This window comes from Monodelphis domestica, chromosome 1 (assembly GCF_027887165.1).
Source record: "Monodelphis domestica isolate mMonDom1 chromosome 1, mMonDom1.pri, whole genome shotgun sequence".
Lineage (NCBI taxonomy): Eukaryota > Metazoa > Chordata > Mammalia > Didelphimorphia > Didelphidae > Monodelphis > Monodelphis domestica.
Window position 1 is genome coordinate 444,132,040 of NC_077227.1, and position 144,179 is coordinate 444,276,218.

The 144,179-nt window shown below is 37.9% G+C and overlaps 1 protein-coding gene and 1 pseudogene across 4 annotated transcripts; both read right to left on the bottom strand.

Annotated features, from left to right (window-relative positions):
* Positions 1-14,977: 14,977 nt before the first annotated feature.
* N4BP1 (NEDD4 binding protein 1) lies at positions 14,978-85,696 on the bottom strand. 4 transcript variants are annotated; one of them, XM_056812265.1, is made up of 8 exons: positions 85,226-85,696; positions 38,192-39,924; positions 25,751-25,881; positions 22,680-22,776; positions 19,594-19,701; positions 18,124-18,231; positions 17,758-17,808; positions 16,268-16,447 (listed from the first exon to the last, which is right to left on the bottom strand). In XM_056812265.1, exons 1-7 carry the CDS (start codon positions 85,679-85,681, stop codon positions 17,796-17,798), a joined length of 2,646 nt encoding a protein of 881 aa, XP_056668243.1. In that variant the 5' UTR covers positions 85,682-85,696; the 3' UTR covers positions 16,268-16,447; positions 17,758-17,795. The 4 variants fall into 4 exon arrangements, with proteins under 4 accessions (XP_007507876.2, XP_056668244.1, XP_056668243.1 ...); XM_056812264.1 differs by having other exon boundaries at positions 17,758-17,850; XM_007507814.3 differs by lacking the exon at positions 17,758-17,808 and having other exon boundaries at positions 14,978-16,447.
* Positions 85,697-141,809: 56,113 nt separating this feature from the next.
* On the bottom strand, positions 141,810-143,193 carry LOC100616890 (ras-related protein R-Ras2-like; annotated as a pseudogene).
* Positions 143,194-144,179: the final 986 nt, after the last annotated feature.

A 144,179-nucleotide genomic window follows, 5' to 3' on the forward strand; every position in this document is an offset into this window, starting at 1 on the left:
TAATTATTAACTTTCAACTTATTACAGAAATTTAAAGATCTTATTTGATGGATTCATGATCTCATCGAAGTGTTTTCTTCACCAGTACAAATTGAAAAATTTCCACACTTTCTTTTTTAAATTATGATTATACTTTTATTTCATTAAATATTTCCCAATTACATTAAAAAAATTTTAACATTCATCTTTTAAAATTTTGAGCTCCAAATTCTCCCACCCCTCCCCAAAGTATTAAGAAGGCAAGCAATCACATACCAATTATACATATGAAGTCATGCAAAACGTATTTCCATATTAGCCATGTTGCAAAGAGAGACATATACAAAAACATAAAAATGCAAGAAAAAGAAAGTGAAAAGAGTATGTTTTAATCTGCACTCAAGAGTTCATCAGGTTCTCACTCTGGAGGTGAATAACATTTTTCATTGTGGATCCTTTAGAATTGTCTTGGATCATGGTATTGATCAAAGTAACTAAGTCTAAGTCTTTCACCGCTGATAATCACTACAATATTGTTGTTACCACATACAATGTTGTCCTAGTTCTGCTCAGTTCACTTTGCATCGGTTCATAGAAATCTCCCCAGGTTATTCTGAAACCAGGGCCCTCGTCATTTCTTAAAGCACGATAATATTGTCACAATCTACTACAACTTCTTCAGCCATTCCCCAATTAATGGGCCTCCTCCTCAATTTATAATTCTCTAATGCCACAAAAAAGCCGCTATAAACATCTTTGTACAAATAGGCCCTTTTCCCTCTTTTTTGATCTCTTTCCAACATAGACCTAGAAATGGAATCACTGTGTTAAAAGGTATGCACAGTTGGTTCTTTGCGCATAGGTCCAAATTATTCTCCAGAATCTTTGGAACAATGCACAATTCTGCCAATAGTAAATTAGTGTGCCTATTTTTCCATGTCATCTCCAGCATTGATCACATCTCTTTTCCGTCATGCTAACTAATCTGATAGGTGTGAAGTAGTACCTTGGAGTTGTTTTAATTTGTATTTCTCTAATTGATAGTGATTTAGGGTATTTTTTCACATGATTATTAGTAGTTTTGATTTCTTTTTTTCTGAAAACTGCCTGTTCATATCCTTTAACCATCCATCAACTGAGGAATGGTTCTTAATTTTATAAATTAATTTGGCCAAGTTCCCTATATACTTGAGAAGCAAGGCCTTTATGAGAGAAACTTGCTGTAAATGCCACACTCCCTCCATGCCCTTTTTCTTGCTTTCCTTCTAATTTTGACTGCACTGGTTTTGTTGATGCAAAAATCTTTTAACTTCACACAATCAAAATTATCCATTTCCCATCATCCTTTCTATCTCATTTGGTCATAAACTTCTTTTGGTCACCCACAGATCTTACAGGTATATTTTTTTGTGCTCCCCTAATTTATTTATAATATCACTCTTCATGTCTAAAACATGTACCTATTTCAAACTTATTTTGGTATATGATGTGAGATGCCAGTCAATGCCTAGTTTCTGATCAATTATTTTCCAGATTTCCCAATAATCTTTGTAAAATTATAAGTTCTTGCCCCCAAAGTTTGAAGATCTTTAATTTTATCAAAACACTAGATCATTATGGTCATTTATTCCTGTGTATTGGGTACCTTATCTATTCCACTGATCCTCTATTCTATTTCTTAACCAGATGATTATCACTTTGTAATATAGTTTGAAATCTGATACTGATAGGCTACCTTCCTTCACATTATTTCGTTGATTCTCTATTGATAATCTTGACCTTTTTTCTTCCAGATGAATTATTTTTTTCTAGCTCTAGAAAATAATTCTTTGGTGTTTTGATTGGCATGGAACTAAGTAAATTAATTTAAGTAGAATTGCCATTTTTATAATGTTGGCTTGGCCTACCTATGAGCAATTAATATTTCTCCAATTGCTTAGATATGTCTTATTTATGTGAAGTGTTTTATACTTGTGTTCATATGAACCCTGGGTTTGTTTAGGCAGATAGACTTCCAAAGTTACTTTAACCAGAATTTCCCTATCTCTTCCTGCTGGGTTTAACTGGTACTAGAAAGAAATGCTTTTAATTTATGTGAGTTTACTTATATCCTGAAATATTGCTAAAGTTTTTAATTGTTTCACCTTTTTAGTTGGTTCTCTAGGTATACCATCAGATCATCTACAGAATGATTATTTTCTTGTTTCTCATTTATATTTCTTCAATTTCTTTTTCTTGTCTTTTTGCAATAGCTAGCATTTCTAATACAATATTGAACAGTGGTAATAATGGCCATCCTTGCTTCACCCCTGACATTGTTAGGAAGGCACGTAGTTTATCCCCATCATACATGTTTCCTTTTGGGTTTAGATATGTGGTACTTAGTATTTTAAGAAAGCTCCATTTATTTCTATATTTTCTACTGCTGTTTTTAATAGGAATGGGTTTTGTATTTACCAAAAGCTTTTTCTGCATCTATTGATATAATCATATGATTTTGTTGTTTTTGTTATTGATATGGTCAATAGTGTTGAAACAGCCCTGGATTCCTTGTGTAAATTCTATCTGGTCACTGTGTATGATCTTTGTTATATATTGCTAAAATCTCCTTGCTAGTATTTTAGTTAAAAATTTTGCATCAATATTCATTAGAGAAATTGGACTATAGTTAGGAAATGAAATTACTCCATTATCTGTGATACCTTTTAGCAAGATGTAATTTTCCAACTTCTCTTTATTTGGATCTTTTTGTTTTGTCTAAGAAAATGATTGCTACCCCTTGCCTTTTTTTACTTCAGTTGAAGCACAATGGTTTCTGCTCTAGCCCCTTATTTTAACTCTCTCTTGTGTATCTTTCTGTTTCAAATGTGTTTCTTGAAAACAATATATTATTAGATTCTGTTTTCTAGACCAATGAGTTCTCTACTTCCACTTTATCGGTGAATTTATCTCATTCACATTCAGTTATAATTACTAATTGTGCATTTCCCTCCATCCTTTTTTCTTCTCTTTATCTTTCTCCCTCCTCTAAAGTCTATTTTTTTTCAGATCTCTACCTTCTTTTATCTACTCTCCTTTTTATTGCCCTGTTCCCCTTTCTCTTTATCCCTTTCTTCTCCTACTTGTTGGGTCAGATAGTTTTCTATACTCAGTTGAAACTTTATAAATTTTCTTTGCTCTTTGAACCATGAGAGTGAGGTTCAAGAGTTGCCATTCTTCCTATCATTTCCCCCCCACTCTAAAAGTGGGTGCCTCTTTTCTATAACTTCCCTCATTCTTCCTCTGCTTTTACCCTTTACCCAGGGTCTTCTTTCTTGCCCATCCATTCCCCCCTTTTACATTTAATTTAAAAAAAATTTATTTTGTCCATCCATTAAAAAAAGTCATTCCAACATCGACTCACTACCATAACATCCATGTGGAGTCCTTTAATTTCCCCAATAATGGTAAAGTTCTTAGGACTTATATATGTTATCTTCTCTTATAGGAATAGAAACTTTAATGTCATTGAGTTCTTTATGATTTTTCCTTAGTCTACCTTTTTATGCTTCTCTTTTGTCTTGTATTTAAGTCAAAATTTTTTATTCAGCTCTAGTACTTTCATGATGAATACTTGAAACGCCTCTATTTCATTAAATATTCATCCCCTCCCCCATAAAGGATTATACTCATAGGTTATTCTTGGTTGTATTCTTAGTTCTTTTGCCTTCCTGAATATATTTCAAACCCTCCAATTCTCTAATATGGTAGCTGCTCGATTTTTGTATGATCCCCCTTCCTCCATGGTATTTTAATCACTTCTTTCTGGTTCCTTGAAGCATTTTCTCTTCGACCTGAGAGCTCTAGAATTTGATTAAAATATTTCTGAATTTTCATTTAAGTCTTTCTGGAAGTGTTTGGTAGATTCTTTCAATTTCCATTTTACTTTGGTTCTAGAATAATGGTGGCTTTCTTGTAAAATTTCTTGAAATGATGTTTAGCTTCTTTCTTGATCATGGTTTTAAGGTAGTCCAGCAATTTAAACATGATCTCTCCTTAATCTATTTTCTAGGTTGGTTTTCTTCTCAATAAGATTTCATTTTCTTCTATATACCCATTCTTTTCATTGTTTTGTCTTGCTATCTCATGGTCATTAGCTTCTACTTGCCCAATTCTAATTAAATTTTTTTTCTTCAGTACCTTTTTGTAGCTCTTTTTCCATTTGACCATTCTGCTATCTAAGCATTTATTTTCATCATTTCTGTTTCACCACTTGGCCAATTTTTTAAAGATGTTATTTTCTTCAACATCTATAGATGTTGTGCTCTTTTACCAATTAAAATTTTTATACCTTTCTTGTACCATTCTCATTTCTTTCCCCATTGTTTCCTCTATCACTTATTTAATTTTGAAAATCATTTACCTTTTCCAGGATTTCTCATTAGATTTGTATCCAATTTATATATATATATATATATATATATATATATATACACACACATATATATACGTATATATATATATACGTATATATATATATATATATACGTATATATATATATATATACACACATATATATTTATTTATTTTGGGGTGCTTTGCTTGTAGTAGCTGTTTTGACATTAGTATAGCTTGTTTCTTGCTTTAACCATAGTAGATTTTTTAGGGTGAGGTTCTTCTTTTCAGTCAATTGTTCTTTTTTTTCCCCAGTGTTTTCTTTACTTTGAAGTTTAAGTTAAAGGTGGGTTCAGGTCTTGGCATGGGGGCTGGGAGGGGGGAAACCACTATCCTAAGCTTTAAGCTTTTCAGAACCATTGTTTTCAGAACTAGTTCTTGGGGTTTGTTAGTTTTAAATGCTTCCAAAGTGGTGCAGTTTGGGAAGAGGTATGGTAGGTAATTTGGCTCCTAATCCGTTGTTGGCATAAATGACACTACTCTTCAGGGCCCAACATGGTAGAGGAACAATTATGGATCCTTTGTAAACTCTGATTAGTTACCTAACTCTAACTGTATCTGACTTGAAAGTTCCCAAAGCTGTTCCTGCTATCCTCACCACCAAGGCTCACCACTGGCGTTGACGTGGAGTCCAGGCCAGCCTCCATTTCTGTATCACAGATCTCTCCTAAATTGTCTTTGAGCTAGAAGTATGTCTCTTCCCAACGTCTGGTTGTTTTTTTTGGTCCACAATTTTATTTGAGGCATTATTTTAAAGTCGTCTGGAGGATGATGTTGAGAGAACTCGAATATATTTCCTGTACTTTACTATCTTGATCCACCTCTGGAGGTCTCCCATATATGCTTTCCCAACCATGTATTTTCTTTCCATCCAAAATCAACACAATTCATTGTTATGAAACTAGTTAAATACTACAAGAAACAATTATTCTTTCTCCCTTTCTTCAATGGATAGTCTGTTCAGCATCGACAGCATTCTTGTCTACATTGTGGTTGGCTGGTACTCTGTTGCTCTTTGGAGCAAGTAGCCAGTGCTGACAATTTCTTCCTGATTTTCAGTCCCTTCATCTTTAGAAAGTAACGATTTTATCCGAGTCCACAAGAGTTTCCATTGCCATAGTCCATTAACGCCTTATACCAATGAAAGCACTCGAGGCTTGAGTCTGCTAGGAACTGAAGTGCTTCTATGCTCTAGGCTTTTTTAGAACCACATTGTTTTGGTGGTGGAAAGGATGTCCGTGACCATTTGGTCCAATTCATAATGGAAAAGAACTACAAAAACACATCCAACAAGCAGTCTTTCACTGCCCGGAGATCCTTTTGTACCTTGCCTTTCAGGGTCCCCAGCAGAGACAGACTCCTGAGCTGAAAATTCACTGGCCTGACCATGCTGAACACGCTGCTCTCTATACGGAACGAATGCAACAGAACCAATGGACAAAGAAACGCAGAGAACGCGATGGTCTCCTAATGGGTCTTCCTACTGTGAGTCTATTCGATTGACGCACTTCTAGAAAGGGAGCATGATTAGTGGATAGGGAGCTGCCTTCAGTCTGGGCGACTGACTGGACTTCTCAATACCAGGCAACTCTCTTAAGAATATAAATTGAAGAAAAGTTGCTAAATTTGTGTTGATAAAGAGAATTTCCACTGTGGAAAGTTCTCTCTACCAGTAAAATTACAGAGTCTCATCTAAAATATATTTATATTCATATTTTATTTACTATGTACTAAGCACCATGGACACCATCCCTGCCCTCAGGGAGCTTACATTCTAATAGGGATAGGGAAATAACATGCATGCAGATAAAATGGAATATATGCGAAGTCATGGGGAGAAAGACACCAGTACCTGGAAGGACTGGGAAAGGCCTCCTACAGAAGATGGTACTTGAAGTCACTGAAAATATTCTGAGAGGCGAGAAGAGTATTCCAAGCGTGGGAGAGGCAGCCTGTATAAGGGTAAGAAGCAAGATGGACTGTATTTATGGATCATAGCAAGCAGGCTCGCCTGGATCACTGCAAGAGCCTGCTGACCCTCCCCAACTACAACCCATCCTGCACCTGCTGCAAGATTAGTGTTCCTGATGCAGGGGTTCCTCCGAACGAGAGCACGGTACATGGCACAGAGATGCTTAAGAAATGTTTAGTTATGTATAACCCAAATGGAATTGCTTGCCAGCTCCAGGACAGGGAAGGGGGGGAAGGGAGACGATCTGAATCCTGTAACTTTGGAAAACTTACGCAGAAATGTGTATAATAAAAAGTTTAGTCACGGATTGACGCCTGCGTCGCCCTCCCCGCTGCCTAGAGGATCAAGTCCACATTTCTTAGCCTGGCACTCAAGGCTGCTTAAAGCAACCTCATATCATTCGTTGTCACACACGTGTGCTTTCTTTTCTGTGACTGTCAGTGATTGTCTCCCCTCGTCCTTCCTCTCTCTCAAAACGCTGCCCTATAACAAACCACACTTATCCCGATGCTCTGAGCGTGACCACACTTACAGGTGTGGAGCCTGAGGCTCGGGCCTCGCTCCGGGGTCCAGGGGAGCCAGCACTCAAGCCGGGAGGCTGTCGTGTTTACATGGCGCGGTTCATCCCCATTCTTCCGGTGAGAGGAGGGGCCACCGTGTCCCACAGCTGGAACCCGTAGCCTGGTGCTTTTCCCACTCTCCCAGGCTGTTTCGAGGCCTTGCGTTACAGGGTTCGTTCTCTGCAAAATGAGGGCATTGCACGAGGTGCTGTCCGAGTTCCCCCCGCGGCTGCCACTCCACGTTCAGTGTCAGGCACGTATTGTCGGTGCTTGGCTGCCTCTGATTCCCGAACTACATACCGGCCCGTGTTGTCCATCCTTTTTATCCCCACAGTGCGTGGCAAGTGCCGCTCCGTGCACGGATGATTACGATCTCTGGAGCAAGACCAGCAAAGGAAAAAGGCAGGAAGCCCCCGCACGGAGGCCAGGCGGCTGCTTCTTTAGATGGGAGAGAAGGGAAGGGAGCTTCCGGGCCACCACGTCCTCCCTTCCCTCGGCCCAGCCTGGAGACCGGAGGAAGAGACCGACGGGCCGAGGGGGAACCAAACTCTCCCAGGATGCATAAGAAACTGCCGGAGGCCCTCTTCCTCCCTGCCTGCCTTTTTTGGTTACTGAAACCTTAAACTGATCCCAAAGCCAGACAGGCAAGGAGACAAGCCTGCATTCTTCTCTGGGGAGGCCTCCCTGAGTCACCCAGGAGCCAGCCACGAGGTGGGGGGAGCCCAGCCTCAGCTCGAATCACGGGGAAGTGGCCAGCATCCCCGGTTCTGGCTGACCCGCCTCCTCCCCATCCAAGCGGCCGGCCTTCCCTGGGCTCCTCAGAGATGTCATTTTCACAGAATCTGAGGAGGGTCCCCCCTCCGGGGTGCCTCTGGGAGCAGCAGAAAGAGCCCCGAAGGAGGGTCCGAGAGTCCTCACGTTGGGCCCTTCCCCACTCCGGGCCTCGCTGCCCGTCACGTTCACACCATTGGGGAGTCTTACTGGCTCTCCCGAGAAAGCAAAGGACCCGACTTCTACTGTTAGGCCCATTAAATGATCAGAGTTCTAGGCAGTGAAAAGCAAATTCCCAGGCCCGAGGCAAAGCGAAGCAGAAGAGAATCCACAGCGAAATTCTCTGATCCTCCAGAAAGAGCTGCTTGCTGCTTGGTACGTCACTGCTCCTTTTTCCTGCCTCTGAAAAGCGCGAATGTCATCTTCATTTCTGATGCCAAATCCTCTCCCCGCTCCGCCCCTCCCCGGCCCTGGCGAAGGCGACACTTTTGCACACATGACGCCCTAAGAAGTGATCTCGCTAACTTCAACACCCCCATGAAATCCAGCCCAAGACCCCGGCCGTCCCTAACAAGACCGTGGCGCGTGTGTGGCTGGTCAAGGCGCGGGCCCAAACCCCTCCCCAAAGAACCTCCAACCCGAGGATTTTACAGGACCACAAGCCGGCAGCCCCCCTCGAGCACCCCCGCCAAGCATCCCACCCTCGTAAACGGAGCCGTCGGTCACCCAAACTTTTATTTTTCTAAAACTACTAACTGAAACAAAACCATTATCAAAACATTTTCCAAGTAAACTATAAGCAACATGGATTTGGAGTCCCAAGACTCGAGTTCAAGTCTGTTTCCTGTCATCTATAAAATGGGCATAACACACGCAGAGGGTAACTTTAAGGATCCCGGGAGAGGGACTGCGGGGGAAAGAAGGGCAGCTCCGGAAGCCCAAACCCTGGGGCCAGGCTCTGGCTCTGGCTCTCCCTCTGACAAGGTCTACAGGAGCTCTGGCGTCCCCTCCCAGCTGCCCAGCCTCCAAGGCCCCGAAGTGAAGGCTAGTTGAGTGACTCTGGGACAAATCAGGTGCTTGGGATGTGTGGTAGTGGAGAGAGGGAACGGGTCATCCCCAGACACCCAATTCTCAAAACCTGCAGGGATTGCAAATGACTCTTATCCCTCCCTGAGAGGTGCATTTTCTAGAGGTTTGAATGGATGGGGAGGCCTAGAGAAGAAGAATAGCTAACTTTTAGAGTGCTTTAAAGTCTGCAAAGTGCTTTATCCTATTTTGGCCTCACCACAATCCTGGGAGGTAGGGGCTATTGGTATACCCATTTTACAGATGAGGAAACTGAGGCAAAGGTTCAATCCCTTGCCCAGGGCTGTGGTTACACAGTAATTATCTGAGGTTGTATTTGAACTGAGAGCTGCCCAAGTCCAGGGCTAGTGCTCAACCCACTGTCACCCAGCAGCCTAACTGGTTAGCTTAGGAAAACGTGGTGAAAGCGTTTCAAAAACCATTAATGGAACTCCCATTAACCACTTGTGGTTTAACTACAGGACCTACACAGCACAGCACAGGAGAAAGAATGCAGGATTTAGCGTGACTACGGACCATCTTTCTGCCTCTGGCCTGTTTTTTTCCTCTTTAAAATGAGGGAGTCCGATCTGGGGTTTTTAACCTTTTCTGAGTCATGGACCCCTTGGCAAGTCTAGGTGAAGCCTAGGGATCCTTCCTCAGAATTTGAAGTCGTTTCTCAGTCAGGCCCACCTTTTTGTGACCACATATGGGGTTTTCTTGACTAACAGACTGGAGGGATGTCATTTTCTTCTCCGTCTCATTTTCCAGATGAAGAAACTGAGGCAAATGGGGTCAGTGACTTGCCTAGGGTCACACAGCTAATAAATGTCTGAGGCTGGATCTGAACTCAGAAAGATAAGTCTTCCTGACTAGCTGCCCCTGGTCACAATAATGTTTTTCAATGCATAAAAACATATAAATTACAAGCTTCTTGAAGGCAGGGACCGTCTGTCTCTTTTTGAATCCCCAGCACTTACCACAGTGCCTGGCACAGAGGAAGTAGTGTTTTTTGAGCTGAACAACTGAATTAAAGATACAGCTTCACCAAGTACACGGACCCCCTGAACCTCTCCACCCCTCCTCCCAGATAAAGAACCTCCGAATTAGACAGATGGTCTCTAGGGTCCCCTGTACCTCTAAATGCCGAGTTTATGAATTCTGAATCACTCATCCGCTCCTCCCACCTTACAGAACTTGAGCTAGAAGCGCCGACGCCTTTAAATAGGAAACGGAGGACACGGGAGGCTGTGGTGTTTCCCAGGTCCAATTCAGGGGTCTAGGAATTGGGAGTCTAGGCTGGTGGACTCTCCTCTTCCCCAACCTCCCTGGTTTTCGAAGGCTCAGCCTGCTCTTCCCTCCACTCCAGCAAGGGGCAGGAGGCACAAGTTTCCCATGGCCTCTGACAGTATCTTTTACAAGGAGATTCCTGAATACACACAGCCACATGATGAGATTCCACATGCTGGTAATCATTTCTAAGAACAGACCTCCTAGGGAAGGAATTTTGTTGGCTAACTAGGACAGGACCTTCCCGAAGGTCACCACTGGCATGCCATACCAGAAAGAACAACACTGCCTTTTGAATCAGAAGCCTTGGATTTGAATCCTAATCCTTTTTAAAAAATTTAAACCCTTACCTTCTATCTTAAAATCAATTAGTTCTAAGGCAGAGTGGTAAGGGCTGGGTGATGGGGATTAAGTGACTTGCCCAGGGTCACACAGCTAGGAAGGGTCTGAGGACCTCCCATCTCCATCCACCGAGCTGCCCAGCGGCCCCCAAATTCTAGTCTTATTAATTTGTGTGACCTTGAATGAGTTACAAAAGTTTTCTGTAAAATGTGGGTATTGAACCCAATGATTTCTAAGCTCCCTTCTAGCTCTAAGTTTTTCAGAAAATTCTTAACTCCGGCCTTAGTCTCAGTTCTAAGACAGAAGAGCAGCAAGGGCTGGGCAGTCGGGATGAAGTGACTTGGCCAGTCACCCAGCTAGGGAGTCAGGCCAGATTTGAACCAGCTCTAATTTCAAGTTTGGGATCTCAGAATTGGCACCATCACGAAGCATGCTGGATTGATGGATGATCTCTGATACAATTGAGACGGGCACTCAGGAACACATGGAAAGATCCAAGTGTTAATCGCCACCAGCTTGGCTTATTCCATCCAGGTGTGAGGTGTGTTGGAAGGCTCATTATTATGCCCCAAGGGCTTAAGCATGGGATTATGGATTTGGAACTGGATAAGATCATTTAGTCCAACCCTGTCAATTAAAGATGGAGAAACTCAGGGCAGGTATCAATGCTAAACACAGCACAGCAGAGTTTTGAATTCAGGTCCTCTGACTACAATTCCAGCATTCATTCCAGGGCACCAAGTTGTCTCTTCAAACCCTACTTTGCCTGCTGGTCTCATCAAATAAGAGAGAACAAGCTTTTGGCGTCTTAACTAAGACCTCCAAGTTCCCTTCTATGATAGCTGTTGGTACCTAGTCTCATCCATCCCAAACTAGCAAGGCGGATACTTTCCCTGCCCTGACCCATACCTGTGATGCCCCACTGCAATCTTGTATGGCAAACGATTTTTGTCAAAGCTAAGGCCAGTCAACAAAAATGAGTTTATGGATCCCCTGACTTGATAAGCCTTCAGTGACTGGTCAGAGACAGCACCTTCTGCCTGGAAGCAGAGAAGGTGGTTCCTGCTCTTTCTCCTTGCCAGGCTGCTTGTGATAAAATGAACAGCCGCCCTAAAACCCATGTCCTGTATTTTCCCAAATCCCACTGAAAGCTTTCCTCACCCTAAACCTTAGGTTGATACTATGTTGGTTGGTAGGCTCGGTGTCTGAAAGTAAACAACTGGTGCAGAGACTTCTAACCCAGCAGATTCGGTGGAGACAGGAAATGAACTCTAGGCTCGATGACTATACAAATATCCTTAACCGTGGTAATCCTGGACTGAAAGAGGGCAGTCAGTAGGGATAGAATGTGGTTAGAACCTGACTCCAAAATTAGCTAAGGATCTTTCTGATAGCTTTCCTCAAGGGTCACCATTTAGGAAAAGGAAGGTTTGTTACCTTTGTTCCCTTTTAAAAACCATAGCAAATACTTTTAATGAGTAACTACTGATAGGTAGAAGAGTAAGTAGTGAGTCACACAGTCAAGGTGGGTATTGAGATGAAGGAGGAACGACAGATGTAACCTGGGAACTCTTGGGTTTTCAAACTATTTTTTTTTTGATGATTACATAGAAATGTTCTCTTCCAAAGTCCTTGCTGTTTGATGCTACCTTAACATCGTCTAAACAAGAAAATCAAACATTCAGCTTCCCAGTGCTGGCTGAATATCTAGCAAGAGACTAAATTTCTGGCCAAATATTGGCCTTTGATTATACATGGTGCCATAAAGAATGCTGCTCCCTGAAAGTACCAACCACAGAGGGCACTGCCCTTTGTTCTAACCAGTTGGGGTCACTGGACTGTCTTCCCTAATGCATGCATGTAATTGTATGTTTCTAGGATGGTTGAATGACTACACTGAACCATCTCTAAATTAGTGCAGTGAACATTCAATTTGGAGTCAGAAAACCTAGATTCTATTCCCAGCTCGGTTACTTATTAGCTTTATTATGGCCTAGTTATTTCTCTGCTTTGGACCTCAAATCTTCCCATCTATAAAAGGAGAGGAAGAAGAGGGTGCTGAGTTGGAACTAAATGATTTCTGGAATCTCTTTTAGTCCCTAATTGGATTAACCTGAGCTTTCTTGCTTTTCAACCCCCCTTATGATCAAAAGGTCACAACATAGCTGGCTGGGGTAAGGAATGTAATCTACACCTGTGAAGTCCTACAGGAAATACTAACTTGTGACCTTGACCTTGTTTGCCCTTTCTTCTAGCCACTGACCTAGTTGACCCACAGACATATTTCCAATTGCCTAAGTGGTTGGGATATCTTTTTCTCTGAGAGAAAATCCAAGTAGCACAAGTATCAAATTGGTCCATTCTTCTAAAGAGGAGAGCTTACCCTTCTGCTCTGGGCTTCTTGAATTAAAAGTCATCATAGGGGACATCTAGGTGATACAGTGGATAGATCACCAGGCTTAGAGTTGGGAGGACCTGGGTTCAAATCCTGAACTCAAAGACACTTCCTACTTGTGTGACCCTGGATAAGTCATTTAACCCTGTTTGATCTGCCTGTCTCAGAATTGTTTCTCAGACCAAAAATATGGGTTTAAAAAAAAGTTATGTGGGAACCCTCAAATGCTCTTTAAAATTCCACAGAGAAGTTGCATTTTCATTTCTGTTCAAAGGAGATCTTCTGTGGGGAAAAAAACAAGAAGACTACTGGACTGGAAATTCAGAGACCCCAAGTTCTAGTCGAGAGTGCTTATTAGCTAGGAAATCTCAGACAAACTTGACCTTGGGTTTCTTCATTTTTCAAGTGACAATAATAGTTTCTGCCCTACCTGCCTGATGGGGGGAGGATCTATAATAAACAAGTGAGGTAATCGCCATGTAAAATCCACTCTGAAACAGTATTAGACACACCAGGCAAACCCCAAATGGCATTTTTTCTGCAACACACTGGGATCAGCTTAGATATATATACCCTGAGAAACACTGGTACTTCCAGAAAAAGTCTAACAGTTTTTTAATCAAAATTGAATACATGCTTTAACAACAGATAAACGATTTGGCTCAATAAGTATTTATTGAGCATATACTAGCATACTGAGAAGAGGTACACGTAGGAGGAGGCTGGGAAAAGGCAGTTTCTTCATCTTCTATCTGGCTAATTGGAGCCTTAATTTAGATTTTAAGTTAGAAAGGACTGTGAACCTTTCTTGACAATCTCTTACTACTTAACCATATACATTCTGGTTCTAAAAGAGTAAAACAGTACTTTGTACTTATCGGTTTCTACGTGAAATTTCTTTTTGAAGACACTGTGATATATTCTTAAGTCCTCTACTAAGGAAACTGGAAAATGATAGGTTCATTTCTCTTACAGCACAGAGAGCAGAAACAGAACTTGTCAAAAGTTGAATAGCAAGTCATGAACTGAGCCAAAACAACACTTTACCCCATTATCTAGCTCTTTGGCTATGCTGGTCCCCCCACCCCAACCCCCACCACTGGGTTTCATAGTATACTGAAGCACTGAGCATAGTTCTTGACACATAGGAATTACATAAATACGTATGCCCTCCCCTCACCCCACAACCCCCCCCACATTAGTAAAAACGCAGTTGTCTCCCTGCCAAGATCACTGTTAACCCTTTTAGTAATCTGGATTTTTCTTGAGCACTTATACAGTCATTGAAAAGATGGGGGAAATGCTGAATCACGAAGAACCTGTGTTTCTGCCCATGTTGCACAACTGTTGCTATCAAGCCCCAGTTCTGGGATGACTGATGCCTTTTAATAACCATTCACCTATTTACAAGTTTGGCTGGAGGGGCTGCTGAGGTCATATAAGAGCAGCAAGTACATCTGATCTTTGCCTAAATATTTAGTTTTCTTAAAGACTCAGGCAGGGACTAGACTAGACTAGCCTTGGTTTCAATCTAGTCTCCTCTTTCCCAGATGACAATAGCCAAACATGCTGAAAATCAAGAGCTAATTCTATGTGATGATTCCTGTTGGAATCCTCAAATATAAGACATGATAGAAGGAAATGTCCTCTGTCAGGGCAGATTTATAATCACCTGTAAAACCACAGATGCTAAGATCAGAGAGACCCAGTAAGAAGCACAGCTAGTGGAAACTGCCCCACAGAGATCTACCCAGATTGACCGCATAAAATCAGATTAATTTTCCAACCTCAAGTGCCTAATTGTCCCATAGGGAAATGGCCCCTAATATAAGGCTTTCTACTTGCTTCTGGGTCTGGGGGCATTACAAACAAGCTATAAAAGATAAACCCTGAGTTTCTCAGGCAAATAATCTTGTGTACAACACAAAGCCCATCAAATGCCCAGAACTACCTTAGCGAAGGCTTTCATTTGTAAAGAGTTTGGGGAAATAGTGAAAATAACAGAAAGTAATAAGAAATAGGGAGAGGAGGGGGAGAGAGGGAGAGAGAGAGAGAGAGAGAGAGAGAGAGAGAGAGAGAGAGAAAGGTGCAAACATGGCTGCAGGAGAATAGACTACTGTAAATAGATAAACAGAACAAACAAATAAATAAATACAGGAGTACAGAAATTCCCATGTGAAGCTATTAATGCTATTTTATTGGCTTGGGTCACTTGTGATAATAATAAAAAAACCATTTTCTGGCAAAGTCTGCATATAAGACATAATCAAAAGCCCCACGTGTGGACAATGAACACCTGTTTACCACAATAAATGGGGCTTTTTGAATCAGTTTCTCCTTCATATGTCACTGCTGTCTTTAAATGCTAAGACCTTACTTCAGTCAAATGGGTTCATTGGGGAGGTAGCATTGTATAGTGGAAAGAGCACTGGCCTGGAATCAGGAGTTCTAGCTCTGCCACTAACCAGCTGTGAGACCTTAGACAAGTCCTTTACCCTCACTGGGGCTCACTGTGCTCCTCTGTAAAATGAGGAGGCTGGACTAAGGGAACACTAAGGTCCTTTCCAGCTCTAGCATTGTTAAGAAGCCCACATTCCCTTGGTCATCAAAAACCAAAAGGCAAAAGGTGCCATCTAGTGGCATTACTTGTCCAATACTACAAAAGCCCCCAAGTCCCAAAACAGACGAACAAAAAATCCCCAAAGGGTAAAAGCATTTCTTGCTTAACTACCCCCACTCTTATTTCAAGGGGCATACTTCATGTCAGTGGACATAACATGTTCACCTCAAGAAAATATACTTTAAGAGATCATGCTTTCCTTAAGAAAGCTACTCTTTATTTTACAAAGGCTAATTATATCACATTTTGCCAACATTTTCATCTTTAAGGAAAATAGTTTAAAAAAACACATAAAAACGTTAATACACTAGAATAAGCTGCTATGAAACAGTTCTGAACAGGCAGAAAATGTAGACTTTCCTTTTACAGAAAATGTTAATATTAAGTCTGTAATAGCAGCATCATTTATATATATATATATATATGTATATATATATGTGTGTGTGTATATATATATAAATATATATACATACTTATACATATATATATAGCCAGTTTTGAAAACATCTTTTATACACAAAACATTTGATTCTGTTTTGTTCAAATAGGATTTATATTGGCAAATTGATTTCTTCACATTTTTTCAATTCCCAACATGTGCAGATGCTACGTGAAGTTTTAATCGATCAGCTGTGGTTAACAAACTTCCCCACTGTACCCTTAATCCAATATCATGGCTGACAGTGCATTCAGGTCTCTCATATACGGATGTGCTGTCAGGATCTGATCAATTTTCATTCTTTGTTCTGACTCTGGGAATATCTTCAGGAGGGCTTCCCTCAGCTGTTTGGTTTCTGCTGGGGATCTCTGTGGTGGAATTGTCAAGCTTGGTTGAATATTGGCTAGATTTTGTAGGATCGGGAGGTTGGGCTGCTGGGCAATCCAGTTGCTTGGAAGAACTCCCTGAATCGGGGGTGTGGGTTGTCGGCTGGTGCTGGATGCCTTGGTGTTGGGGACCCTGAAGGCAGTTTCATGTAGTCCTCCACTTGGCAGAGTTCCCGGCGGAGGTGGAAAATCCCTACAAATGGAAGAGTGCCCAAGTAAGCAAGCTTATTTAACAAAAGGGAAATTCCCTAAAATATCACTACTATGCTTATGGCTCAAAGTTCTATTTCTTGGACTCCTGGGGCAAGAGGATAACATAGGGCTGGAGTCAGAAAGGGGAGCATATTGTACACAGTGCATACGGGATAGAAGCTAATATGGTATGAAATGGTAGGACTATGACAGGGGAATGGCTGTGGTCCTAGGGGCAGAACTTCCTATCCCAGCTGAAGGCTCTGAGCTGTAAAACATCAGTGGCAGAACTAAGGAATGAAAAAAGAAAGGGGATTATCATGTGACAGGACCTGTCTCTACATTCCATTTTGATGGGCTTGGGTCCAAGTTATTCCAGCAAAGGCTCTTATTCCAGCTTCAAGAGTCCCCTTCTAAAATGTAAAGACCCTTGAAAGAGTTAAACCTTAAACTGTAAATCAGTAAGACTACAAAATTATCAGTTAACACTTTAGTAGGAATAATCTTGCAGCCAAGTGAAGACAAGAACAGGACCCAGGAGAGATCTCTTAATGCTGATACAGAAAGAGAAACTTGTTGCTTGCCTTTGGTGTGTGAATGCCATAAAGCATTGATCACCTAGCAAGCCTCACTCATACAGGCCCTGCATACTGTTAAAATGGGCCTTATGTTTTCAAGCACAAAAAAAGTTGTGGCCTGTAGATGCTGACTTTCAATATCATATTCAGGGTAAGAGACAAAAAAGATTTATTTGTACATCATTCACATGATCTGAAATCAGCACTTGCTTTGATCTCATTTTCAGGAGATGACTAAACCCAAAGGGTGTCAGTTTAAATTTGAAAGACTAGCTTGAAAAGTCTTACTAGCTATAAAGGCGGAATAAGAAATCTGAATTTAGGGCAGCTGTGCTCCTAATTTAGACACTAGTATTTCTTGAGAAGTAACATTCTGAGCAAGCTGATTCCAATGAGGTGAGAGTGGCCTTAAATCATCTAATCATAAAGCTTATCAATGTGATGTGTTATTACCTTCAAATGACCTTTCTACCTCTGAAAATACATTTTTTTAAAATGCCACTCCTCCCCCCTCAAAATATTTATATAACCTCCAGATAAATTTGAAAGAACAGTAGACATGATTTCTTAATGAATTACTGAACCACTATAGATGTGTAACATTAAAAACTTGCTTACACATGCACATGCATATGTGAAAGCCCCCACCCCCATCCCAAACTTAAGCAAAACAACTGACTATGAAAATGAAAAAAAAGTGACATTCACATGGAACAAGCCCATGTTTGCTTACCTTCATTAATATGAGACCATCCAGCTTGGAAGCTATCTTTATTTTGTCTTTCTGGCACAGAAAATAATGTTTTGTTGCTTTGGTTTTATCAATCTATGATGTATATGGTGCCAACATATCATAAGACAAACATGAGTTAAGCAAAAGTGAACATAACTCTAAGCTTGGTCTTTCTGTGTATCCTTGAGATAAGCTTTGACATTTTAACCAGAATTTATTTTAAAGTATTCACAAAAAACACACTATACTATAAATTGTTTTGTTTTTGTTTTTTAAATTCAGGGCACTAATCTCTCCCCCACAACAATTTATAAATCCCAAGATTATACCCCCCAAAAAAAGGCAATAACCAGAAAAAGGCAATACCCAAGGCAGACTTCTTTACGAAGAAACTCCTCTAATCTAGGTCCACTTCTTCCCAGAGGATCATCAGGAACCATAAATATGTCCCCAACAAATGTATACTGAAGCAACCTATAATATGAAGAAAGTAAGAACAGCTCTTAGTTTCTGAACTTTGGAGCAAACATGCCATTTTTTAACATTATGTGAAGTATCCATTTAAATCCCAAACAGAAGTGACTTGACAAACTCGGACTTGCTTACCTAAAGAAAAAACTCTCTCAAATTAGCTTCATTCTCTTCTTCTGAATAAACCTCAGAAGAGCTAGAATTCCATCAGCTGGACTTTCCATTACTTATCAGGATTTCACCTGAAAGCCTTTCAGATATTTATCTGGATTTTGAGAAATGCTTGGCATTTAATTTTCAACTGAAAAGAGAGGCTTAAAACCCTATCAGTCAGGGTTCCTGTCAGGGAAGCCTGGGGAAAGTTGTGGAGTTTCTCAGACAATCCATTCTGAAAACAGAGCTGTTTAAAAGAAAGTGACAAGTTCCTCTGAAAGTTATGATGTTATTTTAGCGGGATAGCTAACAGATTTGTACAGATCCTAAGTGGTCTGAGGCTCTGTTTGCATTATCCCAAATCTGTTTTTTGTTTCTGTGTCAATATGTTGGTCTAACAACATGTCCTCCAAAAGCATGTGTATCCAAGTGCTTGTATATTCTGGGACTAATGAACACATGCTGGTAAAGGGGAACCTACCCAGAGCACAGGGCAAAGATCAAACAAACACATGTCAAGAAAGCATTATTAGTGACTTGTGAATTATGTGCAGAAGGGCACAAAGCAATCAAAGTGGTACTGCTGACTGACTCTGGTTACTGAGAGAAAAAGTTTTTTTTTTCCATTTTCTAGTAAAAAACCAAAATACTTAACAAGGTAAGTGGGAGAACAAAAAAAGAACAAAATGCACCAGAACAGTCATATGTGATCATTAAGACTAGAGTGCAAATTCTAATAGCATCCTTGGTTTTTCTCTTTCATGAAACTAGTGGCAGAATTAGCACATTATTATCTATTGTCTAATTCTTTTATTTGAATCTTAGGGTATCAGAAGGGGTCTGCCATTGTCTAGTTAGATCCTCCTGTTTTACAGAGAAGAGTGAGCCCCATAGAAAGAGAGGTAAACAGCAGGAACTAGCTTTGAGAAAGTGGAAGAACCAGAAGTTAAGACTTGTCTCAGGTGGACACCTTTCCCAAGATATCTCACTGCCTCTACTACCTCTGAACAACTTAGATTTCTATAAGGCCAGTTGATGTGTATATGTGTTTTCCCCTGTTTCAGGTGGGTATGGCTTTTTTTCTGAACTAGAGAGTCACACCTGTGGGTAAAGACCATGCTTTATACTTACTTTTGTACCAGCTTAGTACCTAATAAGAAGCACATAGTAGATACTCAAATATTTTTTTGATGGAAAAGAAGTAAATATTACCTTTTTTTAATAATTTCTCTCCAAGATACTGATTCAGTCACAAATTCTCTGAAGTTATCATTGGTTACAATTATGCCACCAGTTTTGTCAGCTAGGTGCAACAGAAACCTATGATAACATGAGAGGTGTTAAAATGTACAGCTTTGCCCTACTTAAAAAAACAAAAACTCATGAAACGTACATTTGTAGTAATTATTCATTTTTCAACAAGGATTCACCAAGCAAAGGAAAACATCCAAATACATTTAAGAATCAGAAAACAGATTATTAAATACCTGAGCAATCAGAAATGCACTTATAAATGCAGAGGGAGACTATAAAGCAACAAGAATGACCTGGAGATGCCATCCCCAAAGATCACTCTCCTCCTTTTGGAGCCATAGGTCACAGGAAATTGATGGAAAAATCATCTGTACACTTCTTCAGGAACACAATTATTATTTAAAACAAGGTACATCTGTATCATCATCAGATGAAATAGGAAAAACTACATTAGAAAGGAAAGATGTATTTGCAGAAGTGGGAGGTCAGGTGAATTTAATATACTGTGTGACTTATTGCTTGGTAGCATTAGGTGGCAAATCCCAAGTGGCTTAGTTTTACATTAGTTATTTGTTGCTATCATAATGGCAGCCATTTATGTCTGAGAATTTTTTTTTAAGTCTGAAAAGTCCGAATAGTTTAAGCCTTCATCCATTAATTCACATTTCTGCTCTCAGTTCTCTATACCTAGGACACTAGGCCTAATCTCTCTATTTAGCTATACATTCAAGATAAAAGACGATTTGGAAGGGTAAGAATTAAACATTAATGCTATCAAATATCTCATTCCTGGGAATTTAGAAAGACTTAAACTCTGTAAGTAAGAGTTAAGCTAAGGGTAATGGGAAAAGAAATAAGGTTTTAATTCCTTCTATGATCAATTATGGGTTGTAAAGTGATTTTCAGATAGCAATAAGGTTAATTCTTTTTATATACACAGAATGCCTGTACTGCTTTAAGACTTCTGTATAAAGGGGGCAGCTGGGTAGCTCAGTGGATTGAGAGCTAGGCCTAGAGATGGGAGGTCCTAGGTTCAAATCTGGTCTCAGACACTTCCCAGTTGTGTGACCCTGGGCAAGTCACTTGACCCCCATTGCCTAACCCTCACCACTCTTTTGCCTTGGAGCTAATACACAGTATTGACTCCAAGAGGAAGGTAAGGGCTTAAAAAAAAAAGACGTCTGTATAAGAAAATGATTAAATAAATTAAGGAATTATGAGAATTCCGGGTACAAATAATAAGGATAAAGAAAATTAATTATTTAACTCTAGTGTCATAATTAATGGTCATATTTTGGAAGTTATTTTTTACTGATTTGAATTGTGACTAGTGAGGATATTTGCCAGGGCTGTTAATAACAGGAATAAGGCTCTGGGCCTATGTTCTACACATCAACAAGTATACTTGTTAATAGAAGAGCACTATTCTTTGAACATATAAACTCAAGCCAGTATAGGAAGGGGCATATGTATTTTAGAAATGACTCAAAATTTGGCTGTAGAGAAGGATGCCACAATGACAGAAGATCTAATGGTTCTTTTTCAATGGTGGCATCCCATGTGCAGCCTACAAGGCATTCTGCCTTTCTTCTTGAATCCTGGATTCCTACATCTTAGGACTAGTATGAATGAGCACTTCTTCCCTGAATCATCTCTTCTACCTACTCTGTTCCCAATCTCTTGGCCAGATCCAATCATTGCATTCCATACAACTTCCTCAAAAGGCCACTTCCTCTGTTAAGACTTCCATGATTTTAAAAGGTTGGTTTTTTTCTCTCTCTTTTGAACTTCTGAATATTATAAGAATAAAAAAATAGCAGCTTGTTTCTGGTTTTAAGGTTTACTTACTACTTTCCTCAATAACTTGATTAAGGTATGTAGTACAAATATGTTATTCTTGAGGTAGAGAAACTGAGGTTTCAGAGAGCTTAAATAATGTGACTATAGTTATGCAAAAAAGAGGTTGAGAATCCAACTTGTGTTTGTTTTTTTTTTTCATTTTTCCATACTGCATCTCTTATAGTAATAGTACTTACCATATTCTATCCTGCTAATATTATGATGTGTTTTGTGTCCCACTAATAGACTATAAGCTCCCTGAGAACCAAGAATGTATCTTATACAAAATTCAGACTTTGAGGGGTCCTTAGAGCATGGGTCCAACACCCTTGTTTTACAAATAAGTAAAATAAGGCAGAGAGCAAGTACATGACTACTCTAGTGCCTCACAGTGAATTAAGTGATTGAGGTGGGACATGAAGCCAGGTCCTACTGACTTCTTGTCTAGTGCATCTATAACACAGAGAGTGTTTTGGAACAAGGTATTCAGTGAATGTTTGTCCAATGAATGAATGTGAGTGCTAGGGAGAATGTCTGTCTCCCATGTCATGTGCAAACCTATATGGTTCCAGGTTCTTGTTCTAAGTACCTCTTGACTGACTATGCTATCATCAACTGTGTTTTATAGACTAGGCTTAGGCTACATTAGAAGGATTAGTGATTTATTGCAGTGGGAACATTTGAGCAAATCTAGTTTTTATGGTGGATGGGCCCAGAGCTTGGAATAACAACATTGTAAGGTACTATTTTCTAATTACCCCAGCAATATAAGGACAAAGTGACTGATCAAAACACCATGCTAGAGAGCAGCATTATGTGTATTATCAAACAAGTTGTTAAAATAAAATAAACTGTTTTGTAATAGCTTTTATAAATATTAGTCTCACTTAATATCAATCTGTGCTTCTACAGCTTTGAACTCGCATCCCTGTTGTACAAGTTTTTTTAATACCTTAATGAGATGGAAAAGAGATAAGCTTTCTCTTTGATTTAGTCTTTTATTCCAAAGACATGCAAACATGCAACTTCATGATTATAAATGATATTTTAGTGTCATGTTGGCTTTGGTCTAGTCCTTTGAAGGGTGAGCTCAGAAAAAAAAATGGTCCCCCCCCCCCCCCAATGAAACTGTGTTAGCTGCTGCTTCTCAGGTGAGTTCTTCAGCACTCCATCCCAACAACATAAAGGAAAACCACTTTTCATACCTGTCATCATGAGAAGCAATTCTTGCTCCAAAGACCATTCGGGCTGGGGTTAAAGATAATATTCCAAGGTCCTGGAGCTGGGTCAAGAAATGCTGCTCTGTTCATGGAATAAATTAAAGAGTCAGTCAGCAAAAAGGTCATCTTAGACACATATACAAGCAAGAAACTGAACAGGTTTGTTTACTAGCACAGAAAAAGCAGGGAGCCAGGGCTTTCCTAATAATATACTTAATGACAGGAAAAAAAATCCCAAGATATAACTTGTAACTCTGTACTATATTAATTTAAAGCAATGCAAAGTCACCAATTAAGTGATATAAAACTTCATTTAAAAAAAGTATAAGAGGACAGTGAGGTGGCTCAGTGGACTGAAAAATGCAAAGCTCAAATCTGGCCTCAGGAACTTCTTAGTTATTTGACCCCTGGGCAAGTCACTTAACCCCTATTGCCTAACCCTTACCTTTCTTCTGCCTTAGAACCAATAGTAGTATTGATTCTAAGACAAGGTAAAAAACTAAAAGGGATAAAATGGTTATCAGAGTAGGAAATAAGCCTAAGAAATGGGAGGTAGAGTGATAAGACAGGGTTTCTAATCAGAGCTCTGTTCCTAATGAAATCTTAGGAAAGTTACTCCTTTTTGAGCCAGAGTTTCCTGATCTGTAAATGAAGTCTTCAACTAGATTTGTCTTTAAAGTGTCATTTAGTTTTAACTTTCTATGACTCTGTGGTTAAAAATCTAGAAAATTTGCTGTTTCTCAGGTGAATTCTTCAGCACTCCATCCCAATAACATAAAGGAAAACATTCAATTGCTAAACATTTATTTAGTTCCTACTATATTCCAGGTACTGTGCTAAGCTCTAGGGATACAAAAAGAGGCAAAAGAAATGTCCCTGCCCTCAAGGATCTTATAATTCAATGGGGGAAGCAACATATAAACAAATATATACAAAGCAAGTTATATATAAGATAGATGGGAAATAACTGAAAGAGAAAAGCACTAGAATTAAGAGGGACTGGGGAAGGCTTCCTGTAGAAGGTGGGATTTTAGTTGAGACTTAAAGAAGCCAATAGTCAGAATAGAGAAAAGAGTATTTCAAGAATTAGAGATAGCTGGAGAAAATGTCTAGAATTGAAAGATGATGGGACTTATTCATGGTACTGCCACGATCCAGTGTCACTGATTCAGAGTAAAAGTAAGAAAGAAAGATGTAAGAAGACTGGAAAAGTTAGAAAGGAAGTTAGGGATGAAGGGCTTTAAATGCCAACAAGAACATTTTGTATTTATTTCAGGAAGCAATAGGTAGCTACTGGAGTTCTCTGAGTAGCAGGATGATATGGTACGGCTGATTTTTAGAAAATCACTTTGGTGGCTAATTGGAGGATAGATTGGAGTAGAGAAAGACTTGAGGCAGGCAGAGCCATCGGCAGACTGCTGCAATATTCTAGGCATTAGATGATAAAGGTCTGATACCTGTGATGATGGTGTCAGAGGAGAAAAGGGAGTTTATTTAAGAGATGCTGCAAAGGTTAAATTGATGGGTCTCAACAACAGATTGGATGCTGAGAGTTGAGAGTGAGGAGTTAAGGATGAGACGTAGACTGAAGGTATGGGAGGACAGTGTTGTCCCCTATAGTAATAGGGAAAGTATGTGGTGGTGGTAGGAAATTAGGGATTCAAGAGAAAAGGGCAGTGTACAGTTGAACTGGTTTACTAAGAGGTCCAAATTGGGGGGAGAGGGGGGAGAGGGGAAGGGGAAACACAGGGAACCCAGTTTGGGAAAAAACTGAGGGGTCAAAAGATTGGAGGGCATGGTGTGGAGAAGATTATAGTTTTGTAAGGGAAAGTAGTGGGATGAAAAGCCAATAAATTGTGGTTGGATAAGAGGATTCCAGAATTCTTGAACATGAAGGTGGTACATTTATGGGTAATGGCAAGATCAATAACATAGCCAACTTTGTATGTGGCTGAGGTGGGGTGGAGGAATGGGTTATGGGAAATATGTTTTAGGAACTGAGTGGGTTTCAGGGAGAGTCAATATGTATGTTTAAAGTTCCCAAGTATGAGAACAGGAGTTCAAGAGTTTTTCTCTGGCAGGAAGTAAGATTTAGAGGTTTCCCCACTCCTGCACAAAAGGCTATATACTAAGTGGAAGATGGAGTATCTTATAATTCTGAAAGCATAATGTATAAAGATTGCTATGTTTCCTGAGGGAACTACATACAACAAAGCACAAAGACTATTGTTCCCTAAGTGTTTTAGGAAAATGAATTCTCAAAAATGAAGATATCTGAAGGATTTCTTACCTCTAAATGTGTAGGATTTTAGGAAATTAATTTCATTTCTCTCTTTTCCATCTCACCTGGGAATTACATCAAATGTTGACTCATCCTCTCTGGAAACCAAGTTGTACTAATGACCAAGTTTCACTTCCTACTAAATTTAAATGTATGTTCAATTCCTGATTTCCTTTATTATATTTGCATATGGTCAAGGGTCAGTTTGAGTTATATATCAGGTTTTATTTATAGAGTCTTTCCCCCTATCATAGATAGTTTCCTTAAGAGATAAGCTTAAGCTTACTCAGGCATTTAATGACTTAAAATAAATTCAAACTTTTTATTTGGGTGGCTTTTAGCTGTAACGTGTTAACAAGAAGCAAACAAAATATTTTATAGTTAGCCCATAAAGCAGATGATTACTTTAAATGTTAAATACTCAGAGATCCTATCTCATTCAAAGATAGTGTAAGACCACTATTAAAAACTTTTTCCAGCCATGAAGAAAATAAACAGCTTTTTTTAATAAAACATAATCTCTTCAACTAAATTCTTTTAAAAAATCTCAGATTTATAGGATTTAAATTTTCCAGTGACATAATTTCAGAAATTGAAGGTACACAGGAACTTGGAAAAAGTAGAAAGTTCAATATGAATGTTAAGGGACAGAGGGAAAGATGGAGGGGAGAAGGAAGGAATTATCTTTTGGCATGTGACTCTTACCAAAAAGTAAATGCTAAACTTGGGAATTGTTTTCAGTTGGAAGTCTAGAAAAATCCATTGGTTGCCTCACCTGTGATGTTAGGATCACGTCTTGTTCTCCATTGAGGAACGAATACTGTAATGTTTCTGTTGCCAAGTTTCCAAAAATATTCAACGGCTATTGCAATCCCCCGACAGGAAAAGAACTTGTTGAGACCATGACTACAAAGAGATTAGGTGAAATTTGTCTCAGTAAAGCACGTTAGAAATTGCTAATGTGTTTTGAAATAAAACACTTGACTTTGCAAAAGTGAATAGGGCAGATCTGAATACAACAAAAATTATGATACAAAGTTCATTATAAGATTATGCCTAAGTCTTGGTCATTCATCAGTTATATTAGTGTTTTGCTGAAATAATTAGAAAGAAAATTGCTACTACAGTAAAAAATTCAAAGGAATGAATGTATTTTTCAAGTTCTCATTACTATAGACCTTACCACCTTATGGAGTGATACAAGGTTGGATGTAATACAAAATCATTCATGGAACTCCAATAGCTTGGGTTCCCTTCTACTTCTTTAGCTCATGTCATATGTGAAGATATTAAAGGAATACTTCTCCCTTTACTTATACAAATCATTTCCTTCTAGTACCTAAGTTTAACTTTTACATAGTCAATCTGGATCTAGAACATGAATTCAAACTTTCTTGTGTCCTGCCCCAACATACGACCTAACAACCAAACTACTAGTATAAGAACCGATCTATGATAAAAGTCACAGACCCTTCCATGATGATGGTTGCTTTTATAATGCATATTTTGACAAAATCCCAAATGGATCCTCCTTTCCTTAGGAAAGCTGTTTTTTTTTTAATTTTATAAAAGCTAGCTGAATTTAAAAAAGATAGCAGGTAAGGAAAATGGAAAGACAAGAAGAGGAAAATGATTGAGAATGAATTAGAAAAATGCACACTCCTGTCATAACTCTTGGGCTACCTGTGGACTCCATGGCTGACCCACTGGTTAGGAACTACTACTTAGTTTAAATTTTTCTCCATAAGAAAAATGTATTGACTACTCAGGAATGACTTCATGCTTGCTTGCAGGAGCAAAAAAAAAAATTGTATATTATAATTTATGTTTACAGTTTGTTGTTTAATGTATCTCATTTCTGTCCATTTATTACTATCTAAGGCATGGTCTTAATAATTTACTTTTTAACACTTATACTTGTTAAATATTTTTGTTATATACTTGCTAAAATTAAAACAAAACACAAACCCAACTATTCCTTGATATACTCAAGGAATAACATTTTTCTCCTTAGATAATCTTGCTCCTAATAATTTCAGTTATCACTCCTAAATCTATTTCCAATATTGGCTTCTCTCTTATGGTAATATTTCTAGGTATTTCTACCATTTCTAGGTGTTCAACTAGGACTTCAACCTCAATGCTATATATAAAATTGAAGTCATCATCCTTATCCTAAAACAGTTCTCATGAAGTTCTCTATTTCTCTATTAATGGTAGCGCTCTCCTCTTAGTCATCCAAGCTCAAAATTTCAGTCTTTTTTGACTCATCCCTCTCCTTTATCCTCTAGTCAGATCCTCACATGGTGACTGCTGTATTTCACGATGCATGTTTTGTTAAAACAAAAACAAAAATCATTTAAAAAATAGCAGGTAAGAGGGAAATAGAGAAAAGGGTTAAGAGTGATTTAGAACCACACATACCCATGGCCTATCTCTGCGGCTACCCTAAAAGTCCACTGGTTAGGAACCACTGGCTACTAATTCCTACTAATCCCATTCCAATAATCCCTTTTGTGTCTTCTTTCGCTCCCACTTCCAATATTCTAGTTAAATTCCTCATTATTTCTCACTTGTGTAAAAGCTTCCTAACCTAGTCTCCCTGCCTCCGGTTTGTCCACTTGTCAATTCATCCTGCACAAATTACCTGATTTATCTTCCTAGAGGCTCATCATATTGCTCTCCTTACCAATAACTTTCAATGAATAATCTAAACTCTTATGTTTATTGTCTTATGTTGGCATTACAAGGCAACATCTGACCCTCTATCTTTCTAACCTTTTCTCATATTATTCCTCTATATTCTAATCACAGATTCCTCTTCTTGGTTAAACCCTGCTCCTACCCTCAACCCCATTTCATATTTCTCTGGTTCTGTGCCTTTCTGATACAGTTCCTGGAATCTGGAATGTCTTTATCAGTCCATTTCTGGGTGACAAGATAGATTAATTCAACCAACATTTTAAAAACTCCTACTATGTGCAAAGCTATGTGAATGAGAGGTAGCATAGGATGGTGGACAGTTAGCCTTGAAGCCAGGGAAAATCTAGGTTTAAGTGCCACCTCTCACACAACCTGGCTCTGTGATCCTAGGCAAGTCACTTAATCTTTTATGGACACAGGCAATTCTCTGAGGCTAAAGAAAGTACAGGTCTGTGTTTGTGGAGGAGGTAGGGGAGAATCCTTACCCAGTAGTTCCCTGTACTAATGAAATCACGGGTTCCATCCTTGGTTCTAATCTGACAACTCTTTCCCTTAAGTCCTCTAAGTCCCATCATGGGAGTCAGAAGTAAGAATGAAAGTTAAAATCCTGGCTCTGCCACTTTCTAAGTTACTTTGGGAAAATCAATTACTCTCTTTGGAACTCAGTTTTCTCATGTGTCAAATGACAAACCTGAAATAGATTGAATTATAAGGTTCCTTCTAACTTTAAATCTAAGAGTCTAAGTCTCCCTCAATCACACTGATTTCTTCTCTACTCTGACCTTTCATGTATATCATTCATACCTGTTACAGTACTTAGCTTTCTATTTTGTACTATGACTGTAGACATGATTTATTTCTTTTACTGGATTTCAAACTCCTTGAAAGCAAGAACTGTGTTATATGTTTCTATTCCCATAGCACTGAACAAGAGCTGAGGACTGAGAAAATATTGCTTGCTTTGCCAGAATGGTTTAGAAAAGAACATCAAGATTTCTGCTGGCTAAGTCAATTAGTATCATCATTATTACAATTAATTATTTACAAGAAACAAGGAGGCACTAATTAGTACAACACATATTTATATATCCTGGTTTTCTATTTAGTGGCAATTTATATAATGATTATCAAATATGAATGGAAAAACCTAACTAACTTTGTCATACCACTAATAAAGTAAATCCTGAATACAGCAGCCTGTTATAAGTTTCTTTAAAAAGTAGGAGGGGAAAAGTTATGTTCTGTCCCCCTAAAGAGACATCTCAAGGATCATGAGAAAACTGAAAGGCTTAAATTGCTTCTTGGCTTGTTTGACACAGAGAAAAAAAATCTAATTCCCTTTGCCTTTAAAGCTTCTTAGATGCTTATGTTTGGTCCTGGCAGTGGAAAATAAGGAAGAAGGGGAGTGTCAAATGCAATTCCATTTTTCTGGGTCAGTGTCCAGTATTCAGGAAAGGTACAGTTGGGAATATTATCAGGTAAAATAGCATCATCCTGGATCTACTATAGAGGGATAGAGGAAGAGGTCAGTTTGAAGCATGAGGAACTACTACTAACAACTACTGAAATGCTACTAGCAGTGTCATCAAGGAATAGTGAAATCCTGAGAAACCACCACAGAAGCCACTATCTTTACGATAAATCCTAGTGTTTAAAATGATTCTGAGAAAACAAAACCCTTATTATAAAAGATATGGAGCTGGAAGGGGCCTTCAGACATCATAACTGTTCCAACATGAACCTGCCCCCACCCTCATCCCCTCTGGCCAATTTTGACACATGAGGAAAACTGAAGTAATAAGAGGTTGATGTGAAATCTGATTGAGGCCTTCTGGCTACAAATCTAGTGCTCTTTCTACTATCATACTGCCAAACACAAAACTGCAGAATACAAATAAAACCAAATCTTGGAATGATAGAGAAAAATTGGATTTGATGTTAGCATACCTAAACTAAAATCCAGCTTCTTCTACTTATTACCTTAGGTTCAGTTTAAACTTTCTGGGCCTCAGTTTGCTCATTTTAAAAACTACAAAGTTATTATAGATTCTTCATTTTTTTCTGTGTCACGGACTCCTTTGGCAGTAGAGTGAACCATATGAACCTTTTTTTTCAGAATGTGCTCAAAACACTTTATCTTTTGCACTTACCATATTTTATTTGGGGTTAAGAGTATATGCAAACCTCAGGTACTTCTTAGCTATGACCCTATCCAAGTCATTTAACCTCAGCTGCCTAGCCCTCCCTGCCTTGGAATTGATAGCAAGTACTGATTCTAAGAAAGAAGGTAAGGGTAAAAGTGTGTGTATATACATACATATACACACACACACACATGTGTATGTATGTATGTATATATATAAATATAAAAATATAAAATCACTTCACTTTAATAGATTTTAATCTACTTGAGGGCAGAGCACAACTTATTTAGATTTGTGTCTTCCTCAGCACCAAATGTAGGGTCTTATACATAGTAGGAGCTTCACTTCTGATTAATGAATGAATCCAGGAAAAGTGTTTTAAAACCTTACTTATTTGTAGTGGGACATGGACCCAAATCATCCAGGTTGCTTACAAATGAATCTGCTCTTGTAATAAAAGATAGGCCCTTAAATTATTTTGAACTTTTCTTTAATATTTCTAAGAATCAAAGCCTTCATCAGTATCTGTTCATTCTTTGCCTTTGGAGATAAATATATACCTTTCTAAACTTAACTAGTCTAGTGAGAATTTGGATCCAATTTGGAGTTGGGTTTGAATTCTGCTTCTGCTACTTACTGACTAGAATTTAAGGCAACATATTCCTCTTTGGATTCCAGTTTCTTCATCTAAAAAATATGGGGAATGGCCAAATGAAGTTTATATATAAGCCTCAGACAACAAACAGGGTCCACGCCTGAAATCTATCTATAGTATGTCTTTATGTTCTCTTAGCACAGTCTTCAAAAACCTTGGACTACTTCCTCTCAATGCTGGTGGATGGTAAGTTTTATTAAGCTTTGCTAAACACACATTACAAAGTTTTATCTCTTTTGTAGCCCATACAGGAACAGAAATGATAAGCTACAAAATGCAGGAGAGTAGTTGTTAAAGAGGTAGGTAGGATAATAGAAAATGAAAAACAGTGGCCAAGAGTAAGTCATCAAAAAGAGGTTAAATGTTTAAAAGGCCACAGACATTGGAGAAATACTTTCAAATCATTAAAAAAAATTTTTTTTAACTATTTCTGGCACTTGAAGAAATCAACTTCAACTAACTAGAAGATCCATTATGTAGAATGTATTCATTCAGCAAGGATACCAGATCAGTATTCTGCTACAGTACTATAGCATTCTAATGATAGCATTCATTGTATATTTGTCAATTCCTTAGATGTCTAGCATAAAAAAAAAATGTTATACACAAATAGTTCCTATTTATATTCATGGCAAGAAGAGTGAAAAATGTATAAAGTTCAGTTAATAGTTCTGGAATGGAATTTAAAATGTGGAATTTTTCATAAATATTTAGAATACATAAGCTAAAGAAGATGACCTTGACTGGTCAACACAAGATCTGCTTGAGTTTAAAGGAGGACACTTTTTAGTATTAAGTAAAATTATAGGGATGCTTACATTTCAATTTATCATGACTATAGTTCAATTAAATAAGGAAGGCTTTCAGAGCACAACTTAAGGACAAAAATAATGTAATTCATCAAGTCTTGAACATGTGTACCTTAAATATGTTTCCTATCCTCCTTAACTCGAGATCTTTATGATTTCTTGCCTGCAGTACTGCAAGTCTCATAAGGGGATTGAAATGAATGGTCTATTATTTTATAAGCTTTATAATCCTTCATTCAGCTCTTTTCTCCAATCAACCTGCTATACAAGATCAATCTTTGTAATGAATAGCTCTGGTCAAGTCACACCACTGTTAATAAATTTTCAATAATTCCTCATTGTTTAAATAAGGTCCCAAAAATCCTTAGTTTGATATTCAAAAGTACTCAGAAGTTAGGGCAGGACTAAGAAGCCATCTTGTCTAAATGCTGTACAAAAAGAACCATCTCTCTGACACTCAATGAAATGGTCAGTTGGCCCTTGTCCAAAGACCTCTAGGGAAGGAGAACCCACTGTCTCCCAAGATGGCTCACTTTTCTTTTGGCTGTCTCTCCTGACAATCTATTTTTCCTTATACCACACATAAATCTGGCTCTGAAACTTCTATTTCACTACTCTCATTCTACTTTCTGGATTATGTAGAACAAATACAACCCTTCTTTCACAGGATAGTTTTTCAAATACTTGATCTTCTTTTCTCCAGGTGAAACACCTTCATATTTTCTACAAAAATTCATGTAACATGAATTCAAGATCCTTCTGCACCCCAGTTGCCCTCCTCCACTTTCTCTTGCTTATCAATATTCTTCCTAATTAATATATAGTGCCTTGACCTAAACCCAGTAAGTACTCCAGATGTGAACAAACCAGGACAAAGAACAGCAGGAGTGGGTCTCCCTAAACCTGGACACGGTGTCTCTGTGCAGACTTATATTGTGTTAGCTTTTGGTGCTGACACCGACTCCTAATAAGTTTCATTTTTTTAAAACCCCTTATCCTTTTTTTAGGTTGGCTGACCATACTCCACCTCCCCTATACTGCATAAGGTTGATTTTTCTTTCAAATCAAGTATAAGATTTTACAGTTTTCCCTATGGAATTTGATCTCATTATGTGGAACCCAACATTCTAATCTTGTCAAGATCTTTTTGAATGTTTTGTTTGCAACACCCATTGTGAAAACAATCTCTCCTAGCATGCTCCATCTAAAATAAAAATAATGATGCTAGGTTGACATTAATATAGTTTTTTATGGCTTGTAAACTGATTTTAATACATTATCTAGTTTGATTATCTCAAAAACCCTGAGAAGGCACTATAGCTATTATTTCCATTTTACAGATGAGGAAACATGCTTATATAAAGGTGAAGTGATTTACTCATGGTCACATAACTTATACATGTTAAAAGGAAGGATTCAAATCCAGGTCTTCCAAGTCCATAGCTTGTTTTTCCTCACTGTTCCACAAAGCTTATTTCCCGGTATGAACCCTATTCTTTAATCAAATCATATTATGCCTGTTATATAAACAAATCCTGTGTTTTCTCACCATGGTACCCCTGTTCAAGTTAACTCTTCCCCTTCTTACCGAAATGTACCCCTCTCACACCCATTTATCAAAAATTCCTCCTATTCAAGGTCCATCCAAAGAATGCCTTTTATGAAAAATTTCTCATGTCTTATCTTCCTACCAAACTGTAAACTCCTTAAAGGTGAAGTCCATCATTTATACAATTTTATAGCTACTGTCATTATTTGGCAGAGTACACAGCAGTCTCAGCAATATGTGAGTCAATAAATTCAAATAATCATATCTAGTAAAATTATTTGGATTATTTGTATTAATTATAAATAAAAATTATAAATTAGATGGAAAAGGCTTATAGTAAACACGTTTTCTCGATTACTATGGTTGTTAAAAATCTAGAGTTAAGAAATTAATTTTAATTACTAATTTATAGGCTTAGAGAATATCTAGATTTTTGTTATTTTGTTGGGAATATCTACGTAGAAAGCACGGTTTCAAGAAGATCTTTCCCTTTAACTTCATCTTATCAAAAAGGCCACTTAAAAAAGGTCAAAGGGAGAACAGTGGAATTTCTACTATTTCCATTCTGTCCAATTTGCATGTCTTTTTACTTGAATATGGCTTTGAGAACTCATCAGAAAGAAATGAAGGCCAATTAATGTAACTCCGATCATATCCTGCATTTTACATTACCATTTTGTCAAATCATAATAATAAGGAATTAGTCCTGTGCTTCATAGAGATAAATGACTGCAACTACATTTTTGAGCTGGGTAAAGCTATGTAGCTGTGGATCACTGTCTAGGCTTCCTCAATCAAAGTTGCCAAAAAAAGTGAAATGAGAAGTAATGGTAATATTTCAAAATGAAGACAAACATGGTTTTGCTTTTTGTCTTTTGCCTCAGAATTAAAATACTAACATCCAGATGTCCACAAGTATCCAATGAAAAACACATAGTTCTTAAGTAAACACTTGTAGATTTCACATCAAAGCTTGTTTCTTTTAAAGTAGGTTCTCCTAAAATACTGACATGCTAATTTGAGATGTTTTCTCTTGCTGAACAGAGCTTTTAAAGCTTCTAAGAGACACATGTTCAAGACTCTAGGAAAGGGTGTTTAAGATTATACAACTGCCTACATTTTCACTAACACTTGAGGAAATTGAGTATAAATGTTTGTTTAGATGGAATTTCTGAAGGCATGCTTTCTGAGGCAGTTTTTATCCTGTCTTACCCTGAGGATTTCCTGGAAAAGACAGGGTTACTGATTCTAAGAGCAAGAGGGAGAAAAACCAGCACTCTACCTGGCTGTTGCCAGCTAAGTGGTCGGAAACAGGTGTCGTCTAGGCCACGCCAAGAGTGCTATCAGTTAGAGAATTAAAAGAAAAAGATAACATGAGGAGACAGGAACTTGACCTAAAAGGAAAAGTAAAAAGGAAAAAAAGTAGTTCAACTTCCAAGACCTTATCCATGCTTTTCATTGTTTCATTGACCAAAAAGGACACTTCATTTGGAATAGCAAAATAAAACATGATGTGAGGTTTTAATGGCATCCCAATCTTCAGGTCAGTCAAGAAAAAAGGTTTAGAGTCCTATCAATTCAATCAGTTGAAGTGATCAGCTAGATTTGTAGTTATTTAATGAGTGTCATGGGTGGGTGGATTCTGAATTGAACCATTCAGAGTTCTAATTTTACTACCAAGTCAAACTTAATGGAGTTCATGGGCTTATAGTATTTGAATCAGCTCTGAGTCAGACCATATGAACATCAAATCATTTACTTTGCTTGCCTCAAGATTTCTCATCAATTTACTACAAGATTATACAGGGTGTTGTCTTAAAAACAGCAACAGGATGAAATGGCCCCATTCTTTGGTGGCATGGAGAGAGGTTGCCAACAATCATTCTGCCAATGAGGAATGAGGTTGCTATTTTTCCTTTTTGATATTGCCCATGCCCAATACAACAAAACTAGTCCATTTCAGGGGGCATGACAGTGATAAGGAAAGAAAGAAAATGAGAAAGAGAGAGAGAGAGAGAGAAAGAGAGAAAGAGAGAGAGAGAGAGAGAGAGAGAGAGAGAGAGAGAGAGAGAGAGAGAGAAGAGAGAGAAAGAAAGAGAAAGAGAAAGAGAGAGAGAGAGAAAGAGAGAGAGAGAGAGAGAGAGAGAGAGAGAGAGAGAGAGAGAGAGAGAGAAGGGGGATGGTGATCGAAGAAAGTGAGAGAAACCTATACCCAACGACAAAACACTAAACCTTGAAGAGCTTCTTGAATTTCAAGTTCACCAATGTATATATCTGTAATCCACATGTACAATGAGGTATCATATTCAAGAGAAGATGCTAAGGGATTTAGCAAAGATTTTTTTAAAAGCAAAAGGAAAAATGGAAAACTAGAATTGGAGAACTTTAGAAATCAGAATTGAAACTGTCATAAGGAGTATTTATTAGATTATAATAACTCAAGGTGAATAAAGCTCTTTCCAATAATGACAAAGTATTAGACAAGTGAAAACCTGTATCTTAATTAACTCAAAGGTTTAAAATCTATTGCAAATGTTTCTTTAGAACAATGTGACCGTGTGCTATGAAAAAAACTCAGGTGAGTCAATGTTTCCTGAAATATCACAACTTGAAACAAAAGATTCAGCCATTATTAAAACAACTAAATTCTTATGAAAAGTAAAAGTTAAGGGAAACTCAGGTCTTATTTAAGAGATGTGATATACTTTAGATTAACACCAGCATCCTTCCAGTGATTGATGTGACAAAACCTTAAAAAATGATTATGTAAAGTATCACTAAAAACACACAGGAAACTTTAATTTAACAAGGAAGGAAGCAAGTATAAGGATTAAGCAATCATAAAACTGGTTTACAAAATAGAATGACAAACCTGAAAATAACACAGCCAGTTTTAAATATCAGCTATGATGCCTTTGCTCAAGTTTTTCCTCACCCTAAAGTTAAGCATCCAAAAAAAAAAAGTCAAAGGCACAAAATGATTAATATAATTCAGATTATCCATCCTAATAAAAAACATGAATGATAACCCATAATATCAATTAACCTAATTAGCTCAAATTAGGCTATATTAAACCAAATAGCTGCTAAGTGGCTTTTGGTTCTTTCTCTTTTTAAAATCTCCTTCCATCTTAGAATCAATACTATGTATTGGTTCCAAGGCAAAACAGTGGTAAGGGCTAGGCAATGGAATTATGTGACTTGCCCAGGGTCACATAGCTAGAAAGTAGTTGAGGTCAGATTGGAACCCAGGATCTCCTACCTCCAAGGCCTGACTCTATGTACTGAGTCACCTAGCTGTTCCCTGGTTCTCTCTTAAAACAGCTTACTTTCCTGATAGTGATTATGAAGAGATCCTGTTTCCAAGTTATTACTGTATTTCTAAACTATGACAGTCTACTACCATCCAAATAAGAAGGGAGCAGTTATGGAAGTTTTCGATAAAAGAATAGCAAAGGAGATGCACCTAAATTTTACATTCAGATGAGATGTTTGGGAAGACCTTTTCCTAAGTAAAGTTCTTGCGGCTTGCCCCACTCCCTCTTTTTAAAAATCCTTACTTTTAGGGGGCAGCTGGGGAGCTCAGTGGATTGAGAGCCAGGCCTAGAGACGGGAGGTCCTGGGTTCAAATCTGGCCTCAGACACTTCCTAGCTGTGTGACCCTGGGCAAGTCACTTGACCCCCATTGCCTAGCCCTTACCACTCTTCTGCCTTGGAGCCAATACTATGTATTGACTCCAAGACGGAAGGTAAGAGTTTTATTAAAAAAAAAAATCCTTACTTTTGTGTCATAGTAACAACTACAAGACAAAAGAGCTAGGCCAAATGGGGTTAAGGGACTTGCCCAAGGTCACAAAGTTAGGAAGTATCTGTAATCAGATTGGAACCCAAGTCCTCCAGACGCTAAGCCTGACACTGTATCCATCATGCTACATACCTGCCCCACTGACTACTTCTTGTACAACTTCCAAAATGGTCAAAATGAATGGTCAAAATGAAATGAGAATGGTCAAATGGTTAAAATGAAAAGAGAATCTTCTTAAAATGTTAAAGTAGTGTGATATAGTTGTAGAAATGAAAGGGGCTGGGAATTAAGAGAACTGGGTTCTCTGACCACTCACTGTCATGACTGAGCTCAATGTACTGAGGGCAAGTACTTTAAGTGCCTGTGCATTTAGTTTCCTCCTCTGTGAAATGAGAATGTTAGACTAGCTTGCTGAATGAGAGAATGGAGTTAGAAGAAACTTAAAATATTATCTAGTCCAACTCCCTCACATTTGTTAAGAGTTAATAAAAACTAGGGCCCTGAAAGAGGTGAAAACAACCACTGCCATTATTTATTAAAACACCAGAAATATGTAAAGCATCTGCTGGACAGAGAGTGAAATAAAAACCCGGTTCTTTATGTCAAGGCTCTGACAATCCTAACAAGTACACTAAGTCCAACATAAAATTAAATATAAAAGATACACAAATTACAAAGTACTAGGAGAGAGAACAGTAGAGGGAGCAATCATGTCACACTGAAAAGCAGACACTGATTCAATTTCTATATTCTCAGACAGGGATCATGCTAATCTTCTCGGTCATTTAGCATATATGTAGAAGAGATTTACCTGAAATCACTCAAGCTAAAGCCCTTATAACTCTAAAAATTTACATGAAATTCATTTTCTCTTCATGTAATGACTTATGAAAATAAATTACTGGAAATATTTCTTTTAAAAGTCAGTGGCCAAAAAACAGAAATACTGTCAACAACGACAAAGGAAAACCTTTTATCGTTTCAGTTATAGAAAACTCATTTAAAGGTTATCTTTTAAATAAGTTTTTAATTTTTCTAAATGTAGGAAGCCTACTATTTATTCTCTTTTAAAAAGGGATCATTTTAAAACAAACTTAGAAAATATATTTGATAAACACGGAGGCCCTCTTTGTAAGATATTAATTAAATTCAGTTAAAAAAAATCAGTAGACATCTTCTGTCTTTCTATGTGTGGGTAGGCAAGCATGAGTTAAACCATAATGGAATCCTATTTTAATGTTCTTTCCAAAAAAGATCAATTAGAATTCTTCCCTTTACAAATTTTACCAGCAAGAAAAATTGTGTTAATAGTAAAGGCCAGAAACAAAGCTTGAAGTAATGAAATAAAATTGTATATAGTGGAGTACCTATCACTAAAGCACATTAGGCCAGTATACTTTTTGATATTTTTAAAACTTCAGAAATCTATTCAATTCAAATGTGGTCAAAATAAGGTAAAGAGCTAAATCTATGCCATTCTTATGTGTTATTTAGATCAATTCAAAAAATTCTAAATTTTTAGTACATTTAATAAAGATTAGCTATACTTACGCAATTGCAACATTGCTCCCATCTATAACAATGTGCCTTAAATCTGATCTCCCTGGTTCATTTTTTAATTCCAGCCTGTATGGTGTTTTTAGAGTATCCCGGAATCTTTGAACCCCAGTAACTGAGGAATCAATACAACGATTGGATGGTCCTGCCAGCTTAACGCTAGTAACTGAAGGGAGTAGCTGAGATGGATAGAAAGGCATCGGAGGGAGGGGTTGGCAATTTGGCTTGACTTGGGAAGGGTTGCAACATCCTAGCTGGCTTTCACATATAAGATTAACATTATTCTTTGGAACTGTGATCCCAGTTTTTGGATACAAAATATTTTCAGGAATAACTGGTACTCTTGGCTGGTGACTTGGTGTTCCTCTAGCAACAAAATCCATGTCTGTAAGTATTCCCTTGTCATTTAAGAGCTTCTTCAAAGGGGAAACAGAAGGTGAAGAGCCATCCATTTCTATATCTATGTGGGGAACATGGCTCTGGATAGAATTCCAATTTTCTGCTCTTTGTTCTGTTGGAACTAAACTGGCAGTTTTCATTTTGCAGTTTGAGGTACCTGGTTTTTCTTCTATTCTGAGAGGTGACTCAGATTGTTCTATTATGTTTTGTTGCAGGTGATCCTTTGTTTTCTTTGGAGAAAAATTCATTTTAAATTCGTTTTGACTATTGCAAATACCCTTGCTTTTGGCTTCAGTGATCTCCAAACACACAAATGAACTGTGTCTAGGGAAGACTTCTTTTTCTTCCTGGAACTTTCTGTTTTCTTTTTCAATTTCTTCTAGGAGTACTAATGGTTCTGTAGATGGTCCCTGCTCCTTAATAACTTTTTCTACAGTTTCCTGGGAATATCCCATAGTTTTAAAAAAGTTTACAAGGATGTTATATTCCATTTCCTCAGTAGTGTCTTTTACATCAACGCCTAAATCTTCAGAGATTGTACAGGAATCAGATAGCAGATTAATCACTGTGCCTGCAGTCAATTTCTCAGTAGCAGATGGAGGCTCACCTCCCTGAACATTTTCCAATGAAAACTGCTTCTTCGTGTGTCTTTCTTCAGTATCAGAAGATCTCCTTTTGTGACATATCCTTTCTTTGGAAATAGATTCTTCAGGTGGGGTTACACCGTTTACAGGAACAAAAAGAACCTCTGAGGAACCAGAAAAAACTGTGTCCATTTGTTTTGTAAGCTCAGAAACAGGGGTCCCTGCTTGCTTCCTTTCATCCTCCTGAAAAATTTGACCATCACTGGACACGTTCAGCTCTTGGATGCCATTGTGTGTAAATTCTGTTGTATGATCTCTAAGATCAATAATATCATTATCATCATAATCTAATTCATATGGATCTTCACCATGGGTAAGATTTAGGAGTTCTTTCTTCAATGAACTGGGTAAAATCAACAAGTCCATTGTATATTTATCTGCATGTGACTCAACAAATTGTTTAAATTGCTTTTTCACCTCTGATTCGTTCTGAGTACTTGGTAGACTCTCGTTATTTTCAAAGAGCTTCACAAATTGCTGTATGTGACTTCTGGCCATAACAACAGCCTCAGCACCACCTCTGATACTAAGCACACCAATGTCCAGAATAGACAGATCAGCACATGTATCCTGGATCAAACTCTTAAGAAACAGGTTCTGGGCCCCAACAAAAATACAGTGCATGTCCTTTGGATAACATTCTTTCTCTTCTAATTCAGGTTCACAGATTCCCTTGATGAATTCCTGTAAAGATTAAAAAGAATTTCAATTGAAGAATTTTTTAAAATTACAGTTGAAAATCCCCTAACAACCTATAATAAATGACTTCTAATTCCAAATAACAGGCCAATTCAGAAAGGATTGAAAAATATTTTCATTTAAGGAATGGGGAATATTTTACTTTTAAATTTAAAAATACTTCTATTCTTTCTCTTTCAAGATAGCTTTCTGAATAGAAGCAGGCCACCCAGTTCCCAAACATCTATCCAATAAAAGCCTGAAATACAGTTGACTAATTAATGACAAAATAAAATGAGACAGTAAACTTCTATAGCAGAGCTTAACAAGTCAGCCAGAATCCCATAGACAATAGGAAAGGAGCTCCAAACAAAGCCAGATCTACTAGTAGTACCCAGTTCTACTAGTAGTAACAGAGATGGGCCAAAGACATGTGTATCCTGAAGGGCTCTGTGTGAGGAGACAGTAAAATGAAGAACTCCTATGAGAAAGTCCCAGGAGGGTTGGAAAAAGGACATACGGAACAGCAAATACATACACCCCATGAATTTTTGTAAGATATAATTCAAGAGATAAAATTAAAGCTCTGGAGAGAAGAACTGGAAGGAAAATAGCTTAGAAGAGAATGTGGGAAAATTTACCCAAAAATGGATTCCCTGAAAGAACAGACCAAACAGAAATCAATGATTCCACAAGACAGCAAGAAAGAACAAAAGTTTTTCGAAAACTGAAAATGTTGTATATCTGATATAAACAATTCACTCATAAAAACAAGTCAAGGACAGATATTTTAAGAACCATCTGGCTGAGACTCATGATATATATGTAAAAAGACTAGATGCTATATTTTAAGAAGCTATAAATGAATACTGCCCAGATCTATTAGAACTATTAGGCAATTTAAAAAAAAAATCCATACATTATCCCCTGAAAGGAACTCCCAAGCTAAAACTGAAAGGTCATACTTCAAAGAAAAAAGATTGCAAATGTCTAGAAAGTAGTTCAAATACCAAGGAATTACAATCAGGATAACTTAAGATCTGGCAGCTTCTTAGACAGTTAAATGACCCAGTGGATAAAGTGCTGAGTCTAGAAATAAGAAGACTAATCTTCCTGAGTTCAAAACTGACCTCAGAAACTTATTAGCTATGTGACCCTGTACAAGTCTCTAAGCCCTGTTTGGCTCAATTTCCTCAGCAGTAAAATGAGCTGGACAAGGAAATGACAAACTGCTCTACTAGTACCTTTACCAAGAAATCCCCAAATAAGGACACAATTGCAGGGACTTAATGTCAACAGCAAAGGCAGCTTCCAATGGAAAAAAAAGAAGACCGTGGAATACAATATTCCAAACCCAATATGGATTTATAATAAAAAAGTAACATCCTACAAGAGAAAATAAAAAAGACCTTTAGTGGGATAGAAGATTTTTTCAAGCATTTAATGTGCAAGTATAACTGTCAAACATAAATCTAGAAAGGTAAATTTATTTGAAGACTTGAAAGTAACTGTATAATATATATAATATGAATATTTTAATAGGGAAAAATGTGTCTTTTCAAAACCTTAATAACTTCAAAGATAGTTAAATAAAAGCAGAGGACCATGTAGTTTCAATGGTTTATAAAAAGGAGGAAGAAATTTGGTAAAAAGAGGAATACACTAGCTTAAAAAAAGGAAGGGAGAGTTACTATTTCTCATAATTGGAATATGGGAGATTATGCAAACAGAATTTGTGAGAGGAAGAGAGTGGGCATTAAAGAAACAGTAATCCTGAAACTGACAAAGAAGAGATGAATATACAGAGAGAAATAATGTAGAAAAATACATCAAACTTATCAAGGGAATAAGGAACAAAAAGGAAAAAGGGAGGGTATGTGTTGATTAGGAAATGGCAGAACACATTATGGTATAAATATAATGGAATATTATTATACTATAAAAAATTATGAAAGAATTTCAGAGGATCTTTAGTATGAACTGATACAGAATGAACAATTTATACCAGTACAACATTAGAAAGAAAAACTGTGGGACTCAAGAACTCTGATCAGTTTAGAAAGTAAATCAACTGTGACCTCAGAGGACTTATGATGATGCATGTTACCCACTTCCTGACAGGGAGGTGATGGACATACATTTATGAACATGAGCCATGTGTGGATTTGTTTCACTTGACTATGCTTATTCAAAACAAGTTTCCTTATCCTCTTGGTTTTTAATTGGAGTAGTGGTTTGGAAGTGAGGAAGGTTATCAATGGTGAGGGAGAAAGAAAGAGAAATAGGGAAGGAAAGAGAAAAAAATTTTTAATGAACACAATTTCAGAAGGAAGCACAAGAAAGCAGGAAAGTTTTGAAAGTAACATAGAAAATGTATCACATATCTGAAAAAAACACGCAGTATAAAATGGAAATTCAGTTTCATACATAATCATCTTTTTCTGGTTTGCTATGAATATGGAAATGTTCAATTTTTTTAGTGTTTGAGATGAGAATACATTTTAAAAATGGATTTCTATGTGAGAAATGATGACTCAGAACTGTCACTCCAAAATAAATCTAATTTTGGTACTCTAAAATTAACTGTAATTATTAATTTCTTGATGTATCTTGTTTCATAACCCTTGGAGTTTCCCCACCTTGGCAGCAGAGGTTTAATGGTAAAAAAAAATTGTTTAGGTAATCAAATGAAAGTATTTATGCTCTCTCTAGTACTGGTCATATTGGGCACCTAGGTGACTTGGTGAGTCAGGAAGACTCATTTTTCTTGAGTTCAAATCCAGTCTCAGAAACTTACTAGCTGTTTGTCTTAGTTCTTCATCTGTAAAATGAGCTGGAGAAAGAAATAGCAAACCACTCCAATATCTCTGCCAAGAAAACCTCAAATGGGTTAACAAAGAATAGAACACTATTGAAAAATGATGAAACAACATTATTGGCCATACATACAATTTATGGTTGCCCAAGTACAAGGAAATAAGGTATAAAAGCTATAGTATAAAACTTTAATTTTTCACTTTGCTACTAACATTCCTAACTTTCAGTTATTCTTTTACATGAAAGAACAATTGGCTAATATGAATTAAAATATGGCTAGCCTTGATGTTAGATAATAATTCTATTTTGAATACTTGAGTGAAAAGCATGTTTTTTGGGAAATATGAAACTGGATAAATTCTGAATCAAAGTAGAAAATTAGATGAAATGAGCATGAGAAGCAAAAGGACTTAGTGACACGACTAGGAAGCTATTCAAGATACAGATTAAATATAAAATTTGAATAGATAGTGTCACTTTAAAAATCCCAGCTATTTTTCTAAAAACGCTTACCTTCCTAGAATCAATACTATGTATTGGTTCCAAGGTAGAAGAATGTTAAGGGCTAGTCAATGGGGGTTAAGCGACTTGCCCAGGATCACATAGCTAGGAAATGCCTGAGGTCAGATTTGACCCTAGGACTTTCCTTCTCAATGTCTAGTTCTCAATCCACTGAGCCACCAAGCTGCCTCCAATCCCATCTATATTCATTTGATATAGCGATTATATACAAATCCATAAACTTCTTGGCATATATGATCTATATTTTTGAGGTATCTATCTACAAAGACTCAAAGCATTAAGTCTTCTGTTAAAAAAAAAAGTAAATTCATGAAGAATACAAAATGTTTATTTAAAGCAGGGGCTCTTACACACTGGGGTCTATGTAAGGGTCTGTATAAAGATTTCCTCATTCTTCTTGATCTTTTCAATTTTCTCCTTGATGTTCTCTTTTCTGCAAACTTTTATGATGCTACTCTTTCCTTGGGCTACACCGGAAATGTTGATGGCTAGAGTGTTTGATATTTCTGCTCTAGACTATTTCACTTGGTGATTTAGCTTCTAGGGATTCTATTGAGATATCCAACTATTTTATACTTACAATTTCTTCTTAGAAATTGTTGAATTTTTTTCTTTAAGCATCTAGATGCTATGCCACTCAGTGCATAAACATTACTATCATTCAATGTTTATGGTATCTTTAAGCATAATGTTGTTTCCATAAGTTATTTTAACCAAGTTTATTTTTTATTGTTGCCTTGTCTAAAAAAAAAAATTACCATTAACACTACCAGATTTTTTGAAGCATAAGATTTGTTAATTTAATTTAATTTAATTATATATGAATCAATTTCATATATTTCTTGTAAAGAGATTGAATTCTGCTTTCTAATCTATTTGAGTGGGTTCACCCCATTCATATTTAGTTGTAATTGTTAATTATGTATTCCCATCCAACCATTCTGGAAGGCAATTTTTGTATTATGCCCAAAGGGCAAAAGATTGCATACCCTTTTATCCAGTTATACCACTGCTGGGTTTATACCCCCAGAGATTAAAAAAAAGTTTGTACAAAAAATATTTATAGCTGCATTTTTTGGGGGTGGCAAAAAAACTGGAAAAGGAGAGAATGTATCTCAACTGGGGAATGGCTGGACAAATTGTGGTATATGATGGTGATGGAATACTATTGTGCTGTAAGGAATGATGATGAACTCCCTGATTTCTATATAAACTGGAAAGACCTCCATGAACTGATGCCGAGTGAAATGAGCAGAATCAAGAGAATATCGTACACAGTACCTGAAACATTGCAGCATGATCAAATGAACAGACTCTGGTACTAATAGCAATGCAATGATCAAGAACAATCTTGTGGAACTTATAAAAAAGAATGCTATCCATAGCGAGAGAAAAAACTGTGGGAATAGAAACGCAGAAGAAAAACATAATTTATCACTTGGTTATATGGGCATGTGATTTGGGGTTGTGGTTTTTAAAAGATTACTTTATTACAAATATGAATAATATGGAAATAAATTTTGAGTAATAAGACATGTATAAACCAGTGGAATTGTTAGTTCCAGGAGGAGGGAGGAGAAAAGAGAAGAAGAGAACATGAATCATGTAACCATGGGAAAATATTTTTTTAAAAAATTAAATAATGTATAAAATTTTTTAAATTATGTATTTCCATTTTTCTTATCTTTTTGCACTTTTCCATCTCTTGTGCTTTTTGCCCCCTTTTTTATAAAGAAGCTAGAACTGGGAAAAGAGTTTGTTCTACCTGTACTTCTTATGAAGATAAAAATAAGAAGGAATGCCAAACAAATCTATGACTGATGAGAAATTGAGACATATAATTATTCTGAATAACAGAACTCAAACCCAAAAAGCTAAACAATGGGCCCAAATTAATAAAATGAAACTTTATAAAAAGTATAAGCATAAAATTCTGTATTCTAAATAGAAATTCTAAATGGGAAAAAAATAATACACATGTAAGACAGGGAGGTAGACAATAACTCCTATTAAAAAGATTTAGTTTTTATTGGACTGCAAGCTAAATTAGTCCAATAGTGTGATCTGGCTGTCCAGAAAGTTAAGATAATTTTGAGCTATGTTACAGACTTCTATTCCCCATCCTCAAAGACAGATTCCTACAGTTCCTTTTGACTTCAATATTCTATAATTCTAGGTAATAAAAAACAATACTGGGAAGTGGTAAGAACATTCCACATATGGAATATTATGTTTAAAGGTGAGCAATACATTTTAAAGGGGAAAGTGACAAACTAGAATAAGTCTAAGAAGATGACCTGGATGGTAATGGTTACATGACTCTAAATCATGTTACATAAAGAATGACTGAAGAAACTGAGGATACAAAGACTGAATGGGAAGACTTGGAAGACAATCTGTAGCCTTTTAATAATATGTAGAGGGTTATCATGTAGAAGGGAGATTAGATTAATTCTACATAGGCTTAGAGAATAGAACTAGTAAACATATGAAGGAAGCAGTCTTTAGATCAATATAGTCAATTTAAAAAACTATTAGTGTTGTATAAAAATAAGCTATTTCATATAGCAAAGAATTCCCTGTCATTGGAAATTTAGATATATGTGGAATTGAGAAAAATGGCTCATTTGTGCTAGAATTGGTTGGCATTTACTATATATTTAAGGTAATTGTAATTCAATGATAGTATTTTAGAAAATCACTGTAGGGAAAATAAAAACCAATTAAGTGATAAATGATAAGAAAAATTGAGAGAAATTGTAGAGAACAATAATCTCAATACTCTAAAAAGGCACAGGTTCCTGAATGCATGCATCAATTCGGTTCTATAGAAAGTGAAGACAATTCAGAAGTCCCAAAAGGAGGCACAGGATTTGAACAGGAAGGGTACAGTGTGCTAGAGATCCTTAAAGAGAACAGGAAAGGGGAATTTGGTTCAATGGCATATAACCAATGGCAACTGATCATATACCCATTATACCAGGCCTGGCCCCAGATATCTGCTTAAAGCAAGATACAACAAGTCACCTTCAACTAAGTGACAGAACACCAATCTGGAGAGAAATGAGGAAGAGTTAGGGTTTTGGGAGTCAAGAGACCTCAGAACCTTCAAGAGGATGAAGCCAGCTCTAAGCTAGGTACAGAAATACTTGAAGCTCAGGAGGAAAATCTTAAAAAGTTTCTCTTTTAGCTGGTAAGGCAGGGTAAAAGAAAGGATTTCAAAACAGCCTCTAACCATAAAGATGTATAGGGAAGTCACTACAAGGTCTCTGCAGGATGATCTGAAGTCCATGGAAGGAATCAATGATAAAAACTAGAGGGAGAAATTCAGCAAAATCCATTCCAAAAACAAAGGAACTGATACCTGGGTTTAAGATGGTGAAGCCTACAGATCCCTTCTCAGAATAATTGTTTTAAATGCATAAAATAAAACTCATAGGATTACAAAAGAAATGAATCATATTAAAATAACAAGACATTTAAAAAATGTTCATGGCCCTGAAATTAAGAATCTGTTTAAAAATAAGAGAACTCAAGTTCTCGTTATATCAGAGCTGCTTATAGTTAAGAAATTAGGAATCTGGATTAGCATTCAACCAAGATGGAACTGGAACCATTATTCGTGTTCATTTATTTTATCCTTAGCTGTAGCAGGACAAGCCTCTAAAGACGGCTGTGTCAAAGTCAGGATAAGGGAAGAGCTTGAACAGAAGGAGAAAGGATTTTGAAAGTGATCTGTAGAATTATGAAGCACAGACAATGAATCGGGGGGTGGGAGGGTAATATGAGAAATTGAAGAAGAGAAGGTAAAAAAATCCCAAGAAAGAAAAGCAACAATAGAAAAGTAATGAGCTTTTAAAGAAGGAGGAAGAAGAGAAGACAGTTGGGTCAAGTATACAAAACACACTGGTAAAACAAGGAAACAGGCTAACGAGAAGGCAAATGAGACTGAGTGGGACCATCAAGGTAAAAGATGAAGATAGTGACAACACTGGCATAGATAATGTTAAAGAAATAGAAACACTAGTCCTTTTTAATTGGGGTTATGTTGGCACATCAGAGGAATGCTACAAATACAGTATATGTAGGTGGTATCAAAGCATCTGACAAATTCTCTTGTGTTATTTTTTTTCTTTTAGAAATGGAAGTATGGGCTGGAGGAAAGTATAGTTAGGTAGATTTGAAATTGGTTAAATGGCTTGGGAAGGTCTCAAGTGGGATGACCCACAGATCTGTGTTTGGCTTGGTGTAGTTTTAACATTTTTATTAATGTCAAAGGCACTGATGCCATACATAGCAAGTTTGCAGAAGACACAAAGCTGGAAATGACAGTAAATACACTGGGCAATAAATAAGGTTTCAGAAATATCCAGATATATTTAAACATGGACTGAATAAAAGAAGATATATGGGGAAACAGAGGGATTAGTAGGGTGCAAATCAAATAAGAGTCAACAATGTGATATGCTATTTTAAAAAAAGAAAAAGAAAAAAGAAAGCTATTTACAGGCATCCTTTCCACATCACAGGAGTGGGGAGTTAGGGGTAAGGTTTTTGCCCTCCTTTCATATCAGAGTTTCCTTTTGCTTTTACAGGAAGTCTATGGGTACCTTATTGTAAAATTTTGGTTAAGTATTTGGTCACAGGCTGTGTGTAGGCCAATGTAATATTATACATTCCTGAGTTTCTAAACATTTCCTGAATCATCTGTAGCTTTTACAAAACTCCCAATAAATTCCCATTTAACTTCTTATATCAATCCTCAATATATCAAAACCACAATGGGGAATCACCATGCAGAAGGCATACCTGTAAAATTGTAGGCTGTGTGAAGAGATATATGATACCTCACTTACTGAGTGATAGTACTATTATAATCTGCCCTGGTCAAAACAAGTCTGCAAATATTGTGTTTGGTTTGAGGTATCACATTTCATTAATTTATTTGTTTAGTTAAGAAAAATTTTCCATGATTATATGATTCATGTTCTTTCCCTCTACTCCTACTACTCCTCTGCCATAGCTAACACTCAATTCAACTGGGTTTTACATGTGTCATTGATCAAGACCTATTTCAATATTACTGATATTTGCACTAGGGTGATCATTTAGAGTCTATATCCCCAATCATACCCTCATCGACTCATGCGATCAAGCAGTTGTTTTTCTTCTGTGTTTCTACTCCCACAGTTCTTTCTCAGGATTTGGATAGCATACCTTCTCATAACTCCCTCAGAATTGTCCTGGACCATTGCATTGCTGCTAGTAGAGAAGTCTATTATATTTGATTGCTTCACAATATATCCATCTCTGTGTATAATGTTCTGCTCCTTTTACTCTGCATCAATTCCTGGAGGTCATTGCAGTTCACATGGAATTCCTCCAGTTCATTATTCCTTTGAGCACAATAGTATTCCATCACCAATATACACCACAATTTGTTCAGCCATTCCCCAATTGAAGGACATTCCCTCATTTTCCAATTTTTTGCTATGAATATTCTTGCACAAGTCTTTTTCCTTATTATCTCCTTGGGGTATAAAGCCAGCAGGACTATGGATGGATCAAAGGGCAGACAGTCTTTTAAAGCCCTTTGGGCATAGTTCCAAATTGCCATCCAGAATGGCTGGATCAATTCACAACTCTACCAGCAGTCTTATTAGTGTCCCAATTTTGCCACATCCCCTCCAACATTTATTACTTTCCATTGCTGTCATGTTAGTCAATCTACTAGGTGTGAGGTGGTACCTCAGAGTTCTTTTGATTTGTATTTCTCCAATTATAAGAGATTTAGAACACTTTTTCATGTGCTTGATAGTTTTGATTTCTTTATCTGAAAATTGCCTATTCATGTCCTTTGCCCATTTATCAATTGGGGAATGACTTGATTTTTTGTACAATTGATTTAGCTCCTTATAAATGTGAGTAATTAGATCTTTGTTTAATTTTTTGTTACAAAGATTTTCCCTCCCAATTTGTTGCTTCCCTTCTAATTTTGGTTGCATTGGTTTTGTTTGTACAAAAACTTTTTAATTTAATGTAATCAAAGTATTTATTTTACATTTTGTAATTTTTTCCAACTCTTGCTTGGTCTTAAAATCTTTCCTTTCCCAATGATCTGACAAGTATACTATTCTGTATTCATCTAATTTATTTATAGTTTCCTTCTTTATATTTAAGTCATTCACCCATTCTGAATTTATCTTGGTGTAGAGTGTGAGATGTTCATCTAAACCTAATTTCTCCCATAGTATTTTCCAATTTTCCCAGCAGTTTTTGACAAATAGTGGATTTTTGTCCCCAAAGCTGGGCTCTTTGGGTTTATCCTACACTGTCTTGCTGAGGTCATTTACCCTAAGTCTATTCCACTGATCCTCCTTTCTATCTCTTAACCAGTACCATATTGTTTTGATGACCACTGCTTTATAGTAGTTTAAGATCTAGTACTGCTAGGCCCCACCTCCTTCACATTTTTTTTATTATTTCCCTTGATATTCTTGATCTTTTGTTCTTCTAAATGAACTTTGTTATGTTTGCTACTTCTAGTACCATGTTAAATAACAGAAGTGATAATGGACATCCTTGTTTCACTCCTGATCTTATTGGGAAGCCTTCTAATTTATCCCCATTGCAGATGATGCTTGCTCATGGTTTTTTAATATATACTGTTTATTGTTTTTAGGAAAGGTCCTTCTATTCCTATACTTTCTAGTGTTTTCAAAAGGAATGAGTGTTGTATTTTGTCAAAGGCTTTTTCTGCATCTGTTGAGATAATCATGTGATTTTTGCTGCTTTGCCTGTTGATGTGGTCAATTATGTGTATTCACATGTGTGTTCATATTGAACCATCCTTGCATTCCTGGTATAAATCCCACCTGATCATAATGAATAACTCTCATGATCATTTGCTGGAATCTTTTGCTAGTATTCTATTAAAGATTTTTGCATCTATGTTCCTTAAAGATATTGGTCTATAGTTTTCTTTCTCTATTTTTGATCTGCCTGGCTTTAGAATCATTACCATATTTGAATCATAAAAGAAGTTTGGTAGAATTCCTTCTTTGCTTATTTGTCAAATAGTTTGTGTAATATTGGGAATAGTTGTTCTTTAAATGTCTGTTAGAATTAACTTGTGAGGGGTTGCTCAGTGGATTGAGAGCCAGGCCTAGAGATAGGAGGGTCCTAGGTTCAAATTTGGACTCAGACACTTCCCAGCTGTGTGACCCTGGGCAAGTCACTTGACCCCCATTGCCTAGCCCTTACCACTCTTCTGCCTTGGAATCAATACACAGTATTGATTCCAAGACAGAGGGTAAGGGTTTAAAAAAAAATTCACTTGTGAATCCATCTGGCCCTAGGGTTTTTTCTTAGGGAATTCTTTGATGGCTTGTTCAATTTCTTTTTCTGACCTGAGATTATTTAAGTATTCTATTTCTCCTTCCATTAATCTAGGCATTTTATATTTTTGTAAATATTCATCCACATCACCTAGATTGCCATATTTATTGCCATATAATTGGGCAAAATAATTTTTAATGATTGCCCTAATTTCCTCTTCATTAGAGGTGAGCTCTCCCTTTTCATCTTTGATACTGTTAATTTGGTTTTCTTCTTTCCTTTAATTAGATTAACCAGCATTTTATCTATTTTATACATTTTTTCAAAATACCATCTTCTAGTCTTATTAATTCAATAGTTCTTTCACTTCCAATTTTATTAATTTCTCCTTTAATTTTTAGGATTTCTGATTTAGTTTTTATCTACTAGGGATTTTTAATTTGTTTAATTTTTTTTTTTTATTTGCATGCCCAATTCATTGACCACTGCCCTCCCTAATTTGTAAATATATGCACTCAAGGATATAAATTTCCCCGAAAACTGCTTTGGCTGCATCCCATAGATTTTGATAGATTGTCTCATCATTGTCATTCTCTTCCAAAAAATTTGTTTCTATGATTTGTTCTTTAACCAATTTTAGAGAATCATATTATTTAATTTCTAATTAAATTTTTTATTTGCTTCTCCATGTACCCATACCAATTATTATTTTTATTGCATTATGATCTGAAAAGGTTGCATTTAGTTCTTTTGCACTTGTTTGCAATGTTTTTATGCCCTAGTACATGGTCAATCTGTCAATGTACCACGTGCTGCTGAAAAGAAGGTGTATTCCTTTTTGTCACTATTTATTTTTCTCCATATATCTTAACTCTAATTTTTCTAAGATTTCATTCACATCTCTTACCTCTTTCTTATTAAGTTTTTGGTTTGATTTATCTAGATCTGATAGAGGAAGGTTCAGGTGTCCCACTAGTAAAGTAGAATCACAGAAATTATCACTTTACTCAAAGAAAAAAAGGAAGGCCTGTGGGTTTTCAGCAGAGAATTTACCTCTCATATGGCAAAGGAATCTTTAAAAAATTCTATCTTAAAAAAAAATCTAAAATGTTTAAAAAATCAGAAACCACAAAATACTATTCATATAAACATTAATTTTTATTAAGTATAATAACACCCCCATTTTAGTGTCTAATTAGCTTCTGGCAACTCAGCCTTCTAGAACACAGGAGACACCAGAACCGTGGTTCTTAACCTTTCTAATGCCATGACCCTGCAATACAGTTCCTCATGTTGCAGTGACCCCAAACCAAAAAATTATTTTGGTGGCTACTTCAAAACTGTAATTTTGCTACAGTTATGATTCGGAATGTAAATACCTGATATGCACATTATGTATTCTCATTGCTACAAATTGAGAGGTTGAGAACTGCTGCATTAGAAGGAAATAAACATAGCTATCAAAAAACTCAGAAGCTTAATTTTGCTAAAGGGGTGCCCAGGGACCTGCTTTACATGTCTTTATCAAATGAGAGAAGTGGGCAATGAGTGAGGTAGACTGTTAGAGGGCACACATTGATTCCATTGATGGAAACAAGAATTAACAACTGACACAGAAGAAGGGGGAACAAAAGAAATATTTTTTAAATGCAGAGATAATTAGAAAAGAATAACAATCTGAGACTTCAGTCCATAACTGTAGGGGAAATTATAGCCTATTACAATAACTTATAATGAGGACTCAAGTCATTAAGAAGAAGCTATATTAGCAAAAAAGCATTTGATACATTTTAGAAAGATCCCTTTTGAAAATGAGTACACACCAAATTTTGGTTTTAAATCCATTCTAGAAAATTCGGTATTATGATGCCTAGTAAATAAAGGTTTATCTTGGCTTTCTTGTTTTTGAGCCATTTTCTTCTAAAATAAACTATGAGATATTCTGAAATATAGTACTTCAAAAATATTTTGACAAAAGAACAAAAGTAGTAGTAAGACAACAAGAGATAGCCAAAGAGAACAGAGCTAAAAAGTAGGTCAAAACCCAATAGCAAACCAGTTATTTATTGATTTCTCAATGACTGGTCCAAATGGTTAGTTAATCAACAACAACAAAAAAAAATCTGAAAGAACAGACTCCAAGAAGAGGAGTTAATATTGCCTGTAGTAAGACAATGATGCTGCAGAAAGGGAAATAAACTAAGATTTGTATGGCTGGTCAGACACCATGAGCAGAAAAGCAACATTTCTTCTATTCACGAATCCATGAGTTTTAATCATTCTAATAGGATATGAAAATACTACTTTAAGCTCTGAAATAATTCTAAAATCCAATCCATCTCCACTGTTTTGATTATATACAAAAAAGGTGCATGCAAGGTTTATAGGCAATTTACCTTTACCACCAGACTAACCCTCTATTACAGGTTGCAATGATTCCTTGGCAAAAGAGTACTTAATATAACAAAAATGAGGAAGATGTAAAAGTATCAAAAGTCAACTAATTCATTCAATGCCTATATATAAAAAATGTTCCTGATTAACATTTTATTTTGGCTCTTCCAGTCTACAAAAAGGAAAGATTAGATCCTATAATAACACAATTAGGTCTGTATACCAAAGAGATCATAAAAAAGGGGAAATGACATACTTGTGCAAAAAATATTTATAAAAGTTCTTTTTATGGTGGCAAAGAATTGGAAATCCATCAGTTGGGGAATAGTTGAACATATTCTGGTATTTATATATATTGATGATGGACTCGTACTGTGCTTTAGGAAATAAGCAGGATGATTTCAGAAAGCTAGAAAGATTTACATGGCCTGATACAGAGGGAAATAAACAGAACTTTCAGCAACACAAGGATCTGGGTCTATACTGATGTATTTATGACAAAGAATACTATCTACCTCCAGAGAAAGAACTGTTGAGTCAGATGCAGATCTAAAGCAAAGATCTTTCACGTTCTGTTTATTTATAGTTTTATTTGGGGGGTCTGGTTTTACTATATTCTCTTACAACAATGACCAATATGGAAGTATGTTTAACATGATAATACATGTATAATCCAGATCAAATTACCCATTTCTAAAAGGGGGAATAGAAGGGAGGGAATAAGACAGCATGGATCCTATAATTCTGCAAAATATGTGGAAAAGTGTTATTTCATGTTATTGGGAAAATAAAATATCTTTGCACAAAAAAAGTAAAGTTTTATAGCATCATAGATTGAGAGTTGGAAGGGGCTTTGTAAGATATCTAGTCTAATTCCTTCAATGTTCATAAAATCAAGAATCAATCTTTATATCAAAAATCTTATGCATTGGGGGGCAGCTGGGTAGCACAGTGGATCAAGAGTCAGGCCTAAAGACGGGAGGTCCTAGGTTCAAATCTGGCCTCAGACACTTCCCAGCTGTGTGACCCTGGGCAAGTCACTTAACCCCCATTACTTAGCCCTTACCACTCTTCTGCCTTGGAGCCAATACACAGTATTGACTCCAAGACAGAATGTAAGGGTTTATTAAAAAAAAAAAATCTTATGCATTGTCCAATGGTCAGGATAAAAATTGGTCTTCAGTAAACTTTGTTCAATTATCTACTGTAACCTGATTATAACCCACTAAGAACACTGCTTTTAGCTCAAGGTAGGCAAATGCTTTCCTAGTGAACAGCTTCCTGGATAAATACAAAAAAAAAAAAAAAGAACAAAGTTGGTTAGCATTCTCTACTATACTGAAATCTTGAACAATCATATGTTAGGAGGGCACTGATATTCAGGATGAGCCTCTGAAATTCCCTCCAAATTTATTTTTCTGTGCTTTTAAGTATTTCATCAAATATTTCTCAAGTGCTTACTCTATGTAATACATGTGCTAGATACCAAGGGAGACACAAAGAAAAATAAAAGATTCAAGATAAAATCTATTATAGAAAGCAAGATATAAAAATAAAGCAAAAGAAATGGATATGGGGGATGCAAAGAAATTTTCAAAAGGGAAAGAATCTGAGTATTTGGGGGGGCAGTCACTCAATAATTAAAGAAGGCTTCAAGGAATAGTTGGTATACAGAATTTTAGTGGGAACTTGAAAGATGAACAGTATTTTTCATTACAGGCAGAGATTACAAAGGAGAGCACTCTGGGAATAGAGAACTGAAGGTACAGGCAAAATGTTGGGAGAAACTGGGGCTATTTTATAAAATGGTGAGTTATTTCAGTGAGTCTAAAGCAAGAACATATGGAAGGTAAAGAGTATGGGGCTAAGAAAAGGGACAACTGGAATTAGGTAAGAAGGCTACTGAATACCAGGCTAAAGGGTATCAACTTTAATGGTAGCCACCGTGAAAAGGGAATGACATGGTTAGGTCTATGCCCCGAGATGGTGAATTCAGGACTAGGCATAAAAAATATACCAGATCATCCAATGATCAAAAAAAAAAATTCTATTAGATTCCCTAGTACTTTTCTAATTAGAAGCTAGGCTAGAGTAGTAGCAATAGGAATGGAAAGGAGGAAATGTCCATAAGGGTGGAAAGAAGACAAAAGTTTATCTGACAAGGTTTGTAAACAAAATGAATGTTAGGGGTTAGGGAGAGATTGGAACCAAAGAAGACATAAGAGGTTCAGGGCCTTGGTGACGGAAAGATCAGTGCATTATCAAAAATAGGGGAGATAAGGAGAGTAAACATAATGACACAGTAAAAATAATGACACTAAATATGAGGAGCCAATGGGATATTTTGATAGAATGTCCAATAGGAAATTTTTTGTTCTTCAGTCATTTCAGTCCTATTTGGCTCTTCATGATCCCATTTGGGGTTTTCTTAGCAAAGATAATGGAGTAGTTTGCTATTTCATTCTTGAGATCTTTTTACAGATGAGGAAACTGAAGTGAACAGGTAAAGTGACTTGCCCAGAGACATAGCTAATGTCCAGGGCCAGATTTGAACTCAGAAATTTGAGTATTCCTGATTAAAGGCCCAGCACTCTATACATTGTACCATGTAGCTATATGGGTTTACAATTGAGGCTAGAAGTCACAGAACAGAAAGGTACATTTTTATATGTTATTTATTTTGGTAAGTAATATAATAAGGTAGTTTACCCCTCACCCCCACCACAGCAAATTTAAAAAACTAAAATAACAAGCTGAGTTCTGAGTAATAATTTGAAAATCTCAACAATTAACATTTAATTTTGTTTAAATTTAATAAAAAAATTTAATTTTCATTGCCTTAATTTTAAAAATAGAATAATATTTCTTTATGATATTCAAGTCCGTAATTGGTTGGGAGAGAGAGCAGCTAAAATTTGTACAAGTAAAGACAACAGAAAGGGTTTAAGTAGCAAAAATATAAATATCTTGCTAATAAACCCAAAAGCATACAAAAAGGTATGTAAGAGTCCAAATTCAGGAAATATCTACTATATTTATTAATGACTCACAATGAGCATTGTTAATGATGGTGAAAAAAGGCCAGTGTCTTTTCATTGTGCAAATAGAATTAAATCTAACAATACACTGAAACATCTTGAAAATGTGCATGCAAATATGTCATTGACAAGATTTTTCCAGGAAAAAAAAATGAAATGCATAAGCAAGTAAAAAAATTTCAAAATAATTTTTAAGAGTACTTAAAAATAAACAAACAAACAAGTATATGACCTCAAAATGGGCAGTTCACAATGAATAAGGTTGCTTACAAAACTTCTAGGTGTAAAAAGCCTGAAACTGTTTCACCTACATGAAGCCTTTTCTAATTTCTGTTAGTGCTCTCCCTCCCAAAACTACCTGTATTTATTCTGCATGAACTTACAGAGGGTGTCTCAAAAATTTAAATTCAGTTTTAAACTATAAAACCTTTAGACATACTTATTAGAAACTTTGAAAAATCATTTGAATATTAAAACTTTAACTTTCTTACATACTACCATAGTTTGGGGAACTGTAAATAATGCATTTTAAGTTTGAATTTAATTTCCTGGATGATACTTTCTCAGAATTGTGGATTGGTAGAGGAGGCCCTCTTGATGGTTACTTTGGTCATGCCAGTTATCTCTACCAGACTTTTTCTTGTAGAGGTCATGACAAAACTATCATATATATATATCAAAATTTTATTCTCTACTTGATCTTAAGAATCCTTTCAGTCACTAAAGATGTGAAGTTTTTAAAACAATATGTTGAATTTCAATAAGAAACAACACTTTAAATAAATAATTAAACCTTTCAAAAACTATGGAAGATTGTAGCATTTATGCTTCTGAAATTATTAATGCTTATAACAATACTAAAACTTTCACGATTCCTTTTATATGTACACATTGTTAACTGCAAAATTATTTAAGTTCTCTGAAAGTGGGGATTGTTCTATTTTTGTCTTGGCATTTCTAGGGCCTATCAATGAAACCAATTTTCATATTCTCCACTGATCCTTACACTGGGGTCCTGGAATAGAAAAGGCCCCAATTCCTGTATATTAAGGAAAAACTGCTGTGTATAACTGTGTCTGGGATCTGGGTAAGATTTTATCCTGTCTGTTGCTTTTTACATTTCCTTTATTCTTAGAATTTCCCAGGAATGGGTCCCTTTCACAGATTCTGGCTAACAGAAAAGTTTTACAATTTTCCTGTTCTAGCATATGTGACCAATCCTCACCTGTCTACCTCTGGGGATCAGGAAGGGTGGATAGTTTGATGGACTACCTCTTAATTAGCTGTTTACCAGTTAGAAGTCTTAGATGTTCAATCGAGGAGCTGAATAATGAGCTCTTAGAACTATTGAGCTGCCTGACCAAGCTTTGAGGGTTTCATGTCACTGAGAGAGGGTCATTGACTGATTACTTTATCAGTTATAATGCCAGCCTAACCCAAAAATTGATACAATCAATAAACTGATATTCTTACCCAGAAACTGGTCTCTCCAGATAATTTTAATCGTAACAGTACTTAAAAATGTTTGCTGGGGGGCAGCGAGGTTGCTCAGTGGATTGAAAGCCAAGTCCAGCAATGGGGTGGTCCTAGTTTCAAAATCTGACCTCAGACACTTCCTATCTGTGTGGCCCTGTGTAAGGCAGTTAAACCCTCATTGCTTAGCTATTGCCACTCTTCTGCCTTGCAACCAATACACGATTTTTTAAAAAAGTTTGGGGTTTCACAGATATGCTTGGAGAATCATATGCAAAGCAGTCTTGAATGATTCCTCTTACAAGATCTGAGAGAATGAGAACTGCCCGTTAGTCTGAAGACTTTTGTAACCAATCAATTGAAAATAAAACTTTCCTATTTTGAATTACAAGTGAATGAAGCAAAAAGAAGATACTTGCTTGATCATGCAAGTATAATATGCTATTGAAATTTCTGGGGAAGATGTTACTTTGTAAGCCTCTTTAATCTTGCTTTTTTTTGAGTCTCATTAAATATTTTCTAATTACATGTTTAAAAAGTTTAATTCTTTTAAAAAAATCTTTATTCTAGGGGGCAGCTGGGTAGCTCAGTGGACTGAGAGCCAGGCCTAGAGATGGGAGGTCCTGGGTTCAAATCTGGCCTCAGACACTTCCTAGCTGTGTGACCCTGGGCAAGTCACTTGACCCCCATTGCCTAGCCCTTGCCACTCTTCTGCCTTGGAGCCAATACCCAGTATTGACTCCAAGATGTAAAGTAAGGGCTTAAAAAAAAAAATCTTTATTCTAAATTAATTAAACTTAATTTTAAAAAAATCTTGAATTTCAAATTCTCTCCCTCTAACTCCTGCTATCTTCTTGAGAAGGCAAGCAATTTGATATGGATTATTTGTGTGATATAATATAAAATATTTCCATATTAGCCATGATTTTGCAAAGTCACACTGCTAGGAAGTATCTGAGGCCACATTTGAATCCAGGACCTTCCATCTCTAGGCCTGGCTCTCAATCCAGAGCCACTTATGTATCCTAAATGCTTCACTGATAACTATTTTTATAGAAAAACGAGTAATCAAACCTATAAAAAAGTTCATCAAGAAAAGTAAAAGAGCACAATGCATCTCTATAAAAACAACAAAAATAAAAATAATTAGCATTTATATGCTGCTTTAAGGTTTTCAAAACACTTTACAAATATTTCCTTATTTACCATTTGAGAAGTAGGTGCAATTATTTTCCCCATTTTATAGATGAAGAAAAATATGACAGAAGTTAACTAACTGATAAATGGGCAAGGGACATGAACAGGCATTTTCAGTTAAAGAAATCAAAACTATTAATAAGCACATGAAAAAGTGTTCTAAATCTCTTATAATCAGAGAGAGGCAAATCAAAACAACTCTGAGGTATCACCTCACACCTACCAGATTGGCTAACATGATAGCAATGGAAAGTAATGAATGTTGGAGGAGATGTGGCAAAGTTGGGACATTAATGCATTGCTGGTGGAGTTATGAATTGATCCAACCATTCTGGAGGGCAATTTGGAACTATACCCAAAGGGTGCTAAAAGACTGTCTGCCCTTTGATCTAGTCATAGCACTGCTGAGTTTGTACCCCAAAGAGATAATAAGGAAAAAGACATGTACAAGAATATTCATAGCTGCACTCTTGGTGGCAAAAAATTGGAAAATGAGGGGATGTCCTTCAATTGGGGAATGGCTGAACAAATTGTGGTATCTGTTGGTGATGGAATACTATTGTACTCAAAGGAATAATAAACTGGAGGAATTCCATGTAAACTGGAATGACCTCCAGGAATTGATGCAGAGTGAAAGGAGCAGAACCAGGAGAACATTGTACACAGAGACTGATACACTGTGGTACAATCGAATGTAATGGACTTCTCCTTTTGTGGCAATACAGTGATCCTGAACAACCCGGAGGGATCTACAAGAAAGAACACTCCACATTCAGAGGAAAAACTGTGGGAGTAGAAACACGGAAGGAAAACAACTGCTTGATTACATGGGTTGAGGGGATATGATTGGGGATATAGACTCTAAATGAACATCCCAGTGCAAACATCAACAACATGGAAATAGGTTCTGATCAAGGACACATGTAATATTCAGTGAAACTGAGCACTGGCTAGGGGAAGGGTAGGTGAGGGGAGGGAGGGAAAAGAATATGATTCTTGTAACCAAGGAATAATGTTCTAAACTGACTAAATAAATTTAAAAAAATGAAAAAATAAAATGAAAAAAAAAAGTTAACTAACTTTCCCAGGGTCACACAGTTGAAATTTGAGCTCAAGTCTTCCTGACTCTAAGTCTAGTACTCTATTTACTGTGCCATCTAGTTCTGTGGTTATTTGTTATTTTTGCAAAATGTGCTGACTTTCTTGTATCAGAGTATTTTGAAGTGTGTTTAAGCTAAAAGAATAAACTGCTATCTTTGTGATAATCAAGATGAAGTAAATTTATTTTATTACAAAAACGATCTCCTAAAATGTGTATTTGTACTGTTGAAAAATAGGATCCTCTAAATAAATTGATGCAAAGTCCTTCAATCCATACTCTGATAAAGTGAAAGATAAAGTGACTACATTTATGAAAAAGCCAGTTACTAATAGACATATTGAAGATATTTTTGACATTTCCTCCAATTTCAAAAATATCTACTCTGCAAATGAAATAGAAGACCTGTTTATTCATCATTAGAGAATTCTATAGATTGCTTCCACAAAAGCAATTCTCATTTCATTTTAAAGACAAAGACTTTAAAAATAAGAATGGATAAAGAATCATTTGCCATGGACAAACACTATCTAATCTTACTTTTTCTGAACAAGAATAGACTTATCTTGTGATAGTATGCTAAAAAGTAACTCTCAACTGAAAAATCTTGTTTTGACTCTGAGTGACTCAAGAGTTCTCTAATTTATCAACTAAAGCAATATAAATTTTATTAGTACTCAGCATATCTTTTTATGTGAAAAGGCATTTTCAATTGTAGTTGTTACAAAGGCAAAAATGCTAATTATGATTAGTGACCAAAACGAAATTAAAAGTAACAAAACCAATGGCACCATGTTTTATGATACTGTGGTGCCCCCCCCCAGATCATAATAATCTGAAAATTGTAAATGTTTTAATAATACATTTTGCTATATTATTTTATTTGTATTTAAAGATACTTATGTTTCATAAAATTACAATAATTTTTTTATTTTATTTGAATAAAATACAAGCTTTTCTGAAAAGTTTATAATAGGGGAAGGTGCAAGAATTTTTGTTAGAAAGGGAAGTATTGCTATATTAGGGTCAGAAACCTCTTCATAAAGGGAGAGGAGACAGAAGGAATGGTTAAAGAAGGGAAAAAAAACATTTTTTAAGGAAGTCAAAGAAATAAAAAGAGGAGCCGGCATTTATATAGCACTTTATTATTTATAAATCACTTTATAACCACTTATTCACATGAGGATCAAGGAAGAACAGTGTCATGTATTAATAATAGTACGAAGGATAAGTCAAAGAAAGAACTTTTGGCTTTGGAAATTGAGAGGGCATTTTTTACTTTGGAGAAGGGACAGCAAACAAATCTAGATTGGCAAAGAGTTGAGTAAGTAGGTATATATTCCACATTTTTGAAATATGCTGGTTACAATATCTAATTTTAATATTTATTTTCCAATTAATATTGGAGATCTATTCAATCAAAAAGTATACACAGTTGATATCTGGTATCAGGCACAAAAAGATACAGGGAAAAGCAAAGATTCATAAAGGCATAAATTCATAAATGATAGGCTGGAACAAACTAGGTCAAAAAGAAGTAGGATTTGATGAAGCAAGTTCTTAAAAGGGAGCAAATATCCAAAAGTAAGCATACTGACTAACCACAAGGAGCCTGTGAAATGGAATTGAACTTGTAATTTCAGGTAGCAAAATGGTCAATATTCTATTACATGACCAAAGTGGGCCCAGAAAAATAAAGTCACAGGTCCTAAACCTATTTCCACTAGCTCAATGTGCAATTTGGTCAGGTCATTTAATATTTATGAACTTTATATAGTTCCTCATTAGTTTAACTGGGGGACTGGATAAAAATCAACAATCTTTTTTTAAAAAGGCTTAGTATATGGAAATGGGTCTTGGTCTATGACAGATATTAAACCCAGTAGAATTATGTGTCAGATATGGAAAGGGGGCAGGGGGAGGGAAGGGAAAGAACATGAGACTTGTAACCATGGAAAAATATTCTAAATCATCTAAATAAAAAATTTTAAAATAATTAAAAAAATAAAAAGGCTAGGAAATTATGTTCTAGGAAGGGGGACATGCAAAACAAGCAAGAGAGTCCCTAACCTTAAGCTTACATTCAATAGAAAACAACATGTTCACATAAGTATATACAAAACAAAAGTAATTAGAGAAAGGGAGGAGAAAAACAGCTAATCAAAAAAGAAAAAACTAGGAAAGGTTTCAAGCAAAAGTAGATGAAACCTTTAAGTTTTGAAGTCCATTTCAAGAATGGGAAAATATCTTGTAAAGGCATAGAGATGGAAGAAAGAGTACCAACAAATATTTATTAGACAACTGCTAATATGTGCCAGGCACTGTGCTAAGAAGGCCTAACTGGGTAAAGCAAAATGCATGTAAATTGGAATAATGAATAATAAAGTTGAGGAGGTAGTTTGGAAAAGACTTTAAACGCCCAATAGCAATTTATATTTGGTCCTAGAGATCATAGGGTGCTGGTGAGGATATTGACCAGAGGAATGACATGGTTAGATCTATGCTTCAGGAAAATTACTTTGGCAGATTTTTATATTATGGATTGGTAAGAGTAGACAGAGACGTGGGGCAAGGATGATTTATGCAAAAAAAAAATCATGAAAGCAGAACTGATGCTATTTGGCAACTTAGTGGATATGTGGGGTGAGAGGGAGTGATGAGTCAAGGAAGACACTGAGGCTGTAAAACTGAATGACAGGAAGAACAATAGCAGCACCACTGAAAGAAATTGATTCAGAAGGTAAGTGGGTTTGAGGGGAAGAAATAATGAGTTATGTTTAGTATAACTGTTCTCTTGATTTGAAATGCTGATAGGACATCAACAACAAAAAGAACAAAGGTGTTGATGCAGGACTGGTGTTTGGAATGGTGCTTACAAAAGACACTATTATTACTAGATATAAAAATCTGATAATCATCTTTGAATATGAGAGAGCGACAGACAAAAAAAAAGACAGAAACAGAGAAAGAATATCCAGGAAAAAACTTGTAGTACACCTGTGATTAGGGATAGGAAATGGAGAATAATTCACAAAGAGAGAATGAAAAGAAGTAATTAGGCAGATAGGAGAAACTTTAAAAAGAGCACTTTCAAAAAACCTCAGTGAGGAGAAAGCTGCCAGAAGTGAATGGTCAACACTATGAAAAACTGTAAAAATTGTAGAGAAGTCAAAAAGGATTGAGAAAAAAAGGTCCTCACATTTGACATTTAAGAAGACATTACTAATTGTGGAGTTTTCAACTGAGTGAAGAGATCAGAAAAAAGACTGCAAAGGATTTAGAAGTGAAACAGAGGAAATGAAGTGGAAATAATTTCTTTCCTTTTTTTTTTTTTAGGAGTTTGTAAAAGGAGGGAGAGATAAAAGAGAATAACCTGGGGGATAATAGAGTTGTGACCTTTTTTTTTTTTAAAGGATGAGGGAGACCTGGCACAAAGGTAGTAAAAAAGAAGACATTATTTAAGGAAGGAGAGAAGAACTGAGAGAGTAGTGTGTCAGTAAAGGAAAGGGATGAAGAGAGGTTTTGAGATGTGAAAAAGGAAGATCAGAGTGAAAAGCCTTCTATTTTCTTATAAGGAAGCAAGGTCTTTGGCAAAGAGGGATGGCTAAGCATAATGCTGGTGCCTGTAACCCCTACTACTGGTGTGGGGGAATCCCTTGATTTAGAGAAGACTGAAACGGTAGGCCAGCTTATTTGGATGTTCATATTACTTAGAGGTGGAAGGCCTAGCCCAGTGAAGAAAAAGAGAAGGTCAAAGTTCCAAGTCAATCACAAGTGGATCAAAGCTGTGAGTGGATGACTGGATGTTGTATTTCCAACCTGGAAGAGATAGGGACACCTAATTTCAAGGTTAAGCTATCTGGCTATCTAAGGAGAGGTGAAATGGACCAAGTTAAAGTTCCTATGCCAATCAGGAATGGGCTTGGATTTAAGAGTGGCTGCTGACTTCTATCCTGGATGATAGTGAGACCCAGTCTTCTTATCTTCCATAACTTTCCAAAAAGAGTAGAGGGGAAGAATGGTGTTGGAGGCTTTAAAAAGGAAAGGCCAAGTGTTAGAACAGCAGTTGTGGGGAATACAATAGGAAATCAATTGAGGATGAGTAAAAGGATCACTCTAGAATAGCTAGATAGTTCAGTGAATACAGTGGTGACAGATCTGAAGTCAGAAAGATTTCAAATCTGGCCTCAGACACTTAGTGGTGTGGTTTATCTCATTTTCCTCATCTGTAAAATGTGTTGAGTTATAGAAGGAAATGGCAAACTATTCCAGTATCTCTGCTAAGAAGACACCCAAGTGGAGTCAGACATGACTGAACAACAACAAAAAAGAAATGAATTCTTTGTTACAGAAGTGCTCAGACTGGAAAAGCCCAGGCCTGGGAAAAGAAGAAACACTTATTAAGCTCCTATTATGTGCCAGATACTAAGTGCTTTAAAAAATCATCTCACTTGATCCTTACAAAACTCTGGAAGGCAGGTCTTATTATTATTATCCATCATTTTTCAGTTAAAGAACTTGAGGCAGATAAAGGTTAAATGACTTGCCCAGGCTCATACAGCCAGTGTCTGGGGCTAGTTTTGTGAACATGTGTCTTCTCACTAGCTCATCTTCACTGTGCCATAAGAAATAATAAGCAAATTATTTTTTTAAAAACTTGGAAAGAACTACATGAGATAATAAGGAGTGGAAGGAGTAGAACCAAGAAAACATTATATTCAGCTATAGATTTAATATTTGAAGAATAACTGATGAATGTTGACCTCCAGAAATGAACTGAGAAGTGGAAACACAAAAGACATAAATCTATATATTTTACTAGATGATGCCTTATACGATATAGGGAGGGAAAGTTCAGGCTGAATAAAAAAAAGAAATAAAGAGAATATAAACATAATGTCAATCAAATTTCTGTTTATTAAGATCTTAATATGTGTCAGGCACTAGGCTAACTGAAAGCGCCTGGCAACGGATAGGTAGCCATGTGGAGTAGGGCTAGCTAAGCCTAGAGTCAGGAAGATTTGAATTCAAATTTGGCCTTACTTTTTTTTTTTAAACCCTCATCTTCCATCTTAGAATCAATACTATGTCTTGGTTCTAAGATAGAAGAGTTGTAAGGGCTAGGCAATGGGGGTTAAGTAACTTGCCATGGGTTGCACAGCTGGCCTCAGATATTTCTGAGAGAACTGGGCATATTACTTAACCTATGTCTTAATTCCCTGAACTATAAAATGGGAATGATAACAGCACCTGTATTGGGGGGGTGGGGGTGAGGGGAGTTGGGAAGATCAAATGAAAGAATATTTGTAAAGTACTTTGCACAGTGCCTGGCACATAGTAGGTACTTAATAAATGTTTCTTCTCTTATTTTCCCCATTATAGAAGATGGGGGTGTGGTGAAAGAGATGAGTCAAGGATGACAACTAGGTTGTTAGCCTGGGTGACTGGGAAATCAAGAGGGAGGATTGGGGAGGAAAGAGAATGAGTTCAGTTTGGGACATATTGTTTTTAATTTTTCAAAATGTCTATGGGGCACCCAGGTCAAGGTGTCCTTTATACAACTGGAGATGCGACATTGGAAGTCAGTATAGAAGGTAGGACTAAAGAAGTAAATTTAAAAATCATCAGCAGAGAAATGAAAATTGAATACATGGGAGTGGATGGGAACACAGAGGGAAACAGCGCAGAAGTAGTAGAGTGGAAGGTAAGAGTTTTTTTTAATAATAAAATATGGGGAAAACATGGGCATGTATAGCCAACTGTCAGTGATTGAATCTACTAGAGAAGAGGGAATAGAATGGAATCATGAGAGATGTTATAAAAGGAGAATCAAGAGACTTGACAACAGGTTGAGGACAGAGGAAGTGAACAGAAGGCAAATGATATGAAAAACAAGTTGCTCTCTGAAAGAATTAGAAAAAAACTACTTTTTCTTTCTTATTAAATATATTATATGATATAATTAAAAAGACACAATATATATTTTTAAGAAAATTACTTAAAATATTCCATCTCATTTAAAAAACAACAAAGAAATTAATTTGCTAGATGATAAATCATAATTTTGGGTTGAGAAAATATAGTCATTCTTTTTTCAATTTTAGCTGTAAGTCTTCTTTCCTTAGTATCTTGGAATTTATTAGTTTGTTCAGTAGTTTTCAATCAAAGAAGTATGGTGGAGTGGAAAGCCAGTCTCAAAGCTTAGAAGACCTGAGTTCAAATTGTACAAGAAATCATAAATTTAAACTGTACAAGTTAATTAGAACCAGAGGACAAAATAATTAAAAAGAACCCACGGATCATTCCTTAAAAGGAATCCCCAAGTTTTAGTAATGCAATAGCCATAATTCAGTACTCCAAGATGCTATAACCACTCAGAAATAAGATGCTCAAGTACCTAGCAACTACAATCAGGACAAGACAAAGAAGATACGTTAGAATACAATATCCCAAACAAAAGGAAAAAGGGAGAGACTTAAAATGAAATTTGTTCAGCCATTCCCCAATTGAAGGGCATCCCCTCATTTTCCAATTTTTTTGCCACCACAAAGAATGCAGCTATCAATATTTTTGTACAAGTCTTTCCCCTTATGATCTCTTTGGGGTATAAACCCAGCAGTGCTATGGCTGTATCAAAGGGCAGTCTTTTAGCGCCCTTTGGGTATAGTTCCAAATTGTCCTCCAGAATGGTTGGATCAATTCACAACTCCACCAGCAATGCATTAATGTCCTAACTTTGCCACATTCCCTCCAGAATTCATTACTTTCCTTTGCTGTCATGTTAGCCAATCTGCAAGGTGTGAGGTGATACCTCAGAGTTGTTTTGATTTGCCTCTCTCTGATTATAAGAGATTTAGAACACTTTTTCCATGTGCTTATTGATAGTTTTGATTTCTTTATCTGAAAATTGTCTATTCATGTCACTTACCCATTTATCAGTTGGGGAATGGCTTGATTTTTGTACAACTGATTTAGCTCCTTATAAATCTGTCAGAGGTTTTTGTTCTAAAGATTTCCCCCAATTTGTTGCTTCCCTTCTAATTTTGGTTGCATTGTTTTGTTTGTACACAAAGTTTTTAATTTAATGTAATCAAAATTATTTATTTTATATTTTGTAATGTTTTCTAACTCTTACTTGGTCTTAAAATCTTTCCTTTCCCATAGATCTGACAGGACCACTATTCTATGTTCACCTAATTTACTTATAGTTTCCCTTCTTTATATTCAAGTCATTCACCCATTCTGAATTTATCTTGGTATAGGGCATGAGGTGATGATCTAAACCTAATCTCTCCCATACATGTTTTCCAATTTTCCCAGCAGTTTTTGTCAAATAGTGGATTTTTGTCCCCAAAGCTGGGCTCTTTGGGTTTATCCTACACTGTCTTGCTGAGGTCATTTACCCCAAGTCTGGAATAGGTCTATTCTTAACCAAACAAAGGCAATTAAAAAAAATAAAACATAATTTTGATTCCATGAAATTGAAAAGCTTCTGCTAAACAAAATCAATGCATTTAGAAACAATTACACGGAGAAAAAAAAAATCATACCAAGTTTCTTAGATAAGAATTTGGTATCCATAAAAAGACCAAAAGATGCCAATAGACAGATGGCCAAAGGATATGAACAAACAGTTCTTAAGAACTACAAACCATTAACCTTATGAAAGGATGCTTCAAAGAAAAACAAATCAAAACAAATATAAGTATTTGAGGCATCACCAAGCAAAGTGTCAAAGATGGTAAACAGCAAGCATACTTGTTACTAAAAGGGTTTTGGGGGAAAAATGGGCATATTAATGCACTCTTAGTGGAGCTCTGAATTAGTACAGTAGAAAGGATACATTCCAAAACCTACAGTGGATGGCTATAACCACAGATATAAGCAAACACCTGCTGACCCCATGTATAACATGATTTTTTGTACATACATCTGTATAATAAAGCTTAACTGATAAATTAAACACATAGTAAGACATTACCAACATTAAATACAGTAATAAAGTCCATTGTATATTATTATATAATATTGTATTCCTCTTTCTCTGTATGAGTATTAAATCTGGTTGAGGTCTTTCTGAACTCTTTTCAGGGCTGCTGAGTTACCTTTAATGTCTACCTAACACCTTCACCTATGGCTCCAAGAAGCTGTAGCACGAGCAGTGGCCATACAAGGTAAAACCATCTTAGCAGATGGGCTAAATCAGATTGAGGGTAACCAAAGGAGTATAAACCCACTGGTGAGTTAGTATCTACTCCAAGTATGTGAAGACTTCCCCCAGAGGAATAGACAGATGAGAACAATTTGTTCTAATGGCTATAAAAGAAGCAGAAACAGGTACTGTGGAATGATTAGAGCTTAGTCAGACTGAAGATGCCAAAGTCACTCCACTGCATCCAGGGCCATCACAAGTTGTCCTGACTTTTTTCCTTTGCCATTGGACTTCGATGACTTTGGAAGATAGTGAGGCTGATGACTTTGTGCAACTCTGTCCTACTTAAATCCATTTCATGCACATGTCAAGATTTCACCCTGTGATATCATTGGTTCTCTTTGAAAATGAAGGACAAACAACACACTCTCTCTCTGGGAGATGATTCATGTACTGGGATAGTGGACTTCATGTTACAGCCTGTACTCATTTGGTGGGCAGTTTGAAACTTATCAACTTTATTTTTAAAATTTTATGGAATTTTCCAAATTTTCCATTTTCTCCCCTGGTTAACAGTAGATTACTGAAATCAACAGATAAGGAGCCCTATTGTATATGACCATTTTGGAAATATATTAGAAATTATGAAAACATAGTGGTGAAAATATTTATGCCAGAAATCCCAGATATACCCTAAGGATGTCAATGATAAAAAGAAAGGCTAGATTCTAAAATTGTGATACATGTAAGGCAGCTAGGTGGTATAATATGTAAGAATGCTCGATGTTTGGAAAGATGGTGATATTCACAAAAGGAATAGGGAAATAAGGGAGAGAGGACTAGGGAGGAAAGATGAGTTCAGTTTCAGACAAGTTGAATTCAAGATGTCCATCAGACAGTTATAGATGTGAGACTGGACATCAGCAGAAAAGTTAGGGCTGGATAAACAGATTTGAAAATCATTGGCATAGAGACAATATTGAAGCCACAGAAGCTGAGGAATTTACCAAGTGAAATAATCTAGAGGGAGAAGAAAAGAAGGCTCAGGAAAGAAGTTGGGGTATGATCTATCCCATATAAAATGTATTATAACATCTTGTCTGGACATCTTTTATACCTTATCTGTTTCCTATTACCCATGTCTGTGTACATGTCTTATTCTTTTTACCTTCATTAGACTGTAAAGTGCTTGAGGGCAAGAATTATGTTATTTTTCTATCTTTGTACCCTCACAGCTGGCAGAATGCCCTACACATAGCAAGTGTTTGATATTTATGCAGTTCTTTGCCAAATTGAATTCTTTTACCAAAATAAAACTAGAAGTTATTAGGGACCAGAATTTGTTATAAACTAAAATTGGTCTTTTTTTCTATATGAATTGAAAGAAAAAATATATTAAATTGGTAGATAGATGTTCCCTAAAGGGGGGAGGAGGGGCAGCTGGGTAGTTCAGTGGATTGAGAGCCAGGCCTAGAGATAGGAGGGTCCTAGGTTCAAATCTAGCCTCAGACACTTCCCAGCTGTGTGACCCTGGACAAGTCACAACCCCCATTGCCTAGCCCTTACCACTCTTCTGCCTTGGAACCAATACACAGTATTGATACCAAGATGGAAGGTATGTGTTAAAAAAAAAATCTTAAAGGGTTTGTACAGTTTTTCAGGGAATCAAGTAGATTGAACTCTTATTTCCACTAACGTGGTCCCTGTTCAACAACTGATCTCAGTTTCTAATTATTAGTACCAGGATCAAGGAGTTTTTTAGAAGCTGAAAAATACATCTTTAAAGGCTGTCAACTTTAAGAAGTCTTAAAAATGCCATTTTAAAATACTATATTTTTAGGGGGCAGCTGGGTAGCTCAGTGGATTGAGAACCAGTCCTAAAGACGGGAGGTCCTAGGTTCAAATCTGGCTTCAGCCACTTCCCAGCTGTGTGACCCTGGGCAAGTCACTTGACCCCCATTGCCTAGCCCTTACCACTCTTCTGCCTTGGAGCCAATACACAGTATTGACTCCAAGACGGAAGGTAAGGGTTTTAAAAATAAAAATAAATAAAATACTATATTTTAGCATTTCAAAAGAGGTCTTTCTTAAAATAACATACTGCTCTAATAAAGAGTTTTTTTTAAAAAGGATATTATTGAGCAATATACCAATGTACTAAATGAGGTGTTGATTATGAACAAGACATAGCCTTTAACCGAAGCTAGATAAAATTGCTAAAGAACTAAGAGAGAAGAGGAAATCACTTAGAAACTCCAGTGCAATAAGAGTCTTGTCAAGGACAATTTGAAGATCATTTGTTACAACATTCTGTTATCACTTCCAAAATGTTGGCCATGAAAAAAAAAACTTTAATAAGTCATTCTTAAAGAACTTTTTTTTTTTAACAAACACTTTTCAAAGCACCAATTCAAGGAAATTATGAAAGGCTACTAACTCCTTTTCTGATAATTTCACTTTATTGATAATATATACATTTGAAATTATATGACATATGATCAAATTCAAATCACCCATGAATTCATTTATAATTATGGTGGCTTTTCAGATATAAAAAGAACAAAAACAGAAAACCAAAGCCACCTTGAGCATCTAATTAGTGTTTTCCGCTAGTTTTATTTTATCTTCAGCACACAAAATATCTGAGAAAAAAGAGAATCAGGACCAGTTGGGTTCCTATCTCTACATTTGGCTTTGTCTTTCAGTTCCCTTTCTTTACCTGTTGTCCAAAACAAAAACTGGACTGGGATGGTTCAGACTGACAGCTTCCTAGGTGTCCTATTTCAGTATATTCCAGATATTACAAATATTACAATACAAATTTATCTTTACCCCTATATCTGGTTTAGCAGGACCACGACTAGGTGCTTCAGAATGTTCCTTTGTGGTTTGGTCACTAGGTATTCTTCTCTCCCTGCTCTGGGTTGTTCCTAATTCTCCTCATTCCCACACCCATTTTCATCTCTCACACAATCTGTCCCTAAATGGGAAGAAACTAAAGGCTTGAAGATAAATGGCAGTAGGATGAAATGAAGTACAACACTAAGTCAGGGAATTTGCATTTTTAAGACAGTGATAATATTTAGGTTCAGAGTCCAAGAGATAAGCAATGTTTGGTCAGTTTGTTAATAATAGTTCACAGGTAGTATTTTAAAGTATGCAAAGTCATTTCCCTACAATGACACTAAAGGATGCAGTATAAGAATTATATAACCAGTTTACAGACAAGGAAACTGAAGTTCTGAGAAGTTAAACAACTTATCTATGATCATGAAATTGGCAAAAAAAACAATATGGATTTCAATAGAAAATTTCCTTCACTTCACTTAACATATACTTCAGAATCTATACCCCTATACGTATTCTCTTTCTTCTTTATATTCCATCCCTCTCAGTTTAAAAGATATTTATCAAGTGCTTACTATGTCCGATTTGCAATGCTGGGTGAAGAAAGGTGGGGCAGCAGCTAGAGCACTGAGCCTGGAATCAGGAAGACCTATGTTCAAATCCAGCCTCAACTAGTTGTGTGATTTTGGGGAAGTCATTTAACTCCAGTCTGCTTCAGTTTCCTCAATTGTAAAATAAAAAAAAATTGTAAAATAAAGATAACAATAGTACCTATCTCCCAGAGTTATTTGGATAAAATAAAGCAATATTTATAAAGCACAATGCAGGGCACTATATAAATGCTATCATTATTTTAAAATGAAAAATGAAAAAATAAAATCAATTTCTCAAGAACTTACATTCTACTGAGAGATATAACCTATATTCAAATAAGTAAAATACAGGGATCCTTTTAGAAGAGAGAAAATACTAGCAAAGTAGAATCAGGAAGTTTCCTATAAGAAGTATCACCTGGGCTAAGTCTTCAAAGAAGCAGAGAATTCTAAGAGGTACTTATCTGTGAGTAGATTTCTAAAAATAGAATTAGGTCACATTGTTTGGAATATCATATAAAGAGAATAATGTGAAATGGAAAGCTCAAGCCACACTTTGGACTTTATATGCCAAGCTAGGAAGTCTGTAATTTATCCTAGAGGCAATGAGAACCCACTGAAGCTCACTGAGTAAAGGAGAGCCATGGTCAGAGCTGTACTTTAGGAAGATTATTTTGGCAGCTGTATGGAAGATGGATTGGAGAAGGGAAGAGATTGGAAGCAAGAGGCTATCATAATAATACAGCTGAGAGGGGAAGAGATCTGAACTAAGGTGGAGGCTGGTGTGGAGAGAGGGCCAGAGCAAGAAAATACACACAATGGATGGACATGACATGAGGATTTATCTCCCTGCTCACTGCCTTTGCCCAGGCTGCCCCCTCCATGGTTGTAATGAACTTCCTCCTCACTTCTACTTCTTAGACTCCTTGTCTTCAAGGCTCAGTCCAAGCATTACTTCCTAATGAAGCTTGTCCTGATCAGCTTACTTACTACTATAGCCCAATATCTTGTACCTATGTATTTTTTTGATTATGTATATTACTGATCTCCCCAAAGAAAGTTCTTGAGGGCTAAATGATTTTCTTTTGGATGATCTAATTCTAGTTCCTCACTGCAGCAATATTATTATATTATTCTTTTCTAACTGATTCTCTTTGGTATTCCTTTATTTCTGGGTTATAGTTCCAGGGTAGAAAAGAATGCTTATAGTTGATCACAAGGGAGTGGGGATCCTGGTCATAGTTCCAAGGCAGAGAGAAACACTGGTACTTGTTGCTACAGGAGACTAGGGGCCCTGGTTGCAGTTAGTTACTAGTGCTTGCAGCTGAAGGTAAATAAAGAGTACTTTCTGGGTAAAGACTAGAGCCTTGATGGTGAACCCATGGCACATCTGCCAAAGAGGCATGCAGAGACTACTCTGAGGGCATGTCCACACCCCTCCTGGCAGTTGCTCCCTTCCCCCTCTCCACTGTGCCTCCCCATCCCTCTACACTTGCTTACTATACTTGCTCCTCCCTTTTTCCCTCCCTTCTCTGGAACTAGGGGCTGCAGAGGGCAGCAGGAGGGGTCTCTTCTCCCACCATCCAGCCCAGCCCCACCTCCTAAAATCATGATGGTAAACCTATTTGCATGCATGCCAGAAATGGCATGCAGAGACCTCTCTGTGGGCACACATGCCACGAACCCAGTGCCCCTGTCCCTATTGCACAGAGTTCACCAGAATTCCTAACTGGAAAGCAGGAGAGATGCAGCTGGGTTGCTCCCCTCCCCCTCTCCCCAAGCCTGACTATATCACCTACCCCACTGCAGGAATGGGAGTACTTTCTCCCTCCCTTGGGTGGAGTAAGGTGGGTGGGTCACAATGCAGCATGCATGAAGAAAGCAGAGTCTGCAAGTCTGTGATAAAGCTGATTCTCACAATGAGATTTGTATGGAGTGAGAAATTACTGTTATGCTCAAATATATTAGCAATATTAATATCTCCAAAATGAATATGCCTAGGACCCCATTAGGAGTTAATAAACAGGTCTCTTCAAGACAGCATCCCTTTCAGAACATGATTGCCCCACCCTAATCAAAATACAATGGCCTCTTAATTACCTTTGACCAGCGTGAGACAGAAACAACATTTTTACTATCAGAAGCAACAAAAAACCAGTGTCTTTACTACACAAAATATTTTGGGGATGTCTTTTGAGTTTATACTTTAAAAATGTTCAAACCTGTAGTCTGGCGATTTGGGAATAAGTTTTATGAACTTGAGGCTAGGCCTCTTCCCTGTTTTACAGCTCTTTCCCCCAGTTTCTTTCACAAGCAATCTAGCAATCTCCTAATCATAAATGGTTCTGGGTTTGTATAGATTAAAACCTGACTTCAACCCTTGGCCATTTGCTAAAAAAGGCTAATTTGGAAGTTATCCCCTTCAGGAAGACTGGAACATGATGGGATGAAAATTTCAGGATATCATTTAACCTAAGGGTTATATTTTCCTATAAATAAGGGGCTTTCCTGTTTTATTTTCTGGCTGCCTTTTTCTTTCTCAATAAAGCATTGCATTTGAAATGGCTTCCCAATTCCTTGAATAAATATTCAAGGTCCCCTCAATTTCTAGATTGGAGAGGAGCTAGCTAGGTTTGAAGGGATCATATCTCACAGTAGGGCACATAACTAGAGGGGAGCAGAGTGCTTATGCCCTCACCTCTCCCTAAGCCTGACTACATCACCAGCCCCACTCCCTGCCTCCTACCAAGCCAGCCACCAATCTGAGTATGTGTGTCCCCTCCCCCCAAAGGCTAAATGCTCCCTCTGCCCCCTTCCCCATGTTTGTCACAGCTCAACAGAAAGCCTGGGGGAAGTTGGATGCAGTGACAGGTCTCTTGAGGCTACACTAGGCAACTTTCCTATTCCCCACAACCAAAGGTGCCCTGGCCCCAGCTCCAAGAACACAGAAGGGGTAGAGCACTCAGTCTCTAAGCCAGTGACCCCCCTTTTCACCCTGGGTGGGCATGAACCAGCTTCTTCGGCAGGGAGACTAGGTGTAGGGGTGGGTCCCCCGTGGCCCCAAGAAGCAGCTGGGGGGTAGGGGGGAAGCTAGGAGCTCTATCCAGCCCTGCCAACATTGGGGGGTGGGGCCATGCACAGAGCCCAGCACGGGGTCCCTAAAAGGTTTTAAAAGTTTCATCATCACTGGACGAGAGCACACACAAAAAAAGGTTAAAATGCTTTTCCCCAGATGGCAGCATGTTGGAAGTACTGAAAACTTGCAGATCCTCAGAACTTTCAAAGTTGGAGCACAAAAAAACCTGGAGCTTAGGGTGGTGCTTCCCAGGGGAGATAAGTCCAACTTTAACATAAAGTTTAAAGTCAAGAAATGGGCTGGATAAAATGAAAAGAAATAAAATTTAAAAAAAATTTTAAAAAATGAAACAAGAAAAGGCAATAGTCTTAAAAAGCTACTATAGTATCAGGGAAGACCAAGTTGTAAACTCAGAAGAGAAAAACAATGTGAAAACAGCTACAGCCTTAAAGAAAAATGTTAATTGGATAGAAGTCCAACATGAAATCCTGAAAGAATTAAAGAAAGAAGAATGGTAGAGGAAAAACTGGGAAAAGAAATGAGTGAAGCAAGAAAATTATAAAAAGAAAATTAAAAGCTTAGTAAAAGAGACACAAAAAATACAAAAGAAAATAACACCTTAAAAAAACTGAATTGGTCTAATGGCAATTGAGAGACCCAAAAATTCACTAAAGAAAAGAATTTCCTAAAAAGTAGAATTGGCCAAATGGAAAGAAGCACAAAAGGTCAATGACGAAAAGTTTCCTAAAAATTAGAATTAGTCAAGCCTATTAACTTAATGAGTAACAACTTTAAGAAAATCCTTCAAGAAATGAAGGATTTTATTTATTCTATTTATTATTATTATTTTATTTTTTATTTATCTTATTTTATTTGTTATTATTGTTATTTATTTTTTGTTGTTGTTTATTAATGTTTTCACACACACACAACATTTCAGTCAAAAGAAGAAAAAAATAGAAGAAAACATGAAATCTCATTGGAAAATAGATTAAGGAGAGATAATTTAAGAATTATTTGAGGGCACATCTAAGTGGCTCAGTAGCTTGAGCCAAACCTAGAGATAGGAGCTCCTGGTTCAAATCTAACCTCAAATGCTTTCTAGCTGTGTAACTATTGGGAAGTCACTTAACCTCCATTGCCTAACCCATACTACTCTTTTGCCTTGGAACCAATACATAGTATTGATTCTGAGAAGGAAGGTAAGGGTTAAAAAAAAAAGAATTATTGGACTACCTACAATTTATGATTAAAAAAAAAAACCCTAGACATCATATTTTAAGAAATTATAAAGGTAAACTGTCCCAATAACTAAGATCCAAAGCATAAAACAGAAATGAAAAAAATCCACTACAATCACCACCTGAAGGAGGTTTTAAGATGAAAACTCCCAGGGGTATTATAGGCAAATTCTAGAGCTTCTAGGTTAAGGAGAAAATAGTGCAAAGATGGCCAGAAAGAATAAAGTATTAATCAGAATCACACAAGATTTAGCAGCTTCCAAATGGGAGAGCTTAGAATATTATATTCTGAAAGGCAAAGGAACTAGGATTATAACCAAGAATAACCTACCCAGAAAAACTGAGTATAACCCTTCAGGGGGAAAAATTTCAATTAATAAAAAAGGACTTCCAAGTATCCCCAATGAAAAAATTGGAAATGGATAGAAAATTTGACCTGCAACATAAGACTTGAAAGAAGCACAAAAAAGGCAACATGAAAATAAAAATCATAAGGGATTCAATAAGGTTAAACTATATCTTTATATGGAAAGATGATACATATAACTCCTAAAAATTTTACCATTAATAGGGTAGTTAGAAATCTATGTAACCAGGGGGTATGGGTGTGAATCTATATTTGGGATGATCTCAAAAAAAAAATACAAAGGAATATTTAAAAGGGATGTACTGGGAGAAAGAGGAAGAGAAAGGAAGAATGGGGAAAATTATTTCACAATAAAAAAATATGCAAGGAAGAGATTTTATAATGGGGGGAATGAGGAAGGGTAGTGGTAAGACACTTGAAACTACGTCTCATTAGAATTGGTTCTAAGACAGAAACACACACACACACACACACACATACACACACACACAGATGAGTATAGAAATCCATCTTATCCAATAGGAAATTAGGAGGAGGGGAAGTAAGTGAGAGAAAGAGGCATAATAAAAGGGAAGGTGAATTAAAAGAAGTGGTCAGAAGCAAAAATGACTGGAGAAGCAGGGTAAAAAGTGAAGAATAAACAGAAGAAAATAGGACAGAAGGAAATGAAGTTAGTAATAATAACTGTGAATAAGATGAATTCTCCCACAAATTGGAAGGGGACTTGTAGAATTCTAATCCATTCTACACCCAGAATTCCAAGAATACATTGTTTACAAAAGACACACTTGTAGTCAGGAAGACACACACAATTAAAATAAGGGGCTGGAGTAGAATCTAATATGCTTCAGCTGAAGCAAAAGGCAGAGGTAGCAATTATGATCTCAGATAAAGCAAAAGCAAAAATAGACTTCAATTAAAAAAGATAATCAGAGAAACTACATTTTTCCAAAAGGCATAAACAATGAAGGAACGTCAAAAAAATTTACAGCAAGTTTCTCTGAAAGAAGCCTTATATCTTAAATATGAAGGAACTGAGTCAAATTTCTAAAACTAAAAGCTATTTCTCAATTGATAAATGTGAAGGGATATGAACAGGCAGTTTTCAGAAGAAGAATTCAAAGCTATCTACAATCATGTGAAAATATGATCTAAATCACTACTGATTAGTGAAATGCAAATTAAAACAATTTGGAAGTATCACCTCATACCAATCAGAAATGACAAATGCTGTTAAAGATATGGGAATATACTATTGGTGGAGTAGTGAACTAGCCCAAAGGACTATAAAATTTTGTGTATTTTTGATCCAGCACTACCGCTACTAGGTTTGTATTCCAAAGAAATCAAAGAAAAAAAGAGGATCTATAGTATAAAAATATAGCAGCTTTTTTTTCTTTGTGGTGGCAAAGAATTGGAAATGGAATGGAGGGTCATCAACTGGAAAATGGCTGACCAAGTTGTGGCATATGATTGTGATAGAACATTACAGTGCTATAACAAATGATGAGAGGAATTGTTTCAGAAAAACATGAGAAGACCTAATATGAACTGATGCAAAGTGAAGGGAGAACTGGGATATCACTGAGCACTGCAGCAGCAATGCTTTAAGGATGGTCAGCTGTAAAAGACATGGCTGCTCTGATCATTACAAAGATCAAAAACAGTTCAGAAGAAATCATGACGAAAATTGCTATCCACATCCAAAGAATGAACTGATGAACTCAAGTATAAATGGATGTAAATTTTCTCACTTTATCTTGGGCAACCTGGCCAATATGGATATAGGCCTGGCATGATTTCACATGTTTAATGGGTATCATATTGCCTGCATTCTCAGTTGGAGGAGGAGAAGCTGAAGGGAAAAAGAATTTAGGTCTCAAAAGTTTTCTTCAAGTTATGTGAACTTTAAATTACTTCGCTCTACTTAGATAAAGTTGTAATCTCCTGATTGAATAATGAAGGTACTTAGTTTTCACCTTATAGTGAAACTAGAACTTTAAGCTAAGTCTATTTTTAAATGTTAATTAAAAAAAAGGTGTTAAGTAACTATAAAGGTTAAATTAATCACAAAAAAGTCAAGTATCTTAATACAAAAAGATGTTAAGTAACTATAGAGGTTAAATTAATCACAAAAAGGTCAAGTAACTAACAAAAGATGAACTTAACAAAGAAGTATTAAGTAACTCAAAAGATATAATCTAATCAAAGAAGATGAGAACTAAAAGTATGGGCAGTCCTGGAGAAAGCCTGTGACTGGTAGATGTGAAAATTTAGAGGAGACACAAAGGTGAAAGGTCTATATTGGGATTTTTCATCTCTCTGGGTGTCTTTCCCTGATTGGCGGTGGAGAATTAGATGAGAGCAGTGTGCTGAGCTTTTAGCATCTTAGGGTGGCTACAAGCTATTGTCCATTTCAGTGGTGAGTTTCTGGTTGAGTCTCCTTTACTTTCCAACTTTATCCTCTTAGAAGCCTCTAATCTTCTTCAGAGACCTAGAGGAGGGGATTTTAAACTTCCCCTGGCATAGGCCAGGCAGGAGAAATCCTGTATCCTCTTCCCTCTTTCTCCCTTAAATTTCTTCCCTATATGTTAATTAAATTACAATAAAATTCCAAACTGACTTGGGTATTTTATTTGAGATTCCCCCTGGTGACCAAATTTAAGTCACAACTCTAAAATCATCTTTATTGTCAGAAATAATTTTTTTAAAAGTTGTAAAAAGAAAAGACTGCCCTAAGATTTTTGTATATCTTATAAGCTAAATTCTTTGAGCTGTTATTTGCAAATAAAATATCAATGAATTAATTTTTAAAACAATAGCTAACATTTTATATAGCCCTTTATTGTTTGCAAAGTGCTTTACAAATGTTCTCTTCCTTGATCTTCACAACCCCAGGAGGCAGGCTATATGTATTATCCTCATTTTAGAGAAAACAGACATAGAGTTGACCTAGATAGGATCATACTACTACTAGTAAGCCATAATTTGAACTCAGATCTTCCTGATTCCAAGTCCCATTGTCCCACATGGTTGTCTCTAAAAAAGACATTTCTCCATTAATCCTAGATTTTCTCTCCTCCTTTGGTGGATTACTGCTAAAATTATACCCTTAATTCCTAATCCTTTTATTTCTTTTGTTCTAGTAGTTCTTTCTCCATACTCTATAAACATGCCCCATTCCTTCTTATCTTTAAAAAACCCTCATTTGACCTTGCTCTATCCTCAGTATCATGCTGCCAAACTTCTGGAAGGAGCTACTTCTACTTCTCTCCCTTCAACCCTTTCTATTCAGGCTTCTGACTTCATTCAACTCAAAAGTGAAACCTAGAAATTAGCTAAAGATTTCTCAAACATCAAAGTTAATGGTCCTTTCTTTTCCCACCCTTCCTGATCTCTCTGCAGCATTCAACAAAATATCCACATGACATCCACCTGCCCCCCCCCCAAGATAACTTTATTGTCAAAAGCTATGCCCGAGTGGCTAATCTCTTCACTATCTAGCTCAATAATTTCTGTGGCTACCAAAACAATACAAACTCCTACTTAGTATGTGAAGTCCTCAAAACTTGACTCCAATGTACCTTTTCAGTTTCACATACTTTATTCCCCTCCATGCATTCTACAAGCCAGCCAAAATGATGTTCCTTCTGTTTCTCATAAATGATACTCACCTTCGGGTTCGTGCCTCTGTACTGGATATCCTTCATGCCTAGAATGCAATTCCTTTTCAATTCTACCTCTAAGAATCCACTTAAAGTTCAACTTTAGCATCACTTTCTACATTTTTTCCTGATTCCCTAGAGTTCCTAGGTCCTTCATTTGTCAAAATGCCTTGCATATTTCTTGTTTACATACACATGTTGAAGAACATAAAGTATAGCAGTCAGAGCTGGTCTTCAAGTCCTACCTCTGATAGCTGTTGACCTTGTGACTCTGAGCAAGTCACCTGACCTTTCAGGGCTCCAGACCAATGGCAACAAACTCATTGCCCTCACAACTCTATACTACAGCAAAACTAGATTAAGATTTCATTGGAAAATATTTAACAAAATAAATAAAAATACAACATAATGTTAATATTATTTTGTGGGGTTTTAAGTCAATATGCCAGCTACAAGGGACCTGTTTCTATGTATGTTTGTCATCACTGCTCTCAACAACTCACTGTCAGTCCCACTGATAGGAGTTCAAACCGAGGCAAATGAGGCAAGAGCAAGGTGGTGATATAGCAAAGCTTTATTTAGAGGAAAAGAGAGAGTAGAGGGAGATGGGAGACAGACGACAACTGAAGTGGAATGGAGTGCAGGGAGAGAAGGGGAGAGCAAGGGGAGCCCAGAACCAGTGGATGGTTGGGGGTTTCCACCTGAGTGAAAAAGGAAGCAATTTCTTATAGGGTAATTGTGTAGGATGAGTTGCCTCTTGGTTCAAGTGAGGTTACTTGGGTTCAGTTCATTGGATGGCCCTGAGGAGATTGGCTTTGGGAGAGGGAAGTTCCCAGGCATAGTGGTCAGTGAGGCAGGAGGTCATTTGTCTAGGCCTGAAAGGATAATTCTGATGTTCCACCAGGTTTTACTGGGACTTTGTCTCATGATTTGGTCAGGTGCTGGGGTGGGGGTGGAGGGAGCTATTGGTCTCCCCAGGGATTAGGGTAAAGTGGGGCTCACTAAGTTTCAGTAAAGGTGCTAAATTCCATTGATAGAATGAATTTCCTCATCAAGGAATACTCTTAATCAGCAGGTTTAGTCCATATTCCCATATACATGTTATCTTCCTCTACAGAGTGTTTTTAGTATTCTTAATGTATAGCGAGTACACTAAACCCAGCAGGTATTTGGATACATATTTGTTGATTAGATAGGTGGGGATAGGGGAAGGAGAAATACAAGAGGATTTAAGGGGAAAGTTTGGATTATTGATAGAATAAGAATGCTTTCAACAGAAATAAGGAAGTATAGAGGGGAATAGGCTTACAGAATCATAGATGCACAGCTGCTAGAGCCTCAGAGGCCATCTAATCCAACCCCCTCAATTCAGAGATGAGGAAAATGAGGTTCAGTGATGTTAAATGACCTGTTCAAAATATTATAAGAAAATAAGGATTTCTGGATTTAGACATTTTGAGTTTGAGATACTGATGGAATATCTAGGTAAAGATAGCCAGTCAAGAGTAGTATGGAACTCAGGAAAGAGATTAGGTCTACATAAATAGGTTTGACGGTCATTTGCTTAAGAGATAATTGAACTCTTGGGAGCCAAAAAACTCATCAAAAGAAGGTGTATAGAGAGAATTTATACTCTTTTCTCCCAGACTCTCAAAAGTACTCTGCAACATCTGTTCTAAACATTTTTTCCTAAGCCAATACCATGTCTTTGCCACCATCACTCTCAGCAGAGGAACTTGCTTTGTACTTTACCAAAAAAAAAAAAAATTCCTCTAATGTATACTTACTCTTCATTCTTATTCTATCCCTCATATTATTCTAACACCATCTCCTATCTCCCCTTTTTTTGCTCCAATTTTGTTCTCCTCCAAGGCCAACCTTTCTTCTTGTATCCATCTCTCCTCACTGGCAAATCCTTTTGAGACTTTCTGTTTATCCTCTGGATCTTTTTCTGCTTCTTATAAACAAGTCTGGATCTTTCATTTAAAAAAAAAGCAAACAAAAAACTCCAAACCATTCTTTTGACTCTCATTCCCTCATTATTTTCCTGTATTTCTCCTTTCACAGCCTATTAAAAGATTGGATTGTAGTCTCTACTTCCTCAATTCCCATACACTCAATTTCTGACCCTAACTCTCAATTTAGTCTCTTTAAAGTTCTCTCAATTGCTAAACTTTTTGAAAACTCTCAGGTCTATTCTTCTTGACTCTGTAAAATCTGTCACTGCTGGCCACCCATTTCCTGGGTTTTCTTGGCACTATTCCTTATGGTTCTCTTACCTCTTTTCCTTTTAATTCCCTTTTCAGGATCACCTTCCATTTCCCACTTCATGTACAAGTATATTCCAGGATTTGTCTTTGACCCTATTCTCTCTTATGGCAAATAAAATTATAATTAGGGAGTATTAAATTTTTTTTAAATGGGATCTACCTACATCTTGTAATCTTTGCATGGGGATCTCTACTAGACTCTCCTAGAAAGAGATAAAAATTCCTCTAACTGCAAGGACAGTTAACATATCTTTTGGGGATGGTACCAAGTTAACTTATGGGGTTTAAACAAACAGTTGTCCTGAAAGTATCCCAGGGGCTGCGGGTATGAAAGACAACAACTTTCTTAAAAAAATTATAACTTTAAACTAACTTGGAGGGAAAGTTAAATTCCTGAGCTCAACTCAAGGACCCAGAAAAGGCAAATGAACATTCAATTACAAAATAAATTCAATACAATATGGAAACAAAGTGGTATTAATTTAATTTTCTTCACTTTTGGTAAGCTCATTAACTTACACTGGCTCAACTACTGCCTCTGTACAGATGAATCCCAAATTGACATATTCATCTCTCATCTCTTTCCTGAGCATTAGTCCTACATGTCCAGCTGCCTGCAAAGCAGTACCTAGATGTACCACAGACATTTTAAGTCCAACAAGTCTAAAACAGAAATTTTCAAATTTTCTTCTATATTGAGGCTTAATCTTGAGGTCCCTAAACTTGTTTTTAAACAATATTCTGACAAGTGTATAATGGGTTTCCTTTGTTATCTTATGTATTTTATTTATTTTTTAAATGATTTTGAGAAAGGATCTATAGCCATGGCCAGAGGGGGTACTCAGAACCCTCTCTGTGTGCATATCTGCCATCACCCCAGCAGAGTTCACCAGAGTTCATTACTAGAAAGCCAGAGGGACTAGCAGCCAGGCTGCTCCCCACCTCCTCTCCCCAAGCGCCTGAGGACATCACCTGCCCCTTTAAAAGGTTCACCATCACTGGTCCATCGGCTTCACTACACTGCCAAAAAGATCTGACACCAGGAAAGGTTAAGATACCTTGCTCTAGATCTGTTTCTCCTCCCACCTTCACTATTTCTGTTGTGGGCAACACCATCATTCCATTCACCCAGGCTGGAAAATCTCAAGTCTATTCTTCTGTCACTTTTTGTATTGCTAGAGTCTCCTGATTGGTCTCTCAGTCCCTAAGTTTCCCCCTTTCCAATCTATCCTCCACCACTTGCCAAATTGGTAGTCCTAAATCACACCGTTCCAACTCCCCTGGTCAAATCTTCTTTAGTAGTTTCCGTGTTGCCTGTACAACAAAACACCAACTCTTTTAGCTTTTAAAGTTCTTTAAAAACTTGCTCTAATATCTTCCTGAACTGTTTTCACATTACTCCCCCTTATACGCACTTTATGTTCTTACCAAAATGGCTTCTCTGCTGCTTCCCTAATATGCTACTCCACCCCCTACCTGCATACTTTTGCACAGGCTCTCCCCTGTGCCTAGAATGCCCTTTTCTCACCACCACTTCTTGGACTCTCTTGCTCCCTTCAAGGCTCATACAAGTGTTACTTCAAGAGTCCATTCTTGATCCACACCACCCCCCATCATATTTTATACATACTTTGCATTTGCTTATTTGTACTCATGTTGTTACCCAAATCTCCAGCAAAATATAAGCTCCTTCTCTACAACCCTGGCACCTAAAGCAGTGTCAAGAATATAACAGGTGAGGCAGCTGGTTAGCTCAATGGATAGAGAGACAGACCAGCAGATGACAGGAGGTCCTAGGTTCAAATCTGGATTGAGACACTTCCTAGCTATAAGCCTGGGCAAGTCATTTAACTCCAAATGCCAGCCCTTTATGGCTTGCAACTGATAAGATTATAAGAGAGAAGGTAAGAGTTACAAAAAAAATTAATATAAAAGGCATTTAAGAAATGCTTTTTGAATTAAAGTGCATCATAGAACACTCAAATCTGTATCTTTCTCCTCAATCTCCCAACTGACAATAACAAGGAACTTAAGTATATATTTTTAAATGTTTCTAGAATAAGATTAGATGTTCCCTATCTTCAATATTAAAGTCAAATAAATAAAATCTATTATTTCTGTAATAGCCCAACATCCGCAAACTAATTGGCTTATTTTTCTATCTTGTGTGGGTTTGAAGTAGGAAAAAAAATTTTCTCATCCATGGGTTAGTTTAAAAGAATTAACTTAAATACCTGAGAGTTAATTTTTTGAGAAAGGTAGAGAGTTCAAGAAACTGTAAGAATCTGTGGTAATTTAGACATGAAATAGTGAAGAAATAGTGAAGAAAAGGGGCCAATCCAAGAAATGTTTTATGGTATCTCCAAGTCAGAAGGGAAGTTAAGGTCATCTATTCCATTTAGTGTCTCCACAGGAAGATTTTCGTTGTAACAACCACTACAAATGGTCACCAGCTTCCACTTAAAGACCTTCAAAAAAAAAAAAGACCTCCAATAATGGGGAACCAGTTGGCTCCCAAAGAAGTCTTTTCATTATAACAATTTTGTTATGAAATCATTCCTATATCAATTTGAAACTTTCCTTTCGTCAAATTTCAACCATTTGAAAAAGGTCTTTCCAAAGAGTAAAGAGTTACCAAAAAAAAAAAAAGGATAAATGGAAGGATCTGTAAATCTCTAATGTAAAGAAGAGAAGACTTGGGAAGATGTGATAGCTATTTTCAGTGTTTGAAGGAATAGCATTTAGACTTAACTTTGCAGACTCCAGAGAGGCAGTGGTAATAAAGGAGTATGTTACTGCAAAGATGTGGAGGTGGGAGATGGAGTAGTGTATTCAGGAAACAGCAAAGAGGTCATTTTGGCAGGAATATAAGATGTATAAGGAGGAGTAATGTGAAATCAGTTTGGATCATCACTGACCTCCGTGGTAGATGGAGCGAAATTGGGAAATACTTCTCGGCGGAGGCAACTGACGGGTAGGATTTCAACAGGTGGGAACAACCACTTAGCAAGTGCCTACTTTGTGCTAGACCTCGATGGGCTGAGGGGTCCAGGGTCCAAGAGTCCTCGGTGTTCTGCTGAAAGGACGTGAGGAGCAGGCAGAACCTGGGGTTGGTGGCAGGCATAGGGACGCTAGCACATACACATATACACAAGCACACACACGAGATGGGGTGGGATGGAATAAGACAGGCTGGCGTGGGGGAGGGGGAAATTTACCTTGGCGCTGCGGACGGCCTCCTTTGCCCCGCTGAGCTGCAACCAGATGCGGCCGGGTGCGGGCAGCGGTGTGGGGGCGTCGGGCGGGCCCAGCACCGTGAGGGACACCCCAAAGAGGCCCTCGATACGGCCCCGGCTCGCCAGCAGCAGCGCCGTCTTCTCCCCGGGGGCCGTGAACTCGTCCAACACGGCCTGGCCCGAGCGCCTCGCCATGGCCGCTCCTCCTCCAGGGCCCGGGCCGGCCCGGCCTCCGGGGCCCGATCCAGAGATCCGACCGGCGGTGACGGCCCCCGGAGCCCTCCCCGGCCGCTCCGGGCCCCCGCGGACCGCAAGCTCTGCTAAACCATCCCGCTCAGTGGGCCGCGGGACGGCAACTGTGGGAAGGTAGGGCCGCGCCCCCCCCCTTCGCCGCTGCCACCGGCCGGGGCGGCGCCACCGCGCGTGCGCAGCGGTCATCACATCGCGCCGCACGCCCGACGCGGCGGGGGCGGGTCTCAGTCACGTGAGATAGGCTTGTCAAAGGAGGGCAAAAGGAAAACCGTGCTGGGAGAGGGAGGAAAAGGAAAGGAGGAGTTTCCTGCAGGAACCCGCCCTGGGCGGCCATGTTGAGTGAGGGCAAAAAGCTGATTATTCAGGCATTTCAATGCAATAGTTTTACTTTGCTTTACATGGCTTCTTTATTTGTGTGTGTGTGTGTTAATGGATCCTTTTGGCAGACTTATGAAGGCTGTAGACCTTTTCTCAAGACAATATTTTTAAAATGCATAAAATATATAAAGGAAGCTGGTTCAATTGAAATAGTTATTTTTTATTTTTTATTTTCATTTGAGACTTTTTTATCATATTTTTTAAAAAATATAAGAAGCTCAGGGTAAGAACTATTGTTTAAAGTTTTGCAGAACATTATATCAACATGGAACGGGGAACCAACAGCCATTTAAAAATATTTTTTTTTCAAATTACAGATTTAAAAAATTGATATTCGTTTTTTAAAATTGTTGATCCCAAATTCTCTTTCCCTCCCTGTCCCCCACTCCCACTGAAAAGACAAGTAATTTTATATAGGTATTCATGTGAACTCATGCAAAAAATACATTCAAATTAGTCAAGTTGTGAAAGAAAACAGACAAAAAAAATAAAATAAGTAAGATAAAGTTTTTTAAAAGTTTGCTTTGATCTGCATTCAGACCCCCATCAGTTCTTTTTCTGGAGAGGTGTTTTAAAGTAGGGTTTTAGAAAGAGGTAGAATTTTTCATCTTTAGTTCTTTGGAATTGTCATTCTCAGTTCATCATAGTATAATATTAATTAATATGTATAATGTTCTGCTCACTTCATTTTGCATTAGTTCTTGTAAATCCCAGGAAAGAAACATGAAACAGAAGGGAGAGCTAGAGGCTCATTCAGTCTCAGGCTTATCATCCACCAGTCAGTAAACATTTATTAAGTGCCTGGTAGGTACCAGGGACCTGTGCTAAGTACTAGGGATATAAATTCAATGAAGAAAGACAGTTCTCAAGGAGTTTACAAGCTAAAAAGGAAGAGAAAGAAGAGAAGGAATTCTGAATGGGAATATGGTGAGTCAAAGAACTCCAAAATAAATGTTAGATGGGAAATGAGAAGATACCTGTCTTATCCCCTTTCCTTAAATGGAGGTCGAGGAATTTATTGTTCCTCCCTTTAAATTGGAGGAGATGGTACTAATGAGGTTTAATTACCAAGGTTGTTTGGATCTTGCAGAATGATGAAATTTCACAATAACAATGTTACTGGCATTGTGAAGAAATTCAAAATTAATGCAGTGAGGTGATATAAGGCAATATCTGCCTATATACTGATGTCATATGTGGTCTGGTGTCATTGCTACCAGATTTGGGAGGGCAGGAAAAGAAAGGGTGAGATTCCCTCCTCCCCCTTCTATGAATGAAAGTCCAAGAACGAGAATACCTGATTCTCATTTCACTAGTAAAGGGGAAGAGAGAGTCCTAACTTAGAGGAAGTTATTTCTCTACTTAAGTCAATTGAGTGGACAGCTTCTCCAGGTTTCCTTGCTCAGTGTTCAATCTTTTTGGCACAATCTCCATACTCTTCCCTAAGTCCCCTATTACGGACACTAAGAGACCAACCAGAAGCCTCTGTTCACCTTTCTGTGAAGTGAGAAATTAGTGTTGTTGAACTAGAAAAAATACAGAACTATTAAATAATCAGAAAAAATATATCTTAAGGAGAGGGGTTCAACATAATTCCTCAAGGCCTCCACTACAGAGCTGCATGCTATGAAACCACACAGAGCTCTGAGACTCTGGCTGCTCTAGCTACTGACCCTTCGGAATGCCAATCTTGCTATACTGACAGCTCCAAAGAATAAAAGAGTTCAGGAAATTTATATACTTTTTAGGGGAACTGAGGACCCGAATATAGTTGATTCCCTTCACAATGGCTACAAAGATAAGGAGTCCTAGACAGGATTACCAGGGAGAGTCTGATGCTTTACAATGGACACAAAGGGGAAAGATCCAGCCAAGGGCTGGTGTGAGCACTGGATTTAGCTATCTCCTGATTTTAACAATGAAGATACTTAGTCTAAGAGAATCAGGAATGTCTTGGGAACTTTACATTACTCCACCCTACTTAGATCTTACTTTATGGAGAAGATGAAATTGTAATCTCCTAATTGAACAATGAAGGTACTTACTTCTTACTTTATAGTGAAGCTAGAACTTTAAGTTAAATCTATTTTAAGATCTTAATACAAAAAGGTGTTAAGTAACTAAAGGTTAAATTAATCATAAAAAGGTTAAGTAACTCACAAAAGGTGAATTTAACAAAGAAGTGTTAAGTAACTAAAGATATAATCTAATCAGAGAAGATGAGAACTAAAGAATGGGCATTTAGAGGAGGAGACACAAGAGTAAAAGGGCTATATATTTGACTCACTGGCTCTCTCCAAGAGAACCTTCTGGCTCTTTCCCCAGAGAGTTGGCTCTGGCTGGTCACTTCCTGTGAGCAGGCCTGGGCGCCAGTTCAATCCTGGAACTCCAGTCGCATGGTGAGTGATAAGACTGACTCCCCTTTCCCTTGGCTCTCAGGGGAGGCCCCCTTGGCCAAGGCCTTGAACCCCTGCCTGGCTCAGCCTGAGCCTGAGCTGGAGCAGTTTAAATTAACTCTTTCCTCTCTCTCTCTCTCTTTTCTTAATTTCTATCCTCTATATTAATTAAAATCACCATAAACTTCTAGCTGAGTTGGGTAATTTATTGTGGGATTTCCTTGGTGACCAAATTAATTTAGATTTTAAGTCACAACCCTAAAAATTATCCTTTACAGTTTGGTGACCATGAAGGAACACAAACCCTCAATCTTCTGATGAAATCTCTTTCCTTTCTCTCTTTATTTCTCAAGTCAGTCAGTCTTTTAAAACAGCTAACTAGGCTTCAAAACACAGCTGCTAGAGCAGGTGAGTAAAAAACATTTTAATTTCTCTCTTTTCTCCTTAATTTGAATTGAATACAGCTGGGATTTTTGTTTTTTGTTTTTTACCAAAAAATGGCAGGACTGTGGAAGCTGTTTAGCTACAAACCCCCTTTCCCTCAGAGAAGAACTGCCTAGATTACTCTTAATTAGGAATTAGGGAAACCTGGAGAGAGTTTTGACCTAGTCCTGTCCCCACGTGTTTTGTGAAGTCGCTAGGAAATTTTGCAACAAAATAAGCCATCTACTGACAAAAGGCAAATTTATGGGCAACTTAATGTTTGACTTTAGGAATATGTGGTTACAGCCAGTTTACAACTTAATTAACAACTGGCTTTTCAGGCTTTTCAGTAAATACACTGTTCTTTTTACAGTACAAACATTGTTCTTTGTCTATTTCATAATCCCAGACTATGTATGGCAATGGCTATACTCCACACTGTTCCTGGTTGGGATTTTACTTGTTGGAGCTGTAATATTGTATGTAATTTTCTCTAAGAGAAACCTAGAAAATACTATACATGAGCTACAGAATCAGATAAGATATTCAGGTCAGTCTCTCCTTGAAAAACTCATTTCCCAGTTGTAAAAAATGGAGACTTGAATCCAGGACTTCAATCCCCCAGAAGTCCTTGATCCACTTCCCCAGAATGCTTTGTAATCTCACTGAATTCTCACCTGGGCCGAGAGCAAATTATGATTTAAAGGGTCTTCATCCTAGGTGGGCTCTTCTCTTCCTGTCTCCGTTGGCAAACAGACGCACCTCATGATATGAGTGAAATTTGGGTGGGCCTCATGGCCCACCTAGCACATGCTTCTCTTGCTTGTATTTTCTTTAACCCTTGACCTTTAATAAACCTCTAAAAATATAATACTCCTTGCAGAGAGAAACTAATTTCTAAGTGCCTCTGCTTTCCCCCAAAATTTAATCTTTACAGTTGGCGACGACGAAGGGACAAAAGACTCTCAATTTTTTTTTTTAAGAAGGACAGCCTAGATAATGATTTCTAAGCCGCCTTTCTCCAAGCCTTTTTAGCCTTTTGACTCATCTTGGCCCTACTTTGGCTCCTGGCCCTGCTGCTTGTCTGCTTTCCTGTCCTGGCCCTGCCCACCCCAGTGTTCTCTCTCGCTCACCTGGCCCACCTGATTCAACCTAGATTGCAATCACCTGGTAACCTGCCTGCCCAACAAACTCTAGCCTTGGAGCAGATCACTCAGGACTCATTTCTACCAGCTGGTAACAAACGGGGGTATTGGCTCCACATGGGCGGATCGGAGAGTAGGAGGGAGAGAGACAAGAGGGAAAGAAGAAAGGGTTTTTCAAGCAGGAACTTAAAAGCATGGCTATTTTATAAGGATATCTTTTAATTGCATTGATCCTTTTATTGATTTCACCTGTGTGTCAGGGAAGCTATTCAGTTCTGTACAACCTTTTAGCTAACTTTGGGGAGGCAGCTGGGTGTCTCAATGGACTGAGAGCCAGGCCCAGAGACAGGAGGTCTCTGATTGAAATCTGGCCTGAGATACTTCATGACCATGTGGCCATGAGCAGATCGCTTAGACCTTATGGCTTACCTCTTATCAATTTGCCTTCTGACAATAGATATTTAAATGGATTATAACCCAAAGAACTTTAAAGAGACTGAAGGTTATATGTTTTAAGGCATTTCAGACTCCAATGGTTTATAAAAAAAAAATCTCTGTATTTTATTGCATTGTACTGATTGTTTTATTTAAGATATAACTTTGTGATTTTAAATTCATATATTACTGCATTCAATATTATTCTTTTATACTGTTCATTTAATGTACTGAGTTTTAAAATTCTGTTGCTTTTCCCTATAACCATATTGAGATCATTGTAATTAATCCCATATATGAAAAAAACAGCCTTTCTATTTTTGCCTTTGTAAATTGTCACATAGAGGATAGATGGACTTCAGAACTGGTTACAACTGCTATAACAACCTTTGGAAAATTTAATGTGCAAAATATCTCAACTGATTTTGAGGTTTTTTTCAATATGATTTTTGGAATTTTTTTTAACAATCTCTGGTCATTTTTGCCTGACCCTAACACGAGGTAAGGCCCATAGCTGAAGTGAAATACATTTTATAATCCCCAGCCTTCCCACATTTCTAAATATGTGAATGGAAGTTGGGGCAGTTAATCTCAGGGCATTTGTACCCCTAAAAAGCCTCCAAAACAGGAGCATCTCTCATTTATACTCTTCAGCTCACTATTTTACTTCCACCAGAATGATATATAGATTTCTTCATGATGTTCTAAACCAAAAATGAGTTTTACTTTGTTTAAAAATATGTTTATCACCAAGGTTGAAATATTGCTATGTTTGTAAAAATTGTGACAAATATCCATAAATTCATAGGCTTTTTAAAAAATGCCATACAGCAACTTATGTGAAATATGATAGTGTTTTTGTTTGCTGTTGTAATTAATTGGGCTATTAAGAATTTTGGGGATATTGATTTTTGTACTACTGTTCTTTAACAATGAAAAATGTTACCTTGTTCAATTCATTTGCTTATACTCACAGTGGATCATGGCCAGATATGAAGAGGAAATGGATATCATTTTTGGTGAGAAAGCCTTGCATTCTATATTTTCTTAGCTGACACAGTGGGTCAATGATTATAAGCTATATTTTTGAATTTTTAAAACTCTTTTATTATATTTTCTCACATGTGCAATATACTATTTCAGTATTTTTTATTTTTTCTCTCCTTTTTATATTTGAAGCACATGCCACCAGCATTTAGACTTTCTTTAAATTTTTTATTTTTCAGTACTATAAGTTTAAAATACATTTGTCAATGCATGCCCAAAAGCTAGACGACTATAAAAATGATGCCACTAATTATTTTTAAAAAATTATGGGACTTTGCTTAATGATTCTGTCTGATTCCAGGACAAGATATACACAAGAGCCATTGCACAGAGCCAAAGAAAAGCCAATCCAGGATGGATTGATGCACTTCTAGGCCAATACAAAGGTCTTGAACCTAGTGTGAAGACTCGAGGTTACTGTGTTTAACGTTTTGTTACGACATAGGCTTTCCTTGTGTCCACACTCACTCTGAAAATACAGACGAGTATCCCCAAAACCTTGGCTCATATAATCTGGTCCCCTTTTCTGCCTTTCATAGTGTGGTAACTTTCTGTAGTCCTGGCTACTGACTGGGTAAATGCATCATTGCTTAGATCATTTTGATTGGGCCCTGATTCAAGGACCTGTTATAGATTTATTTTTCTTTTACTTGGAGTTTTTACACATAAGACTTTGATAGTCTATATTTTCATCCAGAAAATTTTCTTTTTTATTTGGATTTTTCCGATGTCTTTTTAATTTCTCTTACCAATTGATTCATATACTTCATACCTCACCCATGTATCCCTAAGCAATCCTGTATTCTTCAATCACCTACAACATGGGGAAATGTAAAAAAAATATTATTATTTAAATTACAAAGTTTAAATTCCTTTTGAGAAGAATTTTAGGTAAAGAAAGATGATACCTCTCTGAATCCAGAAACTGAACTGTTGGAGAAGACACCATGAAGAAGCCTCTAGACCACAAGCTGCACAAGAATGAACTTTGGGTGTGGTTGATTGAACATTTATTTGTATGTATACTTTCATGCCAAAGGGGACTGCCCCCTAACTGGCTTTTTGTCAATGCGTCCAGCAATTATTGTTTTTTTTTCTCTCATCCTCACATTATTGTAATCTTTAAGTTGATTATGTTTTCATGATCCTTTTGGGGAAAAAATTAATTTTTTCCAAAAATGATCACACAGTGAAATGTAAAAAATGGAGACTTGAATCCAGGACTTCAATCCCCCAGAAGTCCTTGATCCACTTCCCCAGAATGCTTTGTAATCTCACTGAATTCTCACCTGGGCCGAGAGCAAATTATGATTTAAAGGGTCTTCATCCTAGGAGGGCTCTTCTCTTCCTGTCTCCGCTGGCAAACAGACACGCCTCATGATGTGAGTGAAATTTGGGTGGGCCTCATGGCCCACCTAGCACATGCTTCTCTTGCTTGTATTTTCTTTAACCCTTGACCTTTAATAAACCTCTAAAAATATAATACTCCTTGCAGAGAGAAACTAATTTCTACCTGCCTCAGCTTTCCCCAAAATTTTAATCTTTACACAGCCAAACCAACCAATTGCTCCTTCTAATACTCAACAAAATGCAGAACTAAATACTCAGCTTAAGTTTTTAAAGGAAAGTTTGGGGGAGCTCATAGCTTTTATAAAATGCACTAAAAGGGACTCAACATCCCAGAATAGAAGGGACTTATCTTTTCATACTTCCTCATTATCCAAATCTCTGTCCCACCCTGCTCTGGACAATATGGCTTCTAGTTCACAAAGGAACCCCTCCCACACCCAATTTACTACTACCCAACCCATTTCTCCCCCCACCCATACTGAAAAAGGGCTTTGACACAAAGGGAGAAACTACAGGGACAAAAAGGGTACTTGACACCTGATTGAATTAGCTAGCTCCACCTATACTACTTTAAAGTCTATTGTTAATCTGAGACTCTATTGTTAATCTGAGGTTGAATGGGAGGTTGAGTTTTCCCTACCAGAGAAATTCTTATGTGACAAGCTCAAATGTGAGGTCTCAGATCTCAGGCTGGGGTTCTCAAGATCTCAAGATTGGGGTTTCTAGAATCCAAGTTGACAATGTGTTATTCTCAAAATTATTAATAGTTATTGAAATTTCCAAGAAGTTAATAAAAACTGGTCCCTCCTCCCCCCAACATCCACCTCTCTTCAAGACAAGATTACCCCACCCCCATTCTTGTCCCTTAGAACAAAAGCTTTACAGTTTTAAGTGTTTTGAGTTGTGTCTTTGGACCTCATTTGGGAACTTGCCTTAGGGAAGTGTCCCAGGCTGACCCTAAAGGACCCAGTGATCAACATTTAAGTACCCCTTTGTCTTAGAAATCTCCTTCATTGTATCACAGGTAGTCAAGCCCAATCACTAGAATGATCCTCACATCAACTCCTCCCAGATAATCCAGCCCTGAACTCCTCTCTTTGTATTGTAAAAATTAAATTGGGTTTTGACTCAATATGAGAGTTATAAAAGTTGAATTGTGGTCATTGTTTATAAAATATTAGCCCCCTAAGTCAAAATAAGTATTAGCAGCTTTTATTTACATCAAGATAGAGATATTGAAAGTGGGAAATGTAGGAAGAAGATAGAGCTTTGTCTAGCCTACTGCCCTAAATGCTGCTCCAGTGAAGTCTGGCTCAGCACTCCTCTCCCCCAGCAGGGCTCCCTCAATACCAGTCTCCCCATGGAAGTCCCAGTGGTGTCTTCTGCCAAAGTTCCACCAACTCAGAATGACTCCAAGGAAAATCATGGCTCTTCAGCTCTATTCACTAACACGGAATCCAAAGGAATAGTCTCGCCAAAAACCAAGGAAGCAAAGAGGTCAGAGCATGTTGGTCTCTTCTTTTAAACTCCTTTTTTCCACATCACTTTCTGTCTTTCCCTCTTTACAGGAACCAATTGAAGTTCCTAATTTGCCTAGCACTGCCTAAGGGAGGGCAGTGTTTATGGCCTTTGGGGGTGTGAACTATTAAGTGACTTGTGAATTATCTTACTTAAGTGTTAAGTATGGGTACTTCAAGTTCTTGATTTGATTAACTAAAAATAGACAAAGGGAGAGTTAATTCTATTTTCACAATATCCACTGTAAAGGGTATTCATCTTAATATTCCTGTTCTTTATTTCGGGATTAAAAACTTTTGTCTCCAACTCTTGACCATTTCTTTAAAATGTTAATTTGAAGGAAGGCTTGAATGTGTAAAATAAATCTACTATACTTTCCTATAAGTCAAGAGTTTTTCTGTAAGTCAGGGCTCAGTCTCTGGTCCACGATTTGAGACAGGATGGCCCATTTCTCACTCTCAGCAACTGCAGCAGGACAATGGTAGTGGCCATGAAGAAAGCAGTAAGATTAATCTGCCCTATTGTCTATTTTAAAACTGCTCTAAAATGTTTCAAGAGGAGAAGTGAGGGGTCCTCTCTGAATTTATGGTTACCAATTGTAAGAAATAAAATTAGGACTTTGGTCCTTATTTTCAATAAAGTTTATTAGTTACTTGGATAGGTAAAGGCATAGGAATAGAGTGAAAAAAAAGCCTATTCTGGCTAGCCATGTGGGTGGTCTCAGCCTGGCAACCACAGCAGCTCCCCTAACACTGTCACCTGAGATAGAGAACATTTCTTGGATCCTTGCTTTTTAACCTTTCCTTTCACATCACATTCAAGTTCAGAATCATGTCTGAGATCAATCCCATAGGCCACAGTCCTATGACTCATATTAAATAACACAGATGCATGACAGCTGTGTTACCCAGAAGGGAAGAAGGGGAGAACTTTCCTCATACTCTCTGTAAATCTGGGGAACATTGTCTTAGATCTATGATGTGAGATATTGCTCTACATCTCTCTCAATAAATACATTCCATTTTAAAGGTTTTTCTTGGTCTTTTTGAATAGTGATTAAAGAGGGCAAACCTTGATTTTTCCAGGTCCCCTTAAACTTCCACTTCATATACCAACAAGTGGAAGAGACACAGCCATTGGACCTATGTCACTAGAAGTGACCACCAAAAGGGACCAGTGTACAAACTCAGTACTGTTGACTTGGAAAACAGAGAACCACTAAAATGGTCAGAAAAAACAAATCTTTAATCAGGATAAAAGACAAGTTTTTAATATTCAATTGCTATACAAAGTCAAGTGCTAAATACTACATGGAACCAAAGCTCTGGGACTCTGGGAACGGTGCCTCTGGGCCAAAGATGATTCTCCCAAGAGTGACAAAACTTGGGGCTCTTCTATACTTCTTGGGAAATTAATGATGGAAAAACTGGTTACAAGCATGCCTGTGAAAGAGGCTGTATTCAGAGGCTGGGGTACCAGAGAGTGGCCTAAAATACAATAAGATAAACTTCTAAGCAAAAAGAGTAATTGAGGTTTTGAACATTTCTATCACTACTGTTCAGGATACTCAATGGATGCATGGTGGTCCATTATTCACTTCTGAGACAAGGTCAGTCTAGGACTTCCCTTAAGGCAAATTCCCAAGGGACTGGGGCAAACTTGGGGTTTCTAAAATACAGTTGACAGTACCATAACTTTGGTAATTTAAAAAAAAGTCAAAAAAGGAGAGAAAAAAAGAAGAAATGAAAAGTGTATATTGAAGAGTAACATAGATCACAAATTTTCCCACTTTTGAACTTGAATATGCTAATATGGTTCTAGGTAAATTCAGTGGTTTTGTCATCAAAGTTTTGCCCTCCTACAAATTACATTCAAATGAAATCAAAATACCATAGACCAAACTTTTCCAAGTTGTGCAGAGTGAGAAATTACTGTGTCATTCTCAAGTTATTAATAGTTATTTTAAAAGTTAGTAAAAGTTGGTTTTCCCCCATCCCCATCCTTACAAAGATTTTAAAGCCTTAAGTGAGTTTGTCTGGGAATTTGCCTGGGGCAGGAGTCTCAACCTGATGGTCTTAAATCCCAAGTACCAATCTTGAGTACCCTTTTGTCTTAGAAGTCTAATTATATGTATTATATCTATTGAAGTTTCTTTCAAGAGGTCAAGCCCAATGACTTGACTGATTCTCACATCAGTCCCAACCAGAAAATCCATTCCTGAACTATTCCCCTCTTTGTATCTATTTTCAACTTCCTGATCATTTCTTTAAAATAATGTTAAAATGCTTGAATGTACCCACTGCAAAGCTATTCTCTATTTTTTTTTTAACCCTTACCTCCCGTCTTGGAGTCAAAACTGTGTATTGGCTCCAAGGCAGAAGAGTGGTAAGGACTAGGCAATGAGGGTTAAGTGATTTGCCCAGGGTCACACAGCTAGGAAGTGTCTGAGGCTACATTTGAACTCAGGACCCCCATCTCTAGGCCTGGCTCTCAATCCACTAAGCCACCCAGCTGCCCCTATTCTCTAATTTCTTGAAGATGCTAATAAGCTTGAATGTGTCCTTTGTAAACCTATTTAACATTAGGACTGCAACCATTGTAAAAATGTTATAAACCCTTCAGGGAGGCTTGACTGTATCAGGATTCTCCTATAAAATAAGGGATTTTTCTGTGAATTTTGGGGTGGTTGTATTAGGTCGATGACCTGAGGCAGTGCCCTGAATTTTCTCTGTAAACCCTTGGTGGGGAGGGGTTTTCTGTCTTGGGTTAATGACTTGAGACAGTGCCCCCTATTTCTCTTTCTCTCAATAAAGCATTATATTTTAAGTGATGGATTTCCTTGGTCATATTTTTTAATAGTAGGTAAAGAGAGTGTACTTTGAAATTTTCAAGTTCCCCTCAATTTTCACTTCACACAAAGTGGATCCCTTCAAAGATAGGGGGAGGTCAACATCTGAATAAACTGACATTTGGAAATACCAGGTAGGGAAACTGTGATTGATGTTAGAATGAGATTACCCAAATTGAGACCTGGCCAAGATCTAAGCCTTCCACAGAAAGTTTATAGGGTCTTTTTCAACCTCAAAGGGAAATATTTTCCACATCATTCCCCAAACTGAAGCTGTTCAAAAGGAAGAACTCTGGAGTCATAGTACAAGGAAGAAAACTCCTGGTTTTACAAAGCTGTCTACTTCCTGCTCCAGTAGGGACTTTCCCCTGATGTCCATAGTCCTTGGTTTGCCTTCCTCTACTAGGAGATATGACAAGATTGTGCAGGATGCAGTGGGATGATGAATTCCACAGTGGTTGATTGATCGTGCACAGAATTAGAGTCAACATAGTGCATGTTACTTCTTGTTCTACTTATTTTACCCACCTTGACTAGAGAGTTGTTATTTAAAAATTGGAAGGGCTTTCTACAGCTGGTCTTGTTAATGTACCATGGTCTGCCCATTCTTTGTGTTTGCAGAGTATCTCTATCTTCCTTCATGTACTGATGCTTTAGTCAATTACCAAGCAAGTGTTGTTTGCCTATAAACCCATAACTGGTCAGCATTTCCCTCCATTTGACTTCAGTGTTTCCTGATTGAAAAGAACCAGGAGAAAGAGAAACCCCCGCCCTAGAAACTCCCTCAGTTTTGCATCATGTCCTTGACAGTTTCTGAACCACAACTTCCTTCATCTGTCTAACCTTGTCTTGTCCTGTCCTGACCAGTCCCACAAGCATGTAATGTCTGGAGCCAAGGATAAGGGTGGTGGCTGTTTTCAGCAGTATGCAAAATAACATTTTATCTGCCTGAATAGAGGGGGAAAGAGCTATGAATAATGAATGATAATGAATACAAAACAAAATAAGGGGAAACATACTCTATTTTAGACTTTAGATGACTGTTTAAATGGATTTAGAATCCAAAGGCCCAGATTCCAATCCTTAAATATTACTAGCTAACTGTGAGAGAGCCAGATCTGGAGAATGGAAATTCTGGGTTCAAATATGGCCTCAGAACACTTCCTAAGTGTGTGACTGGAGAAATCACTTTAACCCCAGTTGCCTAACCCTTGTCCCTCCTTTGCCTTGGAACCAATACTTAGTATTGATTCTAAAACAAAGGATAAGGGTTTTAAAAAATACAGTAACACCATTTCCCCCCAGCTGACTCTTGTCTTAACCTTGTTTGTCACCCTGATTTGAATGGGGAAGAGATTAAGAAGAAGCCTCCTAAAGTGTTTTCAAAGTTGACTGTACAATACTCATATAAACTATTTGGATTAATTATGCAAAAGCTATTCTTTTTTTTTTCACCCCACACTCTAAAACTATAGTAATAAACAATTAGTGCAAGTCCTTTGAAAAGTCTCAAAAGCTATTCTTACAAATTCTATCTTACTTACAAGTTCCAATGCAATTCCCATTTTTTCCATTACTCCATTCCACTACTCCAGTACTTCTATTACATTGCTCTTTTATCTTCATTGAGATAATAACAACTCATTTGATTAATTTTTAAAAGTTCCCTCATTTGTAAAATGAAAGGGGTAGAGGAAGAGGATCTCTAATGTCCCTTCCAGTTTTAGTATTCTATGGCAATGGCTTTGGGGGAAATAATAAAATTGTAGAGTGTTGACTGGGAAAAAACACAGAACTATTAAATATTAATAAATTAATTCAATGTAATTATATATATAATATAATTTAAAATACAAATTAATAAAACTATTAAATAGTCGAAATTACTCTTTAATCAAGGGCAAAAAGGGGTTCAGTGCTAGTAGACCTCGACAACAGAGCTGCGCACCGCATACAACTTCACAGAGTCCAAGGATTGAACTCTGGCCGCTCTGGTCACTGACCCCTGGGAGTGCTACTGCACTAGATGACAACTCCAGGGAACAAAAGAATTTGGGGAACCTATATACCATTTGGGGAATCCAGGGGCAGGGAAAGATGATTGACATTACTAAATGGGAATGTTCAAACTACAGGGATAGGATACAATCAAGCTTGGGAAAGGAATCATAGCTAGAGGCTAGGGTGTAAGGAAAGGGACTACTTACAATGGATACTAAAGGGTCCTTAGCATATGCTTAGTCCTACTAAGCTAGGATTGTCATTCACCTGAGAGTCCCCCACTCAGTCTGGAACTGCTAGCCTGGGATTCCCTTCAGGGTAGATTGTCATGGGAATAGGGAACAAGTACAAACTTTGGGGTCTCCAACCTATAAGCTAGTCCTGAAACTTTGGGTTCATCATATCCCACTAGGCCACAAGTTTGGGATTCCTAGATTCCATGTTGACAAGAGCTTAAAGAGAGAGACTAAGTCATCTAGTAAGTTCCTCCCTTTTTGGCAAGCGAAATGCCATCTAACTCATACTTATGTTGTATTTTGTTAGATTTAAAATAGTTTTGAGCATTAAATAGTTGTAGATAAGAGAGTGGGAGCCATAAACTGTGATAATTAAAATGTTTTGGGAGCAAGGGAAATATATAACAATTATGACCGCTGAAATATGTTTTCTACTGTGTCTTGGTTTCATATAAATATAAGATGGTCGCCAGGGAATATATTCCCAATTTATGAATATGCCCAAGCCAACTGGGTTTTATAGAGAAATTTAATTTATAATACACTGATTAATCAATAGAAAAAGAGAGAAAGAAGAACGGAATAAGAATGAATAAATCAGTTAGTTGGTTTTATCACTCACCCAAGATCTCTCTAGGTAAGGCTTCTCATGCCAACCTCAGGCTCCACCTTCAAGAGAGCCTCCTTTCAAGAAATGTTTCCAGAGAATTCTCCTCCTTCAGAGCCAGCCTTCTCTCCTGGTCCTCCCACAGAGCAACCTCCTCAGTCCTCCTTCAGAGCCACCTCGCTCAGAGCAAAACCTCCTCTTCCCCCTCTCCTCAGACCCTGCTATCTTTAAGGAAACCATATAAGTTCCCTCCCCTCAGTTCTCACATCTACCAATCACTGTTGATGTCTCCCCTGTGCCAATGATGGTTCTAGTTTAACCCAGGACCACCCAGAGGTCTGTGGCTTTGCACATGTCTGTTGAAGGTCATATTCTCAAATAATTAAATCTTGATCCTTTGCTGCATCCCTTCCTAAATCCTGTTACTCTAAGTAGGGTGGAAATTGTATTTTCCAAGGCCTGGTTCTGTCATTCCAAGTATCTCTATTGTATCAATTCTAAAATCAATCATGACTCAAAGAACTTCCTGTTCTATGCTTAAGCATAGGTCAAAGCCCTTTCCATTGTTCAGCAAAAGGTTTCTGTCCTAAAGCAGTCCCAAGTAGGGAAGAGAAGGATCCTCCCATGCCAAGGGGATTCACATTCCAATAGAGTTCTTACTATCAGTAGGAAATTTTTTCCAAGTATGAAATTTCCCAATGGTGAAATTTCCAACATTCATAAGTCTAAGAAATTTTAAGGTTTACAATTTTAACATTTGTAAAGCATTTTATATACATCATGCTATTTATTTCTCAATAATACTATACGGTATTATTATCTCCCTTTTACAGAAAGGGAAAATGAGACTCAGAAAGGTTCAGTGACTTTCCCAAATAAAGGTCAGAGTTTGTGTCCAATCCAGGTCTTCCTTATTTCAGGTCTAGTACATCACATTAGGTAATAATAGCTTCAGATTTTCACAGGGCTTGAAAGATTTACAAAATACTTTTCTTATAACTCCCTCAAGTGAGAGAGGTAGTAATGTTATTATTTCTATTTTAGGGATGAGGAAACTGAGGCTTAGAGAAGTGATATCTACAGTCAGGTCATTTGTCTAGTAAGTGTCAAAGTCAAGTTTTGAATCCTGGTGTCAGAACTCCAAATCCATCACTCTTTTTGACATTCTACTGTTGTCCAGGATATGATACTGGCACAGGAAACTCACATAGTTTTTCCTCAACCACAATGTAAAAGAAATTGAATTTCCCAAGCATTTAAAAAACTGAAATAGTCCTGAAGGATAGACACAGGAGTGACTCAGTATAGGGAAGAGAACCCTTATGATTCAGTTCCAGAGATCTGCTTCTGGGAATTGTGATGACAATGCAATCCTCAGTTGGCTTAAATGTAGAAATCTCTATCTAACAACTACTGTTTTTTTTTCCCTCAGGAAATAGATAGTCTTTTCACTATGATGTTTTAGTTTTCTAGGTAATCAGAAGACTTAAGATTCTCTCTTCAATTCTATTGTTTACTATATGACCTTGGACAAGATGCTACCCTCTCTTAGATTTAAGTATCACCTTTTGACAAATGAAAAAAATTGTAAAGTGCTGTCAAACTGAAAAAAACAACCCCCAGAACAGTTACAAAGGAACAAAGCTTTAATTAGGACAAGGGAGACAATGCCCTTATGGCCACCAGACAGATATATACACAGAGAACACCATGAAGAGCCACCTAGCCTTGAGATCCTGGGAACATTATCTGTGGGGGAAAAACACCAAGAATGGGAATTTCTATCAAACTAAAGAACTTCAGGTTCCAATTATTCCTTAGGGATGTGATGGCAAACCTATGGCACTCATGCCAAAAAGAGCAAGCAGAGCCCTCTCTGTGGGCATACCTACAGTCACCCACCAGAGTTTGTTACTAGAAAGCCAGAAGGTCTAGGGGCAGAGCTGTTCCTCCCCCTCTCCATGTGCCTGAGGATGTTCCTCACTTCACCTGCCCTCTGCTCAGTAGCCCAATGGGAATGCTTCCTCTATCCCCTGTCTGCTGCAAGGCACTGGGGACCAGCATAGGGGGCTCACATGCTGCATGAGGGTATGGGGAAGATGGCAGCCTATTGAGCCTGTGTGAAGGTAATTCTCATGGTGGGGTTGGAAAGGAGCTAGTTTTGAGGGAAGCATAGCTCACAGCATGGTGTGGTAGATACCTCTACTAGGGAAATTATGGTAATAGGAAATGCTAAAGTCCTAACACCAGGAAGCCAACTAGGGGAAAGACTGGATCTTGCACTCCTCCCCCTACCCTACTTCCTGTTCCCCTTCAACTGTCTTGAATGTTCTTCTCAGAAATGGTAAGTTTGAAGGTTTCCTCTAATAACTAACTCTTACAATTAAATCTTTCAACTAAGAGGTCTTTTATTCTTTTAAATAGAGGAGCTAAGGTGAGGGGAAGGGGTGAGAGGAAAATAGGTCTCCCTAATTTTATGTTATCCCCATTGATTGATGATTCTAAGTTGTATTCAAATTCAGGAAATAACATTATCTTCCCTAGTGGAGATGTTGACAGCCAAGGCTGATGGGTTTTCTTCTGAACTAAACCCAAAAAACTCAGTCATATGGGTAATCAAGGACCAAAGAGAGAGTTTGTCTTCCACCTTCTCTTCCAACAGCCAGAGAAGGAAGTGAAGTTCAAGCAGCTGGGCTTCCTAACTTCTCCCTTCAAGATTTCATTGGAACTCTGTCTCCATCTCATTTGATTGGTGTTTTACCAAGTTCTAAGCTTCTTGCTTTTTCTGCAAATCCATTTTGTCACTTCTCCAAAGCTTAGTTTACAATGACACATAGCTATAGGGGATCAGATTACTAGGGCCACTCTCCCTCCCCCTCTTCATACATTCCTCTCATCAGCTGTCTCTCTGCCCAGAAGCCTAGTAGGAGTACTTCCTTCCTTCTCTGTCTGGGGTAAGAGGGGAGACCAAGGGGGTAAGGTGGATAGGGGCTGGGCCTGGCACTAGGTCTCTGGAGGAGTGTGGTATGATACTCTGTCTGGGGGTGGGGGCCAGCAGGCACTCTTGTCTCTAAAAGATTCCCCATCACTGCCTTAGGGAATATAACCAAAGAGAAACAACTGACTGGTTACATAGGGACTTAGAAGGAGGTTGTAGCCTGAGTTTAGGCTAGGGTATCTGGGAGAGGGCTAAATACAATAAGAGAAACTTCAAGGTACTTAAGACTTGACTACCTCTACTACTCTAAGGTGCTTAATGGCCTATTGTTTAGTCTTGGACAAAGGGTCAGTGGGAGTTAAAGGTAATTATAAATAAGGTTGTCATTTTTCCCTTCTAGTCATACCAATTCTGCCATTGACCATAAGAAAGAACAAAAGACAATGTGCTCAGGAAGAGTCTGACAGTGGCCCTCTGTTACCAAAAGTAGAAGGGAGACAAGGAGCTGATAAATAGTGTAAAAATAGACTTGAATCCAGGACTTCAATCCCCAGAAGTCCGTGCTCCACTTCCCCAGAATGCTTTGTAATCTCACTGAATTCTCACCTGGGATGAGAGCAAAATATTATTTAAAGGTTCTCCACTGTAGGTGGGGGCTCTTTTTTCTCTTTTAACTTCCACTTTGGAGCACAAGCAGCTCTCCACCTAGCAGGCAAGATGTGAGTGGTTGTGAATAGGCTCTCTGGGCCTAGACACGTGCTTTTCTTATTTGTGTTTTCTTTATATTTTAATCTTCAATAAACCTCATAAAATATAATACTCCTTGCACAGAGAAACTAATTTCTACCTGCCTCAGTTTCCCTAAATTTTAACTGTTACAATAGACAACTGGCTTCTGACATGGGCACTGTACTCCAAAAACTCCAAAAAAATAGGCAAACTATTATGGACAGAGAGATGCACCTCCAGGCTACACCTCAATCCTGTCAGGCTACATCTCAAGATATCGGTTTGTTAAGGAATGTTTATGCCTCCAGGCAGACCCCAGTCAGATGACCACCTCACCCCACCAAATTCCTGAGCACTCTAGGTCACATCTACACCATGACATAGCATCTTTTGTAAAGAGTATATAATCCCCAGAACTGATGTCCTCTGAGGGACAGCCGTTCCATCCATGCTGTCCTTACAGGGAAAAGCCTTTCCATTCATGCTGTCCTCCCAAGGAACTACTCCCCATCTTGCTGTTCTACCTTGATATCCTCCTGGCCATTCTCAAAATTACTCCCTAAATTAATAAATTTCTCTTTTTCTTTTTAAGCTAATTTTTGGAGTCTTGCATTCTTGTAAAAGGTATCCTTCCTGAACCCCAGGGGTACACATCTGAACCCCATAACAGCTTCTAGGGGCACCCCCATCAGAAGAGATGCATTGACAGCCATGTAAAAATTAAATTATATTTCTACTAATAAAAATATTGTATTTTATGAGATTTATTATGGATTATTAGAAATCAAAGAATAAAGAAGATACAAGTAAAACCATGTGCTCATAGCTGATTTGTCCATTCGAAATCCCCATGCTTATCTTACCACTACATCATTGCAATGGAGGAGAAGAGAGAGAGGGAGGTGTTACTGCCCCAATAGCTTGAGATTATAAAAATGATGCCACTAATTGTTTAAAAAAAAATTATGGGACTTTGCTTAATGATTCTGTCTGATTCCAAGACAAGATATACAAAAGTGTCATTGCACAGGGCCAAAGATAAACCAATCCAGGACGGATTGATGCACTTCTAAGCCAATACAAAGGACTTGAACCTAGTGTAAAGACTCAAGGTTGCGATGCTTAACATTCGTTAAGACATAGGCCTTTCTTGTATCCACACTCACTCTGAAAATACTTACAGATGTGTATCCCAAACTTGGCACCTACTTGGCTTCTATAATCTAGTCCCTTTTCTATCTTTCATAGTGTGGCAAACTTTCTGTAGTCCTGGTTACTGACTGGGTAAATGCTTACTTGCTTAGATCATTTTAATTGGGCCTTGATTCAAGGACCTGCTATAGATTTACTTTTCCTTTACTTGGAATTTTTACACATAAGACTTTGATAGTCTATATTTTCATCCAGAAATTTTCTTTTTTATTTGGATTTTTCTGATGTCTTTTTAATTTCTCTTATCAGTTGATTCATATACCTCATAACTCAGCCATGCATCCCTAAGTGATCCTGTGTTTTTTCAATCACTCTCTTCATGGTGAAATGTAAAATATTATTATTTTAAATTGCAAAGTTTAAATTCCTTTTGAGAAGAATTTTAGGTTAAGAAAGATGATACCTCTCTGAATCCAGAAACTGAACTGTTTGGAGAAGACACCATGAAGATGCCTCCAGACCACAAGCTGCAGAAGAAAATTAAGAATGAACTTTTGGTGTGGTTGATTGAACATTTATTTGTATGTATACTTTCATGCCAAAGGGGACTGCCCCTAACTGGCTTTTAGTCAATGCATGTAGCAATTATTGGTTTTGGTTTTTTTTTTTCTCCTCTTATCCTCAATTTATTGTAATCTCTAAGTTGATTATGTTTTCATGATCCTTTTGGGGAAAATCTTTCCCAACAAGGATCAAACAGAGAAATGTAAAAATGGAGATTTGGACCCCAGACTTTAATCCCCAGAAGTCCTTGCTAGTTCCCAGATTGCCCTCTAATCTCCCTGAATCTCACCTGAGTTGGAGAACACAATGGCTATTTAAACTGACTGTACTGCCTACTCTCTCGGCTTCTGCTTATGGGCACATGCGGCTCTCTACCTAGCTGGCAAAATGTAGGTTGCATGTGCTTTCTTATTTTATATTTTCCTTATTTCTTAATCTTTAATAAACCTCTAAAAATATAATACTTTTAGCAGAGAAACTAAAATTTAAATCTTAACAGCATCTAGATCTAGTATGATATCTTCTCCCAAAAGAGTTGGCATCTAGTATGGTGTTTTCTCCCAGGGGAAAGGGCATCTAGTATGTTTTCTCCAAGGGATATTGGTCTCCAGAATCTCCAGGGTGTAAGGCATTGTGTGGTATTTGGCACTGAGGCTCTGGGAGTAGATACATTTTTGAGTTTTATCCTTATTCCTGATTAAGGAGTGGATTTTCAGATTACTTGGTAGGTCTGTATTTTTTCCAATTTAACACATACTTTATCCCATTTCACACACCCTCTCTTACTTCCAGGAGGGTGTCAACTTGAAATCTGAAGACCCCAATTCTGCCCCTGTCCCCTGAGAATTCACTTGAAGGATAGTCCTAGACTCACCCATTTCAGACTGAATAGTAGACTTATCTCAGCTTAGGTGGGGCTAGCAGATCTAATCAAATGCTAATTACCCTATTAGTCTTAGAAGTTTTCCCCATTGTATCAGAGATCCATTCCCAAGAGGACCAACACCTGTGCAGGAACCATCCTTTTAGTATCTATTGTAAGTAGAACCTCCCTGATACCCCAGCCTCTGGCCAGGGCTTCTTTCCCAAGGCTGCTTGCAAGCTGTCCATATAGGTTTGATGTCCTGAATTTCCCAAAGGGTATAAAACTTCCCCGGGTTCTATTGTTCTTTGGAGAATTTTCTAGCATGTTGGTTCCTTCCAGAAATACTGTCCCCAGAGCCCTAGGGTTTTGACTCTGTGTAGTTTTGGGTGCTTGACTCTGTGATAGTGGCCATTATATTGGACCTTTCTCTTTCCTCATTAAAGATTTGGTTTTATCTGACTACTTTAGTAGTTCTGTGTTTTTCCAAGTTGACAAGGACAGGGGGTGGGGAGTGAAATTGTCTTGTTTTACATATATATATATATATAAATATATATATACACATATATATATACACATATACATATACATATATACACATATATATAACCAAACACACACACACATGCACACACACATACACACAAACACATACATTCACAGGAGTGTGGAGGTTGCACAGCCAAGTTGAACCAAACCCTATTTGTTCATACTTAAGGTCATATTTAGGTAACCTTGGCCAATTATCTAAAAACCTATAGGTCCACAATTTGAGGATACATATCCAGCAATAGTCCTTTCCTCCAAACTTGCTGAGGCAGACACATTTCTGTGATTCCCCATAGTTATAACAAGCTCTTGATTAAAGAGCAGTTCAATTTCCCAAACATATGAGTTTGTTGTCAAGTTTCACTCACCCAGATGATATGTCATGATGAGTCTAGTCTGGAACTCAATTCATTCCTGTGGATATTACACAAATCCCACTGGGGCCTTCAAATATGTTAACCTGAAAAAACACAGTCACCAAAACAGTTACAAAAGAATACATTTTTAATCAGGACAAGGTAGTCAATGCTCTTGTGGCCACCACACAATCGTACACACACACACACACACACACACACACACACACACACACACACACACACACACACACACAGAGCCACCTGGGAACAATATCCCTGGAAAAAAACAACAAAGAATGGGAATTTCTGTCCAACTAAAGAACTTGAGATCTACTTATACCTAGGGAATATATCCAAAGAGAAACAACTTACTAGTTACTTAGGGGCTTGGGAAAGAGGTTGTAGCCTGAGGCTAGGGATCTGGTAGACTTTAAAGTACAATATGAGAAACTAAGAAAATAAAAAGAAAGGTACTACCTCTACCTGTTCTATGTAGGGTGCTCAAAGGGTGCTTAATGGCCTATTGTTCATGTGTCTGGGAGTTTTTTGAAGGCAAGCTCCCATAAATAATCCCTAAAATAATTTGGGATTTCATAAACAAAATTGTCAGTGCTATACACATGTAAGTTAATATTATTTCTTTCATATTTCCAAGGGTAGCAATTTCACACAACTCGACACAGCTATACATTTAATGAAATCGGTCTTTTCCAAGCATATCTAAAAGAATGAAGGGACTACCCTATGGTACTACATTTCCCATGATAGTGGAGCATGGAGAGTGGTCACTAATTGGAAAACAGCCTGAGGACTCCATTTCCCATGGGATACAGTAACTAAAGCACTGATTACATCACAAGTAAAGGCCAGTTCATGAGGTAGTCAGGGTTAGTTGTTGCAGAAGAGCAATTTCAACCTCAGGGCAAGAGGAAGAGAGTTATTTGGAAGGAGATTTCTTAGAGAGCTAAGTGGAGGGTGATAGGAATCCAGGAATTCCAACATGTTTCTGATTTCCCAGCCAGGTTGTGGAGGTAGACTGTCACTCTGTAGACACACAGAATTCCAAGGAACTTCAAAAGCCATCCAGTCTAATCCATTGCTGGCCAGAAAGCATCTCTTCATCATCACTGACAAGTAGGAACATAGGAACTGACTAGCCTTTGCTAGAAGACCTCTAAGCAGCATCTAAACCTTTTTGAGGGATTCTGTTTTATGTTCTGAGATTTTCCCTTCTTTTAAATTTAAATCAATCTTTGTGTAACTTCACACATTATTCAGAATTCTTCTCTCTTGGACCAAGCAGAAATCAAATGCCTCTCCCATGGTTTGTTGCTGTTGTGAATCATGTCTGACTTTGTTACTCCGTTTTGGGTTTTCTTGGCAGACATACCAGAGTGGTTTTCCCTTCCAGCTCATTTTACAGATGAAGAAACTAAGGCAAACAAGATTAAGTAATTTCCCCCAAGTTTTACAGCTAGTAAATGTCTGAGGCTGGATTTGAACTCAGAAAGATGTTTTCCTCTCTTCAGTCCAGACTCGCTATCTACTGTGACATTTAGTTTCCATGATAACCTTTTGAAAAACAGCTGTTATACTGCCTTTCTTCTTGAGGTTGGAAGATCTGGGACATTTTAGAGTAATCTCCAATGTTACTTTTAATTCTTGCTATGGTAAATTCCTAATATCCCTTTCTGTTCTTCTATTTCAAAGATCCTCGTGTGGATCTGATATTCTATATTTTAGACCTCCTTTAGCCCCCAAATTCAACTTTTTATTACTCTAAGTTATTTTGAAATCTTGTTTTAAAGATCATATCCCTTTCCTAGTGGACCAAATACATATCTGCATCCCTGATATGGCAATTTTCCTGCTCTTCAAGTTTGTTCCTCTGCCACTAGAGTCGGGAGTACTCATGGCATTGTAGGACACTACCAATGACTTTATTGTTTTATTTTTTTTAATAGATGCCCTTTGCTTTTTAAACCACAATCATGTTGTGATAGGCTGCTTGCTATTTTAAGATCCTCCCAGTAACAAAGAAGAATATTCAGGTAAAACCATGTGACACAGTGGACTGCATCTGTTAGCAAATATAACTTGTAGTGCGCCACTTTACCCCCATCCTGTCCCAGAGGACAATGGTGTATTTCATCATCTATCCTCAGGAACCATTATTGGTCATTGCTTTTAATCTGAGTTCCACTGCTTCTTAGGTTTTTTTGTTTGTTTTTGTTAAAATAGTCATGCACTTTGTTTTCTTGGTTTGTATTCTTTACTCTATATCATTGCATATGTCTTCCCTTGTTTTTGGGAATTTCTCATCTTCAAAATAATACTCCATTACATACATTTCCTAATCAATGTGCATCTATTTTTTTTCTAGACTTCTGCTGTTACAAAGGCTGATGCTATGAATATTTGGGTACATGTGGGACTTTTCTCTTATTTTTATTGTTGGGGTAGAGGCCTAGAATCTCTGTGCCTTTAGTATCTGGAGCTGTAAAGTACTGGTAAATTATTTGGCAGTGAACTTCTCATTACCTAGAGACACTTTTTCAGAGGAAATAGTCTCCTTTCTTTCTTTTTGAAACCAAACACAAATTCTTTTTATTTGTGGGAATACCATTTTACATCAACTCCATTAAAACCTAAAACCAGAAATAGTCTCCTTTCAATCAATCAATCAATCTACAAACCTACCATGTTCTAGGCTTTGAGCTAGGTATCAAGGGGATATAAAGACAAATGTGAAAAAAATTCCTGATGTCACACTTACATTCTGTAACTGTCTTCCCTTAGGAGTTCATAAGATTTATTTTATGGAGGAGGAAATATCTAGAGAGGTAAATAACCATGTGTAAAGTCACACACATTGTAAGTTGGACAGCTGAGATTTTAACCTAGATTCTTTATTTTCAAATTCCCTTTAATTTCCTTTCTTTGCTTATCTCTGGATCTTCTGTTTCCTGTAACCTACCTAAGTCTGTGAGGAAATGCTTTGTTAATTCCCTGGTATATAAATATGAAATCATCATTATTATTTTAAAAGATGCAATGTCATTTCCTCTCTCTGGCTTTAGAATCTCTTTGTTGGCTTCCCATGTCAGTGGTGCCACCTCCTGTTCAAATGGAACCATAGCAGACTCTGATAACAGACAAAATTACAGACTAAATTCCTGAGGAGGTTCATTTACAATCAGCTCCAGAATGGAACTGCATCACAAATCCAAGAGAACAAATGTTCTGAGAAGCAGTGGAATCGTCTGCTTGTTCTGTGCAGCTATCTCCACACCGACAGGGATTGACTCATTCTCTAAATTGAGGGGCGGCTGCTTTGGATGATAAATGAAATTACTTCCTCCTAATGTGTTTTGTCACATTGTACTTTCCTATATAGTTGTAAGCTGGTCACAGGGTATGCTTCCAAAAAACCAGCAAGATGAAACTGGAAGGTAGTGGGTGTCAACCCACAGAACATTTGACGTTTTTCTTGATTGCAAAATCTCTAACCAGCCAAAGGAATTGGCATTATGCCTGCCTCAACTCCCATGTTGGCTTGCTAGTAAAAGAAACCTTTTGTTGTTGTTCAGTCCCTTTGTGACCCTTCATGGGGTTTTCTTGACCGATATACTGTAATGGCTTTCCATTTTTCCATCTCATCTTACAGATGAGGAAACTGAGGCCAACAGGATTAGGTGACTTGCCCAGGGTCCCACAGCTAGTGTCTGAAGTCTGGTCTTCCTGACAGGCCTGGTGCTCTGTCCTCTGAGCCTTCTAGCTACCCTAAAAGAGATTACTTGGACTATTACTCTTACCCCTAAAATCTCGACTTTTCTTACATGTAAGTGGTTCAGGGGATAAAGCATTGACAAGTTCAAATCTGGCCTCAGCTACTCACAAGTTTTGTGATCCTGGGCAAGTCATTTGACTACTTTGTGCCTCAATTACCTCATTTGTAGAATGGGGCTAGTAACAGCATATATTTCCCAGGGCTATCTTGAGGAAAAAAGGAAATTGTATTGATAAGTATAGTACTTGAGTGCTATATAAATAACATTTTTTGTTTCATTTAACCCTTTCAACGATGGCAAGATTACCTATTATATTGAGGTGACTGAGAAAGGTTCCAGAGTTGACTGTTAGATGAACTCCAAGTCCAGAAGTTTTGAATAGCTCACTATAGGCAAGGTAATCACCCTGGTTCATAACTCTGCTTCCTCTTTTCCTTCTCCCTATCCTACCCTTTTAGGATTCCTATAAATCCTTGCTTGTTTTCTTCACTAAACTGCAATTTAAGCAAGTTTTGCAAATATATGTGGGTGAAATATATCTGTAAAATTTGTTTGAAAATAATCGTGCCTGGAGCCATAATTAGCCTGGTCCAACCAGGGCTTTGTCTATGGATGCCACCATGTGGGGAAGCACACTTTTGTTTTCCCAGCAATGACTGTGGTCCCCAGGTCTTGCCTCAAAATCTTGCAGAGGTCTCCATAACAACTGTTTCCAGATACTAATAGGCCAGAGACCTGTTACTGTCCCTTTCCAGGGACCTATCTTCGTTTCTATTCCCAGTTGGGAGAAGGACCAAGTATCCTTGGGAGATGAATTATTTCTTTTGTCAAGACTAATTTTATGGTAAGATTTTTGTATTACTATGACTCTCCCCTCAACTGTACCCTCATTGGGATTTTATCCTGTACTGATGTGGTACCCTATTCCACCCTCCCAAATGTATTTATTCCAGGCACAACTTAGGCTAGTTATGGTTTTGTCTCTGACATGTTCCTGGTCTACTTCTAAAGGATTCCATCTTGCATAAGAGAAGAATCTTATCATTTTTGCCAAGGTCATCTGGACCTAGGGTGTGTGCCAGGGACCATTCCATAATTAATTTAATTATAAGGCTAAAGAATCAGAGACTTAACTGTCTTGTTCCAAGAGAGGAACAAGTTCAATGTGAAGATCAAGAAGTATGGGTTAGCTACAACATTCCAAAAAGCAATGTAAGTTAACAGAGATGGACAATTATTCCAGTCGAGGCCTCTCATTAGAAGCAATATGGTATAATGGAAAATAGCATGGACTCTGGAGTCAGAGATGCTAGGTTCAAATTGTCCTTTGATGTTAGCTGTATAACCTCAAGTAAGTTATAAAATGAGGAAGTTAGATTAATTCAGGGTTTCTTATTGGAGTCTGTGATCTTGGCTTAAAAATATTTAGGTTATGGGGGCAGCTGGGTAGCTCAGTGGATTGAGAGTCAAGCCTAGAAATGGGAGGTCTTAGGTTCAAATCTGGCCTTAGACACTTCCCAGCTGTGTGACCCTGGGCAAGTCACTTGACCCCCATTGCCTAGCCCTTACCACTCTTCTGCCTTGGAACCAATACACAGTACTGATTCCAAGACAGAAGGTAAGGGTTTAAAAAAAATATTGAGGTTATTGTATTTTAGTATAATTATTTTCCTTTTTAATGCTATATATGCCACTTCCAGGTTCTTCTCCTGTCTCCATTACTCCTTTGAGGTTCATGTTATTCATATGTACTAGTCTGTCAAAATCATGGTAGCTGTTCTCTACAGATTGCCAGGCCACTTCCCTTCCTTCTGGTACCTGGTTCACAATTTTTCTCTCCTCTCCAACTCCTGCTTGCATACTAGGGAATTTCAACACATATCTTGACTCATTCTCAAATACCTTAGATACTCAGTTCCCCAACCTACTCACTTCCCAAAGCTATCCTCTAACCCTACCTCAGCCACACACAAAAATAGTCACACCCTTGATCTTATTATCCACAAATGTACCACCTCCACATTCAAGAATCCCCTTGTCCTACCATAATCTATTGGTTTTTCACTTCTCCTTCTGCCTTCCATTACAGAACTGTATTCTTCATCTGCATGAGGACCTTTAATCCATTAACCTCTCAATTCTTTCCTCGACCATCTCCCCTGCATTAAATGCTCTCTCTTCTTTTTCCCCATCTTGACTCCTTGGTGAACCAATTCAACTCTCCGCTCTCCTCCTCTCTTGAATTCCAAGTTCCCTTATCATACTGCTAATTACACCCAGAGAAGAGTCAGCCTTAGATCACTCCTACCATTTGTTACCTTCACTTCTCCACACTGAGTGCTGAATGAAGATAGAGAAAATCATAAAACATTCTGATCTGGTCCACTACAAATGTGTGTTATACAACCTCAGCAGGGCTCTCACTGTTGCTAGGTAATTTATCAACCCATTATCCTGGTCTCCATAGTGACTCTTCCAAAATTTTTCATTCCTCAAACCTTCCATGACTTTCTCTCCCCCTGAACTTCTTGGCTGAGAACCTTGCCTAATATTTTATAGGAAAAATTGGCCATTTGCCATGAACTCTCTCTTCTCCAGCTAGGTGGCATAGTGGATAGAGTGCTGGACCTGAAGTGAGTAGGACTCATTTTCCTGAGTTCAAATCTGACCTCAGATACTAGCTGTGTGTTATCACCTAACTCGGTTGCCTCTTATTCCTCATTTGCACTGGAGAAGGAAATGATAAACCATTCCAGTATCTTTGCCAAGAAAACCACAAATGGGATCACAAAGAGATAAGCCTGGAAAACAATGGAACAACTCTCCACCTTCTTCATCTTCTATCACTCAGTTTTTTTGCCTCTCTCCTCCTTACCCCCTGTGACACGTGAAGTCACCTTACCGAGACTAACCCTTGTGCTCCTTCAAGTGAACCAGTTCCATCTCGTCTCCTTCAATAGATTGCACCACTAATCAATCCATTGCCCTTATTAGTTTTACCGTCTCACTTTTATTCTTACACTAATGATCTCTTGGTTGCCAAATTCCATGGCTTTTTCTCAATCCTCACCCACACTGATTTCTCTTTGACACTATTGACCATTCTTTCCTTCTTGATACTCTCTTGTCTCTTGGTTTTCAGACACTAGTCTCTCCTATGTCTCATTCAAAGTTTGTATACAGTTGTGTCTTCTCTCTCTGTACTACTTCCTTTAGTGATCTCTTCAAGCTCTCATGCATTTAATTGTCTCTATGATGATGATTCTTAATACTAACCTGTCCTCCTCCCACCTCTTCGCTGCCCTCCAATCTTGAATTGCCTACTAGCTTTCAAACATCTAATACTAGATTTCCAGTAGATATCTTAAATTCAGCATATCCAAAATTGAAGTATCTTTCCCCCAACCCCTTTATCCTCCCTTCCTTATTACTCTAAAATGTAACATCATCCTTCTTAATTCTTAAGGCTCCCAAATCCAATCTGTTGCCAAGGCACATCAATTTTACCTTTGTAACATCTCTTGCATATGTCCTTTTTTCTCTTCTGACATTGCCACAAGGGTATAAGCCTTCATCACCTCCTGCCTGGACTACTGTAATATTCTGCTGGTAGGTCTGCCTGACTCTTTCTCTTCCTGTTCCAATCTATCCTCCATTCAGTTGCCAAAATAATATTCCTAAATCCTCAGTTCAACCATGTCACCCCCTAATCAGTAGACACAAGTAGCTCCTTATTGCTTCTAGGATCAAATACAAAATGCTCCATTCGGCATTCAAAGCCCTTTGTAGTGGTCCAGCCCCTACAAAACTTTTCCCGTGGGTTTTAATCACCTGTGGAGGGAGACTAAAGACTGGGAAAGCAATGGGTAAAGGGTTTAAGGACTAGAGAGGGAGAGACATAGGTTGAACAAAACACACAAGAGACACAAAGAGACAGCATGTCAGCAGGCCAGCACTCAGAGGGAAAGTGAGTGATTTCACAGCAGTGTTTATTATAGGTCAACAGCATTGGGGGTTTTGGGGATGTTAATCAAACATGGGAAACAGTAAAGGTTTTAACACAATATTAACCTCCAATTACAAGATAAAGGAACACAATGGAGTAGCAGTTGTTTAGCCAGTGTTCAGGAAGAGTATTTTGCAAATCTGTCCTGACTAAGGAAAAAATTTCTGCCTTCCCAGAACCCTGGTTCAGCCCTATTTAGATGGAAAGTCAGGCCTTTGAGTTTCCAAAAGACCCTTTCAATCTATCTGCCATCGGCTGTAGTTTTCACAATAACAGAGGCTTAATTTTTAAGTTCAACAAAATTTAAACCCAATTCAATTGAAGGATTCATAAATCAATCATGTGAAATATTAGAAATATATCCATAAGTCTGGTCCATGAACACTTTGTTCATTTGAGTCAGCTTTTGAGTATATCTTTGTCTTCAATATTTTCATGATTTATTATAACTGAAACCCTTCACCTTTTATAATCTAGTCTCCTCCTATTTTTCCAGTCTTCTTACTTTATTCCCCAGTTGATATTCTTTGACCCAGTGACACTGGTCTTTTGGCTGTTCCATGAACAAGACACTCTATCTCTTAGCTCCAGGGATTTTCTCTGGCTGTCCCCCAGGCCTGGAGGCTCTCTCTTCTCTACTGTTTCCATTTACCTTTCTGGTTTCCTTTATGATCCAACTAGAATCCCTCACTTGTTAAAATTGGAAGCCTCCTCCAACCTCTCTTAATTCTAGTGCCTTCCCTTGTAATTATTTCCTATGTAGCAGTCCAGCCCATAGGTATTATGGAGAGACAAGGATTGTGAGTGAGCACATGGCCATCCTGCGCATGGCAAAGAGCTCTATTCCCAGTGTGGCTGAAGTTTAGGTGTGAAACCTTGCTTTCCTTTGTCTCACTCGCCTGAGGATAATAACCCCACCTTCACCTTGTTATAAGTTGCATTATCCAATGGCAATACACCAGGTAACTCATCCATATGTATTGAGGTATCATGTAACTGATCAATATGTATGGAGCTCATTTGTATATCAAAAAGAATATAAGGGACATGACACAGCCAGCCCACCCACTGGGAGGACACCCACAGGTTTGCAATGGAGCAACTTCTCCCCTTTCTCTCTCCTCTCTATCTTTCTCCCTGAGGCCTGGCCTTGCGGCCAGGCCTCCCTGTTTCTCTCTCTTTTCTAATGCTAATATCTAGCATTATCTACCATCTTTAGTTTCTGATCTCCTTTCCTTCTGAGCTAGCATTATCCTCTGACCAGTGCAGTGTTAAATTGAGACCATTGGATGGGAATAGCCTGAATTAATAACCACCAGTGGTCGGAGCAGGCTGTGGCTCCCGAAAAATAATAATTGATTACTGACTTGATTATTTACATCTCTAAAGTCGGCTCGTTCACGCCCTTCGCGGGATCTAAAACTTCTATCCTGTGTGACAAGGAAATCACTTTAAAAGACTGATATATATTAATTTAAGGTCGCCAAGGAATTCAGCTATGTAATTCCTAAATGAAAACTCAAGTCAGCAGTCAATCTTTTATGGAGTTTAATTACAATAGGAGGAAGAAAGGAATTAGAGATAGAGAGAGAGAGAAAAGGGAGAGAAGGGAATAGGGCTTAAATACCCCTTCTGTTTAGGCTGGGCCAAAAGGCCCAAGCCCTTAGATAGCTGGGGCAAAGAAAAGAGATCGGTCCCTATTACTCATGTGACCAAAATGGAGAAACAGTCTCAGAGGCCCCCACCTTCAGCTTCCTTCAGAGCAAGCTTCTCAGAGCACACTCCAACCACTCAGACAAACTCCTCAACCACCACCCTGAGTCTTCAGACAGCTCTCTCTTTAAGGAAACCATCCAAGTTGCCTCCCCTCAGTTCTCACATCTACCAATCACTGTCCATCAATTTCCCTGTGCCAATGGAGGCTCTAGCTTAACCCAGGACCGCCCAGAGGTCTCTGGCTTTGCACATGTCTGTTGAAGGTCATATTTTCAAATAATTAAATCTTTGATCCTTTGCTACAGCCCTTCCTAAATCCTGTTAACCTGAGTAGGGTAGAGATTGGAATAATTAAATTTTGATCTAGGCTGCAGCCCTTACTCAATCCTGTTAGGACTGAGTAGGGTGGAGATTGATTCCAAGTATCTCCATTATATCAATTCTAAAATCAATCATGACTCAAAGAAATTCCTGTTCTATGCTTAAGCATAGGTCAAAGTCCTTTCCATTGTTCAGCAAAAGGTTTCTGTCCTAAAGTAATCTTAAGAAGGGAGGAGGAGGAACCTCCCATGCCAATGGGGTTCACATTCCAATAGACTATCAGTAAGAAATTTTCCAAGTATAAAATTTCCCAATGGTGAAATTTCCAACATTTATAAGTCTAAGGAATTTTAAGGTTTACACCTGTTTCTATCTTCTCTCCTTGTAACCTCTCACGGGCCGGGAGGTTGCATCCTATTTATCCGGTATGAAGCTTCCTTTGTATATATGTTAGCATGTTGTCTCTGTAATATAAGGAAGAGAGACACTGTTATAGGAATGAGAAGCCAGACTGAGGACAGATCAGCCTGAGGAACAGTGGAGGAGGGGCAAGAGAATCCTGGCAGTTCTGAAAGCTGGATAGAACTCTGAAGCAACTGACCAGGGACTTCGGGCCTGGGAAGGGGAGGAGAAGGAGCATTTTCCTGAGGCTTAGGAGAGTGGGGATTTCTCTACCTGTGGGGCACCTGTCTGCATCCTGAGATCCTCGACAACTCTCCTGTGATTTGTCAATGGCTCTCTGATTCTCAAGAAGGATTTTGTTGGACTCTCTTGCTTGAGCCAACCTGATCCTTTCCCCTGGCTCTCTCTCCTTGGATTACACTCTACAATTAGTTAATTTATTAAGAGTAGAGATAAGAAGCAGTTGGTTGGAAATGAGGTCGAGGCCCAGAAGCCTCTGGTTTTCACACCTTGAAAGCCAACTGCAAGAGGGGTAGAGCTTAGGGCCATTCTTCTCCCGCTTACCTTTTCCCTCATTCTTTCACCATTACCTTCCCCTTGACGTCAAAATAAATTATTAGTATAAGATAGATCTGGGTTTGAACCTGTCTTTATAATATAAAAAAGGGATAAGAATTAGACTAGTTAAAGACAGAATTTCAAAGCTGAAATTCTGTCCTTGTCTGAGACAACCCAGACCAGGGTTTGTTATAACTTCTCCACCGAGAAGGGGTTTGATTTTGAGCCCCTTGGCTCAGTACTGCTGGCAAAGGAACACTGACATCTTTCTTTTCCAGATTTTTGCCATTATAATATCCAGAAAGGGCTGAGAGCTAGAGTGTCTTTGGGGGAATGAGATTGGAAAAAGTCATCTTGCCCTTCTGAGACTGACTCAGCCTCAGGGGTCCTCAACTTCACTGAGGGGGACATATTTCTACCCTAACTGAATCAACCAGTTCCAAATCTATCTCCTGCCCCCACTTTTCCTGTTCAACATCTCACTGGAATCATATTCCAGTTGATCACCTCTCTATTAGTAATTGAAGAGAGGTTCTACTCCATATTTTCCTCCTCTTTTACATCTCTCCCATTAGACTATAAGCTCCTTGAGGGCAGAGACTATCTTTTGCATCTTTTTGTATCCCTAGTAATTGGCACAGTGCCTGGTATATAGTAGGCATTTAATAAATATTTGATCAATTGCTTTGTTATGTAACCAGACATGTCTAGTTTGCCTAATGTGGAGGTGCCCTTGAAGGATCTTTGGAGAATATCTAGTTTGCCTAACATGGAACCCACTGCATCCCCTACCATATGGTTGGTGGTAACCTCCTGTAAGGTTCTGTCTGCATCCTTAAAACTGCCAAGATTGAGCCATTTCCTCTCTCTGTGTGTCTCCCTCTTTCTTCCTGCCACCCTTTTCTGTTGCATTCTTTTTGGCAAAACTCTTGTCTGTTGTAACCTGAAGATCCTAGCTTGCCACAACAAAGGATGCTATGAACAGAACTGGTGAGAGATGAAGAACTTTCTTGCCCTGTTACCTCTCTTTTAGCTTAACTCTAAGACATGAGCTTGGAGGTACTTTTTTCTGTTCTGTATTATTTTTTTCTCCTCAGTTTCAGGTTGCTTAAACTTCAGGTGCTAAATATGATCTCCACAGAGATGATCTCAGGAGTTTGAGCCACAATGACCTTGGAGCTGGGATTGTAAGCATGCCCAGTGTAGAAGACTTAAAAAGACAAAATGCCAGGGAGTTGGGGGGAGGGGTAAGGGAGGGAAATTTTGTGACTTGGAGCTAGGCCTGAATTATAGGAACTGAACTAAGCTTGACCTTAATCCCCTTTCCCAGCCACAAGACTGAGGAAGTTAAAGGGAGGATTTTGCCTCCCCTCTTGACGGGAAATATGTTTGTAATTATACCTTTTGAAGTAAAGCCTATTTAACTTTTAGTGGCTAATGAAACTGGAAGTGTAATGAACCAACTAGTTCTCTATACTTAAGGGAACACCATTGGTGAGGGCCAGAGCCATTTGCAGAAAGCTCTTGTTCAGACATTCAGTCATGACTGTAAACAATATTGTACGTGGGGTTTTCTTGGCAAAGATCATAGAGTGGTTTGCCATTTGGGTTAAGACAAATAGAGGTTAAGTGGTTTGCCCAAGGTTATACAGCTAGTGGGTGTCTGAGGCTGGATTTGAACTCAGATCTTCCTGATTTCTGTCCACTGAGCCATTGAATTGTCTTTGGGTAGAAAGCCTAGACACTACCCAAATCCCCTTGAGGTACTAGAAAACCTTGGAGGGAAAACCTACCTGTCCTGCAGTTAGTATTACATCTATATTTAAAAAACATTCTGAGAAGTGGTCTATCAGCATTCCTGAGATCTCTGTAGTGGAAATACAGAGCAGAAAAGAAGCCTTTGGATTCAGCCCTTGTTGGAGCAGAAGTTCTTTTCAGACTAGAGGCAGTCTTGACTGACTTTCTCATTCTCAAGAGACTATCAACATGTGATTTTCTCTTTACTTAAATCATGGTCTGTATGCTTTTAATTCCAGCCATCATTTGGCTCCATCAGTTTGTCAACATGGAAATCTAGAGATCCCCAGTTTATTTAGTTTGAGGATGGAAACCCCATGTTTTGACCTTGTCACAGGAGAGGTTTCCCCCTGAGGGAGGGTCCCACTTCACCAGACAATAGATGTCCGCTTCAGCTTTGGCGTAGTAGGTAGCACATCAGTCTCTCAAGCTGAAGGTCCCGAGTTTGAGTTCGATCCTCAAAAGGAGGGTGTGATATATTGGAAAATGCTTCTGGAGACAAAAGAGCTACTTGACTTCAGATGGGGTCTACTTCCCACCTGAAGTGGATGTCTATTGTCTGGTGAAGTGGGACCTTCCCTCAGGGGGAAACCTCTCCTGTGACAAGGTCAAAACCTGGGATTTCTACACTCAAACTAAATAAACTGGGGATCTCTAGATTTCCATGTTGACAAGTCTATTTGCAACTAATGGAAAGACATTTCTCAGAGAATATTTGCTTTATTATTAGTCTTTTCTATTAGTCTATTTGTCTTGTTCTCCTGATCAACAGGGTATCCAATTAACTCCCTTTGGGCACTGGACAATGTATTATATTTACAGAGTGCCATTAATTTTTCAGAGTTATTTTTCAGACTGGCAGATTGCACAGTCTTTTAAGAACTTGGTAGGGGCCCACTGTTCTGCTATCTTGTGTTTTCCTTGAAAACCAAGATTTCTTAGCAGGTTTCTATGACATGGCTAGAAATCCTGACAATGAACTTAAGCACCACACTATTGTTTATTTCTCTTTGACCTTTCTGTGCTAAAGCTGTAGCTCTCTGTAGATATTAGGCTTTCTTCAGTTAAGCTCAGGCACATGCAGAATATATCTCTTCTATTTTATGAGGTTCCAAAGCATATATGAATAGGTAAACATGACTCTTGAACAAACAATGGATATTGAGAAAAGCTTACTCCTGGTGGCAACATATGTCTGTACCTGAAATGACATGTTCAGGATCCCTGAATCTTTTTCTTGGAGATCATGGTCTACAGTATACTAAAAAATGTGTGACTAAAATACCTTAGGGGACACCTAAGTTGCTCTGTGGATAGTCAGGCCTAAAGATGGGAGATCTTGGCTTCAGATCTGGTCTCAGACACATCTGACCTGTGTGACTCTGGGCAAGTCACTTAACCACCATTACCTAATGCTTACCACTCTCTGCCCTATTGATTCTAAGATAGAAAGGAAGGAGTTTTTTTGTTTGTTTGTTTGTTTTAACCTTAAATTATTATGTTTAGTATTCTATTCTAAACTAGTACGTAGGTTTATCCTAGTGCTAGACCTGGTACGTTGTAGTTACTTTTTTGCTACCTTTTTTTTCATATATTATGTAATATAATATCTATCAAAGCAATAATATAATATATATCATTTGTTATAAATATGTAATAATTATAATAGTTTATAAGAGAATTTGATTCTCTTGGGTAATTTATGTCCCAAAATTTGTTTCATTCTTCCCCCTCCACTCTTCTATACCCTTTACTCTCTAAGAAGGTAGGTAATATGATATAGGTTGCATATATATTATCACATAATATCTATTTCCTTGTTTGTCATATTATGAAGTCATAATTCATGGAGGAAATAAAGAGAAGAATGGAACGTTTCTATCTGTATTCATGCTCCATCTATTCCTTTTAAGATGGTGGATATCCTTTTTTATTATGAGTTCCTTGGGGTTGTTGATAATAGTTGTCATTCACAATTGATCATCATACATTATTGTTGGTTACTGTATATAAAGTTCTCATGGTTCTGCTCACTTCACTTTATGTCACTACATATAAGTCTGTTATGGGGTTCAGATGTGTACCCCTGGGGTTCCGGAAGGATACCTTTTGCAAGAATGCAAGACTCCAAAACTAAAAACAAAAAGAGAAATTTATTAATTTAGAAAGTAATGTTAAGAATGGCCAGGAGGATAGCAAGGTGGAACAGCAAGATGGGGAGCAGTTTCTGGGAGGACAGCATGAATGGAAAGGCTGTCTCCCAGACGACATCAGTTCTGGGGATTTTATACTCTTTTTTTTTTTTACATATATATGTAAACATAATATACACATATAATATATATAATTATACATACATGCATGCATCTTTTTTAAAATATGCATATAATTTTTAATCATTAAAAAAAATTTAAACATTATTTTATTTGGTCATTTCCAAACATTATTCACTGGAAACAAAGATCATTTTCTTTTCTTCCCCTCCTCCCCTCCCACCACCTTTCCCTCTCCCATAGCCGACGCACGATTCCACTGGTTATCACATGTGTTCTTGACTCGAACCCATTTTCCTGTTGTTGGTATTTGCATTAGAGTGTTCATTTAGTCTCTCCTCAGTCATATCCCCTCAACCCCTGTAGTCAAGCAGTTGCTTTTCATTGGTGTTTTTACTCCCACAGTTTATCCTCTGCTTGTGGATAGTGTTTTTTAGATCCCTGCAGATTGTTCAGGGACATTGCATTGCCACTAATGGAGAAGTCCATCACCTTCGATTGTACCACAATGTATCAGTCTATGTGTACAATGTTTTCCTGGTTCTGCTCCTTTCGCTCTGCATCACTTTCTGGAGGTTGTTCCAGTCTCCATGGAATTCCTCCACTTTATTATTCCTTTTAGCACAATAGTATTCCATCACCAACATATACCACAATTTGTTCAGCCATTCCCCAATTGATGGGCATCCCCTTGTTTTCCAATTTTTGGCCACCACAAAGAGTGCAGCTATGAATATTCTTGTACATGTCTTTTTCCTTATTATCTCTTTGGGGTACAAACCCAGCAGTGCTACAGCTGGGTCAAAGGGCAGACAGTCTTTTATCACCCTTTGGGCATAGTTCCAAATTGCCCTCCAGAATGGCTGGATCAATTCACAACTCCACCAGCAATGAATTAGTGTCCTCACTTTGCCACATCCCCTCCAGCATTCATTACTTTCCATAGCTGTCATGTTAGCCAATCTGCTAGGTGTGAGGTGATACCTCAGAGTTGTTTTGATTTGCATCTCTCTGATTATAAGAGATTTGGAGCACTTTTTCATGTGCTTATTCATAGTTTTGATATTTTTGGCTGAGAACTGCCTGTTCATGTCCCTTGCCCATTTATCAATTAGAGAATGGCTTGACTTTTTGTACAATTGATTTAGTTCTTTGTAAATTTGAGTAATTAAACCTTTGTCAGAGGTTTTTATGAAGATTTTTTCCCAATTTGTTGCTACCCTTCTGATTTTTGTTACATTGGTTTTGTTTGTACAAAACCTTTTTAATTTGATGTATTCCAGATTATTTATTTTGCATTTTGTAACTCTTTCTAAGTCTTGCTTGGTTTTGAAGTCTTTCCCTTCCCAAAGGTCTGACATGTATGCTATTCTGTGTTCGCCTAATTTTCTTATAGTTTCCTTCTTTATGTTCAAGTCATTCACCCATTTTGAATTTATCTTGGTGTAGAGTGTGAGGTGTTGATCTAAACCTAATCTTTCCCACACTGTCCTCCAATTTTCCCAGCGGTTTTTATGAAATAGTGGATTTTTGTCCCAAAAGCTGGGATCTTTGGGTTTGTCATATACTGTCTTGCTGAGGTCACTTGCCCCCAGTCTATTCTACTGATCCTCCTTTCTGTCTCTTAGCCAGTACCAAATTGTTTTGATGATCGCTGCTTTATAATATAGTCTGAGATCTGGGACTGCAAGGCCCCCCTCCTTTGTATTTTTTTTTTCATTATTTCCCTGGATATCCTTGATCTTTTGTTATTCCAAATGAACTTTGTTATGTTTTTTTTTTTAATCAGTAAAAACATTTTTGGAAGTTCCATGGGTATGGCATTGAATAGATAGATGAGTTTGGGTAGGATGGTCATTTTTATTATATTGGCTTGTCCTACCCATTAGCAGTTAATGTTTTTCCAATTCTTCAAGTCTAGTTTTAGTTGTGTGGAAAGTGTTTTGTAGTTGTGTTCATGTAGTTCCTGTGTTTGTCTCAGGAGATAGATTCCTAAGTATTTTATTTTGTCTAAGGTAATTTTGAATGGGATTTCTCTTTCTAGTTCTTGCTACTGAGCTGTGTTGGAATTATATAGAAATGCTGATGACTTATGTGGGTTTATTTTGTATCCTGCAACTTTGCTAAAGTTATTGATTATTTTGATTAGCTTTTTGGTTGAATCTCTAGGATTCTTTAAGTAGACCATCATGTCATCTGCAAAGAGCGATAATTTGGTCTCCTCCTTGCCTATTTTAATGACTTCAGTTTCTTTTTCTTCTCTAATTGCTACTGCTAGTGTTTCTAATACAATGTCAAATAATAGAGGTGATAATGGGCATCCTTGTTTCACTCCTGATCTTAATGGGAATGGATTTAGTTTATCCCCATTGCAGATGATATTAGTTGATGGTTTTATTTACTGTTTATTATTTTTAGGAAAGACCCTTGTATTCCTATGCTTTCTAGTGTTTTTAGTAGGAATGGGTGTTGTATTTTATCAAAGGCTTTTTCTGCATCTATTGAGATAATCATGTGGTTCTTGTTGGTTTGCTTGTTAATGTGGTCAATTATGTGGATAGTTTTCCTAATATTGAACCAGCCCTGCATCCCTGGTATAAATCCTACTTGATCATGGTGGATGACCCTTCTGATCACTTGCTGGAGTCTTTTTGCTAGTATCCTATTTAAGATTTTTGCATCTATATTCATTAGGGAGATTGGTCTATAATTTTCTTTCTCTGTTTTTGGCCTGCCTGGATTTGGAATTAGTACCATGTTTGTGTCATAAAAGGAGTTTGGTAGAACTCCCTCTTTGCTTATTATGTCAAATAGTTTGTATAGTATTGGAGTTAGCTGTTCTTTGAATGTTTGATAGAATTCACTGGTGAATCCGTAAGGCCCTGGGGATTTTTTCTTAGGAAGTTCTTTGATGGACTGTTGAATTTCTTTTTCTGATATGGGATTATTTAAGAAATCTATTTCTTCTTCTGTTAGTCTAGGCAATTTATATTTTTGTAAATATTCATCCATATCTCCTAGGTTGGTATATTTATTGCCATATAGTTGAGCAAAGTAGTTTTTAATGATTGCCTTAATTTCCTCTTCATTGGAGGTGAGATCCCCCTTTTCATCCTTGATGCTGTTAATTTGTCTTTCTTCTTTCCTTTTTTTAATTAGATTGACCAGTACTTTGTCTATTTTGTCTGTTTTTTCAAAGTACCAGCTTCTAGTCTTGTTTATTAGCTCAATAGTTCTGTCACTTTTGATTTTATTAATTTCTCCCTTAATTTTTAGGATTTCTAGTTTGGTTTTCTTCTGGGGGGTTTTAATTTGTTCATTCTCAAGTTTTTTGATTTGCATTTCCAATTCCTTGATCTCTGTCCTCCCTAATTTGTTAATATATGCACTCAGGGATATGACTTTTCCTCTAAGTACTGCCTTGGCTGCATCCCATAAGGTTTGAAAGGATGTCTCACCGTTGTAATTTTCCTCAATGAAATTATTAATTGTTTCTATGATTTCTTCTCTAACTATCTGATTTTGGAGCATCATATTATTTAATTTCCAATTAATTTTTGATTTGGCTCTCCATGTACCCTTGCCGATCAATATTTTTATTGCCTTGTGATCTGAAAAGGCTGCATTTATTATTTCTGCTTTTCTGCATTTGAGTGCCATGTTTCTGTGACCTAGTGTATGATCTATTTTTGTGAATGTGCCATGTGGTGCTGAAAAGAAGGTGTATTCCTTTTTGTCCCTATTTATTTTTCTCCATATGTCTATTAACTCTAATTTTTCTAAGATTTCATTCACCTCTTTTACCTCTTTCTTGTTTATTTTTTGGTTTGATTTATCTAAATTTGATAGTGGTTGGTTCAGGTCTCCCACTAATATCGTTTTACTGTCTATTTCCTCCTTCAATTCACCTAGTTTCTCTATTAAAAATTTGGATGCTATACTATTTGGTGCATACATGTTGATTAGTGATATTTCTTCATTGTCTATACTCCCTTTTAACAGAATATATTTACCTTCCCCATCCCTTTTGATCAGGTCTATTTTTGCTTTGGCTTTGTCAGATATCATGATTGCAACTCCTGCCTTCTTTCTATCAGTTGAGGCCCAAAAGGTCTTACTCCAACCTTTAATTCTAACCTTGTGAGTGTCAACCCGCCTCATATGTGTTTCTTGAAGACAACAAATGGTAGGGTTTTGGGTTCTAATCCAATCTGCTATTTGTCTACATTTTATGGGTGAGTTCATCCCATTCACGTTCAAAGTTATGATTGTCATTTGTGGATTCGCTGGCATTTTGATATCTTCCCCTAGTTCTGACCTTTCTTCTTTAGCTATCTCCTTTTGAACCAGTGATTTACTTTAGGTCAGTCCCCCTAGTCCCCTCCCTTGAGATGCTTCCCTTTCTAGCCCCTCCATTTTTATGCTCCCTTCCCCTCCCCTGTCTCATTCCCTCCCTTTTTTTACTCCCTCCCCCCCTCTCCTTCCCTCCATTTTTATACTCCCTTCTCCCTCCCCCTCCTTAATTTTCCTTTCTTTCTTGCCCTAATGGGTAAGATAGAATTCAGGATCCCACTGGATCTAGATGTTCTTCCCTCTCAGATTTGATTTCACTGAGAGTAAGGTTTAAGTAATTCCACTTCACGCTCTCTTCCTCTCCTTCTCATATGAGAGTTTTTCCCCTCCCCTTCCCATATGTATCTTTATATGGGAAAGATTATTCTATTAAGTCCCCCCTATTTCTTGAATAAATCTTAGTGTTATTGACGGTTCCCCCCCTCCCTTTTCCTTTCTTTGCCCCCACTTTCCCCAAATCTCCTTAATGCCCCAATCTTTCCCTATGCATGTTTCTTCTAACTACTCTTATGATGCATATAATTTTTGAGAGTTACACAAAACATTTTCCCCACATATTAATATATATAATTTGATGTAAATGTAGTCCTTATAGAAGAGAGTTTGACTTAAAGAAAAAGATAAGATTTATCTCCTTTTCCCTTTCTTTCATATTTACCTTTTCATGTTTCTCTTGCTTTCTGCGCTTGGATATAAAATTTTCCACTAAGTTCTGGTCTTTTCTTAGCAAATGCTTGGAAATCTTCTATTTTGTTGAATTCCCATACTTTCCCCTGAAAGTATATAGTCAGTTTTGCTGGGTAGTTGATTCTTGGTTGGAGATCCAGCTCTCTTGCCTTTCTAAATATCGTGTTCCATGCTTTGCGGTCTCTTAGTGTGTTAGCCGCTAAGTCGTGTGTGATCCTTATGGGAGACCCCTTATATCTGAAGCTCCTCTTCTTGGCTTCTTGTAGGATTTTCTCCTTTTCTTGGAAGCTCTTGAATTTGGCAATTACATTCCTAGGGGTTGTCTTTTGGGGATTTAGTATAGAGGGTGTTCTATGAACCCTTTCTATTTCTATTTTGCCCCCTTGCTCTAGAACGTGTGGTCAGTTTTCTTTTATAATCTCCTGTAGAATAATATCGAGTTTATTGTTTATCTCTGGTTTTTCTGGGAGACCGATAATTCTGAGGTTGTCTCTTCTTCCTCTGTTTTCCAAGTCTGTGACCTTTTCAGTGAGATATTTTATGTTTTCTTCTAATTCATTAATTTTTTGGGTTTGCTTTATTGATTCTTGCTGTTTTATGATCTCACTTTCTTCGAGTTGCTTAATTCTGGTCTTTAGGGACTGGTTTTGCTTTTCAGCTTTGTCTGCCCTTCTATTGGATGCTTCGAGCTCTTTTTCCAATTGACCAGTCTTATCTGTCAAACTGCTGATCTCTTTCTCCCATTTTTCTTTCCAGGTTTCCATCTTTTGGATAAGTTCCAGTTTGAGATCTTCCAGGGCTTGTTGATAGTTTCCATTTTGGGAGGCATGCTCTGATTTTTTTTTTATTTCCTCCTCATTCTCTTCTTTTCCTTGGGTATTTCCACCATAAAAGTTTTCAATAGTCACCTTTTTCCCTTTCTTCCTGGAGGCTTGATTTTGGGCCATGTGAGCCATCCCTTTGATGGTTTTATTCCCCTTTCCTTTTTGGTCTGGGGTCTGGGTGATATGGGCGGGTTTTCTGTGAATTTAGGTTGCCTCAGACTAGTTCTTCCCAGCCTCCGAGGTTTCTTAGAGTGCAGGGCCCCTGATCACAGCCAAACTGCCCAGGTGTTCAGCTCCACCTAGATAATCAGCACGTGGTCCACTCCTGGTGTTTAGCTCCACCCAGATGCTCAGTGCAACCGCCCCGATTACGTAGGATTCTCCCATGAAACCGCCCTGAGATGTTTTTTCCTGGCAGTCCCCAGATCCCAAGGACCCTGGAGTGCCCCCCCCCCCCAGACAGAGACGTTCCCCATTCACTCACTGTCCCAGTGAGTGCTCCGGTAACTCACTCTGGTTTGGTGGAGGAGGTGGGGGGGGGGGAAGGTTGGCTCAGTTCACGTTTTTGTGCAAGCTTTGCCTCCTTCTTATTATAGTGTGGAAATGTTCAAACCCCATGTACCTTCACTTCTGTGGTATACTGGGGAGCACTGGGGAGTCCTTCTGTTCCTCCAAAGGTGATTTTTATGCTCCTTTGATGTAGTCTATTTCTTTCGGTGCCGGGGAGAGGAAGCGTGTGGCGTCTAAATTGCAGCCACGATTACCTGGAAGATTTTATACTCTTTACAACAGATGCTATGTCATGGTGTGGACATGACTTAGAGTGGTAAGCCCTCAGGCATTTGGTGGAGTGGGGTGGTCATTTGACTGGGGTCTGCCTGGAGGCATAAAGATTCATCTCTTTGTCCATCTTAAATCTAGAGGACTATCAGAGAGGATAAATATCTCAGGATCCTAGGGGGGTCATTGAGTGTTTCTAGGTTCAGATGCAAGGGAGGGAGTGAGTTTCCCTGATAATAGTTTGCCTGAGTTTCTGGGGTACAATGCCCATGTCAAGTCTTTAAAGCATTTTTGTCATTTCTTGTGGCATAGTAGTATTCCATTATAACCATATACTACAACTTGTACAGCAATTCCCTAATTGATGGATATCCCTTTAGTTTCCAGTTTTTTACCATCCCATAAAAGGGTTGCTATAAATATTTTTAAATATATAGTTTCTTTTCCTTTTTCTTTGGTCATCTTAGGAAATAAATCTAATAGTGGTATTGTTGGATCAAAAGATACACATAGTTTTGTAACTCTTTGAATATAATTCCAGATTGCTCACTAAAATGGTTGGATCATTTCACAGTTCCATCAACTTATTAGGGTCCATATTTTTTCACACCCCCTCCATGACACACCTGTATCATTTTAGCCAATCTGATTGTTAAGAGATAATATCTCAGAGTTGTTTTAATTTGCATTTCTCTAATGAATAAAGATTTAGAGAATTTTTCATATATTAATATGTAGCTTTGATTTCTTTGTCCAGAAACTGTCCATATATTTTGACCATTTATCAACTGGGGAATGGCTCATTCTTATATATAAAGACAAAATTCTTTCTATGTTTTAGATATGAGATGTTTATCTGAGAACTTTTTGTAAGGGAGGAATTAATCCAAAGTGTGGGGGAGGTGCAAAGAAGAAAAAAAAACCCAAGAATTCCAGTCAGAGAACAGAAGGGGGATGGGAGTGCTCCAACTGTCACATGTTCCCTACTTCTTCAGCTGAGAGCAGAAGGAAGGAGGCAAACCTCCCAAGCTGGGAAAAAGCCAGATCTCTCTGGATATCAAAAGCTTTCCCTACGAACTTCTGGACACCTTTTCCTTGTTTTCAACAACAGCACAAAGTCATCTGTGAATACTGTAGACAGGGGCTTAGAAAGGAAGCTGTCTACAGAGAAATCTGCTGTCAAGATCTCCTTCTACATTTCTCCCTGACCTGTTCCTGGACTCCTGAATTAAGAGCTAGTTAGCTGAGGAATAGGGATCAACCAGCAGCTGTCTGGGAGAAGGTACAAGGCTGAGTGAACCCTGAGAACTTGGGGGGGGGGTCAGTCTACCAGAGGGGACAAGTGTTAGGGTTTCCTGCTCCCTCCACTTTCCTTGCCTGAAACCTCTACCTCTCCTTCCTTGTGGGAACCCAAATAAATTGTTTACTACTTTAGAATTAGGTCTGGCTGATTTTTAATACTAGGAAAGGGGGAAGAAGATTTGGGGAGAATCACATCTCTCCCCAAAAAGGGGAAGGTTAACTCAGGATCCCAGTGATCCAAATTCCTAACCCAAGGAATAACATCTCTCCTTGGTAGTGGGGTGACTCCAGGTTTCTGCAGGAAAGAGATAGTGGGTGTCTCTAAGGAGACCAGAGGCAGAAGAATCCATCTTGCCTCTCAACAATAGCAGGGACCAAAGGGGAGGCAGTGGCCTATCTTACCAAAGCTAATCTCTCTAGTTCTTGTCCTCCATCTCCCAGAACTATTCTCTGAGGAGACATATTCCTTTTGTCAGGGGGACAAGACTTGGCTACCTCTCTCCCAGAAAAGAGAGAGGAAGAAGAATCTCTTCACTCTCTTTCTCCATTTCCCTCTCTCCTTCCACTCCCCCTGTTCTTCTCTTCTAATCCTTCTAGTATACTATCCATAAATTTCCCCCAACTTATTGCTTTCCTTCTTTTCTTAGCTACATTAGTTTTATTTGTGCAACACCTTTTAAATTTAATGTATTTAGAATTATTCAATTTATATTTCACAATGCTTTCTTTCTCTTGTTTTTTTTTTTTGTAAATTCTTCTCCTATCCACAAGTCTACTAGATATGTTCCCTATTCTTCTAATTTGTTTTAAAAATCTCCCTTTATACTTAGATCACATATCCATTTTGATCTTATCTTGCTAAATGTTGTATGATATTGGTCTATATCTAGTTTCTGCCAAACTTTCCAGTTTTCCCAACAATTTTTGCCATATAGTGAATTCTTATTCCAAAAACTTAGAACTTGACATTTGTCAATCACAAGGTTATTATACTCTTTTATGACTGTTACATTTCTGTTCTGTTCCACTCATCTACTTTTTTATTTCAGGATCAGATAGTTTTGATAATTACTGTTTTATAATATAATTTGAAACCTAATACTGCAAGACTTCCTTCCTTAACATTTCTTCATTATTTTCTTTGATATTCTTGACATTTTGTTTTTCCAAAAAATAATTTTAAAATTATTTTTCTAGTTCAATAAAAGAATTATTTGGTAATCTAGTTGGGATAGCATTGAATAAATAAATTAGTTTAGGTGGGATTGTCATTTTAATTATATACATTCTACCTATCCACGAACAATGAATATTTTTCCAATTATTTAAATCTGACTTTCTATAAAAATGTTTTATAATTATGTTCAGATAGTTCTTTGTTTTACTCCTGATCTTATAGGGAAGGTTTCTAACTTACCTTGAAAGTATAAGCACATAATGTGAGAATGAGAATAGGAAACTGGGAAAGAGGGTTCTGGGGAGAAAATTCTAATTACACAACCCCCTCCTGTGATTCTATTGGGAAACAAGCATGTAGAAATCTCCCAGATTTACATGCCTAGTTTCTCCAATGAATCATTACACATAAATGCCTTATATCTCTAAAGATCTTTAACTAGGGGTACATACAATATTTCACTTTCTAAGGGGAAATTACAATAATTTGGGGCTAAGAGGGAAATAAAAGAGAAAAAGAACAAAACCAATGATTTCTAGGTACATTGACAAAAAGTCAATTGGGGGTAATCCCCTTTGGCATAAAAGTTTACATTCAAAATAAATATGTTTAACCCCCCACAGTTCAATTCACTACATCCCATTCAATTCACTTCAACATCCCAAAGTTCATTCTGGATCTTTTGATGCAATGTGTGGTTTCTGCAGGCATCTTTGTGGCACCTTCTCCAAACAGTTCACTTTCTTTATTCTAAGAAGTAGCAAGTTTCTTATCCTAAAATTACTCTCAAACAAGAAAAAATTTTATAAATCTAGAACTTTATGACAATAATACAATCCCCCCCAAGGAGGGTGTTGACCAACATATGGATCACCCTGGGATACATGGCTAAGTTATGAGGTTTATGATTCAATTGTCAAAAGAAACCCAAATTAAAAAAAACAACAACAACAAAATAAAAGAGAAAAGTAACTTCTTGATGAAACATAAAATATCAAAGTGTCATGTGTAAAAATTTTAAGTAAAGAAGAATAAGCCCATCACAGCTCCTAGAATCAGGGCCCAGTTAAAGTGATATATGTCCTGCAAGCCTGTAGGACAATTATAACAATGTAACACTTACCCTTTGGCAGCCAGGACTACAGAAAATTGCCATAATATGAAAAAGAGAGAAAAGGGGCTAGATTTTGAAGCAGAAGGGAAATATCATTCCCTGGTTTGATTTTACCTTTGCTGTCAGGAATGGGGGACAAATATGGCACCCAAACTGAGGTACTTAGTAGAAGTCTGGATCTGGCACAAGGGAATTCTACATCTGAAGGTGTTAAACAGTTGCTTCCTCAAACCCCCAAATAAAGATTGGTTGGTCTCTTGACCTTGTGCTCCTAAGTACTGTGCAGGTCAACTTTGTGCTCCTCAGCACTGTGTAGTGGCTCTTTTGTGATCCCTTCTCCTGGAATCAGACATAATCATTAATCAAAGTCCCATAATATTTAACAATAAGTGGCAGGTTTCCATAGTCTAAAGCTTTTGGGTATGCATTGACATTAGGGCTAATGGACATTTTAAACTTATCCTTGTGGGGAAAAAAAAAACAACAACATTAACACTGGTAATACTGGTGCTTTAAGTACAAAAAATGAGAGAAAGAAGAAAGCTCATATACTCTATTATACATATGAGGTGTGAAGATAGAATTAACTCTTCCCTTGTCTATTTTTAGCTAATTAAATCGAGAACTTAAAGTACCCCTACTTACCATTAAGTATGAGAGTTCACAAGTAACTTACTAGAGTGAGTAACAACTCCAAAGGCCACTGTACCCTTCCTTGAGCAGTGCTGAGCAAATTGAAAGACTGCCATTGGTTTCTGTGAAGAAGGGGGAATGACAGAAAGTGACAGGAAGTGACATGGAAAATAGGAGGATAAAAAGAAGAGACCAGCATGATCTAGAGGCATTCTTTTCCTGGCTTCTGGAGAGATTGGTTCTGGAGATTCCTTTCCTGGCTTGAAGGCCTCCTTTTCCCTGGATCCTGCTTCAGCTTGCTAGGTGAGTGACTGAGATTCCTGCCTTGGCTTTGGAGGAAGCTGTGTTGGTGGAACCCTGGCTGAAGACATCACCAGGACTTCTGACTGAGGATTACCAAGAAATCCATGTGGAGACAGAGTCTTGGAGAGGCCCTGCCTGGGCTGAGCCTGGTTTCTCAGGAGAAGGGCTGGTAGGCTTATTAGAACCTACCTTTATCTATAGTTTTTCCACTTTCACTCTTTCTACCTCTTTGTAAATAAAGCTGCTAAAAGTTATTTTGACTTAAGCTGTAATAATTTAAAATTGGTGACCACAATATTACTTTAGAATTCTCATATTAAGCATAAAATCTAAATTTAAACTCTTACAAAGGATACATATATATATATATATATATTCCATATTCCATGAAAAGGTGTCAGTCAAGTAAAGGCACAATACAAAGGTTTCTCACCCCAAAATGAGAACCATTTCCTTTTTAACTTGGCCATGATCCACAATGTGAGTACACATGATTTTCACCAACTAACAGCTTTTTAAAACAGTAGTATAGGAGCTAATGTTATCCAAAGAAGTACCAAAATCCCCCCAAATCACAAGTGCCCATTTAATAACAATGGCAAACAAACCCACTATCATTAGGATTTATATGAGTCTCTATAGCCACTTGCTGTGTGACATTTTAAAAACCTCATAGACACTTATAGCAAGTTCTCCAGATCTAGACAATCTGTCCACTTTGGAAAGATATTTCTAACAAAATCTATTACTGCCATCATTCCAAAATGTGTCAGGAGAAACCAGAAAAAAAAGCCTCTGTACTGCTGATAAAAACCTTTTGGGTCTGAAATGTCACCAAGAATATAGATCATTCTGGTGGAAGAGTAGAGTGAGCTGAAGAGTTACAAATATAAATGCCATCCAGGAGCCACCAAGCTCCATGGGAAAATTCTCCTTCCAGGAGCCATTCAGAGGTTACCAAGCCCCCTGAGAAATCTTTCCCACCTCCCAGATAAGATTATAACCCATCACGGGATAACCAAGCCCCTTGAGAAACCCTCCTTCCTCTGGTATGAGACTGTAACAGTCATAAAAAACATGTACTTATATGTTCCATTCATTGCAATGTGGAGGTGAAGAATACAATAGTGAAAATCACTTCTGATGTCTCATCCATTACATTTTTATAAATGTGGAGGTAGGGAATATAATAGTGCTGTTGCACTTCACTTTTACCTCTTGTTACAAACAACTCAAAGGTAGGTAAATGATCAGACAGAGGTAGTGGTGAAAATCACTTCTGAAGACCTCTTAAAATCAAGGGTTACTGATACAGGTTGTAACTAGTTTTATGGAGTCTATCATCATCTATGTGACAAGTAACAAAGGTAAAGAGGAGCAAAAGGTTGATAAGACAACATGTGACCTCAATGGATTTGGTGACAAACTCAGCATCCATAAGGACCTATGGTTTTGCCATGGAAAGGGTTTGTCCAAGTTGTTTATGGGCTTTTAAATTGGTATTTTCTCTAGTTCAGTTATAGGGAAAGAGTACAAATAAAGACAATGTAACAGAACATATAACTAATGGCCAAAATACAATAGCTAAAAATGACATAGTGTAACAGAATATATATTATATTAATATGTGAACTTAGAAAACAAAATTGAATTTTAAAGCAAACAATCAGCAAATACAAAAAGTATGACAGGATACAGGCACTCAGTGTTAATAGAAGGTTTTACATGTGAGCAATCAATTCAAGAGTCCTTTTTTCCAATTCCAATAACTGAGTTATAGAAACTTCTTCATTATTTGGAGGGGAACAAACTGAAACAGTTAACATCAGTAAAATGATGGAGTCTGAAAAGGCTTAAAATTTACCTCCAGACTCTTTAAGGTTCCTTCCCCTCTCAAGTATCATCATCCATCTAGATTCCTTTGGTCACACTTCTGGGGTTCCCCATACTGAGGGGGATTTCTGCCCTGAGCATAGTGTGGATGCACTCCATATTGGATGTGTTGCAGAGACTGGGTAAAATCTCCCTTCTGCATCTTGAGATTACTCAAGATATATTTCAGTTGTTTTTTTTTTTCTTGGGGAGGAATGGATAAATTTCAAAGAATCCAATCAGTACAAGTATTCCCAGGAACAGTTGTAAGAAAAGACATCTCAAAACTGTGGTAATGTACTACTCTTTCATAGTGAGCCATTCTTGCAATTCTACTTCCTGTCCATTGGTGGCGCTACCTTTGCAAGCACTGGCTAGGATTAAAAGCCTCAAAAGGCTAGTAGATGAAGCCATGCCCAAATCAGTCTTTGAATGGAGAGCAGGGTGAAAAACCTTAACCCAAGACTAAATTTAGGAGGGGCAACAAGAAAAGAGAAGAGTTTTCTATTTCAGGCAAAACTAAACACATTGTCTTGAAGGTAAAAAACAAACAAACCTCATGAGTTAGCTAAGATGTTTGGAAGAATATTCTTCCTTCCCCTCCCTGACCAGGGGCAAAAATACCAGGGAACCACTTGCTTCCACTGCCACATGGGCAGGGAACTGCTGCTCCCCTTGATTGCTCTCTCCAGCTATGTTGGCAGGGAGTTAAGACAGTAGAAGTGTCCCCTCAGTTAAAAGCCTTTAGGAGGCTAATTGTTGCCTAAGAGAAACACCAGAGTTTCCTAGACAGCAGCAAGTACTCAGCTGTTAGCAATGTAATGGAAAAGAGGAATTTATACCTCACCCTCCTCACAGGAAAACAGCTCGAAAGGATCCTCAGTCAGTGTGCTCAAGAGGAGCAGCAGGTGGGTGGCAGGCTTGGCAAGGACAAGTGTCTAGTCAAACATGGGAGACAGAAGCAGCAGCAGTAATGGCAGGGGGAGGAGGAACAGCGAGAGTGGCAGAGGCTTTTAAAACTAATCTGTCTTTTTGTTTATTAAAAAAATTGCTCTACCAACTTAGAGAGAAGCAAGGGTCCTAAACTCCAGACTTCTGGTTGCCCAAAATGTAAGATTTAAATTAATATCCAATAACTCCAAGTATTATATTTTATAAGATTTATTAGTAATCATTTGAAGTAGAAGAAATAAAAATAGAAGTACAGAGTTTAAGTATGACTATGTCAGTAAACTTTCCTGCCAAGCTCTCCCCCAAGCCTCCACAACTGAGTTCTAAAGAAGAGAGGGAGGAGCTACACCCACAACTATCTTGAAAGTGTAAGCACATAATGTGAGAACGAAATGGGAAGCTGGGAAAGAGAGGTATGGGGAGAAAATTTCTAATTACAGTTGTAAATATATACTTCTTTTAAAAAAAAACAAACCCTTACCTTCCTTTTTAGAAGCAACATTCTATTGGTTCTAAGACATAAGAGAGGTAAGGCCTAGGCAATGGGGTCACATAGCTAGGAAATGTCTGAGGTCATTTTTGAACCCAGGACCTCCCATCTCTGGGCTTGGCTCTCAATTATTTGCCCCTATATTTCTTATTAATATAAGGGAAATCTATTTATAGCTATGCTTTCAAGTATTTTTAATGGGCATAAGTTTTGGATTTTGTCAAAAGATTTTTCTGACTCTATTGATTAATCATCTGTTTTTTGTTAACTGATTATATCAACAAAAAAGGTACATTAATAGTTTTCCTTATAGTAAACTATCCCTGAATACCTGGTATAAATCTTATTTGTTATAATATGTATATCTTTGTTACATATTGTTTTTGTTTTTTGTTTTTAATCCTTAACTTCCTTCTTAGAGCCAATACTGGGTATTGGCTCCAAGGCAGAAGAATGGTAAGGGATAGGCAATGGGGGTCAAGTGACTTGCCCAGGGTCACACAGCTGGGAAGTGTCTGAGGCCAGATTTAAACCTAGGACCTCCTGTCTCTAGGCCTGGTTCTCAATCAACTGAGCTACCCAGCTGCCCCCATTTTATTATATATTGTTGTAGGCTCCTGGATAATATTTTATTTAGAATTTTTATCTATAAGTTATTAATAAATTGGCCTATATCTTTCTCTGTTTTTGCTTTTCTTAATTTAGTTTTTGGCATCATATTTGTTTCCTAAAAGGGGTTTAATAGGACCTCTTCTTTACCATTTGTTCTAAATAATTTATTTAATATTGGACTTAAATGATCTTTAAATATCTGGTAAAATTCACTTGTAAATCCATCTGGTTTTGATGCTTTTTTCTTAGAAAGTTCTTTAATAGCCTATTCAATATCTTTTTATAAAATAGGTTTATCTAAATATTCTGTTTCCTTCTCTCTTAGTCTAAGTAATTTATATTTTTGTTAAGTATACATCCATTTCACTTAAATTATTGAAATTTTTGACACATAATTAGGACAAAATAATTCCTAATAATTATTTTTATTTCATCCTTATTAGTGGTAAAATAAGGGTTTAAAAATACTATAGATATGAATTTCCTTGATGATGGCAAATGTAAGGGTTAAAAAAAAAGGTTTGACTAAATGTAAGAGAAATGCAGTCACCGAAGTTAATATCTCAAGTCAAAATGACTTACAGCAGTTTATTTATAAAATAGAGGGAAAGAGTAAAAGTAGAGAAATAAGAAAGAGGGCAGAGTAAGAAATCTAGCTTAACGAACTAGACTATTTGCTTTGGGCCCTGGCCTTACTCTGGCAGGACTCCAGAAGCCCCAGCCAGAGGACTTAGGGGTAAATTAAGCAAGGGCTCCAGCTACACAGCCTCTTCTCCAAGATGGGGGAGGGGGCCTCTCTGGACACTAGTCCCTCCAAGAACTAGGAATGGAGTCAGCCATTTCACTCACCACATGATAGCCCTAAAGGAAGATCTAAGAGCAGTCTGAGGTCCTGAGGTGGAGTTCCTTTAAGGTCAAGTTTGAAGGAGAAAGTCTTGGTCACAGGAAATTGTAACTACTTTTAAAGACCCTTCTTTGCATCACTTCCTGTGCCTTCCTTCCACTTTATGTGGACCAATTGCAGTTTTAGAATTTTCTTAGGATTGTCCAGGGGGTAGTCAGTCACTTCTGAGTTGTTACCTAGTTTAGCACGTGGGTTGCAGACCTCCCCGCACTTAAGGAAAAGTGGGGGGATATACACTTCTGGTGATTAAATCTAAAATTGGGCAGGGGAGAGTTAATCCCATCTTCACACAAAGTAGTTTTAAATTTCTTGATTCCTGCATAAGCTAATATCTCCCTTGCCTTTCATACTGGGTGAAATAGTCTGTTATCACTAGGATATTGCTTATCTTCTTTCTATCTCCTTCCAGAGATAAAAGACCCATGTGTGAAGGTTTAAGACTAGCCTGTACCTCTTTTCTTTTTCTTGGTACCCTAAGATCAGTCTTGGGTTTTAAGGGAAGAGTTTTGACATTAAGTTTGATTGAATTGATCCTGACTGGATTAAGCTATAACACCCCACCTTCTGATTGAATCAAGATAGTAAGGGAGAAGAGCAGACATACCTGGGGACACTGGAGGCCTCTTGATTCCTTGGCATTTAGAAGACCTACCTCTTGCCCAGAGTGAGCTCAGAGCCTTCTAATTGGGGGGACTCAGAAAAGTTACATTACAAGCAGCATAAATGGGACTATTTTGCTTAGGAACCACAGAGAAGAGGCATCTAGCAGAAGACTGATGTACCCATAGTGTGGCCAGGCAGCTGGCTGGGGTAGGGGGGAGGTGGCTAGGAATGTGCCTGCACAGGTGAGCATTGTCTAATGTTGCCTCAACATACATAGCTGGGCTCAGGGCTGTCCAGGAGAGTGCCCCAGCATGCTTGAGGTCTGGCTGAGAAGCTAGAGCAGCCAATTTGAAAAAGAGGCTTGCAAAGGGAATAGTCAGTCACATGTGGGTGATGCCTTTTTTTTTCTCTGTCCCATTATTTATTAAGAAATAATTATAAATTAAGATTCAGTCTTCAGAGAACTTTAATCTTAACATACGCACAAAAGTTCCAGAATTTCTGGTACATATACTTCCCTAATAAGTAATGGGAATCTGTTTCATTTTTCCTGTGAACTTCACGAGTACAAGTCTTAAAAGTCCTAGCCACATCTGAAGTCACCTTAATTCAACAGAATTCTCCATAATTCTCTCTTGGCTCAGAATGTCCAAAATCATAATGTAATACTTTCATACTCATGAAGCAATATGGCTTGGGTAGCTCCAACAACTTTTTTTTTGGTTGTTCTTTATATTGAATCAGCTATGATTATAGAATTCAATTGTACAGCTCCAACTTCTATTATTTTCTTAACACTAGGGTGCCTTCTAAAGAAGGAATCATGGGATCCAGAGGTTCCTAACTATTTTTTGATGTTTTATTTTCACAAAAATTTAGTAAGCATTTGTTCCCACTGCCAGTTATCTAGTGATACATGGAGAAAGGAGGATTGATTCAATGATACAAAATTTAAATTCACTGAAGGCTCTCTCTACAGTGAAAGTTCCAGACTTTCAGCCCCATTTTTATCATCTTCAATATGGTTATCACCATAGCTTTATAAATGAGGAGCTTAGTGGTTAGGATTTTCACATCCATATTATTCTTTCCTGATCAGTAATGCACTCAACTCAGAGTTGACTCATGCTGCATACTCTTTGGGTACTTTACAATCCCTTCCAGAACTAAATATATGATCCTGAGATTGAGAGGCTTCCCAAAAAAGGCACATTTCTTCACATTTTTCTGATAGTAACCACAAAATCTAGAAAAGTCCTTAGCTCTTGAAAATCCTTCAGACATAGTCAGGTGATAAATATTTCAAACTTTTGGGGTCAGTTCTATCTGCTGAGACTTTAGGTGACTATTTGGCATTGCCTTTTCAGAAGTGGTATTTGTCACTTGACTGCTTTAAACCAATGACTTCTAGCTGATCTAATATTTTCAGTAGCCTTTATTCATATCAATTGGGATCTTTCCTTACATGATAAGACAGAGTGGTATAATGGCAAGAACACTGGCTTTGGAGTCAGAGGACTTGAGTTCAGATGTGCCTTTGTCACTTCCTACTTGTGTGAACTGTTATGAACTGATCTTTCTAAGTCTCAATTTCCTCATTTGTAAAGTGAAGAGATTTAGACTAGGTAACCTCAACTTTCTTCTAGTTCTAAGTCTATGATCTTGTGTTCTCATCAACCACATATTCCATAATCCATTGGGACGTTGTGGGGCCCACAAATTCTATGGACAAGGTGCTTGAACTGGCAGAATCCTATTGGACTTATGAGGGCTTAGTTTTCTTATTTTCTCCTGCCATGGGAATCTGATAGTACTTAATGCAAAAGTTGAACTATGGAACTCAGTGACTACGAATGAATAGGTAGCACAGTGGATAGAGCACCAGGTCTGGAATTGGGAAAAACTGGGTTCAAGTTTGGCCTCAGATACTTCCTAGTCATATGACCCTGTGCAAGTCACTTAATCCTGATTGCCTAGCCCTTGCCAGTCTTCTGTCATAGAATTGATACTAGGACAGAAGGTAAGGGTTTAAAAGAAAAGAAAAGAAAATCAATGACTCTTCAGTGAACAGCTAAGAACTCCTGGCATGGTGTATCAGGACTTCAAAGAGACAAAAAAGTGTCCTCTTTGCAGGGTATATTTGGCCAGGGGTGGGGGGTGGATTGGAATCGGCATATCGGCATCTAATTTATTCATTCTCTCTCTCTCTTTTAATTTTCAGTTAAGAGTCATATAGTTTAATACTTCATGTAAATAGTCAGTCTCCAGTAAGGGCTACTAAAAGTGATTTTGAGATCCACATGCTGGGAGTTGTACCTGTGACAGTATCTTGGGCAGGGATGTGACTAGCCAAAAGTGGACCTTGCAAAAGCCCAGAAAATTAAAGAGGAAATTTTACCACAGTTTCTGCAGCTTCCACATTTGCTTTTTTGTGTGTCAGTTAGAAGTGAACTGTGAGAATTAAATACTGGTCTTTACATATACACAAGTTATGCTGTGAAAGCATATTGGCTTACAAACATATAAAAATACTTGTTAACTAGTTCAATAAGAAAATAATGTATAAAAGTAAATAGCAAAAACATTAATCATCTCTGATTCTGGAAAGATCAATTCCACTTTTTTTATATTACATCAAACAAAAACAACTACAATTTGTTTTCTTGAATCCCTTATCCAGAAATATCCAAAAAGGAAGATAGACACAAATGATTGTTTGCCCTGTTCCCCCCCTCCCCCCAAATGGCTGAGAAAGATGCCTAAGAAACTGAAATGTTTGTGTCCAGAAAGAGCCCAGGTATTTGGCCACAGAGAATACCACCATCATTAGCCATACTGCAACAATGGCAGGATTAGTAAGAGCCCTTATAGCAGTTCTGGACACATAGAAAAAAATACAGTAGATGGTCAGGTGTTTCTTGCCACTGGAAACTAGAAGGTACAGTGATCCATGAGGTTCAAAAAACCCTCTTTTTTGTTAACTTATTTCAGTGGGTTTAAGGCTAACTGAAGTTCAAATTAAGTTTTATTCTCTTGGGCAAAAAAAGCTATTTCACATTTTCTCCCTCAAACAAACAAAAACCCACAACAAAAATTCCCTAGATTTTGATTTAGGATGACAGTAGGTAATATGATCTCAGAAGTTAAAAATTAATCATTTTGCATACAATTATTTTAGCTTGGAAAATAACTGGGGATTCAAGGCTGATTCATCCCCATTATGAGTGTAAGCCCTTAAAGAACTGTGTGTGTGTGTGTGTGTGTGTGTGTGTGTGTGTGCGCACATGGGCACATGTGTGCACATATAGATATCTAGCTTTTAAAAAAAAGTAACTGGATGGTCTTAGAGAAGCAGCCTTAGTGTTTTCTTTAAGTCTGTCCTGACATGACCATAACATCATCACCACCATCACCTCCATCATCTTCCAGGCCAGGATTTAGCTGGCTTCTTAAACTAAGGCTAACATGGTGGCCATTTCGAGGACATGCTTGTATAAGGCTAGTGTGAATTTCAAAACTACTTAATCCTGTTCAAACCATTCTTTAGAGGATGGGATCTGGCTATTTCCTGATCAATAACAATAGAGATACTTGGAATGACAGAATCAGGTCTTGGAAACTACAATCTCCACCCTACTCAGGGTAACAGGATTTAGGAAGGGCTGCAGCAAAGCTCAAGATTTAATTATTTGAGAATATGACCTTCAACAGACATGTGCAAAGGGAACAGACCTCTGGGAGGTCCTGGGTGAAGCTAGAGCCACCATTGGCACAGGTGAAACACAGGAAGTGAGGTAGAGGACAGCTGAGGAGTTCTGGGGACTTCCTGTGTGAAGGAGAGGAGGTAGTTGGAGTCTGGTGCTTAAAGTGGAGGCCCTCAGACTGTTTCTCCATTTTGGTCATGTGAGTGATAGGGATTGATCTCTTTTCTTTTCCTCGGCTATCCAAGGCCTTGGGCCTTTGGCCCAGCCTAAGCAGAGTGGGTATTTAAGCCCTATTCCCTTCTCTCCTCTCTCTCTCTCTCTCTCTCTCTCTCTCTCTCTCTCTCTCTCTCTCTCTCTCATACCTTTCTTCCTCCTGTTAGTAATTAAAAAAAACTCCATAAAGGTTTGACTGCTGATTTGAGTTTTCATTTAGGAATTACATAGCTGAATTCCTTGGCGACCTTAAATTAATATATATCAGTCTTTTAATGTGATTTCCATATCACACTAGAGAGTACCCAACAGGATGTAAACCAGAGGGAAGAAAAGGACAGAGGAGGGATTTTTTTTCTGTCAGTTGGCAGCTAAGATTCATGGGATTCTTAAAAAATGACACAATGGCAGCCTTTCTTGTCTTTCTCTTTCCTTGCTGGTTGTGGGGAAGGGGAGGACATTCTTGCTCTTGAAACTTCCTGATAACTTGGACAAATTCGTGGAAAGCTTGATATACATTCATTCTAATTTTTGCAGACTCCTGTATGTCCATGTATGTCACTTTGAGTTGTGCAAGTTGCTGTCCTTCTTCTTACCTGTCTTTGATGGTCAAGATCTGCTTTATTACCAACTAAAATAACTGGAAACTCATCTTGGTCCTTAACTCTGAGAATCTGTCTTTGAAATTTGTAGATTTCTTCAAAGCTTCCTCTATCAGCGACTGAAAAAACCAGCAAAAACCTTCTCCAGTCCTCAAATATTATTCTCTCATTGCCCCAAACTCTTCTTGACCTGCAGTGTCCAGAATATGTGCCAGGTGCCCTGGGGACACAAAAGGGGACAAAAGACAATCCCTGGCTTCAAGGAAATCACAATTATCAAAGCTGCTCTATCATCTCTCACACACTGTTTGGTGTATGAATCCTCAATTGTTGGATCATAATCTGTGACAAAATAGGACTGGATGAATTGGATGGTAAGCACAGACTTGCCAACGCTGCCTCCTCCCATCACCACCCGCTGGTACTTCTCCTGCCTGGAGCCTTCCCAGCTGGGCTGGCCCCACCCCTACGGAGGCCCGGCCTAGCACTGGTCATGGCTGGCCGGTGGTGGGGCGGAGGGGCAGCTGCCAGCTGTAATGGGGGCTTCAAGGCAGGGGCAGGGCTAGGGGCCTGTTGCCTCCCAGGATCAGTATGAGGAGGGCACCTGCATGGAGTCACGGAAGGAAGAGTGCCTGGGGGCCCAGCCCTTGGGGGGGGGGAGGTTCGGACTCCTCAGACTCCCTCCTCAGTGGCCAGGCCTAATTTATTCATTCACAAAGGGAAATGTAGTGTTCCCTCCCCCCATCCCCCCAATTGCAAATGAGTGAATTAAGAGATTTTGCTTAGGAAAATGGCCTGTAGAATAATAAATTGGAGGAATTCCATGTGAACTGGAAAGACCTCCAGGAAGTGATGCAGAGTGAGAGGAGCAGAACCAGGAGAACATTGTACATAGAGACTGACACACTATGGTACTGTTAGGGTCCAGGTTTTCGCCCACCACCAAGGAAGACCCGTAGACAATGCAATCCAGCAAAAGGGTCATTTATTGAACTGGCGTGCACCAGTGGAAACTCAGCCAACAGAGTTCCGAGTTCCCTCCTGAAGGCTAGGCCTTAAATACTCTCCAGTATGTATGGCCCCCCTTCCAGTCCTTTATCTGTTACATACCATTGTTGAAACGCTGCTGGCATGTATGGCTCCCCTCAGCTCTTAT

What these genes read in the sequence shown, in the direction of transcription:
- N4BP1 (XM_007507814.3), bottom strand. Translation starts at nt 85,681, where the DNA reads ATGACCGCTGCGCACGCGCGGTGGCGCCGCCCCGGCCGGTGGCAGCGG. An exon ending in ATTGCTTCTCATGATGACAG is followed by an intron (nt 19,702 to 22,679) that starts GTATGAAAAGTG and finishes ATGTTATCATAG; the next exon opens with GTTTCTGTTGCACCTAGCTG. An exon ending in AGAGAAATTATTAAAAAAAG is followed by an intron (nt 18,232 to 19,593) that starts GTAATATTTACT and finishes TTCATATTATAG; the next exon opens with GTTGCTTCAGTATACATTTG.